The sequence below is a fragment of the Rhinolophus ferrumequinum genome, chromosome 10, assembly GCF_004115265.2.
Source record: "Rhinolophus ferrumequinum isolate MPI-CBG mRhiFer1 chromosome 10, mRhiFer1_v1.p, whole genome shotgun sequence".
NCBI lineage: Eukaryota > Metazoa > Chordata > Mammalia > Chiroptera > Rhinolophidae > Rhinolophus > Rhinolophus ferrumequinum.
The window spans coordinates 86901676-87023571 of NC_046293.1; the positions used below are offsets into that span (position 1 = coordinate 86901676).

General features: G+C 40.8%; 2 protein-coding genes across 6 annotated transcripts; one reads left to right on the forward strand and one right to left on the reverse strand.

Moving 5' to 3' along the window:
• Window positions 1-30444: 30444 nt before the first annotated feature.
• Window positions 30445-31291, reverse strand: LOC117029063 (AP-4 complex subunit sigma-1-like). Its single transcript, XM_033118043.1, has 2 exons — window positions 30784-31291; window positions 30445-30710 (listed from the first exon to the last, which is right to left on the reverse strand). Exons 1-2 carry the CDS (start codon window positions 31087-31089, stop codon window positions 30582-30584), a joined length of 435 nt encoding a protein of 144 aa, XP_032973934.1. The 5' UTR covers window positions 31090-31291; the 3' UTR covers window positions 30445-30581.
• Window positions 31292-68830: 37539 nt separating this feature from the next.
• PARP11 (poly(ADP-ribose) polymerase family member 11) lies at window positions 68831-107061 on the forward strand. 5 transcript variants are annotated; one of them, XM_033117908.1, is made up of 9 exons: window positions 68831-69016; window positions 87633-87747; window positions 89317-89439; window positions 90289-90409; window positions 92709-92784; window positions 95876-95948; window positions 96027-96157; window positions 102519-102670; window positions 104165-104637. In XM_033117908.1, exons 3-9 carry the CDS (start codon window positions 89320-89322, stop codon window positions 104479-104481), a joined length of 990 nt encoding a protein of 329 aa, XP_032973799.1. In that variant the 5' UTR covers window positions 68831-69016; window positions 87633-87747; window positions 89317-89319; the 3' UTR covers window positions 104482-104637. The 5 variants fall into 5 exon arrangements, with proteins under 5 accessions (XP_032973799.1, XP_032973800.1, XP_032973803.1 ...); XM_033117909.1 differs by having other exon boundaries at window positions 87636-87747; XM_033117910.1 differs by lacking the exon at window positions 68831-69016 and adding an exon at window positions 69076-69199.
• The last annotated feature ends 14835 nt before the right edge of the window (window positions 107062-121896 follow it).

Genomic DNA, 121896 nt, shown 5'->3' on the forward strand with positions numbered 1-121896 from the left:
ACCCTTTTTTTTAAATTGTGGTACAAAACACATAACATGAAATCTACCCTCTTAATAAAAGTTTAAGTATATTGTACAGTAGTGTTAACTATATGCACATTGTTATACAGCAGATCTCTAGAACTTTTCCATCTTGCATAATTGAAAGCACATACCCATCCAACAGCAGCTCCCTGTTTCTCTCTCTCCCCACCCTCTGGCAACCACCATTTTATTTTCTGCTTCTATGGGTTTAACAACTTTAGACACCTCATATATTCGTAAGTGGGATCAAGCAGTATTTGTTTTTCTGTGACTGGCTTATTTCACTAAGCATATTGTCTCAACATTCATCCATGCTTAGCATATGAGAGGATTTCCTTCTTTTATGAGGCTGACTAACATTACATTGTATGTATAGACCACGTTTTGTTTATGCTGTTTTGTTCATCTGTTGATGGATGTTTAGGTTGTTTCCACCCCTTGCCTATTGTGCATAATGCTGCAAAGAACATAGGAATGCAAATATCTCTTCAAGAGTCTGCTTTCAATTCTTTTGTATAAACACACAGTATTAGGATTGCTGGATAACATGGTAGTTATATTTTTAATTTTAATTTTTTTTTGGAAACTCCATTCTGTTTTCAATAGCATTTATACCATTTTACAATCTGACCAACAGTACAAAAGAGTTCTAATTTCTTCACATCCTCTGCAACACTCATTCTTTTCCTAAAAATAACGAGTCATCCTAACGGCTGTAAGGTGATGTTTCATTGTGGTTTTGATTTGCATTTCTCTGATGATTAGTCATGTTGGGTATCCTTTCAAATATCTATTGGCTATTTATTTGCTTTCTTTGGAGACATGCCTATCTAAGTTCTTTGCCCATTTTAAAATCAGGTTGCTTGGGTTTTTTTCTAGTGAGTTGTAGGAGTTCCTTTTTGATTTATTTATTTGGATATTAATACCTTATCATATATATAATTTGCAAATGTTTTCTCTCATTTCACAGATCGCTTTTTAAGTCTGTTGATTATTTCCTTTGCTGGGCAGTTTTTTAGTTTGATGTAGTCCACTTGTCTATTTTTGCTTTGTTGTCTGTGCTTGTGGTTTCATATCCACTGTCTTTGTGATTTTAATTGAGGATGTTTGTTACTCCATTTTCTATCCTTTCTTAGCATATCAGAAACACTTTTTCTTTAACTTGTTTAGTGGGTGTCCTAAAGTTTGCAATATACATTTACAATTTATCCAAGTCCTCTTTCAGATAACACTATAGCACTTCAAGTGGAGTATAAGTACATTATAATAACAAAATATCCTAATTCCTCCACCTCATCCTTGTATCATTTCTGTCATTCATTTCACTTAGATGTAATCATATGTGTGTGTGTATATATATATAAAAGCATACATAGTCTAATAGACTGTTGCTATTATTTTGAACAAACTTTTATCTTTTAGATGAATTAAGAATAAGGAAAATAAAAGTTTTTATTTTATCTTCACTTATTCCTTCTCTAATGCTCTTCCTTTCTTTATGTAGATCCAATTGTCTGATCTATACAATTTTTGTTCTCTCTGAAGAACGTCTTTTAACATTTCTTTTAAGACAGATCTACTGGAAATTGATTCCCTTAATGTTTGAGAAAGTTTTTATTTATCCTTCACTTTTGAAGGACAATTGCACAGGATACAGAATTCTAGGTTGATGAATTTTTTTTCTCTCAACTCTTGAAGTATTTTACTCCACTCTCTTCTTGCTTGCATGGCTTCTGAGAAGTTGGATATAATTCTTATCTTTGTTTCTTTTTAGATAAGGTATTTCCCCCCCTCTAGCTTCTTTCAAGAGTTTTCTTTCTCCATATTTGGTAGTCTGCAGTTTGAATATAACAGGACTACATGTTGTTTTTGTGGCATTTAGCCTATTTGCTATTCTCTGAGTTTCCTAGATCCGTGGTTTGGTGTTTGATACTAATATGGGGAAATTTTCAGTCATTATTACTTCAACTATTTTTCTGTTCCTTTTTCTCCTTCTGATATTCCCATTACACACATGTTACACCTTTTGTAGTTGTCTCACAAATATTGTATATTTTTATTTTCTTCTTCTTCTGCTCCTCCTCCTCCTTCTGCTTCTTCTTCTAGGTATCCTCAAGCTCAAAGATTCTTTCCTTAGTTGTGCTCAACATACTAATGAGTCTATTAAAGGCATTATTCATTTCTGCTACAGTGTTGTTGTTTTTTTAATCTCTTGCCTTTCTTTTTAGTTCTTTCTTAGAATTTCCATCTCTCTGCTTACACTGTTGATCTACTGTACCCAGCAGAGCTCTTAGAATATTAATCATAGTTGTTTAACATTCCTGCCATATCTGAGTCTGGTTCTGAGTCTGCTTGCTTTGTCTCTTCAAATTTTTTTTTTTTTTTGCCTTTTAGTATGCCTTGTAATTTTTTTCTTGCTAGCTTGACATGATACCGTGAGTAAAAGAAACTGAAGTACATACGTCTTTAGTAATATGGTGGTGCAAGGTGAAGTGTGGGGGGATGGGAAGCCTTTTATAGTCCTATGGTTAGGTCTCAGTCTTTGAGCGAGCTTGTGGCCTTGGACAATGAACTTCACAAATGCCTCTCAGGTCCCTACTCCCATGCCTTGGGTGGAACAGGACGCCTAGGGTAGCTGGAGTTGAGTATTTTCTTTCTCCCTTGAGGGAGGTTTGAGTGGGCTCGAGCTGGCTATTTCTCTTTCCCACATGGAAGGCCAGAGCTGGCCATAGTTAGGTACTTATCTTCCCTCATTGGTTGGGAACACTGATAAGAACCCAGCAGGTTAGACTCTGGTAAAATAATTTCTCCAGAGGGCAGGCCTTGTTAGGAAAAACACAGTGCTCTGGCACATTTCAAAATGGTTCTTTTTTTCCTTCCCCCTGCCAAAAGCATGAATGGATTTTTCTATGATATTCACTGTGAGAATTTGGTTGAGATCTTGGAGGTAAAACTGACAAAAGTGTGCCCCTGAGATTCTAACTCTCAGGTGTGTTCATCCTCAGCCTCCAGCAATTGGTTTAGGTTTTCTTACCCTGCTATGGGTTCCCACGGAGGTTTCTGCTCCAGTAAGTTGTAATTTTCTGTATTCGCCTGTCTGCCTCTCCAGTTTTGGGGGCAGTAGTCTGCCTTGTGACTTCATTTCTAAGATAGATCTAAGATTTGTTGGTTTTTCAGTTTGTTCAGGTTTTCACTTGTCAGAATGGACATCCAAGCTCTTTACATGCCATGCCAGAAATCAGAAGTCTCTGATACCCTTTCCCTTCCAAGTATACACAAAGATCTGGTTCACAGTCTCCTGTGCCCTTCCTAGCAGCCCTGGAGCAAGTACCTGGTATTTCTGCTGTAGCTAAATTAGGTAGTAGCTGACATGTAAGTATCACATGCCCACAGTCCATGGAGCTCACCAGATTTCTAAACTGCTTGCCTGGAAGAAGTGATCTTAGATCAGTGGTAGTTTGCAGTTGAGAGGTTTTGTCCTCCAGGGAACATTTGGAAATGTCACATTTTTGGTGTCACAACTGGGGAAACTGCTACAGGCATCTAGCAGGGAGAGGATGTTACTAACCATACTATATTTCCTAGGACAGCTCCTCCCCCACTTACACACACAGCAAAGAGTTATGCCGTCCCCATGTCAATGGCTGAGGTTGAGAAACCCTGCCCTAGATTAACGCTGAGGTTTCCTTCCCCTACTTCCATCCCACCTTCCATATTCAATACAACCAGCGTTGAACCAACTTGATGCCTTGAAAGCTCTTTTATGACTTAAAATTCAACTGTCCTCTTGATTATTTTTTGGTCTTGTCACCATTATTAGGGGGCAAGTCAATATTCAGTCAACATTTTACTGAATATCTATGGCTCACCAGGCAGCATGCTCATTCCTTCCTCTTCATTCATTGTCCTTAAATATTAATTGAGCCCTTAATATGTGCCAGGTACACTACTTCAATATTATGGAAAGATTGCTATCCCTGTTTTTACAGATGAGAAATCTGAAGTTCAGAGAGTTTAAGCCATGTATCCCAAATCATACAGCTCAGAATTGGCTTGTCAGTCAGATGCATGTGCTGAGAGAAGCCACTACAGACTTTCTTTCAGCCGGGACTGGTGGGTACCCAGATACTCAGGCTAACTGAGACTAGCTAGTATCAGCATCTGCCAAAGTTGGGGACGCTGGGGCAGGGTTGAGGAGGTAACTCAGTCACGGCAAAGAGAGGAATAGAACCCGAAGTTCCAAGTCCCCACCCAGGTGCTCTGCAGGCCTCCCAGAGAGTGTGAATGGGTTTTGATGGGGATAATAGTCTCTCTCCAAATACACTCCCTGCTAGCCTTTCTTATTGAGCAATTCAGCTTTCAAATGCTCGGTACATTAGACCAAAGGATGGGTGTTTTGTCTTCATTTTCCCCCTGCTTTTTTCTCTTTTAGGGAAAGCAATTTGCTCCTTTCTGATTTAGAATGAGATCTGGCAAGTAAGTGCTTGTTCGCCCTCCTTCCCTTGTTCCCCTATTCCCTCCCCACCCTTCAGTTAAAAAAAAAAGTCGTGGGGGGAGTGAGGGGAGTAAGAACACAGGACCCATGCTAAGCAAAACTATTTGCATAAGCTGTACACTGGGTTCTTGGAGCCGGGCTGATCTAACCTATGACAAATCCCTCCGTCTCGGCTACCTGCCAGCTGCGTTTTCATCGGGGCTGGCAAGACAACTGAAGTCTACATTCTGCACTAATTAATGACCTTCAGGGAGAAGACCACCGATTGCAATGCCAGCACACTTCGTTTGTTAAAGGGGACAGGGGGCCTTGTTGGACAAGGCCCAGGTCGTTTTCTTTAGGGTGGGGGTGGTTAAGAAGGCCAGGAGGAGTGAGGGGTGGACTGGTGGGAGGGAGGTGTGCAGTAAACATAGCAGAAAGACAAACCCGGAGACGTAGTAACAGGAAGACATCTGCACATACCAGAACATTGTAGTAGTGAGCCCTGGCTTGTGCGAGGTAACCCCGTAGTGCGTAGGAAAGGGGCCTAGGGGTGAGGGGCTCTCTTTTGGGAAAGGACTCGTGCTGAACCTGACAGCTGCAGGCAGAGCCCGTGCTGCAAAGGGCAGCCCTTCTGCAAACGTCAGGGCCTCCTCACCCGATGGCACTGCAGTGGGAACAGCTGGGCGCGCCGGCCACACCCACAACCCAGACAGTCCTCAGCGCTGGCAGCATCAGCTTCCGGTGCAAAGTTCACAGACTTTGGGAGCCGTAGAGGGAGAAAAACCTCTCTTCCCCCAAGATTCCACCGATTTCATTTTTCTTTACTAGTAGCGTATGGGGGGACATTACGAGGAGACGTTTTTAAGGAACGTTTGGGGTGGGGAGAAGAATCATCCATCATCTCACCATCTAACCCAGCGGCGTGTTTGCATTCTGTGGTACTTACGCCGTCTTGGCCACTCTGTGTGGCCTCTTGTAGTCATCCTTCTTTTCCTTCTTCGCCTGGAGAGAGAAGGCCTCCAACTACAACACGTTAGGACCTGAGGGGACCCTAAGAGGTCATTTCACTGGCCCTCCTGGATCCAAGATTACTTTTCAGAAACTAACCCTAGGTGGCAGATGACACAGTTTTTAAAGAATGAAAGGGCATCCCTCAGGGTTCTGTCTTGCCTACTCATACGTGGGATGGTGCAGGGAAGGAATCTCTTTGTGGGGAGGATAGAAGCCACAGGCTCCTGGCGGATGCTTCTTCTCCCAGGACCTTCCTTCCACCTGCCCAGCAGCGCCAGCCCTTGAGGGAAAATTGAACCTTCTCTCTTCCAGCTTCCTCCCTCAGCACTCCAATCTCCAAAGTCTCTGATGGGGAACTAGTTCCATTCTTAGATGCACATCCATTTGAACTGTGAGACGTAAAAGAGGGACCAATGGTCCTTTCCCTCAAGAGGAACCTGGAGTAGAAAGATGGGGTGCCCCTCTGCTCACCCCCAACCCCTACAGGCCCCCAACCACCCCCATATCACCAGCCCATGCTTCATTAGGGGAGCACAATGTGTCCCCATGGTCGCCTGCCAGCCGGGATGTCCTGTGACAGCAGATGCAAAGAGAATGAACAGACGGCTGAAAGAGCTGGGGACAAAAAGAACACATTGTCCAGAGCTCTGAAAGAGCTGCCTGAGAGGGGACATATGCATCTGAAAAAAATACCCCAGTGGGTCTCCCCCCACTGGCCTCAGCCCGCCCTCACCCAAACCTTCAACTGGTGTTGCACAATGGTGTCCCCAAGCCAGGCAGGGCTAGGCCAGCTCTGAGCTAACAGCAGGCTGAGGGGCTGGAGGATGAGTGTGGAGGTAAGGGTCTCAGAGGCAGAGGTTGGCTCCAGGAAATTCTCCACCCTGTTCCCCCCCGTCGTCGTGGAACCATAGAAGACGAAAGCTGGCAATGTCTATAGAAACTACCTGGTCTAATCTCCTCACATTTACAGATGAAAAGGACTGAGGCTCGGGATCTATGACGCATCACAGCAGGACGGCAGAGGCAGACGCTGTGGGAGCACCCAGATCTCTCACCTCCTGGTCTGGTCTGGTCTGGTGTGCTTCTGGTGCCATAGCTTTCCACGCAGAGGACGATGATGGAGTTTCTGAAGGGGTTACATGTTCTTGCTGCACCTCCCCTCCACTACTCTGCTCTGCCAGGGTATGGAGCCAAAACTCCACTTGGGAAACGGTTGTGTCATATCCATAAGAATCCCAGGGCTTGGTTGCGTTTGTGAGACTGAGGCCCCAAGAAACGGGGGGAAGGAAAAGCTCGCTTACAAACAAGCTGCTCTTTTGTGGGATGACATCATGGTCTTGCAAAAGGAAAAATACATGGATGTACAAGTCAAATGTTAAGAGTCGAAGTCCTTGGTTCTGTGTTGTGAACGTGGGCAACCATGGTACCTCCATAAGCCTCAGCTTCAGCCTTAGAAAATCAGGGCTAATGCCAGCATCAGTGTTAATTCCGTGCTCCAGGCCAACTCGGAGGCTAATGCTACTATCAGCAACACCCACCCTGCCCGGCCGGAGGGCCACTTGAAGATCAAACGTGACACCACGAGTGGAAGCTCTTTGTAGAGAATAGAGCGCTGTACAAATTAGAGTCTTATTTTTAACACTAGAAAGCTTGGGGAAAACTGCCACAGCCCAGGACCGTATTGCTTTGTAGGATATTTCCTAACTAGCAATTGCTTCTTGAGCTAGACTTTTTGGAGGAAAGGAGGAGGGCTTGATGGGAGTCAAGGTTCTTTTTAAAATCAATTGTAAATTTGATAATACCTTCTTTTAACCATCACGGGCAAAGCAAGCTCTCCCAGTCAGAGAAGGCGACTGAGGGATCTCCTCACCCTTTAGCCTGTCTCCAGTGAGTTTTCTGACGTGAGGAAAGTTTCCCCTCCACCTGGGGCCACTTCCTCTTTCCTCCTCAGCCCCTCCCAAGGTGGTTTAAGTGGACCCCACAGACGCAGACTGCATCCCCTGGAGAAATGAGCTCACCGGCTGTACGCTAGCAGATGTGGGGAAGCCTGTGTGGTCTCTCACCACAGCTGTTCAGAATTCTTTCCTCGGAAAGTTTCCATTCTGTATATGGGGAGGTGGGCAGGGGGGAGGGCAAAACGGCAGGCGAGGAAAGAATGTCGGCTCTCCACCCTGTTTTGGAACTGTTTTGTTTCTTTGAGATCTCAATGTTTCAGAGACATTGTACATGCTGGAAGATGTCATAAATGAGTTTGTTTTGTTCCAGATGTACGACACCAGGATCTCTGACTCGGATTATACACATTGTGTTGCCATGCCAACACACACCCGCGTGCACACACACACTCACACACACACGTGCACACACACACACCCGCGCACCCACACAGTCACGCACATACATACCCACACACACACGTGCACACACGCATGCACACACACACACACACCCGCACACACACACACGCGCACACACACACATACACACAGATGCACGCGCACACACACCCGCGCACTCGCACACACACACCCATGTGCGCACACACACACTGGTGCACACGCACACATACCCACGCACACACACACCTGCGCACGCACACACACGTGCACACACACACACCTGTGCATGCACACACACACCCGCACACACGCACACACACCCACGCACGCACACACCCACGCATACACACACCCGTGCGCACGCACACACACACACACACACTCACACACACCCGTGCACGCGCGCACGCGCGCACACACACACACACACACACACACACACACTAGTATTCCAAACTGTGCTCAGCACTGGAGAATAAACAAGGAATAATTTTTTCTCTCAGAAGAATTCCCCATTGTGCAGTTGGTAACATATTCCTGACTCACAGACAAGTAAATGTCACACTGCCCAGGACCCAGAAGTTCTCTTTGGACAGAGCTGGTCAAAAGAGGATTTGTGGCGAAGGTGTGACTTGAGCTGGCCGGCAAGGAGGATGTAATTTGGGCAAAAAGCAAGGGCTGCACACCCTTAACGGGTGAAAGGTGCACAGGAGCGCGGAGGTGGGACGGCCCGGTTACTCTTACCCCGACGCACCGCACGTATGTCAAGAAGTCTACTGAAAGATTCCTGGCGCTGAGAAGGCCAATGGAGAACCAACCGGTCTAGGCCCATCTCTACACAAAACCAGGATGAAATCAGGCTCTCTCATTTGTAAAGCTCACCCAAGACAAAATTCCAGAATCTCAGGTAAGTTGTTCCAGAGTTTTATAACCGTAATTGTGGACAAATATTTCCTCATATTTGCTTTTAATCCCTTTGTCAGCCTGGAATCCACAACCTGAAAACAAGTCTTAAACTTATGAAACACGTGGCCCCAAAGACGTGCTATAGGCTGAAAGGGCCTCACTCAACAAACACTGGCCGCAAACCGTGTGCCGGGCTAGATGTCAGACCCCAGGCATTCAGTGGTGCCTTTGAGATGCTCACAGTGTAGGCAAAAAGAACTCGTGAGAAAGTTACTAACCCTGCTTCGAGGCTGGAGGACAATAAGGAAGATTTGCGGAGGCAGTTATAGTTGTACTGGGCTTTGAAGGACCAATAGAGGTTTGCCAGGTAGACACAGAGGAACTGGCATTCCAGGCACAGGGATCAGAAGGTATGAAAGTGTAAGGGATAGATGAGTATCCCCTTTTACTTCCTCCACAATCCTACTCTCAAAGTCAATTAGCATATGCGAAAGGAATAATAAGCAAATGAATGAACATGGAGCTAGCCGAGCACTTCATGGAATTGCCAGGGGATTTGAAAATCTTAATGGTACAAGATCCCAGAAGGTCTTTCATTCATTGGTCGGCCCCCAAAACAGAATGTCTGAGACAGGCGGTGAGTGTGAAAGTTCCTAGCAGAATGCTGAGGACACTTGACCACGCGCTTGTTCATGACGTGAGGTTATGAAAGCTTTAGCTAACTCCACCAAAGCTGGGTTACTAACAAGAGAAAGGTCGTCGGGGTTGATGTAATGAAAAAGAGGCCTGATTGGCTACTTTGAGGCCCTTAGTCTGTTACATCGTCTAAGTACATTTTCCCTTCCTCATTGGGCTGAAAGCAATACCAGACAATCACAGGAACTGCAGTAACTATAGTAATGCTGGAGACTTACCGTGAACCAGGCTTTGCTCTAAGCACTTCATATTTATGAACTCACCTAATCCTTATGTGTCTGTGAGGTAAGTGTGATTATTAACCCCTCTGTACAAAAAAGAAAACTGAGGAGGAGTCCAGCAGTCAGCCCAGGGGCCCGTGCTAATGCTTGGCAGAGCTGGGCTTGAGCCCAGGCAGAGCCGTCTTCGAACCTGGGGTTGCTTCCGGCCATGACCCCCTGGGTCTTCTCCCAACGATAAGCATAAGCCAGAACCCTTTTTCTACCCTTCAGTGCCCACCGACTGAGTTTCAGTAACAAGAATTATTGTTATTATTTTTATAACAGGCTTTCAAAGGTTCTTTCGTACCGTCCCATCTTCCCTTTTCCCTTATCCTAGGATAGAGTGGTGGTGGCGGTGGTGGTGGTGGTGGTAGGGGGCGATACATACAGCTGGCAGAGCAAACATGACATGAGAGCGAGGATGGAGCCATCTCCTTCCTGTATTGTTTGATGATTTGAAACAGGGTCTGGGCGTCTCCAGCTCCTATCCGGTCTTTTTCTTTCAGTGGGGGATTAGAAACTCCCCCTTGACCCTCCACTTCACCTCTTCAAAATCCTAAAAGAAAGATATCTCATGATGTAGGTGGGAAACGGAGGCACAGGGACAAACATTCATGTACCACTCGTAGGACCCTGGAAACAATGAGGCCACAACAATTCAGGAACTCCTATTTTGTTGTCTGACCAACAAATACACAGCTTATGTCAGCAGCTCAGGGCCAGGCTAGAAAGGATGGCAGCCCTGTGGCACACAGGCGTCCGTTTCCTATTCCCACACCAGGACAGACTGCAGCAATCCATCTGGGGGTTCTTTCCCACTGAGTTTGGATGCTGCCTCAGGATACTTCTTAGTGTAGGGCTCCCTGTAGTTGCTATCTCTTAATCTGATTTGCATGAGATAAAACCCCTTGACATCCGTACCAGCCATTAGCTATTTGGAGGCCTTATTGGGATCTTGAGTTCCCTCCTAGATCTATAATCAATGTACTTTCTCCAGGGAAAGCTGGATATTTTCTCACTGCAAGGCTGTTGGGGTAACTAGTGTTTTTTCCCTCTTTTATGGGACCAGGGCAGGAGGAGTAAGAATCTGAGCAGTGGTCTTACATTAGGTTAAACAAACAAACTTTTATTATGTGCCAGACCCTATGAAACATAAGAGCTAACCATCCCCAAAACTGCTGCTAAGGATTGTGCAGGGCATATTTGGATTGCAGTGTGAATGGCAGCCCAGAGGGTTGAGCAGTGCACATCCTGTACAACTGTCCCCTGAGGCTCTCGTCCCTCCCTCGGGCAGCTCATAGTTGAGTTGGGGAAATGATAATCTAAACAAACAACCATAATTCAGTTCATCAACACTATCACTGAGGCACATCCAAAGAAAACGGAGAAGGAAGAAGCCAGTATCTCTCTACTTGGGAGTTGGGTGAGTCTTCGGAGTACAAGAACCCTTCAAGTTAAGCACTGAACAATGAATCGGAGTTCCTCAAGCAGAGCAGGAAAGAAGAGGCGTTCTGGGTAGAGGTGCCGCCATGTGGAAAGGCATAAGTGCATGGTGAACAGTTCATTATGTGTGCTGGGAGGAGAGGTGTGGGGCTGGTGGGAGTCGGCCTGGGTGTCTGCAGTCAGGTCAGACCCCTCCCCAAAATCCTCTTGTCTGCTGCTCAGGGCTGTCTGGGCAGGAAAGTCCTCAGAGACAAGCATGTCCAATGCAGAGAGGAGATGGAGAGACTTACTTTTTTTTAAAGGCAAAATCCCCAAGCCTCAGTCCCACAGTACATTAGTGTGTAGAAGTGAGAGCCACAATTCACCGCCTGTTTGCACGGGCCAGGGAAGGGAGGCTTTCTGGGAGAGAGGTGAGAGCAGGGCTGTTCCCAGAGGCTCCAGCCTCTGTTTGTGCAGACAGCATGGAATCCTTTCAAGCCATGATCGCGTGGCATCTGCTGTTGGCCTCCAGGAAAATCCATGACATAGTGAGCAATGGGCCAGTGTGGTCTGCCAGAGAAGGGGGCAGGCGTATGGGGGCTCTTTGCCCATTGTGGTGGTCAGTCTACTCGAGAGACCACAGAGGCTCAAAGTCCTTTGAGCTCAATCTCAAGGGGACTGTAAAGACAATCCCCAGGCTGAGAAGACAGAAGGGAGAGAAGATTTTCAGGGATCACCCCTTTCCCAAGAAAAAACACGCCAAGGAGAAATAAATCCATCGCTAAGCCACATAAAACCCCAGGCACTAGGCCACAGAGGGAAATGTCCAGCATCTCTGGCCAGCATTTTCCTTTCTCCCACAGCCATGACGAAAAGCGCAGCGAGTAGCAGTCACCTCGAGCCACAGGGCAAACGCCAGCTGACCATCTGGGCCAGCAGTGTGGTGTCCAAACCAGCTTTGGGGTACATGTCACTGCTCCCAAAGCTTGAATTGCTGCCCTTGCCTGTGAGTAGAATCCAACGTCCTCTCTGGGGCTTATTTAGCTCCATCACCAACTCCCTCCATCTTACTCCAGTTCATCTGCCACACTGTGGGCCTGTTCCAGCTCCCCGTGGGCGGCTCACCATTCCCCGAGCTCCCTACACCCTCGGTGCTGCACCTCCAGGTAAAGCCCTTCCCCCTTCTTGTCTACTGAAAATGCAGCTACCGCCAGAACTCACTCACAGAGCGCACAGAGCAGCAAGCCATCACATGACTGCAGGGTTGCGTGTATCTTATTTTTTAATATACTTTTTATTCTTCAATGGCAGTTGACATACAATGTTGTATTAGTTTCAGACGTAAAGCATACTGCTTAGACATTTATATAACTTACAAAGTGATTTCCCGACAAGTCTAGTACCCACCTGACACCATACATATTATTGACTAGATTCCCTGTGCTGTACTTTACATCCCTGTGACTGCTTTTATAACTGGCAATTTGTACTTCTTAATTTTTTCACGTTTTGCACCAATCCCTCCACCCCCCTCCCATCTTACAACCATCAGCTTGTTCTCTGTATCTATGAGTTTGTTTCTGTTTTGTTTCTAAAATAAAATTCAATTTCTAAAATAAAATTATGGGCTGTTCTGTATTTTACACTGGGTTTCTAACTTCTTAAGGGCAGGAACCTATGTCCCAAAGTGCCTTGTATAAATGTCGCACATTTTAGTTGTCATGTGCCTGCTGGAAGAGGAGGGAGGGAGGGAGGGAAAAAATAAAGGAGGGAGGGAAGAAGGGAGGGAGGAACAAAGGAACTCATGTATTTTTTTGAAGATTACTCTGTTAATGAGGTGATTTCTTATTCTTGAAGGCAGACCTTAAATACTGCCTTCTTATGTAGATCTAATAAATTGTGTCTGAAAGAGAAATCCTATAAGCCAAATGTTTTCACAAAGATATCTATGTGATGTGGCATGGCACATGTGAATACACGAAGACTGTTACTTTCAATACAATATGTCCTCATTGTTTTAAATAAAGATTTCTGAAGCGCCTGCAAGGTGTCAGGTGCAAACATGGGAGCAGATGTGGGCTCTGCCCTCAAGAAACTCAGACAAGAGAAGACACGAGCCAAACATCAAATGCAAGGTCGAAACCCTTGTATGTGGTGAGTGATGGAGAAGAGGGAGATACACTCCAGCATTACAGAAATGTGAAAGTAGTGTGTTTCTGCCTTGAAGTTCTGGGAGGAATTGTCAATCTGTTTATTGCCAAAGCATGCTTGCCTTGGAAACTAGAGAGTGCCTCAGCGTCAGTCCCAGTGATAAAGTGTCTCTAAACTGGGCCAGGGACAAAAACAAAGGGCAGACGATACAACAAATAAGGAACTTATGGGGAAGAAGTGTCAGCTCAAACATTCAGAGGCACTCTGCCAGGGAGAGGGAACGGGGGATGTAATGATTGGATGAGAGGTTTTGGAAGACTTCAAAACCAATATATCGATTAACTATTTAGTACAGAATCCATCTCTCCTCTGTAGCATATTACACCTACTTCCAAATTGATTTCCGCAGCTTCAATCTCTCCCTGGCCATATCTGTCCTCTACAGTATCGCAAGGTACATCTTCCTGGGATAACACTTTCATCGCATTTCTCCCTTCTTAACAAACTTTCAGTAGTTTCAAAGGAAAAGAATAGAAGTAAAAATTTGACAGGCTTTCAAAATTATTTTAGATGCAGCCTGATTTCACAAGCCCTGACTCTGAGGTCTGCTAAGGTTAGTGAATTATCCCATAGGACTTATCTCTTCCACCAAGGAAGTGTATTCTCCTGGGGCGAGAGCCTTACCTGATACATCCCTCAGTTCAGAGTCTTCTAGAAACCATGGAAAGGTAACATGTATCTTCCAAGCAAAGGCTGCTGGTCAGGTGGAGTGCTGGGTGTGGTGGGGAAGAGAGCAGACTTAAGAGTGTTACCAAGCATTTGTTTAGAGCCTATTGGAGGAGAAAAAATTAACACAACCAGCAAGTGAGAATCGTAAAGTGCTGGTCTGCAGGCACAGTTCCTCAAAGCAACCCAAGCACTGACAAAGAGAAGAGGCCCTGGGTGGTTGAATTATATGTCCTCATATGTCCTTACATATATTTGTATGTCCCTATATGTCCACATGTCCTCGGTGTGGCCGAACTCTTTCTTCGTGGTACTTGGTTATGCCCTACGTGTCCAGGAGTGAGTGGCCGGCAAACCAGAGGATGATAACGACGATGAAGAAGAAGAAGACAGCAAGAACAAACTACTTCTGCTCATAACAATAAGTAACATTTATTGAGGTGCCACTATGTGTCATACACTATTCTCAGCATTTTATATATTAACTTATTTAATCCTCATAATAACCCAATGCTAGATCTCAGGGAGAGGCCGAAGTTGAGCAAATCAATTCAGAAGTTATTGCAACTTGCTAGATATAACTGGTTCTCCAGAGGTGGAAACTGAGGCACGGAGAAGTTAGGTAAGCTGCCACTGCCGTGAAGTGACAGTCAGGTGGGAACGCCCCTGTGTGCTAAGGGGATTGAGAAGGGAGAGCTGGCACCCCTGCAGCTTGGTGGGATTTGCAAAGTGCAGGACTGGATTGTAGACCCAGCAGGGACATTCTTGGTGCCCTCGTCCATATCCTCCTTTCTGGGAGGCTGCTGCTCCTTGCTTGGCTTCACATGAGCTTTTTGGCCCCGTGACTTCGCTTTCCTACCGACATGGGAGGGCCCTCTTCGTCTTTATCCGTTCTGCTTTAACATGCTGCCACCATCCTCCTGCCCCTGCAGGAATCCCAGATGCCTCCGCGCCGTATGCCGGGATCCCCTCCCGGGCGCCTGGCGTGGACCGGCTCTCCTAGTGCTGAGGCTCTCTGAGGTCTCCCCTTCACCCTAGCATATTCTATTCTCGTCCTCCTTTGCTTCATCCCATCAGGTGTGGAGCACCTCAGTCCTGTAGCTCTTTTTACAGAAAGATTTTAAAAACAGATTCCCAGAGAGGTACAGTTCAGTGTGACCTTGGGGGCCAGTGCTTTGGGGGACTCGTGACAACTAAGGTTAGTGTGGTCTCTGACTTACTGTGTGACCTTGGGGCCAGCCACTTGCCCTCTCTGTGTCTCAGTCCCCCGCGGTGGATCATAATATCTACCGCCAAGCACTGCTCCGAGCATGAATGAATGATTATGCCGAACGCCCTCTGAGCTTCTGGGACAAAGGTGCTATGTTAATACACAGTATCCCTCTTCTTCTTCTTCTCATTAGTATTATTCAAACCCAGATGGCATATTATTGTTGTTGATTGACAGCCCGCATCGCCCCATTCACGGGTGTCAGAGAGCCAGGCGGTAGTTAACACAAGCAAAAACCATGTTTAAAACAAAGCCCAAGGAACACTCCAATAGTGTGTGCCTTGGGTTGCTATTAAAGCCAGAGCAGCTGCGGTGGCAACACGGAGGGAAAGGGCAGGGAAATGCATCCCGGAGCACAAAGAGGGGAAAGTGGGTCTTGACACTGATCATATAATCGTGCTGGGCTTTTATAGACGCTGGGAGGCCTCAAACAGAATAAATGCTTGAACTTTATCCACGGCTTACAGGCAGCGGCTGTAAAGGTCTTTGTTGCTGTTGCTGCCATATGAATGACCCAGCTTGGGGCGCTGCCGCCGGCGGCCGCTTCTTCCAAAGAAAACAAATCAAAGTGAGTAACTCGATGTCCGGCAATGAGTTTTCCATTATATAAAAATAAGTATAAATCTTTCCCAGTTGGGCAGCCGTACTGCGACGTCGGAGGCTGGTGGCGAGGCCACGGAGGCCAGCCGCTTTGAACCCCTGAACCAGCACGTCAAAAAGAGCCTCCTTCTCTTTGTTAATTGCAAAATAAACAGATAAAAATAAACCGTGGTGCTCCGGCCCTGCGACAGTGTTTGCACCCAAGGAGAGAGGACGGGAAGCTGACGGCGAGGGGGATGGGCTCCCGTGGTCTGGTTCTCCCTTACCTTTTCCACTGCCAAGGCTGATAAAACCCCATGAGTAACTGGCCCTCCACAAGCAGGGACATTCATCTTCGGCTGCAGGGCACGCCTTGTAACAGGAGAGAGGTTTAGTCCAAGTGGTACCTTGTGCAGATGCAATTTAGTGGCTTGGAGTTTTTAAAAAATGATTGTCCTTAAATATTCTGACTGTCTCACAGAACTTGGGAGTCCTCGGTGAGCATTAGGAAGCTGAAAAGTGGAGGCACCGTACCTTTGGCAGGGCGAATGGGACAGATGGATAAACAGCCTGAGCTCCTAGGACATGGACAAATGGATGCATTTGGGTAGTTGGGCTGGGGAGGGGTGAGCGTGTGAAGCAAGGCAGGGTGCTCAGGCAGGAAGGAAGTGGGGATACTGGAGCGAGAGAGACTGGGGGAGCTGGTCCCTGGTCGGGAGTGATCCTCTGGGGATGTAGTGAAAGGAGTGGCAGGAACAGAGTCAGTCTCAAGGGGAGGACGTTAGACATCTGGAGGTTCAAGAAGTGGGGCGCTGGATGGGAGGCCGATGGGTAGCGCTGGGTGTAGGTCTGAGAACCGCCCCTACTACCGCCCATCCCACCCCATGCTCCCTTCGGAGGCAGCAGAAAGAACCCAATGTGCTTATTGTCCCCTAAAATAGAAGCCATTCACGCCCCTGCCCCTCCAGCAAAAGTAAATGTGTTCCTTTTACTCAGACACTTGGTTTTCTTTTCAATACTGTCTCGTACTTCTCTTCCTCACCAGACCTTTTTCCTTCTGACTCTCTCTCCTTCGCCGCCAGCGGGCAGTAATCCACTCATTCATTCACTCCGTCAGTAGCACGCAACGCCTGCACCTGCTTTCCAGAAACCATACCAGGCGTTCTAGGTACCAGCACAGCAAGGTCTCTGTCCTGAAGCGGGTCTCTTCCCAGCATCAGAGACAAACCTAGATCAGTGCTAATGCAGAAGTAAGCGCAGTGTGCCTGGCTCAGCTTCAGGCGGGGGATGGGTAAGAAACTGTGATGTGTGTGTGTGGGGGGGGACAAGGGTCGGGGGCGGGGTAAGAGCAAGGAAGGATTCAAGAAGAGAGTGGTGGAGCTGAAACATGAAAACCAGATGGAAATTAGATGGAGAAGAAGGGGGAAAGGATCTGACATAAAAAGGAAATATTATGTTCAAAGCCATGAAAGTGGGATGGATGAAAGAGAAATGAGAGGTGGAGCAAAGAGGGTGAAGGACCTGGCTCTGGGAGTGACAGGCCTCCTGGAGGCTGGAGCAGAGAATGCAAGAGAGACGAGGCTGAGGTGTGCAGGGGCCAGATCACCAGAGACCCGATATGCCACAACGAGGGGTTCAGACTTGGTCCTGGAGGGACAGGAATCCACCGAAAAATCTGAAGTGTGGAGTGGATTGGGGACAAGATCAGATTGAAGAGAGGTCACTCAGGTTGTGAGATGAATAGACTGGTGGGCAGGGATGTGGAGTGGACGGACCAGTCAGCTGGGAGGTTGTGGTCGTCTCCAGGGCCTGAGCTAAACAGGAAGGGGGCAAAGAATACAGATCACGTAGAAAGGGGGAATTCTCTGAAAAGCAAGGCAAAGGGAAAGCAAGGAGAGGATTCCTCCAGTATTCTAGCAAGTCTAGGTAACTTCCCCCTGCAGTTCATCCCTTCCATGGCTCCTTTCCTTGAAGCGTACGTCAGACGCCTCTCCTGCAAAGTCGCTCTCCTTGGTCTCTGCCTTTGTTCAAGTCTTCCCCTCATACTTCCCTCTCACATACGTACATCACCATGGTTCCTAACAACTTCTCTATTCTCCTAAGAGTCCTTCTCCAAGTCTCATTTTCACCTTCTTTGTTCTCTCCTTTGTCCAATCCCACGCTTTCCCCAGCACAAGAAAACGAACTGGCTTCTAGCCTCTTGCCTCAGGGGCTGCTTGGGAGAAAAGGTTGAAGGACTTTCCTGAGAAGCAGGATGAAGGTGATTCGGGCTTGGGGAGGAGAGAAGCCCAGAGAGATGATATCCACAGTGAATTTAAGGAAGAAATAAAATTAAATCCGTTTTGTTTCTTCCCTGAAACCGTCCGCTGGGAACAGATTTAATGTGGTCCCTGGAGATTTTCACATTCCATAGCCCTAAATTTGGGACTTTTTTAGTAGGAGAGAGCCTAATTCCTAAGAGAACAAAAGAGAAGCTGCCTTTCTTCTTACTCCTTCTAGGCCACTGCGGGGAGTGGGAGCATAGACTTCTTTCTGGTTTCAGAAACTTCAGAAAGACAAATGGATGTTTTGGAGGAACCATGAGGAGTCATTTCTGTGGTTTCCATATTAATGAGTCCAGAGTATTTTATTGATCACCTGCTAATGCTCTGCTTGACAATTTCACATACAATATATTTCCTCTAATATTCACATCAACCTTATAAGGTAATTGTAATTATAATTCCACTTTAGAGATGAAAAACCTGGGCTTATGGGGATTAAGAAAATGGCCCAGGTCTGCATGAGTCCTCAGCCTACAGCATTTTCCCACACTGCCGTGTACTCGTTCCACTGTCAAGCTAACTCTATTTAAAAATAAAAGTAAAACAATTATAACCCACATTAGCCTAACATAAGTTTAACCCTACATTGCTTTTTTTTTTCTGTCTCCTAGAATGTTAGAAATGGATCTCATTCTCTGGGCTTTGCTTTCAAACAGATGAAATATTTGGTGTCCTGAGAAGGTTCTTGGTTTGTTTGTTTGTTTGTTTGCTTATTTTTGATGACAGTATCAAATAAATCTTTCAGTAACCCTATCTTTTAGAACCCCTGCCTCTCCAGATAGAAAGCACTGTTAAGTTATGTTAAGAATGGCTTCTGGACCAAGACAAAATTTAGGGAACGGTTAAGAACACATGGTGTAAAGACGAAATGGAGAGTGATTTAAAGTCTTTGTTAAGACCTTGGAAGGATTTACAGTAATGTTTTAGAGAACTGTTCAGTCAAAACAAAACCAAACAAACACAAAAACAGGACTTTTAAGAATCCTTGGCAGCTTCACCAGAAGCCCAAAGTGGACGATGATTTATCATGAAGCAATTTGTAGGTGTGGTTTTTTTTCTAATGGCATGAAACACAATAAAATTCATAGGAGGCTCCCATTGATTTTCAGAGAATTGTATAAGCAGAAACACCACCAGCTTGGACTAAAAAAAAACAGAACAACAACAACAACAGAAGGTCTTTGGATCCCCAAATTATTATAGGCTGAAAAAAGTCTGAGAAAATTAATCAGTTGCAAATTTGGATTACCATTTAAGGAAAAGGAAGAATGACACAGAGGGTAGAACCAAGAGCCACACCGAGTAATTCCCAGGGCTTGATCTCCAATCAAGGAACTGACGGCCTGTGCCCTGCCAGGTTCAGGATTGCTTTAGACCTGGGACTCCTGGATGCCTCCTGTTTTCCCCCTTTTGAATGGGAGTGTGTATAGCAGTGTCCTGTGCATGTTGGGTGTGGGGGAGGGGGAACAGATACCTTATCTCTTTAACTCCCAGGTTTTCAGATAGAGGGAAACTATACTGAAGGAAAGGTGTCTGTCTTTAAATAGAATGGAGATCCAGCACACCTTCCTTGGCACTTTGCACACTCTGTTCCCTCTGCCTAGAATCGTCTTCCCTTACTTCCCTATCTCGTTAATTCCTATTCATTCTCTAAGATTCAGTTCAAAAATCATCTCCTCCATGAAACCTCCCTAGTTTCATCAGCTCAAGTTAGTGGCTATGTTGTCTGTCTTTTTATAGATTTGTCCCTGTTGTCATCATCCTGAGCTGAAACGTCTTACATACTTGTTTGTCTCCTCCACTAGCCTGTGAGTTAAAAATGGTAGGGATTATGTCTTATCCCTTTTGCTGCTTTTCCAAACTCATTGCAAAATTAATACAGGTGCTCAACAAACATCTGATGGTAAATGAATAAATGTGAGGCTATAGATGGTATAAAAACTTTGATGAGGGACTGTCGCGTCCAGCGCAACAAAGGCAGTGAGGGTGCGAGAAGGGGCGGTTGGGGTTAACTTTTTAAGAAAGAAACAAACAGACTTAATGCAGTTAAATCTCTCAGAAGGCCAGGGGTCTCTCAGTCTCGGAGGACTGGAGCCCAGAATAAGGCTGACTGAAGGTTTTTATTGATAGCTATACAAATACAAAAAAGTAACATTGTTTCTTACACGGTCTGTGAGACTCATACATCATAGCAGAAAAAATGTTTATTCCAATCACGCTTTGTCTATCAACAGCCGAAGCACAAGGCCCCATGATGTCTAACCTAAGGTATGTACCTTTTCAGGATTGAGTCTCTCATATTGTAACAGCTCCGTTGAGATAAGTGGAGAGAACTGATCTTTATTGTCTTCATGACTTCTCTCACAAACAGGTGCAAGGGAAAAGCCAGAGCCGGCAACAGACTTTCCCAGGCAGGGGGAAGGGGAGGCAAGGCCCCTTTCCATATTTCTTTAAGGCAGCTCATTAGGGGTCCCCACTCGGTTCCGCCTAGCTTAGGTTGTATCTCCCGTGAGATACCTTACTCGTCTTTGGCTGCAAACCATCTTTTGGGGACCAGACAGAGAGACATAAGGTGTAAACACAAGGATGGAAGAGAGTCCCAGAAAGACACAATCTTACAGACTCTTCTTTCCTTAAGGAAAGACACGGGGGGACAGTTGGCTAGGCTGCTGTGTGACTACAAGGGAGAATGAGTTAAGAAAACCTAAATGGTGTGCTTCCTGAGGCCTGGAGAAGTGTGACAAGGTGACGTGGGGCTGTCTGGGAGGTCAGTCTGATTTGGTGTTTGGGAAATCTGAATGTACAGTAGGACTTTGAATCATGTTGTTTTGTCCAAGTCATTTTGTTATAATGTTGATGGGAAAAAGAAAAAGGAAAAAAAAGGTTTCCTGGCTGGGTCTACTGTTTACGTGGAGTTTGCAGGTTCTCTCCATGTCGGTGTGGGTTTTCTCCGGGGACTCTGATTTCTGTCTACACCCCAAAGATGTGCATGCTCAGTTAATTGGTGTGTCTAAACGGTCCCAGTCTGAGTGAGTGTGGGTTCTATGGGTGAGCGTGCGCTGCGATGGAAGGGTGTCCTGTCCAGGATGGGTCTCTGCCTTGTGTCCTGAGGTGCCGGGATAGTCGCTGGTCACCTGTGAAACTGAACTGGAATAAGCAGGTTGGAAAAGAATGATCTTGTTTTTATTCACCTTTCTTAAATGTAAGTATAGCTTACATTTACTTCAATGTTTAATATTAGGAGTGTTTCAGGTCTTTATTTAGAAGTTTGGTGATGTTTTCATGACCAGAAATATGCCAGGAAACTAAATCTTGCCTATATGGATTAGCTTATAGTGAACTTGGTTTTGTTATACGTTTCACTTAAAGGCGCAGTTTCCAAGAACCTATCAATGATGGTAAGTGAGGACTTACTATATTTACCAAGTGGTAAAAGAACACGGGGAAGAAATAGCTTTGTTTTTGGGGGGTGGGGGTGGAACTGGGCACTTTTTTCTCCTTGACATATGGTCAGTGTCTTACAATTAAGTCCCTTCAGCCGTTAGGAACACATTATAGAACACGAAGGAGGAGCAAGGGATTTGGGAAATCTGAACATCAAATTCCTAGACATCACCTCAGACCTCAACTTTTCTGTTGGGAGAAAACTAGGTTGGAAGCTGAGTTAAGCTCTACGAAGCCAGAGGCCGACTGTGCCTACATCACTGCTGGAACATATGCACCGAAAAGATTTTTTAGTGGTTCATTATTAGCATATGGGAAGGACGAAGAAGGGAAGGAAGAAGGGTAGAGGATATTTTGGAATTTTTCTAATGTTGCTTAAAAAGTAGAATTAAAAAAAAACAAACGGTGTGAGTTTGTAGAGTGGGGATGATATTGTAATGGGGGTTCTGTAGCACGAGGATAGTGATGTCCAATGGCCATGTTCCTCAGACCTTTCTCCAGAAGGCTTCCGACATCTGGATGTGACTGTTCTCCCCTAGTTCTTAGGAAGGCTCACTTATGAGAGAATCTGAGACAGAAGCCCGGGCCTCCTGCTGTCGTAGGAAACTCCGTCTGAAAGCCATGGAACCAGAGTCTTGAGGGGAGATGATTCATGTTGGGCCCCAAATAAGGTTTATTTGACATGATTGATATTTTTGTTCTTGTTCAGTTTTTCCCAGTGAGAATCTTATAGTTAAGATCCAGAAATTATTACAAAACACAAACATGCACATTCTAGACTACATAGAATTTATACAAAGACAGTGTAGAGGGCCACCTGCAAGATGTGTTTTTTTTGGGGGGCTCTTTCCCTATCCCAGAGCCCCTGTAAACAGAACACTGCCACTGGCTAATACAGTGGGTTTGTGAAAATTAGAAGTCATTCTTTCCTTCAGGAGAACACAGCTCTGTGCCAAGTGCATGGCTTGGTGAGTAGAGTGGATTTACAGTTTCACTCATCCCCTTGGCTTCAAGTTCCATGTCGAAAACAATCTATACAATAATAGATGAAAGTCCTATTGTCATGGAGTCCAAAATTCCACCATTTGGATTCCATTCTATATGATTGGATGAAAGTATTATTCCCTAGTTCATGAAGTTCGAGCACTCCTAAATATCCAGTTCCTATCATCCATCACTCATTACTCTTTACCAAATGACAAGGAATAATGGCAGAGACAGGGGAGGAACTGCCAGGCAGAGACATGAACTTGGAAGGCCCCAAGTGGTAAGAGACTGGCTTGTGGGAAGACCTGGAAGGCCAAGGAAGTTGAAGTTCAGGGGGAGAGGGTGGGAGTGGTGGGATGAGTTTGGAGGTCAGCAGAGTCAGACCACGTTCACCTATTTCTTTTTAATGGTAAAGTGGCTACTAGACACTTTAAAATTACATATGTGGCTTACGTTATATTTCTATTGGACAGTGCTGCTCTAGAACGTCACATAGTGTCTAGCACCTAGCATATATTCATAAATGTGATTTGAAATGAAATGAAGCTAAATGTACCACAATTGCATGCCTAAGAGCTGTGGCTGATACATTTTTTAAGGCAGTACTTATTTCTCTTACTGGCTATCTTTTGTTCTCCTCTTCAAAAATTCACAGTGGCTTAGCATAGAAAATCAAGACAAGGGGATCCAGTCAAGATGACGGAGTAGGTAAACATTGTGCTCACCTCCTTTCATGACCACATCAAACTTACAACTAAACCACAGAACAACCATCACTGAGAATCGCCTCAAGTGTAGCTGAACCAAAGTCCTTCTTCTAAGGACATACAGAAGAAGCCACCTCGAGAGGAGGGGCAGGAGGGGCAGAGATAACGCAACACGCTGGTCCCACACCTGCATGTGACAATTAAAAATGGGGACAGGGGATGACGTCATAGGAATGGCGGCAGCAGGGCGCACTTTCTGAGTTCTCCTCCGGCTCTTATTACAAACGGGACCTGTAACCCATCAAAGAACTCTTTGCTCATCACACAGAACAGCTAAGGGACTCGTGGAAGGATTACTGGAAGGTGCGCTAATTGGGCGAGCAGGGGAAGGAAGGAAGGGAGCGGAGTGAAAACGCACGGGCCCGCGGCTGCATCCCGCGGTGGCACCCGCAGTTCCAAACACGCACGGGATCCCAGGGCGGAACAGAGAACACAAAAACCAGGAGGTGGGCTCTTTCCCTGCGTCCCACAGCTGATCTCTCCTGCTGGGAGGGAGGCTAGTGGGCCCTAGGGCGCAGACAAAGAACACAGACTCCATACCTGGGCGCCCCCTCCTCCCCCCCGCTCTTCCAATCCTACCCCCGTCCTTCCAGAGATTTAAACTGGCCCCTGAACTGAGGAGCAGTGTCAGATTACAGAGGAGCCATAGTAGTGCTCAGGCTCTGGGAAGACTGACAGGCAGCTCTGACCCAGGGAAGAGGCTGGAAAGAGTGTGACTTTGGCTGGGCTAGGAGAGAAGAGACTCCTCCACCCCTAGCCACCACCTTTTCTGGCCTGCAGGAAGAGGGTGACGCGGCTGGGCCAGGAGAGAGAAGACCCCTCCATCACCAGCTCCCACAATTTCTGGCCTGCCTAGGGCGGGGAAAGTGCAACTGCGGAGGAACTCCCAGGGATCAGCAGTAAGGGGCAGACGCAGCTCTGGGCTTTCAGCAGCTCAGAAATCTCCCGCCTGCACCCCCCCATACACACACACACTGAAGAAGTGCCCCAAGACTCAGGAATACTGGACACGGGGCTGGTGGGGCTACTCTCAGTGTGCATATGTGCAGGCAAGAGCAGAAACTGCACTGACTTTGTAAAAACTATCATCCAGACCCCTCAGGCCCACACATTTAAATCTACAGTCCCAAAGTCACTCTGGGCACCAGGTGATCGGCTCTGCCTGCGCAATAAGCAGGGAGCTCTTTGGTACAGCAGAGGACAACCTGGACATTACTTGGTGGGCTTAAGCCAAGACTGGCGCTGCTTTTTATTTTGCTTTGTTTTGTTTTGTTGTGTTTTGTCTTTATATCTTTGATATCTTTACCTGTGTCGAGTGGGGGTTATCGGGTGTTTTTACATGTGAATGTATTTGATTTTTTTCTTTGTTGTTGTTGTTGTTGTTGTGCTCAGTGATTTGCTTTGTTCTAGAATTGCCCTACCAGGGCCCAGCTTAAGAGGCACAAGATTCTACATATACAGAGGCCAACTCCAGACCAAACCAGAGTACCACCGGGTTTGACCTACAAGTCACACACCCAGAGGGAATTCTCTGCAGGCACTAGAGCCCATAGAGTCCAAACTACATTTAAGTGGTCAACCCTCACGCAGCAGAACGCCCTGTGGTGGGCAGAGCCAAGTCTCACAACGAGTCAGCCTAGGAGTTAACCCCACATACGCACAAGCAAAAAGCAATTAAAGATCTTCTTAAACAGGACAATATACACAACACAAGAGTCACCTTTGGAGCACACGCAGAGGAGAAGAACGAAGTAGTGCAAGTCAAATATAAAGGACACATACTACAGAAGATAAACTAGCAAGAACTAAGAACTCTAGGGGATCTACCTAATACATCAAAGCAAACATAGAGAGTCAGCCAGAATGGGGAAACAAAGATACACGTCCCAAATAAAAGAACAGAAGAAACCTCCACAACTGGAACCAAATGAAGCAGAGTAACCAACCTTTCAGAGACAGAGTTCAGAACACTGGTGATAAGAAGGTTTAAGGAGCTTAGAGAAGACATAAAGAAGGACGTAGAAATCATAACGAACAACCAGTTAGAACTAAAGAACACAATTACCGAAATTAAGAACTCACTTGAAGGAATTACCAGCAGGTTAGATGAAGCAGAGGATCGAATCAGCGACTTAGAAGACAAAGTAGCAGAGATCACCCAAACAGAACAACAGAAAGAAAAAAGAATAAAAAACAATGAGGATGGCTTAAGAGACCTCTGGGATAACATCAAGCGTAACAACATGCGCATCATAGGAATACCAGAAGGTGAAGAGAGGAAGCAAGGGATCGAGAACATATTTGAAGTAATAATGTCCGAAAACTTCCCCAACCTGATGAAGGAAACCAACATACAAGTCCAGGAAGTGCAGAGAGTTCCAACCAGGATAAACCCAAACAGGTCCACACCAAGACACATTATAGTTAAAATGGCAAAGCTTAAAGACAAAGAGAGAATCCTAAAAGCAGCAAGAGAAAGACAGAGGGTTACATACAAGGGAACTCCCATAAGACTATCAAATGACTTTTCTACAGAAACATTGAAGGCCAGGAGGGAGTGGCAGGAGATACTCAAAGTGGTGGAAAACAAAGACCTACAACCTAGATTGCTTTATCCAGCAAGGCTGTCATTTAAAGTTGATGGAGAGATAAAGAGCTTTCCAGATAAAAATAAACTAAAGGAATTTATTACCACCAAGCCAGCATTGCAAGAAATACTAAAAAGACTTCTGTAAATAGAAGAAAGATCAAAACAATCTAACTACAAATTTAAAAATGGCAATAACTATGTACCTATCAATAATCACTTTAAATGTAAACGGATTAAATGCTCCAATCAAGAGACATAGGGTGGCTGAGTGGATAAGAAAGCAAGACCCTTGTGTATGCTGTATACAAGAGACTCACCTCAGAACAAAAGACACACACAGGCTGAAAGTGAAGGGTTGGAGTAAGATATTTCATGCAAATGGAAATGAGAAAAAAGCTGGAGTTCAAATACTTATATCTGACAAAATAGACTTTAAAATGAAGAACATATTAAAAGATAAAGATGAGCACTATATAATAATAAAGGGATCGATCCGACAAGAGGACATAACCCTAGTAAACATCTATGCACCCAACATAGGAGCACCTAAATATATAAAACAGGTACTGACTGACATAAAGACAGAGATCAACAGTAACACTATCATAGTAGGGGACTTCAACACACCTCTGACAACAAGGGACAGGTCTTCCAGACAGAAAATCAATATGGAAACAACAGCCTTAAATGATACATTGGACCACTTGGATTTAATCGATATTTTCAGAGCATTTCACCCCAATGCTGCAAAATACACATTTTTCTCAAGCGCACATGGAACATTTTCCAAAATAGACCATATGTTAGGCCACAAAACAAGTCTTGATAAATTTAAGAAAATTGAAATCATACCAATTGTCTTCTCTGATCACAGTGCTATGAAATTAGAAGTGAACTACAGGAAAAAAACTGGAAGACACACCAATTCATGGAGGCTGAATAACTTATTACTAAATAATGAATGGGTCAAGCAGGAGATCAAGGAAGAAATCAAAAGATATCTCGAGACAAACGAAAATGAAAACACGACGACCCAAAATCTATGGGATGCCGCGAAAGCAGTCCTAAGAGGGAAATTCATAGCATTGCAGGCCTACCTAAAGAAACAAGAAACATCACTAATCAACAGTTTATCTTCACACTTAAGGGATTTGGAAAAAGAACAGCAAAATAAGCCCAAAGGGAGCACAAGGAAGGAGATAATAAAGATCAGAGCAGAAATAAATGAAATAGAAACCAGAAAAACAATACAAAAGATCAATGAATCCAAGAGTTGGTTCTTAGAGAAGATAAACACAATCGACAAACCTTTAGCCAGACTCATTAAAAAAAAGACAAAGAGGACCCAAATTAATAAAATCAGAAATGAAAGAGGAGAAGTGACAACAGACACCGCAGAAATACAAAAAATTTTAAGAAATTACTATGAGCAACTATATGCCAACAAATTTGACAATCTGGAAGAAATGGACAATTTTCTAGAGGCGTACAACCTTCCGAGGATAACTCAAGAAGAAACAGAAAACATGAATAGTCTGATTACCACCAGGGAAATTGAATCAATAATCAACAATCTCCCAACAAACAAAAGCCCCAGACAAGATGGCTTTACAGGTGAATTTTACAAAACGTTCAAAAAAGAATTATCACCTATTCTCCTCAAGCTCTTCCAAAAAATCCAGAAGAAGGGAAGACTCCCAAACACTTTTTACGAAGCCACTATCACCCTGATCCAAAAATCAGACAAAGACACCACAAAAAAAGAAAACTACAGGCCGATATCTCTAATGAACATAGATGCAAAAATCCTCAACAAAATATTAGCGAACAGAATTCAGCAATACATTAAAAAGATCATACACCATGATCAAGTGGGATTCATCCCTGGTATGCAAGGGTGGTTCAACATCCACAAATCAATTAATGTGATACACCACATTAACAAAATGAAAAATAAAAATCACATGATCATATCAATAGATGCAGAAAAAGCATTTGATAAAATCCAACAGCCATTTATGATAAAAACCCTTAAGAAAGTGGGAATAGAGGGATCATATCTCAAAATAATAAAGGCCACATATGACAGACCCACAGCTAACATCATACTCAATGGGGAAAAGCTAAAACCATTCCCCCTAAGATCAAGAACAAGGCAAAGTTTCCCACTATCTCTGCTTCTATTCAACATAGTGCTGGAAGTTCTAGCCACAGCAATCAGACAAGAAAAAGAAATAAAAGGCATCCAAATTGGTAAGGAGGAAGTAAAATTATCATTATATGCAGATGATATGATACTATATATAGAGAACCCTAAAGACTCCACCAAGAAGCTATTAGAGCTGATAGATGAATTTAGTAAAGTAACAGGATACAAAATTAATATTCAGAAATCAGTTGCATTTGTATATACCAATAATAAAACATCAGAAGGAGAAATTAAAAAAACAATCCCATTTACAATCGCTCCAAAGACTATAAAATACCTGGGAATGAATTTAACCAAAGAAGTAAAAGATCTGTACTTAGAAAATTATAAGACACTGAAGAAAGGAATGAAAGAAGATATAAATAGATGGAAGCACATATCATGCTCATGGATAGGAAGAATTAATATAGTTAAAATGTCCATACTGCCTAAGGCAATATACATATTCAACGCAATTCCTATCAAACTACCAACGACATTTTTCACAGAAATAGAACATATAATCCTAAAATTTATATGGGACCATAAAAGACCCCGTATAGCCTCAGCAACCTTGAGAAATAAGAACAAAGTGGGAGGTATAACAATACCTGACTTCAAATTATACTACAAGGCTACAGTAATCAAAACAGCATGGTACTGGCATAAAAACAGACACATAGATCAATGGAACAGAATAGAGAGTCCAGAAATAAATCCATGCCTATATGGCCATTTAATCTACGACAATGGAAGCAAGAATGTACGGTGGGGTAAAGACAGTCTATTCAATAAATGGTGCTGGGAAACCTGGACAGACACATGCAAAAAAATGAAGCTGGACCACCTCCTTACATCATATACAAAAAAAAAAATTCAAAATGGCTTAAAGAATTAAATGTAAGATCTGAAACCATAAAATACCTAGAAGAAAATATAGGAAGAAACTCCACAGACATTACCCGGAGTAAGATTTTTACTGATATATCCCCTCGCGCAAGGGAAGTAAGAGAAAAAATAAACATGTGGGATTATATCAAACTAAAAAGTTTTTTCACAGCAAAGGAAATCATCAATAAAACAAAAAGGGATCCTACTGAATGGGAAAAGATATTTGCCAATGATATATCTGATAAGGGATTAATATCACAAATCTATAAAAACTCACTCAACTCAACTCCAAAAAAACAAACGACCCAATTAAAAAATGGGCAGAGGACTTGAAGAGACATTTTTCTAAAAAGGACATACAGAAGGCAAACAGACATATGAAGAAATGCTCAACCTCACTAACCATCAGAGAGATGCAAATAAAAACCACAATGAGATACCACCTCACCCCAGTCAAAATGGCTATCATCAATAAATCAACAAACAACAAGTGCTGGCGCGGATGTGGAGAAAAGGGAACGCTTGTGCACTGTTGGTGGGATTGCAGATTGGTGCAACCACTATGGAAAACAGTATGGAGGTATCTCAAAAATCTGAAAATGGAACTACCCTATGATCCAGTAATTCCACTCCTAGGTATCTATCTAGAGAAATCCAAAACTCCAATTCAAAAATCTTTATGCACTCCTATGTTTATTGCAGCACTATACACAATAGCCAAGACATGGAAACAACCGAAATGCCCATAGGTAGATGACTGGATTAAGAAAATGTGGTACATTTATACAATGGAGTACTACGCAGCCATAAAGAAGAAAGAAATCTTACCATTTGCAACAACATGGATGGACCTAGAGAACATTATGTTAAGTGAAATAAGTCAGACAGAGAAAGATAAGTACCATATGATCTCACTTATATGTGGAATCTAAAGAAAAGAATAAGTGAATGAACTAATGAGAAACAGTTTTGGAGACAAAGAGGAAAAACTAAGGGTTGCTAAAGGGGCGGGAGGTGGGGGTAAGGGGGAAGGTGAGGGGATTAGAAAACAATCAGTAACCACAAGATGGCCATGGGGTTTTTTTTGTTTTGTTTTTTTTTTAACTTTGTTTATTTTAAGTGTGTTTTTCCAGGACCCATCAGCTCCAAGTCAAGCAATTGTTTCAATCTAGTTGTGGAGGGCGCAGCTCATAGTGGCCCATGTGGGGATCGAACGAGCAACCTTATTGTTAAGAGCACCACACTCTAAACAACAAAAATTTTAAGAAAATTGAAACAAGTGGGGAAAAAAATGCTTATGGTTAAAAAATAAAACTTGTCTTTCTCAGAGATTTTTCTTTGTATATCATTTTTTAAAAATACAGTTTTGTTTTCCACTTAGATGTGAAAAACACCTGTTTAAAATGTCTTTGGGAGAATACCCCATTTTGCAATGTGTGCTCTTCCAGATTCTTTTGGGCTGTAGATGTTGAGAGGTATATTACCATGTTCTCATTTCCTATGTTGATGTTGCTTGGCAGAGCCACTTTTCAGCTTTCTGACATCTTATCAAGAATCAGCAGAGGGGCGAGAATTCTTGCCTGAATCGTTTCCACAATGCAGCCATTTAACACCATCTCATCCAAAATGATGTGTACTTTATCCAAATTAAACATTATCTGATCAGGTAAAAAAGCCTATGCCTTGCCAAGGACTGTAGAAACCTTGGCTCACGACATTGGAAAAGGATACATCTAATTCACTCACTCGGCTGAAGTACTCATCTAAAACTTCTACAAAGTTATGGATGAATTCATAAATCGCCATTTTATTCTCTGTGTCATTAACCCCAACCACGATGAAGAGAGCTGCATACTGCCGATACACCAGCTTAAAATCCTTGAATTCAATGAAAGAGCATTGTTCATTGGATCGAGAGAGACAGCTCTTCATGACTTCTGTTTCCAGAAGTGTGCGCTTATTAATCTCCACATGTTCATAGTACTTAGAAAGTCGGGTCTGCCCTTGTTTATTCACCATGAGGAAAAATTTTATCATTTTTTTTCCTGGCCAGTATTTTTCCAAATATAGGTCAAAATTTATGGCAAGGGGCGGCTGTAACTAGAACCTGTGTGGCTCGGGCCGCGTTGGACCTGGCCACGGCGCTTCCTAGAGTCCTCCTTCCCCTTTCCCGCAGAAGCTTGTTCCCCAAGCCTCACTAGCTGCGCGGTGCGGGCTTCCTAGGGGCAGCCATTTTGGCTTTTAGTCGGCCATGGGGTTTTGAAAATTAATCTGGGGAACGTAATCAATAATGTTGTAAAGATTTTGTAGGGTATCCGATAGACACGTGTCCCATTTGGAAGACCATCTCAGGGAAGATGTAGATGCCTGATCACTGCACTGTACACCTGAAGCTGAACAATAATGAATGCCAACTATAAAAAAAAAAAAAATGGGGAGAGGTATCTTGGCTGCAGAGATCCCCCCAAGAGGAGCAAGGGGTCCCAGCTCCACACCAGGGTTTCCAGCCCATGGTTCCACCTCCAGGGAGAAAAATCCCAATAACCTCTGGCTGTGAAAACCAATGGAGATTGTGGTTGAGTGAGACCGAGGGTGGCTGCATTCCCTGGCAATCCTCTTAAAGGGCCTGCATATGGACTTACTCACTGACTGACTCATTTGCTCTGAACGTCAGCACTGGGGCAGCAGCTTGAAAGGCGCCAGGAACATACAAGGAGGAACTGAATTGTCTGGCTGTAGAGTGAGGTCTAGATGGGCAGCTTTCTCCCAGACAGAAGTGCTGGCCGAATCCATTGTTTCTTTGTTGAGCCCTCCCCACTCCCAGCCTGCAGATGTAGGCAAATCTGAGTCTCTATCAAACTAGTTAAAACCCTTTGTTCGCCCTGCCCTGGTGATTCTGAGACCCCACCCCACCCAACTTTCCAGCACACCCAAGATGCTTCCAGTGGCTTTTCCATACAAACTACCTATGTTGGCTCATTCCAGGGTTAGGGTTAAGGTTAGGGTTAGGCTCATGCTGCAGCCTTTCCTAAAATCTCTTAAAAGTTCACAAAACCCAAATAAACAACATCTGGTTTCAGTATGTCCTGTACCTCTGGCTGAGCAGCCCTAAGCCTGGCACTAACAGCAGCTGGCCTCAGTCCACATTTGTTCCTTCAAGGCACGTCCAAGCCCAGCAAGGGTGGTGGCCATCTGCAGATTACTTTGTGCCACATGCCAGGTGGGGCACAGGCTATGGCTGAACTTGGCTTTTGGTGGGGCCCCTCTCAGGAGGCCCTGGGAAACAGCATGCCAAGAGGCTAGCTTTGGACCCAGCCAAAGTATCACCTGGCTGCCTCCAAAGACGACACACCCAAAGGGCACACTGGGCAGGGACCAGAGCCCTGCTAAAGTGAATCCTGCTCTGTAGGGTCAGCCCCTGCACAAAAGTTCCTCCACTGTACTCACGGCCACTTCTCACAACCAATCAGCCAGAGGGTCAATCCCTCCTATTGATGTGCAAAGAGCAACCAAGGCTCATCTGCAACAGGAGGGCACACTCAACCACACAAGGGATGCACTTAGAGTACCCAGTTCAAGTGACCAGGGAGATTGTGCCACTGGGCCTTACAGGACACCTACTACATAAGGCCACTCTACTAAGACCGGAAGATATAGTAGCCCTACTTAACACATAGAAACAAACACAGAGAGACAGACAAAATAGGGAGATAAAGAAACATGTCCCAAATGAAAGAACAGAACAAAGCTCCAGAAAGAGAACTAAACAAAATGGAAACAAGCAATCTACCAGACTCAGAGTTCAAAACAATGGTTATAAGGATGCTCAGTGAGCTCAGTGACAACTTCTACAAAGAGATAGGAAACATAAAATGGAAATAAAAAACATAAAAAGGAATCAGTCAGAAATAAAGAACACAATAACTGACATGAAGAATACATTAGAGGGAATCAAAAGTAGATTAGATGAAGCAGAGGGTCAAATCAGCAATTTAGAAGATAAGGTAACAGAAAACACTTAATCAGAACAGTAGAAAGAAAAAAGAATCCAAAAAAGTGAGGACAGTTTAAGGGGCCTCCGGGACAATATCAAACGTACCAACATTTGCATTATTGGGGTACCAAAAGGAGAAGAGAGAAAACAAGGAATTGAAAACCTATTTGAAGAAATAATGATAACTTCCCTAACCTGGCAAAGGAAACAGACATACAAGCCCAGGAAGCACAGAGAGTCCCAAACAAGATGAACCCAAACAGGCCCACACCAAGACACATAATTAAAATGCCAATGGTTAAAGACAAAGAAAGAATCTTAAAAGAAACAAGAAAAAGAGGAAGGGATTAAGAAGTACAAATGGGCTGTTACACAGTAGTCATGGGGATGTAGGGTACAGCATAAGGAATATAGTCAACAATATTGTAATAACTCTGAATGGTTTCAGATGGGTACTAGATTTATTGGGGTGATAGATGGGAGGGGTGGGGGCAGGGTGAAAAAGGTGAAGAGATTAAGAAGTACAAACTGGTAGTTACAAAACAGTCATGGGGATGTAAAGTGAAGCACAGGGAATATAGTCAATAATATGGTAATAACTATGTATAGTGCCAGGTGGGTACTAGACTAGTCAGGGAGATCACTTCTTATATAAATATCTAAACACTATGCTGTACAGCTGAAATTAATATAAAATAATATTGAATGTCCACTGTAATTGAACAATTTATAAAGAGGGAAAAAGTTGGATAATTTCCCTTCAAATTTCCAGGTATAAAACAGATAAGTCATGGGGATGTAATGTACAGCATTGGGAATATAGTCAATAATATTGTGATAGCATAGTATGGTGTCAGGTGGTTTGCTAGACTTTTTGTGATCACCTCTTTCGGTATCTAAATGTTGAATAACTATGGTGTATACCTGAAACTAATATAACATTGTATGTTACTTAGCTATATTTTAATAAAAATCTTTAAAAGAAGATCAAGCCAATAAGCCAAAAGATACTTTCAGATATGTTTTCTGTAAATAAAATATTCCCACACCCCTCTCGCTTATTCCTTTCTCTGGGATGTACCACAATCCCTCAAATACAGTGAAATGACTGGTCACACAAAGAGAAAAGACAACTTATCAACTTTGGATTCTTTCTGTAGACATTGAAATTGATTCAAAATTCTAAATTTTCTAAACTCTAAACCCTTCTTGAGGGCCTTCCATGGATTCAAAATCTATTTCTATAGGAAACACAGCAGTGAGCTGAGTATGTAGCTAATGATTTTCTGTTAAATGAATAAGGTTTTGAGATCAAATTAGGCATATGAAAAGAAATAGATATTTGGAGAGAAATTTTAGGCTTTTGTGTTTTTCTGAATCACTAGGGAGAAGAAATCTCACATTACTTTTCAGGTTTTCAGAAATCTGTGTTGACTACTGGAATTAGAGAGCAGCGTTCTGACATTAAATGGAAAGATAATTTCAGTTCATTCTCTAGTTCTCTTAGTCATGTTTCCCAAAGGTAGCTTTTGCCCAACACATCCCCTAGGTTGGACAAAACGAGCCCTACCGTGATATTTGGACCAGTTACGAGTGTGGGTTTGTGACACTGACTGGGGCTTTGGGGGCTGGGGTACAGGGAGGAAGGAGGTGCAGACAGGCGCCAGAGGAGTCTGTGGTTTTAGGGGATTTTTTTGTTTGTTTATTTAATTACTTGTTAGAATGGATTTAGTTTCTCTCCCCAGAAGAGATACAAATTTGAGGTGAATTTTAGATGTTTTTAGAACAAAAATGCTACTCACTTGAATTCCTGTTTTTGCCATAGCCTTGTAACTGAGCTGGAGGAAAAGAAAGCACAAGTAACTCCCACCACACTGAAACCCTTTTTGTTTCTTCCATGTCACAGAGCCTTCATTCTGTTTCTGAGGAAGAAATAGTATCCTGAAGGATTCCCAAAAAGTTGGACAATTAGATAAATATTTTCGTTCAAAAAACATGCCATTTGGTTCCATTTTCCTTGATAAATTATCTTTTCCCTGTCAAAAAGCGACCAAAAAATGTAACCCTTCTGAGATAGAATCATAATAAATAAAAAGATACAATTGGGTTTTTATAAATGTTAAAGCATTTAAACATACTAGAACTTGAAGTATTTAAGCTTTTTTCCATCATATTTTTAACTTTTCTAAAAGAAAAAATAAAAATAGAGCTCATGCTAACATCTCCTCTTCTCTTTTTAAAAAACTACTGTGAAATTGAGGAAGGAAATGAGACAGGCTGTCTGAACTTTTCATTGGGCTATCCTAATTGGCTTTATGCAGAGTTAGCTTAATGGCCATGATATAAGACAAACTTTATGGAAAAACTGTGTCCACTGCTTTCCCCTTTATTTCTAAATGCACTGGATAAATATAATACAGTCCAGTTGCTCAGAGCAGACACTAAGATAAACAACAATTGACCATGAAGGTAATAATATGGCAGCAAACCGCAGGTACTGTGTGTTTAGTCAGTCTTGCATACCATGTATTCATTCATTCATTCATTCATTCACTCAGTCATTACACATGTATTGAGTGCATTGCAAAGGGAAGAAACAAATAGGATCTGTAGGATCTGTAGCCAACTTCCAAGTTGAAATGATTTTCGATCAAGCTCTTGCAGATTAAAGGTATGGCGGGAGGGCCAACCTGACAGAAGGAACAGCATAGATAAATACACAGAAGAATGACAGTACATGCCATGCTCAGGGAACAGCAGGTAACTTCATGTGAATGGAGAGTAGGATGGCTGGCAGTGGAGTGGGAGTGGATCTGAAATGCAGAAGACCTTGAGTTCCAGCCTAAGGAGTTTATATTTTAATCTTTAGAGAAAAAAGTATAGGAAATAGGTCTATAGCCAAGTTGGCTCCCTTTAATTTTGTGTTTCTACACAATTCCTGTACTCTAAGTACAAAGCAATGAAAGCCTAAATATAAAAAAGAAAAAACAAACCTAATAGGATATAGCCAGACTCAAAAACAAGAAAAAGTATCTTTATGGATCACTGCAAAGCAGTTAGTAGAGAGGAAGACCTGTGCTTGCAGTGGGTAGCAGAAAGGAGCCTGGCTCCTTTGGGATAACAGAAGCTGTCTATGCGAAGGATGACGGAAACAGGCTCCCTGAAGATGGGTCAGACTCTCAGAAGGGGCGGGAGCAGAGAGGTGGGAGATGTAAGACCCAGCCTCCTGACAAGCAACTGATCCAAGTTCTGTGACCGACTGCAATATTCTCATTATCGCTGTGGAGCAGGAGCCCCAGAAAACCATCTGGCTGTGGACTGAGGGTGCGGGGTACAGGGTACTGGGTGGAAGTACCCACAAGACTTCTCAACTAGGTGCAAGAGAGAGCAAACCAAACCAAACAAAAAGCCTCTCATACAAAGTGAGTCTGCAACCTTTCCAGAGTCTATGTAGAAAATTAATGCCAAGGAAATCAATCAACAAAATCAATAATTTACTCCAACTGAAAACAAGTTTATGAAGCACTCTGACAGACTTAAACAGTACATTTAAGATGATTGAAGAGATGAAACAGGAGGTGTACCCATTAAATAAGATAATAATAACTCACAATACTTGCAAATGGATGAAAGCTAACAATTGAAAGCAGAGATTATCAAGATGAATGAATGAATGAATGAAAGAAAGAGACAGAGAGAGAGAGATAGAGAGAGAGAGACAGACAGAGACAGAGAGAGAGAGAGAGACAGAGAGAGAGAGATCCAACCAACACAACTGACAAGAAAGCAATACCTAAAACAATATCAATCCAAAAGGGTGAAAACAAAGGGTGGGGGATAAAAAGGTAGATCGTTTAAATTCCAAGAGAATGTTGCACAGCAATAGTAATGTTAGACAAAATGGAGTTTATGACAAAAAGAACAAATGGAGGAAAGAGAAACTATATAATAATAAAATGAATCATCCTCTAAGATGATGTAGCAGTCATGACCTTGCATATTCTGAACAACATGGCTAAAAATTATATAAAAGGGGGAAATTGATCATTGCATACACATAGTAGGACATTTTTACATTCTCCTCACAGAAAATGATGAATCAAAAAGCCAATAAACAAACAAACAAAAACCTGTAAGATTCTAAAAGAAATCTATTAAAGAAATCTATTAAAGAAAATATCTTTTAATTTTTCTACTAGCTTTATATAGAACCCTGCACACAATAAAAATTATAATTTATTTTCATGTTAACATGAAACATTTGCAAACTTGACCATATCACAAAGATTTTAGCAAGTTTCAAATAATTTATATCATACATATTTTCTGATCACCATGCAATTAAATTAGACACCTACAAGCCAAAGAGAGAGTTTAAAAAATAATAATTATTAAAAAATGGCATGTTTGGAAGCTTAAAAATGCTCTCCTAAATAACTTTTGGGTTCAAGAAAAACTTACAATTATAATGGAAAGTCCAAAATATTGTAAACTAAGTGAAAATGAAAGGATCACATAAAAACATGTGATGCAGCTAGAGTTGAAATAAAAGGTAAAATTAGAATCTAAAATTAATTTATAAAAAGAAAGATAAAAAGTAAATGAGTTTGAGGTCAATTCAAGAAGCAAAAGGGGAAAAAAACAGAGTCTGAAAAGAGTAAAAGGAAGGAAATAATAAAAGTAAGGTAGAAATTAATGAATTAGAACACAAATATAAAAAAGTCAATAAAACTACAATTTGATTTTTTTAATTCAAGAAAAATGTCTAGCTAGACTAGTCAAGAAAAAGGGTATAAATAAACAACATTAAGAACAAAAAGGGGAGCAGAACCACACCACATTAGAGATTAAGTAAATCATAAGAGAAAGTAGATAAATTTATGCAAATAAATTTGAAAATTCAGAAGAAAACGGGAGAGTAAATACTGGGTGAAATTATCAATCTCAGCCATAACTTTTAGTTCTAGTTCATTAAGTTGCTGTTTTTTTTAAAAAAATCATGAATAAATGATAAATTTTATTGAATGCCTTTTCTTCATTCATTGAGAAAAGCTTACCTTTTCCACCTTTACCTTTAAGATGGTGGAACAACATGATAATGGGAACCTGGATCTCTCAGACTGTTCACTGTGTCCTGGACTGACTACCTCTGGATATCTGGAGCATGAAAAATAAATTTCTATCATCGTGCAATCCACTGCTATTTAGCCTTTTTGTGTTACTTGCAGCCAAGTCAAATCGAAACTGATGCAAAAAGTAACACTGTAACCTAATAAAGACTATATATAAAAACATATTACAAAATCACACATACTGGCCAAGTAATGTGAATGAAGCCCCATAAAGTTTTGTTATGCAGAGGTGAAACTTAATAAGCATTCTTATCAGAGTCAGGAGGAAACAGAACTGCCCGCACCATAACTGCTGCTTTTCAATGTTATACTGGAAGTCTTAGCTAATACAGTAAGATAAATGTCTAGCTAGACAGAAAATAATAATAGAGTCAAGAATTTAAAAGCAAAAGGAAAACTTCCCTTATTTGCAAATGATATAATAGTCTGTAAGAGATTTTATAGATAAACTTTTGGAATTAATAAGTGTGATCAATAAGTTGGATGTAAGACCAACAAACAAATCAGTAGCCTCCTTAATCACCAGCAATAGAGAATTAGAAATGTCATTTTAAAAAGTGTCTTGTTCATAAAAATGAATAAGATGCCTGTCGAAAAAATGATGAAAAATTCTTTTGTGTGTGTGTGTTTCAGGGATTCAGTAGTTTATTTTTTTAAACAAAAGATTTTTATTAAAATATAGCTAACATACAATATTATATTAGTTTCAGGTGTACACCATAGTTATTCAACATTTATATACCTAAAAAAGTGATCACCATAAGTCCAGCAACCATCTGACCCTGTACCACGCTATCACAACATTATTGACTCAATTCCCCATGCTGTACATCACATCCCCATGATTTATTTGTTTTATACCTGGAAATTTGAACCTCTTATTCCCCTTCACCTCCCTCCCCCCTTTCTTAAACTTTTAAATTACAGTTGACATTCAATATTATTTTATGTTAATTTTGGGTGTACAGCATAGTGGTTAGACATTTATATAATTTACAAAGTGATCTCCCTGACTAGTCTGGTACCCACCTGGCACTGTACATAGTTATTACTACATTATTGACTATATTCCCTATGTTTTACTTTACATCTCCATGATCATTTTGTAACTACCAATTTGTCCTTCTTAATCCCTTCCCCTTTTTAACCTAGTCTCCCAAACCCCTTCCCGTTTGGCAACCATCAAAATGTTCCCTGTATCTATGAGGGTTTTTTTTCTGTTTTGTTTGTTTGTCTGTTTTGTTCTTTAGATTCCACATATAAGTAAAATCACATTGTGTCTGTCTTTCTCTGTCTGACACTCCTCTCAGCCCAGTAACCTTCACGTCCATCTGCAGATGGCAAGAAACCATTCCCTTCCATGGCAGAGCAATATTTCATTGTATATATGCATCACCTCCTCTTTATCCATTCTGCCTCCACATCTTGGCCATTGTAAATAATGCTGCAATGAACATATGGACGCACACATCCTCTCAAAGTAGCATTTTAGTTTTTTTCATATAAATACAAGAAAGTGGAATTACTGGGTCCTTCTTTGTCTGGTGTCATAGCCTTTGTTTTAAAGTCTATTTTGTCTGGTATAAGTATTGCTACTCCACTTTGTTTTTTTTTCATTTCTATCTTCATGAAATAACTTTTTCCATCCCTTTACTTCAGTCTGTGTGTGTCTTTCAATCTGAAGTGAGTCTCTTGTAGGCAGTATATATAAGGAGTTCTGTTTTCTTATCCGTTCAGCCACCCTGTGTTTTTCATTGGAGCATTTAAACCACTTGCATTGAAAGCAATTGTTGATAGAAATGTAGTTATTGCCATTTCATTATTAATGTTTTTATCTCCCCCCACCCCCGTCTTAAAGAAGTCTCTCTAACATTCCTTGTAATACTGGTTTCATGACGATGAACTTGTTTAGCCTTTTCTTGTCTGAGAAGTTCTTTATCTGTCATTTGATTTTAAATGATAGCCTTGCTGGGTAGAGTAATCTTGGTTGTAGGTCTGTTGTGTCCTGCATGACAAAAACTGTGGGAAGTGAGAAGGGCGGCACAGGGTTAAGAAATACAGTAGCCAAGAATAGAGTGCAAGCAGGGCCAAGGGACTCCAGCCTCAAGGATTGAGCCCTGAATTGGGCCAACCCATAGCTTTTATTGATTAACAAATGAGGAAGTAAAGCTTGTTAATCTCAAGATCTGTGAATTTCATAAATTATAATAGGAAACTGATTCAAACTAATCACGCTTGCCTGCAGACAATGGAACCGAAAGTCCCAGGATGTCTTAGTAATTGTTGTAAGTACCTCCCCAAGAGACAAAACCTTTATGCTGAAACTTACTGATATGAATAGATGGAGAGGTGATGTTCTCACATCATTGAATCTCTTCCCAAGCAGGATGTGGGAAGGAATGTAGCCACAGAGGCAGAAGCTCTCCTTAGCCGGGGGAAAGTGGGCGTCTATGCCCACCTCTATCAACCCCGTGACTTCTCCAGATGTCCCCTATGTGACTGTGCCTGTCTTAGGTTGTTCCTTCTTTAAGGAATCTTACCCGTCATTGACTAACCAGCCATCCTTTGGGGCCAAACAGGGAGACATAAGGTGTAAGCACAAAGTGAAGCAAAGTCCCTGAAAGGATCCATCTCACAGACTCTCCTTTTTTTAGGGCGGGTACAAGGAGACAGATGGGTAGGCTGCTGCATGGCAACATAGGTCCTTGCTTTTCATGACTTTAAATATTTTGTGCCAATCCCTTGTGGCCTGCGAAGTTTCTGCTGAGAAATCAGCTGGTGGTCTTATGGAGCTCCCTTGTAGGTAACTAAGTGCTTTTCTCTTGTTGTTTTTAGGATTTCTCTTTGTCTTTAACCTTTGCCATTTTAATTATGATGTGTCTTGGTGTGAGCCTCTTTGGGTTCATCTTGTTTGGGACTCTCTGCACTTCTTGGACTTATATACCTATTTCCTTCACCAGGTTAGGAAAGTTTTCAGTCATTATTTCTTCAAATAGGTTCTCAATCCCTTGCTTTCTCTCTTCTCCTTCTGGTACCCCTATGATGCAAATGTTACACTTGATGTTGTCCCAGAGGTCTCTTAAACTGTCCTCATTTTTTTGGATTCTTTTTCTTTTTGCTGTTCCAATTGAGTGTTTCCTGCTACTTTGTCTTCCAAATTGCTGATTCAGTCCTCTGCTTCATCTAGTCTGCTGGTGATTCCTTTTAGTGCCTTCTTCATTTTAGTTACTGTATTTATCACTTCTGACTAGTTCTTTTTTATGGAATCTATGTCCTTTTTCTATGCTTGCTATCTCTTTGTTGAAGTTCTTGCTAAGTTCCTTGAGCATCTTTATAACCAGTGTTTTGAACTCTGTATCTGGTGGATTGCTTGCATCCATTTTATATAGTTCTTTTTCTGGAGTTTTCTCCTGTCCTTTCATTTGTGATGTAATTCTTTGTTTCCTCATTTTGGCTGCCTCTCTGTGTTTGTTTCTATGTGTTAGGTAGGGCTTCTGTGTCTCCCAGTCTTTCCAGGTGGCCCTATGTAATAGGTGTCCTGTGGGGCTCAATAGCTCAGTCTCCCTGGTCCCTTGCTCTGAGTGTACCAGGAGTGTCCCTTATGTGGGATGTATGTGCCCTCCTGTTATAGTGGAGCCTTGATTGCTATTGACACATCAGTGGGTGGGATTGACCCTCAAGGTGACTGGCTGTGGGGTTGGGCCACATCCACAGCTTACGTGCTACTCTGTGGCAGGGAGCGATTACCTCCATGAAACGGGATTTGCCCCAGTGGGCTCTGGTGCATCTTGAGACCACCCTTTGTGTGTGCCACTTGTGGGGCTAATTAGGTGGTGCTCTGCAGTGGTCTGAAGCCAACCTCCATGTCCATTCTGAGGTCCCTTGGGAGGGAGTCCTGTGCAGGCCCAGTTCAGCCACTACCTGTGACCAACCAAGACTTCCTGGTAGGAGCTACAAAGTGATCCGCATTTGGTCGCTGTCTGTGCTGTACCTGAAAGAGCATGGGAGAGGCCATGCTGCAATCTAAGGACAGCTGCTACCAGTACCAGGTGTCAGGCAGCTCCACAAAAAGTCAGGACCCTCCAAGGCCTGCTGCCACCTGCCAGCTACTGAAAAGTTCAGCTGCTGATAAAACCTGCTGCAGTAAGCAAGTTGGGTGAGACTAGGTCTCAGTGAGTCAGCAGGGTGGAGCAGTGGAGCTCGTCAGATGAATCAGATTCAGATTTGGCCTGTGGGGATGGACTCAACACAGGAAAGATGGTGCTCACCTGCCAGTTGCATGGGAGGAGGGCCCCACACAGGGAAAATGGGGACTGTCCCTCCAGTCCTTGCACTGACATTACACAACTCAGTCTCTTCCCATATGCCTCCGACACCCCCAGAGTCATCGTCTCTCTGCTGGAGCCCAAGGTGAGTGCCTGTGCAGGCCTATTAAGTGGCTGTCTGGGTTTCCCAAGCCTTCCATCCTAGCGGGTGGTCAGAATCCCCACTGTTTTTCACAGCCAGGAGTTGTGAGAGCTGTTCTTCCTGGCACAAGTACTCCGGCCTGGGGATCCTTGTGTGAGGGGCTGGAGTCCCTTGCTCCTTTGTGGGAAACCTCTGTGGCTGTGATATCTCTCCCAATTTTTGACCGCCACATGGCCACATGGAGGTTCGGGACCAGCCCATTTTGCATCTGTGCCTCTCCTACCGGTCTCAATGTGGCTTCTTCTTTATGCCCTTACTTATAAAAATTCTGTTCATCTAAGCTTCAGATCATTCGCCACGTTGATCTATAATTTTGTTGTAATTTTGTCGTGTTCATGGGATAAGGTAAGCATAGCATTTATCTACTCTGCCATCTTGGAGCTCCTCAATAATGAAATGTTCTTGAAGGAATGGAAAAAGACCCACTATATTAATAAGGATGCTTTCACATGCAAGTAATAAATACCCAACTAGAAATGTCTTAAATATAAGAATATTTATTTTGCATAGGCAGGTGCAGGTTTGGTCAATTCTGCAACTCAAAGGCGTTATCAAACCGTCAGGCTCTTTCCATATTTCTGCTGCATCTTCTCCAGTAGAGCTTTTGCCTCAGATTTGTCGTCTCACAGTTGTAGGTTAGATGTCCCAGCGTAAAATGTCTTATGTGCGTAGATGTCCTATGTGTAAAATCCTTTTCATATATCCTGGTTCTGAAGGAATTAAAAGAAGTATTTCTTCACATATCCATTTTTATCAAACATTTCTCATAAAACTAACTTCATGTTTCATTGCTGAGGATTACGCCCTGAGGCCATGTCTGCCAGCAGGGAGCCTGGGAAGTTGTCTCATATTCCCAGTCCCTATCAAAGGACGCATGCTCCACAAAGAAAGGGGGTAAAGTGGGGCAGGTTTCTGACGAGTAGGCAATCAACAGGCTCTGCCACACCTGAGGAAATGGATGGCAAGACCCAATATTATTAGGTTGTCAGCTCTCCCGTAAGTAAATCTATGAATTCAGTGCAATTACAGTCAATAATGGAAACGAATTTTTTTAAAGGAACTTGGAAAGCTCATACTAAAATTAATATTGCAAAAAAAAGGGACAAATGTAGTTAGGACAACTTTGGAGGAAAAAAATTGGGGGTACTTTTCCTATCAGAGGTCAGAATATCTTATAAAGCCATAATAATTAAGATGGAATTGCTTTGACACAGAAACCATACACCAGTAGAAGATGGAGAATCCAGACACAGGCCTAGATATATTTGGGAATTTGATATATGACAGAGGTGGCATTATTTCACCCCTTATGTCAGTGTTTCTCAATCAACAATAATAAAACCTATGGCTCCTTTTGATGAAAATAAAAATCTTATGTTCTTCTCTGCATCCTCAAAATAACATGCTCTCCTAAAAGGATTGAGAATTACAGTATTGCCTACGTATCTCTACCAAGCAGGAAATGTATTTATGAACCAATTGCTTTAATTTTTCTTTTTAAATAATGTTGTATGGTTTCGGAAGCTTCCAACCATCCTTCACTGCGTCCTAAGATTCTGAAATGTTCACCACTCTCTTCTCCCAACTAGGTTAAGAGTCATTGTGGGTGGAAATGGGACACTAAGAAACCTGCATTTTAGAAAGAGCACTGGCAGCAAGAGGATGGGATGTAAATAAAAAGTAGCATATAATCTTGCCCTAAAGGGTTTTAAAATCTAGCTGCAGTGATACTAAATACACACTGGACAAAGGACAGAGGACCTTCTTGTGGCAGCCCATGAAAGAGCACACCAGGGAGTTACCAGAAGAGTGCCACCCTATCATGGAAAGTGCCAGGAAACTGGGCTTTGTCACTTTAGCACGGTGAGCCTCCATTTTCCAACCTTTAAAAGTGGAGTAATGACAACACCTATCTCACAAAGCTGTTACAAGAATCAAATTGTAAGGTCTATATGAAATATACTTTGTTGACTGTGAAATGCTCTCTAGATGTCAGCCGATACCAAGTACGAAGATGTACGTTGCATCTCTGAGCCACAATGTTTACTATAGCAGTAAAATTAATGGCATCAACTTGTTTGCTCCTTAGTTGCCATAAATTCTTCATGTGCGCAAGGTCAAGGGAGGGCAGCTTTATGACTTAGAAAGAAATACCAAACCTTCCCGTTGGAAGGAATCTTTGAGGTTATCATTTCAGTCTCCCACTCACTGGAGAATCCTCTTTACAAATTCCTGCCTAGGATGTAGCCATTCTATCTCTGCTGGACACGTCCCCCTATGGAGGAACTACTCCCTCCTCAAGCATCTCAGTCCATGGTGGACAACAAGAATCGTTATAAATGGAGCTGAAATCAGGCTCCCTCCAATGTCCTTCCGTTGGTCTCAGTGCAACCTTCTGGAGGAACACACCACTAATTCACTGCTTCTCCCTGTTGACAGCTGGTCAAGGGTTTGAAAACAGCTCTTGGGCTCGCTCAGTCTCCTCCCCGGGATAAACAGTCAGCTTTTTTAACTGCTCCTCTCCGACATGATTTCTAAGACCCTTCACTAAACTGGCTGGCCTCCCTGGAATGCTCACTCCTTTGTCAGTCTCTCTTTCAAAATTTGGTGCCACCTCCCTGCTACCACCTCTAAATGGAAACAACCCCAAAATCCAGGAGTCAAAGTCAATTTAAACAGATTAAGGCATATTCATGTGATAGGGGATTGTGTAACTATTCAGACTGTATTTTCAAAGAATATGTAATGAGTTGGGGGAAATAATTCAAGATATAACGCTGATTTTAGAAAAAGAAGAATATAAACTCTACATAAACCACATTTTTAATACTTCCCTCCCTATGCTTCTGTCTCACGCAAAAAAGACTTACAGGCCACATACCAAAATAATAACAGTAGTCATCATCGAGTGGTGAGAGTTAAGTCATTTTTTTCTTCTTTTTACCTTTTCACATTTTTAAGTTTTCTATAGTGAATATATTTTGCTCTGGTAATTTAAAAACTACAAAGACCCACAAAGCTTAGTTTGAAGGAGAAACATGGTGCCCAGTGCTCTTAGGCAGGCAGGCCAGTGGCTTTCCCGCCACCTTGGTGTGGCCCTTAAGCTTCCCTCCACACAGCCTAACGAAGATGAGGCTTTTTGTAGCCATGTCAGAATTTTTGGCTCATGTTGAGCTTTTTGTTAACTAAAATCTTCAGACTTTTCACATTAACTATTGTCAATAGTTTGAACAACTGAGGTGTTTTGTTTTGTTTTGTTTTTTATCAAAATGAAAAAATTTCATTTTTCCCCATTAAATTCCATTGTGTTTGTTTTGGTTCCTTGTTCAGGCAAATCATTTCCTGTTTCTGTCAGGCTGCATATTACTTGTTCTTCTTCATTTTGTGTCATGCCACATTAATACATTGCCATGTCTTGCATGTCATTGAAAGATTTTCAGCAGAACAGGTCCCTCTCTGTGGGTGTCTTGGCTCAGTCATTCAGAGCTTTCTGGATACAGTGGTTTGCCAGCTATTCATCTCACCATGAGATACTTCTTCAAAAGCCCTGATGAAAGATTCTCTATATAGGTAGAGAGAATTTTGAATATATTCTAAATTCATATTTTAGAATATATTCCTAAAAATTTTGAATATATTGTCTATATTTACAATTTAGACAACCTGGTGAGTTTTGATAACTTTTCAAAAAAGAAAAAATATAAAATGATGTTAATATGACATGGTTTGTTCTACATGAACTTGTGCTGGCTTCTTGGTTCTTGGGATTACCACTTCCTTTTTGAAGTGATTACAATCTAACTCTTTAATAACTCAGGTTAGAGTTTGCTGGGGATCAAAGCTAAACTCAACAGTGCAAACTTCCCAGAACTAACATACTCGTATTCCCCGTTTTGACTCCTCGGACAGTTGCCCATCACTAATCTCAGGAATCCTGAGATTCCTGAAATATTACTGACAATGGTTCTGTGATTAAATCTACAAGTGCTTTTTGTACCCAGGGATGTAATTTGTCAGGGCCTGGAGCCCTAAGCTTATTTAGAGGCCAGGTATTTCTTTTCTAAGGAGCTTCACAACTAGGGCTGCAATTTCCTTCTCCCCCACCCTTTTCCCACCCCCCTGCCCTCTGGTTCAAGCTGTAGTTTCTCAGTCTAGACATAGTTCCCTGACCCATACGGTAGTCCACGGTAGCCCACAACAGTCCACAGAAGCCCGCGGCAGCTCATGCCAACCTCCGACTGCTCACACCGAGCTCCAGGAAGCACTGTTGTTCAAAGTCTTAGCTGTAGAGGGCGCAGCTCACTGGCCCATGTCAGAATCAAACCGGTGACCTCGGCGTTAGGAGCCTGGTGCTCCAGCCGCCTGAGCCACTGGGCTGGCCCTATAATTTCTTTTTAACCATCTTTATACTATACTTTCCAATTTGAAAATCTTTTCTGAAGCTAGAGAAGATGGAAGATAAGTAGGAATTGGGTAATTCAGCTTTGTATCTGTCATTGGCAAGCATTACACCATCTGCCCCAAGCACTGGCCCTGGCCCTTCCCTATTCTTCCTGCTCAGAAGGTACTTGCCCAAAGCTCTTTTTTGCTGTTCCTGAGCATTTTTTGCAAGTCTCAGCTCATTCTGAGCCCCAGTCTCACTCACATTATGACTACAAGCCTTGACATTCTTTGCTTTCCTCCTTTGATTCTGCTCCCCTCCTTCCCACTTTTGTAAAGCCTCTTTGAAAACCTGAGAGTGCTGGAGGGCTTCCTCTGCTGGCTCCGGGTCTTCCCTTTGCTTCCTAGTCTGAATCACTGGAGAGTGTATTGTCAGAATTTAATTTTGGAGAAAATGTTTCTTTAATACCTCCTCTGTCCTCTTATCCTTTAAAAAACAAAACACAGAACACCACCACCGACAAAAAGCCTCTTCAGCCTTGCTTCCTACCACAGATGCAAATCGGGTACTGATAAGCAAATCACATTCAGCCTCATCACCGTCAATTTTCCTAGAAAAACATGAGAAATGATCAAAAGTTTTACCTGATTTGCTTCAAATAAGAATGTGAAGGAGCTGTTTCTTTCCAGTTTATTGTGCAATGAGTAAGAAGGGAGAGGGCAGAGATTAGAGGAAGAAGGAAAATTAATATTCAGTACCAACTACATCATTTCATTTCATCTTCATGTCAATCCTGGAAACACTGTCCTGATTTTAGAGATGGAAAAAAATGAAGCTTAAGTAACTTGAAATAACTTTGTTTGTGATCCATAGGTAGAGCCCAGAGTTGAATTCGGTTGGTGTGATTCTGCTCTTTATGTTCCTCCCTACATGACAAGGTGTAGGTAAGCAGCTCACAGGACCATTCAGCTCAGAGATATCTTTTGGACCATATGGCATTTAAAAATTTTGAATATATTGTCTATATTTACAATTTAGGAGATTTTACGTAAAAATTCAGATTTCCAGCTTTCTATAAAAACTCTGGACCCAACACTTCCCCCCATGGCAACCAATGGACAAGCTGAACAGTGCGAATCCCTTTCCAAAGAACATGTCCTCTCCAGGTTCCCATGTCCCCACTTCTTCCCTGATTTATATTCTCACTTGGTTGTGATAGATATTTGAGTTTATAATGCCCTAGACCATGCTGCCATGCCATTGTTTCTCCTGGTTTCAGAGAGAAAGCCCTCCGACACATGGAAAAGAATGGAGCAAAGGTTATGAAAATCACAGATAGGTCTCTTACATTCAATTCAGCCTTATTCCCCTGGAAAAGCAGCTCCCAGAAACTCAGGAGGTTCCAAAAGAAAATGCTTGTTTTGCTCAGCTTGTCCCAGGCTCCTCCATTCCCAACACTGTACGCACTTCTTGTCCTATGTTTCTTAAACCACAGAGTCTAACAAGAATGTCATTTCAGATCTTAAAACCCCTAAGAACGGGTGACAGAGTTTCTTCCTATGACCGTTGGAGCAGGGATCTCAGGCATGATCAAAGCCCATACTCTCCCAGATTCTCCAGCTAAGCCTGCCATCCTGGCTGGACACTTCTAACAAAACATTAAAAATATATAGAATGGACCCTAGAGTGGAGGAACCTAGGCTGAGAAACGGGAAACCTGACTCTTAGTCTGGGTTCTGTTACTACAAGGACCAGTGCCTAGAATAATATTATAGTAATATGGACCTGGGGAGGTAAGTCCAAAACTAAGACTGGTAGTAAGAATGAAGAATATAGGGGGAATCTAAAAATCATTTTGAAGAGAGAAATCCAGTCAGTCTGTCGGTCCATCGTTCAATATATATTTATTATGTGTCTGACATATTAAAATGCGATTTCGGAAGTGAACAAGACAGACAAAACTCCCTGCCATCATGGAGCTTACATTTTAGTAGGGAAAGACAGACCAGTAAAAAAAATAATAAAAATGTGGCATTCAATCCAGGTGAGGGAGTTAGGGAACTTTGAGACTAGAAGAGGAGGATATTTAAATAGAGTAATTGAAGCCTCTTCACCGGGAAGGTGACATTTGAATAGAAACCTGAAGGAGGTGAGGAGGTAAGGAAGCAAGCCAGGTAGATATTACCGGAAGAGTATTCAGGCAGAGGGAAGAGCAAGTACAGACTCTGAGGTGGAGCCACGCCCAGCGTGTGTGACACGGAGCAGAGGCCAGTGTGGCCGCAGTGGAGTGGACAAGGGTTAGAGCAGTGGGAAATGCGGATGCACGGGCACCGAAGCCCCAGACCTCGAGGGACTTGCAGGTCGTTGTAAACACTTTGATTTTTGCTCTTATTGCCATGGGAGGCAGGGAAGTGACATGATCACACTTGCACTTAACAGGATGGCTCTGAGAGCTCTGGTGAGAATAGCTTGTAGGCAGCAAGGGTAGAAGTAGGGAGACCAGTTAGGAGGCTGTTACATGGTGGTGGACTAAGGAGGTAGCCTTGGAACGGACGAGATGTGGTTATGTTGTGTACATATTCTGAAGGTAAAAGAACAGGATTTGCAGAAGGATCAATATAGAGTATGAGAGGAAAGAGAAAGAGAGAGAGTGACAGAGAGAGAGAAAAAGAGAGAGAGAGAGAGAGAGAGAGAGAGAGAGAGAGAGAGAGAGAGAGAGAGATAAGATTCTACCCTGACCAACCAGAAGCATGCCATTAACTGAGTGAGAAGGGCTGTGGGAAGAGCAGGTTTTGGTATTAAGTCTAGAAGTTCAGTCTGGGATACATTCACATGCCTGTTATACCTGAAAGAGAGATGGTGACAAACAAAGAGACGGTAAACAAACAAAACAGACTCATAGATACTGAGAACAAACTGATGGTTGCTGGATGGGAGGGGGCTTGGGAAGATGGGTGAAAAAGGTGAAGGGATTAAGAATTACAAATTGGTAGTTACAAAATAGTCATGGGGATATAAAGTACAGCATAGGCAATATAATGTATAATATAGTAATAACTATATATAGCGCCAGGTGGGTACTAGACTAATTGGGGGATCACTTCATAAATTATATAAATGTCTAACCATTATGCTGTACACCTGAAGCTAATATAAAATAACATTGAATGTCAACTGTAATTGAAAATAAATTTAAAAAGAAAAAAAAAAAAAGAGGAGAGGTCCAACAGGGAGGCCCTAGGCATTCCAACATTAAGAAGTGGGGAATAAGATGGAATCAGCAAAGGAAACTGAGAAGGAGTGTCCAGGAAGAAAGAAAGAAAAAATACAAAGAAGCAAGTAAAGGAAGTAAATTAAAGCAGAATGCGGTGATCAACTCTGTCCAGTGCTGCGGAGGGTCCAGGATGTTGAGGACTGAGAAATGACCATAGGATGTAGTGATGAAGAGATCACTGGTGATCTTGATAAGAACAGCTTTGGTAATAGTGACGTGTGTGTGTGGGAAGGAGTGGAGGGGGTGGGGTGCTATGAAATCCTAATTAGCATGAGTTTAACGGAATATGGCAGACGAGAGATCAGAGACTGTGAGTACAAACAACTGTTTAAAGGTGTTTGGCTGTGTAGAGAAGGAGAGAAATGGGATAGTAGCTGGAGGAGGAGGTAAGGTTAGAAGAGATTTCGTGTGTGTGTGTGTGTGTGTGTGTGTGTGTGTAAGATGGGAACATGTCTGAATGTTCATGGGACAGATCCAGTAAGGAGAGGAGAACTAATGATTCAGGAGAGAGGCGAGAATAGCTGTCTATGTGACAATGTCTAAGTGTGACAATGTCTAAGCGAATTTGAGGGGTGGGATCTGATGAACATGTGGACAGGGTCACACTTGCAAAGAACAGGCCCAGCTCATCCACGGGTAATGGTATAAAGGTGAGATGCAGACAGGTCAATACACAGAGTGACAGAAGCTTATAGATATAGCTGATCTTGTCGGCACGCTGAAAAGGGGTGGGGGAGAAGGGGAGAACTCAGGGATCCATGTCCAAGGGCCCATAGAGAGGTGGCCTGGGGTAGATGTGTTTAGTTCCAGTAACTGAATCTGAGAGGACACTAAGTAGAGCCACCTTTTAAACCACAAGACAGAGTAGACCTGAAAGCCACAATTAGAAATGAAGACTGTGGGAGCTGCCCTCACTGCCTGTGGCAAAAAATCATGAGATTGGATGGATTCACTGAGAGAGAGAGGGCGCAAAGGGGCCACGGAGAGGACCTACAAGACACCCACACCCAGGGAGCATGTGTGCGTGTGTGCGTGCGTGTTGGGGTGGGGCAAGCAGCAGAGACAGAGGAAGACCATTGTTTTCATTGTCATCTCATGCCTACTTTCTTGCACAACGAAGTGAAGACAACTGAGCAGGCAAGAGGGGTTGGAATGGAGAGTGCTTCCTGAAGGAAGGAGTCATCAGCTGGGCCACCAGCCTCTAGGAGGCCAAGGGGGTTGGGGGCTTAATAAAGTCACCAGGTTGAAGGCCACTGGCTTTCCAGAGAACAGTTACCATAGAGGAAGTTGGGCAGACGCCCAATCGCAAGAGCTAAAGATGTGATTAAAGAAATGAAAACAATGCAGAATGCCTCTCAGGACCAAGCAACACATTTTAAGGGAGTTCTAGGATGACACTGAGATCCCAGAGAGGAAGGAGCAAGAGGCCTGGAGATGGTGGGGTGCCCGTGCACTTCTCACAGGGCTTCTGTCTACGCTTCCTTGTAGCATGGCCGGAAGCTCCATGGGCAGGCAAAGGACATCTCAAGATTTTCATTTGTCCCACAGCCTCCTGGCAAGATTGTACACAGCAGGGAAATGGGAAAGTGAGATGGATTTTGTCCTAAAATCTCCCAGCTCTGGTTGGTGCTGGCTCCCACAGCCAGGAGGAGACCTTGGAAGCAGAAGATGGACATACTGAGTCTTATGTTGCTTTCCTCATTCGCTTTCATATTTACTTTTCCACATGCCTCTAAGTCTGGATGTAAAGGTGTGTCTCTGCGGGGTGTTCTGACAGGGCTCTAGTCAACATGAGAAGTCCAAGAGTTTTCTCCTGGGGATGGTGTGTTCCGGGATGGACCTTGCAATATTTGGGGAATAATAAAGCATTGTGCTTTGGGTCCTAAAACATCCTCCTACTACCATCTTACAAAGGCCTTCGAGGACACTCAGAGCCCAAAACTTCAGCCACCGTAGAAGACAACAGATTCAAGCCCCCTCTCCTACCATTTACAACTCTGAAGCTCTTAAAGACGGTCTCATTAAGCCTTCAAAGACGAAGCACCAGTGGAAACGTTTACTCTGGAAAGAACTTCTATTTTTTTCCGTACACTTTAAAGATACATGTAATTATTAATACATTAATAAACTTACTAATCAATACATTTAAGTGCAGAAAATAACGTTTAAAGAAATCACCTCTTCACTGAAGGCAAAGTCATTTTCATGTAATAAAGCAGATATTGCCAAGTACTTGAAATATGCCAGTCACTGTGCCACGTGCTGAACCTGTATTATCAGATTTAATCTCCAAAACAAATTGATGAGGTAGGTATTTACTGTTCCTACTTCATAGATGCAGAGAGGGAGGCTCAGAGACATTCCTGGGCCCAAGAGCAGGAGCTGGTAAATGGCAGAGTCTCGCCAAATTCCCAATCTGCTCCACTGAACACATTTCCACGCCACCGGAATCCCCTCTTTAATGAGCATTTTTTTTCACACGGCTGCCTAACACCCACCTGCCACCTCTGCCTGTGGTGAGGGGTTTCCCAGGAGCAGGAAGACCTTTGGGAAGTCCTCCAACCCATCCCTTTTCCTCCTGGGCCAATGATGCCACAGCACTGAGGGAACTTGGACATGTCCGCATTCCCCAGGGCACTGAGCACCTCTGTGGGGCAGGAAGCAGAGGCAGAAATGAAGGCCCCTCCTCCTGCCGGGGGGGGGGGGGGGGAGGCAGGGTGTGCAGATGGCTCAGAGGCTCACAAAGCAGGCCGGGGTCACACTTCCTGCTCCAGGTTCACAGGGGCCCTCACTAGAAGTATAATCTTGGAGAAGTGACTGGACAACCTGGGCCTCCACTTCTCAGCTGGAAAGAGGGTGTGATCTCTTCCTTTTCCCTGGGAGTTTCAGCAGGGTTAGGGGAGGAAAGAGGTCCCACCACAGTCGTCAGAGACCAGACTGGAAGGGAGGAGAAGTTGTGGGGCAGCCGCGGGCGGGCCAGGCGATGGCCGGGCCTGGAATTTACAACCGGATGAAGGCTGGGGGCAGGGAGGCTGTGGGTCAGGGGTTCGAGCCTGTGACAGATAAGGTTGGCTTCACAGGCACAGGATTTCCCAGGGGAAGTGCTTTCTTGACTTGGAATGATAAGGTTAGATAATGTTTTTTTTTGGGGAAAAAAGGAGATGTGGCTTAAGTGATGCAATTTCTGGATGACTCTTACTTCAGTGGAGCTGGGGGGTGGGGGTCTATGTTCCCACGCCTGATGATACATCCAGCAATGCATGTAGCTGGGCTGCTTCTTCACACACTTTTACTTTTGCTTTCCTGTAAGGAGTTCCAGTGTGATCATTATGTTTAACAGTTATAAACACCCCCATTTATTACGAGCTTACTAAGCACTGGCTTTACTTATATTTGCCTGGGAAATTTGTACTTATCACCCCAACCAGGACAATGAAAGAGCTGCACAAATACCGCCTTACAAGCCTGGGAGTGACTTGTTAGTGTGCAGCTTTCACTATAACAGGACATTCACTACTTCCCAAAGGCTGCGTGGGCATCACCCCTGGTGGCAGTGGACGCACAAATTCCTGTTACAGCATTTCTCAGACCATACAATCATCATCTGTTACTGGGTAATCTCTCCCCCAAGTCTGTGAGCTTCTTGTGGGCAGGTCTGTATATCCTTTCGGTACCTCCACACCCCTAGTGCCTCTGTTCCCAACGGGTCTGGTTCACAGCAGATTCTCAGTACACGTTGAATGACTGAATGCCTTCTTTTCTCACCTCCGTTTCTGATATGCTTTGTGAGCTTGTGAACAGCTCGTTTTTGGAAAGACTAGTTTTCTTCTGTTACAATCTCATCACAAGTCTTTCTCACAGTACTTGCTCTAAGTACTTTTATGACAGTGGTATGATTTTTAACTGTTTTGTTAATATTGCTCATTAAAACTTATAACTTACTATGAACAAGTATTTCACAAATGTTGGGGGTGAGGAAGCCAACCCTCCCTTTCCATGTGCTAACACAGCTATACAATCCATGTTTGCTGGCAGGTACACTGGGTAGGATGTAGGACACACAAAGTAATTTCTCCATTATTAAAAAATGTAAGTATGCCACTCATTAGGTAAAACATAAGCCTGGCCTCCAACCCAAAGCTTCAGGCTGTGTTGGCCAATACAGGAAAGATTAAATTAGGATAGGATAGGCTACAGGAGCCAGACTTGATCCTGGGCCAATTAGTAATTTTGTATATTCGGCAACTTTTTTCACATCTCTTATCTGTGCTAGAATAGGGAGGAAAGTGAGGTTGTTTCGGCTTCTTATCAATTGTATACTCAAATCCTTTTCTTGTCTTAAGATAAAATGCTTTCTGGTATTAAGCTGCCTGAGCTCATCTTTTTATGACTCCTAAGAAGAAAAAGAAACTCCCACGCATTAGATAATTCCCTAAATGTTCTGATTAGGAAAAATTGATAACACCTTGGAATTCATTTAACATCCCGTCAGATTTATTGAACATCCGCTGGACAGACGGTGCTCAGTGAGGGGAGGGGAACAGGGCAGGAGGGAGGGACCCTAGACATTTAAATCAATAACAATACAGTTTAACAACACACCCAAAAGCCACAAGATTAGGTGTCAGATACTCTGCACTGCATGCATCAGAGAGTTAGAGAAAGCAGCACACTGTGCCTGGGAGTCCAAAAGAACTGGTGTCTGAACTGGGCCTTGAAGGAGGGTAGAATCTGGCTGAGATGCGGCTGGGATAATATTCCACCTTAGGGCAGTGACCTTCGCACAAGGACAGACAGGAGCGCGGGGAAGACTGACTAGGTCCGTCTGAAGGAAGAGAGGGTATGCACCTGGGAGGAGCAGGAAATAAAGTTGAAATGAAATGTCTCGGCCAGATAGTTTTGGGCTCTGAGTGCCACACTAACGTGTTTGGCAGTCTAAACCAAAACGTATCTTAAGAATTTAGAAAGGGTAGTTCTGTTTTTAATTTGTTGAGGAAACTCCAAATCGTTTTTCATAGTGGCTGCCTCACTGCAATCCCACCAACAGTGCACAAGCGTTCCCTTTTCTCCACATCCTCGCCAATACTTGTTCGTTGATTTACTGATGATGGCCATTCTGACAGGTGTGAGGTGATATCTTATTGTGGTTTTTATTTGCATTTCCCTGATGATTAGTGATGATGAGCCTCTTTTCATATGTCTATTGACCATCTGTATGTCCTCTTTGGAGAAATGTCTATTCAGGTCCTCTGCCCATTTTTTAGTTGGATTGTTGTTTTTTTGGCATTGATTTGTATGAGTTCTTTATAAATTTTGGATATTAACTCCTTACCAGATGTATCATTGGTGAATATCTCCCATCCAGCAGGCTGTCTTTTGATTTTGTTGGTGGTCTCCTTTGCTGTGCAAAAACTTTTCAATTTGATGTAGTCCCATTTGTTTATTTTTTCTTTTGTTTCCCTTGCTCGAGGAGACATATCAGAAAAATTATTACTAAGAGCGATGTTACATAGTTTACTGCCTGTTTTCTTCTAGAAGTTTTATGGTTTGGGGTCTTACATTTAAGTCTTTAATCTATTTTGAGTTTATTCTTATACATGGTGTAAGAAGGAGGTCCAGTTTCTTTTTTTCTTTTCTTTTCTTTTTTTTTGCATGTATCGACCTTATGACCCAGCAATTCCACTTCTGGGTATTTATCCTAAGAAATTAAAAATACTAACTCAAAAAGATATATGCGTCCCTATGTTCACTGTAGCATTATTTACAATAGCCAAGACACGGAGGTAACCTAAGTGCCCATCAATAGGCAACTGGATAAAGAAGATGTGGTGCATACGTACAATGGAATATTACTGGGCCATAAAAAAGAATGAAATGTTACCATTTGTGACAACATGGGTGGACCTAAAGGGTATCATGTTAAGTGAAATAAGTCAAGCAGAGAAAGACAAATACCATATGATCTCACTTATATGTGGAATTTAAAGAATAAAATAAACAGACCAACAAAACAGAAACAGACTCATAGATACAGACGATAAACTGATGGTTGCCAGAGGAGAGGGGGTTGGGGAACTGGGTGAAAGAGGTGAAGGTATTAAGAAACACAAATTTGTAGTTACAAAATAGTCACGGGGATGGAATGTACAGCATAGAGATTATAGTCAATAGTCTTGCAACAACTATGTATAGTGCCAGGTAGTAGACTAATCGGGGGTTACTGCATAAATTATATAAATGTGTAATCACCACGCTGTGCACCTGAAACTAATATAAAATAATATTGAATGTAAACTGTAACTGAAAAAAAATATTTAGAAAGGGTAGAACAAATTTTATTGAGAGGAAACAAAGCCAAGATAAATGAGAAAAGTTAGTACGAAAATGTTGGAATACTTGAGACATAGACATCAGACCTTCAACTTCATCTTGTCCAAATGCCTTACTTCACAGATGGGGAAATTTAAGCTAAAATAAAATTAAAATCTGCCCATGCTCACTATGTTAAGTGAACGGCAAAGCCAGAGCTAGAAATTAGTGTGGTGTTCTTTTCACCCCCCTTAATAAATTCAAATCTCCAGACTTAGACAAATCACATCCCAGGTTGCTCAAAGAACTCGCAGAACCATTGTCAATACTTTGAAAAAGCACGGAGAATAGGAGAACTGTTACCAGACAAGAGAAGGACAGAGTTGTCCTGATTCTCAAAAAGGGGGGAAAGGGCATATTATAAGAACTATAAGCCAGTCAGCTTGACAATTATCCCTGGCAGAATTCTAGAACAGAATTTGAAAAAGCTATTTACTCCACAAACATTATTATAATAACAGAAACGAAGGGGGAAATAACCCACAATTTCACCACTTTAATCCATCAACTGAACAGAGTATTAAGTAGACTCTTTGTCAGTCTTTAGAAAAGCAGCGATCACTCAGTGCCAACCCGAAATCTCAGAAAACAAAACATGTCTTCATTTATTCCTTTTTGGACGGGGATACCAGACTGGTAGAAAGAAGAGGCATCCAAACCATACTTGCTTTCAGCATGGTGTTTGACAAGATCTGTCATAATCACCTCGTGGCTGGGACGCGAACTGGCTGAAGGCTCATGGGTACAACCATGGAGGGTCAGACCGATACCCAGAGAGCACTCATTAGTGCCTACATCAGCTTGAGAGAAGCTATGGTGGTGAGCCATAGAGATCTCTCTTTTACAATTCCCTGATAGGATTTTTGTTTGTGTCTTAGAGGAGATGCTTCTCAGATTCTCACATGACACAGAGAATGAAGGAGAGCTGCTATGAAGGATGGTAAGGTAATATTACTACTAATAACCACAAGCACTGAGCACTTGCCATGTGCCATGAATTGTGTTAAATATACTTTTTTTCCACAAAATTATCACATTTAAATTATACCACTCTATGAGGGAGGTGGTAATGTTTTCTCCATTTCAGAGACGAAGAAACTGATGTTTTAAGAGATCAAGTCATTTGCCCAAGATTGACACAGCTCATGTGGGTGGAGGTATAAAATTCTAAATCCAGGTATGTCTGGCACCAGAGTCTGAACTAAAGGACTCTAAGGAATTTTGACAGGACCCAGCTGGGAGCTTAAATCCACATGATATCGTAGGGCTTAACACGTGCACTGTAATTCTATTGCACAGATGAGGACGGGGCTGATCTAATCTACCCCATCCACGTGAATGACCTGGGAACTTCAGTTGACCACAGGCTCCAAAGAGAAAACAATGAAGAGAGTTAATCAAATTTTGGCTCTATTCGTGGACACATAGTGTTTAAATGAAGACAGCTAACAGTCTGCTGGCTGTGTGATCAGAACACATTTTAAGGTAAATCAGAGAAAGTCAGCCAAGATAGATCCAGAAACTATATTATATGAAAAATGGATAAAGAAACTGATGCTATTTTAGGCTGAGAAGGCCTAAGCCATCACATATTTAAGGAGCCGTCATATTAAAACAAAACAAAACAGTGTATTCTGCATTCCTCTAAAAGGAAGAACAGGGGTATGTGAGTAGAAGACATGAAGAGCCACACTTTGGCTCAATCTAGGGAAGAACTTTCTAACGACTGGAACTGTCTAGAAATATAATGGGCTGCTTCTCAGCGTGGTCAGTTTGCTATTGTTACACAAATTTAAACAGCCTGGGTGAGCCCCTGTTAACCGAGAGGAGAATTCCGTGGGAGCCGGGAGGAAGACAGAGGCCATGTAAGCTCTCTTTTTCAAATTCAAAATGCGAAAACTCAACTTAGATGTTAGCTTATCAGAACGTGGGTAGTGGTTATAGAATAGTGAATTATTCATTAAAATAATATCAAATAATCCTCAAACAGATCCAAATATGGTAAAGCAATATGGTTTGTTGGGAAGTAGGGGAGTTCCTACTTTAATTCCTAATTTAATTTGAAGCTACCTGAATTCACATCTGCATGATCTAATTGGCAAAGACCCATTCATACCAGAATAAGAATTTAAAACTTAATCACTTTTGGTTATAGTACGCAGTTAAATCTCCTGATCACTTACCTCTGTTTTTTGACACTCCGTAGTTAAGAGATTTATTATAGTTCCTTATAAGTAACTTTACTCCTAAGTACATACTATACTGCTTTCATTCAGTCTTGACCATTTAGTTGATTTGGGGTAAAGCGGTACAATTAGGTGATTGCTACTCCAAAAAGCTATTCTGAAGACAAAGGAATTCTTTGGCTTATTAGAAAGTTTGTGCTCACATTTTTTTTTTTCAATCAGAGCCGGTCTTGCCTGTGTGCCAGCGCCATCTAGTGATGAAATGAGCACATATTCTGGCAAAGGAGAAAAACCCAGTTGCTAACAATCGATGCCACACCACTTCTTTCTGCACCCCAGAATATTTGGATTGGAAGAACGGCCCCCTCCGGGGGGGAGCAGATATTTAATATCTCTGTATAATTCAGGAAGGTCTTCCCCAAGATCCTACGCAGAGATACCTATTTTTTAGTTTAGTTCCCAGAGTAAGCATTAATCCAAGAGGCTGGGGCTGAAATCCTCCCCCATTAATGAAATGAAATCCTCCCAAGACAAATGGAAAGGAATGAATTAAATGGGAGGGATCACAGTGATTTTTTTTCCTTTTTATTCCTTTTAGTTTCCCTTCTTTTTAGAACTCATGGCAGGTTAAGACATGCAAGGCATGTGACGGGAGGCCTGTGGAAATGCTCAGAAATAGCTTTAGCTGGTGGGAATGGATCTGAAACGAAAGGATAAGACAGGAAAACGCACAAGTACCCGACTATACAGGGTGGGTGGGAACTTAATTTTTTTTCAGGGCAATGATTTTTGAGACGTCGTTCCTGGGCTGATCTTGTTCAACTCCATGTGAATTATCAGACTTGTCTTAAAACCATTCCGTATTTAATCCACTGCACTTTGAAGAGAAAGATATCATATGCATTCCTGCTCCAGTTTTAGGGTTATTCGGGATTGGGGATAATGAAAGAATATTCTATCCAATGAAAATATTATAAGCATGAGACAAGCATCATCCCACTAAACATAGACGGAGGGGTTTCGATGGGATGATTGCTAAGATCCCTTTTCGCTTCTGGGAGTTTCTTAGTCTGTGATTAGGTCATCCATAAGATCAGTAAGGACTGTCTTTGTGTCAGGGGGACCTGCACAAAGGACACAGAGGTTGGTAGAGTGAGAGACGCCTGTCTCTTTAGTTCTGCAGGTGAGTCAAAGCAAGCTGATCTGGACCAGAGATCTCATCATTCATCATTCTCAGTTGCTTCCTGCCCCTTGCATTCTTTGGATGGCTTGCATATTTACTTTATATCTTTGTCAGGTCCTACACGTGGCTCTCTTTTTAGTTCCCTCTGGTAAATGAAAAGTCTCTCAAAGGCAAGGAGTTGATCTTTTGCCCCTTGTATCTCTAGGCATCTTGGCGCTGACATCTCTGAGCCCAGCATCAGATTTGGCTCATTATGACATCAGTCCTGGACTGTGAGCTCTGGCATCGACCTTGGAGATCACCAAGTCCAATTGTCTCATCTTTTTGAGGTGAAACTGAGGCCCCAAAATGGGATGTGACAACCTAAATATCACTCAGGCAGTTAGGACCAGAGCTTGGATCAGCCCTTGAGTCTCCCGACTGCTCTTGACATTAACATGGCATCTCAGGCTTCTCTCCCGTGATGGCAGGGAACTTGCACCTCCCCACCTCCAACTGGAAGCAGGCAGCTGCAAGCAAGAGACTGTTTCAAACAGTGTGTGAATACTGTCTTCTACTCCATCATATAGATGGGGTTTTTTAACATTAAAATGTTAGATTTTTTTTTTCTAATAAGGAAAATTTGTACTGAAGATATAATGGGGAAGAGTCATTTATTTTCTTTGGCATAAAGCTATTAACCTTGGATTCAGAACAAAGTTGTAACTTTGGGTAGAGAGCTTGGGGCTTAGGAATGGTGAACAGTTTTGCTAAGCATAGTTCTGGGCCCCCTGAAGCTACGTCAGGGAGGAAAGAGGCAGAAGGAGGTAAACAAAGGAGGAGAAGCCGAGGTCCTATCTGTTTAAAAGAAGAATTGTTTTAACAGCATTATTAAGCTATAATTCACATACCGTACTATCCTTCCATTTAATGTGTGTAATTCAATGGCTTGAGAGGGCATGAGAAGACCTGGTGATCACTGTGTTACAAACAGACCTCCACGCAGTGCCTTTTGGAACTGAAGGAAAGGCAATACCTAGTTTTTAAATGCAATTTATGCTCTGTCCTGCCTCCTAGTGATCTGTAGGGCATTAGTGATCCACAGACACACCTCTCCATTGCAACCCCAACTTCACCTCCCAAACTGAACCAAAGCTCTGTGCATAGACATACACTTGGTTTGCTGGGCAGTAGCAATTAACCTCAGGGATGAACTTGCAGGAAAGGGCAGTTCTTGAGTTGTGGGGGAAGGGAGCACAGGGCCAGGGCAAGGGCCATAGGTGATAAAGCAATGAGCAACACTGCATTTTTAAAAACAACATGAATTTATCCTAGGAGAGTACTTGAATTGCAATTGCAATTGGGTAGTCAGGGCTGGTATTGGAAGTAGAAGTGTTGAAACCACCCTGAGAGGTGGCATAGAGTCGTGATGAGGGCTTGGAAGCCAGGCATCTGGGTTTGGATCTTTGGTCTTTGGCCAAGTTATAATAATTAATCGCTGAGCTTTAATTAATCATTCCCTTACATATAAAAGGGGGTAATAAGAGTACTTATTTTATAGGGTTGCTGTGAGAATTTTATTTGTTAACATATAGAGAGCTTATTACATTGTCAGGCACATACTTTGTGCCCTGTAACTATTTGCTAATTGTTACTGTTATACCAGGCCCTGTTCAATCTACACAGCTCTGCTCCCCTTTTTCTACACACACACACACACACACACACACACACACACACACACACACACACACTCCTTAGGAACTTGGCACCAGCTGTTCTCTCTGCATGGAACACTCTTTGCCCAGACACCCGTTAAGCTTGCTCCCTTCCCTTCTCCAGATTGTTCCTCAATTGTTAACCTTCTCAGTGAGGGTCATCCTGACTACTCTCATATCCCTTTCCCTGATCTATGTTATTTCTATAGTTATTACCGCGTAACACACTATATCATATACTTAATTTGTTATATTACATTATCTGTTCCCCCCCAGCATGTAAATTTCACAAGTGCAGGGATTTTTCTCTATTTTCTTAACTGATATATCCTAAGAGGCTAGAGACAGTGCCTGGAACCTGGGAAGTGCTTACTAAATATTTGTCGAATGAAGATTGGAAGAGTAATTCACATTAGATGATCCGCTGTAATTTCTTGACCTCCCCGGACGTCCTCCTCGGAAATCCCCATGTGTCTGGAATGACCTAAGTGCAGGCAGTACACTGGCTACCCTTTCCACCACCTTAGGCTTTTCCCGGCCTCTCCCTCTCTCTTCATTTTGAAAATGATTTCTTCTGGAAGTGTTTTCCGGCTTTCTGCTTTTACCCTCAAAGCTTCTCACACTCTTTTCCAAGTCATTTCTGTTGTTCCTTTCCGGATAATTCTTATTAAGTCCTTTTCTGCAATGTGATGACCAAAACCCGAATGTGGCATTCCTAGAAGGAAAGCCCAGGGCCCTTTCAGAAAGCTCCATCCTCTAATTAGGATGGCCACACATCTCAGCTGCCGCTTGGGACGGCTGCTGTGACCTGCATGCTGATGCTCATTATTGTGCCTAGGTAATTTCCCCGGGCAGCTCAAACTAATAATCAGTCGTATTTTCAATGGAGCCTTTCCAGTTAGTGTGCATGAGGTATTTAGCACTTTTCTTTTTTGTAGTTGCATTTAATTCCTTGTCATGTTTCCTAATTAGGAAGATTTACAGGATTCATTTTGATTTTTTAAAAAATTCCTTCCCAGGAAATGCCTATCTGGGCTTCAGCAAATGTTTCGTCTGCCGATTTCACCTCTACATGCCTGCTGGGTTGTTAACATGTCGGACTTCAGCAGCAGGGCCGATTCTGGGCTGCCTCACTGCAGGCTGGTTTTCAGACTGAGGCTGGCTCTTTATATTCAAGGCTGATGGGCACAAATGCAGCTTTTTCTCCCTTACTCCGGTACCCTCCTACGGCCCCTCATCTCTCCTTTTGCACCTTCTTCGGGTCTCCTGTTCCTCCTTTCTGTTGAATCCAGCCTGTCTTCCATATGCATTCCTAGTGCTCCCCCATTTCTGGCTGTAAATGTGGCCTTTAAAAATAAAAACAATTATGAAAATAGCATTAAAATAAAATAGGTAATATGTACTGTATCTTGCATCTCACCATTTACTAGGTTCTCTTTTCTCCTTCTCATTTTTATGGGCGATTATTCCCCTCCCCCACTCCCAAATTTACCTTGCCGCTCGACTACCTTACCGTGTTTCCCTGAAAATAAGACCTAGACAGACAATCAGCTCTAATGCATCTTTGGGAGCAAAAATTAATATAAGACCCGGTCTTATATTATATATATTATATTATATAAGACCGGGTCTTATATTATATTATATTATACCCGGTCTTATAGTAAAATAAGACCAGGTTTTATATTAATTTTTGCTCCAAAAGATGCATTAGAGATGACTGTCCGGCTAGGTCTTATTTTTGCGGAAACACTGTATTTTCTGATTATTTTCAAGCTTTCCAGTGAAAGGTCTCCTTTGCTCCTCTTCTAATCTCCTTTCCCCTGGGGCGTTTCCTCTTGCCCCTCCTGGCATTCAAAGATCTAATAAACTCCACCAGGTAGGAGGGGTCTGCAATCACTCAGGACTGGGTTTAGCACTGTTGAAGACCTCTCCATTCGAATACACACAGAAAACATGAAAGATAAAGTAAAATGTCTTCCATTTGTTTGGTCTTCCTGAGAAAACTAGCGACCACGGTCAATATGCATCATTTCTACTCTGTGGCACTTTGCCGGGAATTATGATGGAGGGGGAAGCATTCCAGTGCCAGGCTGTGTAACAAAGTTTCAAGCATTGCATGCAGAGAGTAACCTATTGAAAGACTGTGAGATGTTGAGCCCCAGTGGTTGAGCCCACCCTTGAAAAAGGTATGGGAGAGTGAAGGCGTGTTCTATAAGGATATTTTAGAAGCCCTAGATCCATTACATTTCCTCAGCAAAATAAAAGGTGGATTATATTTTGTACGAACACACATACCACCAGAACCCAGGTAGTTTATTTACATGAGGCGGAGATAGTGACCTGGTAGCTCAGGTAAATCTGACAGCCCATTCCCAGCCTAAATGGGACAGCAGGATTAGGCCACTTGTCGGCATATACGAATACAGTGTTGAAGGGAAGCTGGAAATCCACATTATTTAATGTGAAATTTCCCAGTTTTAAAATGTGGCTCATTTATTAAAAATTTTAAATACTCTGTATGCTAAAGCTCACTAGCTATCAGTTTGCCACCCCAAGACTAAATGATCATTAAGCTTGTTTTCCATACTTGCTCTCTAAGTGGTTATAAATTAAGTGTAATAAGAGAAAACTTATTACTAAAGTTTGCACAGCTATTTTCAGTTTATGAAATATGCTTCCTCCATATTACTTTGGGATATGGCGGTATATTTCAAAAGCTTATCCATCTGATATACGAGGTCTGACAATTAAGTTTGCGACCTCATCCTGGAAAAAGTGCTCCATACCTCATTGTTAAATATCACTACGGTCACCTTTAAAGTACTCCCCTTGGGAAGCATCGACGCCAGTGCCTAGTACACACTTCAAAGCAATTTTGGAACTCATTTTCTGGAATGGCCATCAGAGCTGTCTTCCTTTCAAAATTTCCTTTATCTTCGGGTAAAGAAAGAAGTCATTGGGGCCAGATCAGGTGAGTAGGGAGGGTGTTCCAATACAGTTATTTGTTTACTGGCTAAAAATTCCCTTGCAGATAATGCCATTTGAGCTGGTGCATTGTCGTGATGTAAGAGCCATGAACTGTTGGTGAAAAGTTCAGGTCGTCTAACGTTTTCATGCAGGCTTTTCAGCACTTTCAAACAGTAAACTTGGTTAACTGTTTGTCCAGTTGTTACAAATTTATAATGAATAATCCCTCTGATATCAAAAAAGGTTAGCAACATCGTTGCAACAAGTTCTCAAACTTAATTGTCAGACCCTGTATATCTAAAGCAGTTGTGTTCGCTCCATCCCATTCTCTGACCTCCAGCTTAGGCAACTCAAGGCTTCAAGGAAATGAAGTACAGTCCAACCTCACAAAAGGTTGAGGAGCTGGTCCTAATCTTTTCAGTTGCATTTGCTTTTAGAAGTCCACTCCACCTTTGATGAAGAGCTAATTCCTAAATTACTTAAATTGCTATTGTTCATTAACCAAACTTGCTAAAGACAATAATAAAAAAATCATCATTAACAATGGAGCAATTTCATTAATTATAAATAAATTTTAATCGTAATTAAAAAATTAATGAATTGAAAAAAAAATTAATGAATTGAACCCAGTAGTGTATTCAGAGAATAATGAATACATGATGAAGCAGAGTTTATTTCAAGAATGTACGCATAGCTTGAACATTAGGAAATCTACTACTATATTTCATTATATTAAAAGTCAGAGTAAAAACTGAATATAGTAACAGAGTTTACGAGACAGTTGATAAAATTTAACATCCTTTTCTAACTAAAAGCTCACAGTAAACTAGGAATGAAAGGAAATTTCTTTAAAGACGATTGTGTATTTAAAGAACATCTAGCACCAACTAAGGGCAAACGTTTGTCTTACTGCAGTCAAGACTGAATGCTCATTATCTTGTTCTGTATTCTTCAAAAATGTTCTGAGGAATGCAATAGGAAGATAAAAAAACTGCATTTTCTGTAGGTGATATGATTGTCAACATAAAAATTCAGAGACATCATCAGCTAACAAGCTATTAGAACTAATAATATAGTTTTACAGTGTAGTAGGATGTAAGTTAAAGACACAAAAACCAACAGTTTTCCTAACTTAGAGCAATGAAAAGTATCTCATTCACAATAACAACAAAAACTATAAAATATCTAGGAACAAACTTCCCAAGAATTATGCAAATCTATGTGAATATATGTATATATATATATATATATATATATATATATATATATATATATGGATATAAAAGACATGAAGAGATGCGTTCCTGAATAAGACAATTCATGATTTTGAAAAATTTGAAAGGGAATTGGGAGAGGACTTGCTTTACAAGAGAGCAAATGTGTTACAAAGCTATAGTAATTATAAGTGTGGCATAGCATAGGAATAAGCAGAAAGCTAATAGAATAGACAAGAATGTTCAGAAACAGATGCACACACATAAATTTAGTTTTTGATTAGTGTGGCACTTTAAGGTAGTGGGAAAAGAATAGATTATTCGTTAAGTGATATTGGTGCAACTGGCTAATCATTTAGCAAAAAATAAAGTGAAAAAAAGTAAAGTGAAGATCCCTATCTCAACCATGTATAAGAATAGAGATTGCAAATTTACACATTATTTTTTAGTGTAGTTTGGCAATATATATCAAAAATTGAAATTTCCATAATCTCTCATTGAACAATTCCATTTCTTAGAACTAATTCTAAGGAGGTAAATGGACAAATGTACAGAAATGTTAGTACAAGAATGTTTATCATAGAAATGGTGGAGGAAAGAAAAAAGGAAAGGTGAAGGGAAGGGCTCTTTGCTAGTATATCCATATCTAGAAGATAGTTTTAAGTTATAACCATAAGTCTATATTTTGGTAAAGTACCTACGTGCATTTTGGAAAGTACCTACGTTTATTTTTTATTTTTTATTAGTTTCAGGTGTAATAGACATTTACACCCCTCACAAAGTGATAACTCTCCTCCCCCAATCTATGCACCCTCTCACATCGTATAAAGCTGCTACAATTCCATTGACTCTATTCCCTATCCTGTGCTCATCGTGTGACTATAAGTATATATATTTAATTCTAGTACCTACGTTTACTGTGGACAAGGTTCATTCCTTATTTTGCAACATCTGAGGTTTTCAAGATGTCCTAAGATGACTAAGATACAAAGTAGAGCTACTAAATTAACCAATTTGTAAATATCTTTTTGTTATAATTGATAAGAAAGAGGCATCTTGCACGTGAAACTGTTAAACCATATCTGAGAGATGCACGTCAGGACTTGTTCATTAGGTTGGTGGCAGAGGGGCAGAAGGAAGGATAGAGGGAGGGAAGTGTGTGGATGTGCTCATATTTACATTGTAATGATAACCACTAATGTGTGTGCATCTCTTTTAGCTGGACTCTAGGAATACATTGTTAAGTATTTCAGTGGAAACTTGCCTCCTTGCTACTATTTTAAAAGTATAGATCATAATGAATTCTCTTAGAAGCATTATACTTTTTATACTCTGTTGCTTTATGCCTCATTTTTAATTGAACGTTAAAGGAATGCAGTATTTTAATTGTAACTCTGCCAGTATCTTTAAGTAGAGGCCTGTTGCCATTTTTGTCCTTTATGAAAGTTTTGTTGCCAAGAAAGGCAGGATTACATTTTTTTTTTTCCTCTTCCAGATTTAGTTGGTGTAGTATATTCTTGGTTATCAGAATACTCGTATAGCTTTGGGACTTTGAAATGGTAAATATTCATGATGTGTAAAAAGGCTTGATACATAACTGTGTGATCTTAATTACTTAATAATGGACGCTTTGTTGTATAAATACACACAGGGGACCTAGAAAGACATGCCAAACTGTAACCTGCTTGTGATTATGGATGACCTTGTACTTTGCTTCTTGTGTTTTCTAGTTTCCTATTATATGCATATGTTAACTTTTAAAAAATAAACGTTATTTTAAAAACCTAAAAAAAAAAAAAAAGAATATTGCTTTTTTTTGGAATAGTAGAAAATTGAAAAACACTTAAATGTCTATCACAATGGATTATTTCAAATGTGTAACATACATACAAACCATGGAATGCCATGAGACTGTAAAATGATGACTTTAAAATGATGAAATAGATTTACTCATATATGTATGGAATAAAGAAAATCCACACATATTAAGTGAAAATATCAGGTTTTAAATCTGTAGGTAGTCATTGATCAATTTTTGTTTTGATGTGTGAAGGTATAGAAAAGCCCAGAAGGATCTGTAGCAAACGGTTTTTCATTTCCCATGGGTAGATTCTACTTCTTTGCCTAGAAGATTCATCCCCTCTCTTAGCTCTCTTTACCCAGGTAACTTCGAAAGGAGTACATCCTTGAGGTCTTAGCTTAAACTTCTTAGGGAGAAAGGTGGGGGGGGGGGGCCGCGGACCCCTATCCTAGGTGAGCACGCTCTCATGGAACCCTGTGTACTTGCCATAGTACCCATAAACCATACTGCACCTTTTTATTGATCTAAATTACTTACTTTTTGTTTTTTCCTTTGGACTCTAAGCTCCATGAATGAGGGCACGGACTACATACGGATCAGTCTTGTTCACTCCAGCCAGAGCCTAGCAGTGTCTGGCAAATAACTGTCACTTACCGAGCGTTTACTAAATGCTGAATACTGTGCTAAGTGCTTTAAAAGGTGTCATTACACCCCTAGGTAGATAGCATTATCATCTCCATTCTGAAGATGAGGAAACTGAGAGTGAGATTGTGAAGCTTATCCCAAATGCCACTGGTTGCGTTGGGATCAATTCCCAGGCCTGTCTGCCTCGTGGCCCCTTACACACATTGTACGGTAATCAATCAACATTGAAGGAAATCTAACCAACTGTGGCTCGAGGATCCCTGGGTGGGAGATTGCGGTGGGGATTTAGCGCTAGAAGGCTGGTTGCACTAGAAGCCCTTTAAACCCCTTTACAACCCAGACACTCGCACGCCCGGGGCTTTCCGTCCGGCCGGCGGAGCCCGGAAACGGGCAGGGGGCGGGGCGAGTTTCCGGGGGCGGGGCGGGGCCGGCGCTGGTTGGCCGGCTTCGGGCGGAAGTCGGAGGTTAGGTGGTCCGCAGACGCTGGCTTGTGACAGAGGGGGAGAAGGAAGGCCTGCGTAAAGGTTCCTCTCCATCACTTCGCTCCCGGGCACCCTCGGAACAAACCCCAACACCCCGGCCCCGCGGCTAGCCCCTTCCCCTAGGCTCTCTCCGCTCGATTTCGCCACCGTTATGTGGGAAGCGAATCCGGTGAGTAGCCGGGCGGGACGGGGCGGACCCAATGGGCGGGGTTGATGGGAGGGGCGGGAGGGGGTTCCCCGGCCCTGCTCCCCCCTCACCCGCTTCAGGCTGGATGTTGAATTCCGGGCTCGAGGACCCCGGCCCTTGCGGCTTCTCCTGGCCTCTGCCTGTTTGAATGGTGGAGATGGCTCGGTGGGTTCTCCGACGCTGGATTGTTGTCCTATTATTAGTTATTTATTTTGCTTGCTTTGGTTTCTCCGCCTCCCTCCCTTCACCTTTTTAAACTTTGTGTTTTGTTTTCTAATTGGAGTTACTGGGCTTCGGACCTGTTACTCCTTTGCCTTAGGTGTACCTGCCAGTCCCACCCATCTAAAGCTAGGGGATCGGACCCCCGTGCCTTGAATGGGCCTCGGAGGAACCGTCAGTACTCCTTTTCCCCTCTTGGTGGACAGCCATGTAAAACTTGGGGGACCGAGTGTTTGTTCTAAGCTTCTAGATGGTGAAGTTCTTAGATGTTTCTTTTTCAGTGGACAGAACTGATGACCTGGAACATTTCAACTGCAAGTCTTGTCTCCCTCCTTCTTGTTTGATTCCGGTATATGCATTGTGCCTACGTGTATTTTTTGTCTGTTTTGTTGTTATACATTTATTTATTTAATGTGCAGCCCTCAAAGAGTGGAATATGTTTGCCAAGACTATTCCAATAATCTCTTGGTAGAGTTGACATCGCTTAGTAACATGGTAACTGTACACTATTTACGCCTTATGAGTTGACTGGAAAAGTGGCAGAACCACATTTCAGCAAATTGTTGGACTAAATATGTGGAACTACCCGATATGCTGAGAGATCTGCCTAAATTTATTTTATAATTCTGTTTGCATACTTGCAAAAACTCCTTTGATGTAATCAGTACTTCTTCCATGTCTGGAATATATTTCCAGATAAATTAGAGAGTTTGTCAGTTAATTCTGTTAGTTTTTATCCAACAGAAACTAGTGTGTTGGTGTGCATTCGTTGGTTGCCCATTGTGGTTTCATCTCAGTACATCACCTAACAGTGGTCATCATCTAAGATTTATTTATTCATTTATTTATTTTTTGTTCATACCTATAATCCTCTAATACCAGGCCACATCAGAGGAAAGTAGTTGCTAGTATTTGATTTTAGCCAACATAATTTAGAATTATGAGAATGTGCTTTCTGCTTATATATGTACTTTCACTATTTGTCATCAACAATCTTCATTTTGGTGTGTGTGTGTGTGTGTGTGTGTGTGTGTGCGCTCGCACTTTGTATTGGCAGTGGCAGTCTTTCTCGTCTTAGTTTCTCCATAACAAACCTTTTAGTCACCCAAATACATGTCTTGCTCAGTTACATGTTTTAAATCCTTGACTATATTCTAAGCTCCATAATCGGCAGGGGTTTTTGTCTTTTTGTTTACTATGGTATCCTCAGACTAGAGAGCGGACCTGGCACAGCTAGTAGGCCCTCTGTAAATATTTGTTGCATTAACAAAGGTGATTGAATTAGTACTAGAGAGAGTCCTTTGCTCCCACTGTTGAGTCTCCCTCTTCCATCACTTACACATCAGCATTTGTTATTGGATCATTTGTGTGTTTGTGAGGATTATAAAGGATTAGTGAATTTCTCATATTTGGTTTATTATATCATTACCTCATTTCTTTGTAAGAAATGCTGTTTTCTCTGAAATCTAACGATTTTCCTTGATTTCAGTAGAGTATACTGGCTTTTATTAACAGTGGTGAACCTTCCACATATAATCCCATTTCTTTTAACCCTTATACCACCCTAATGTCTTAATGCTACCTTATTTACTTACTAATACTGTTTTTCTTTCTATGAACATATGAATGCTGTCAATAAAGACAGTTTAGTTTTTAAAATTACAGTCAACATTCTGCATGTGGATATCTCAAAGTCATTTGTTAGTTTCTTTTCATAGAAGGGGCATCTGGATAGTCTGTCCAGCTATGCTCATAGAATGAAAATTAATTTTAATCTTTCTGTAAACCAGACACCATTGGTGAAATGTAAAAAACCCCACAATGATCCTAAAGATAAATGCAGATGACTTTTGGATTCCCCACCAATTTAAGTAATTGCTTATCATTTCTTTCCATTGAATGAGAGAATAAATTCTCTGTGAAGGAAGGTCATTGTAAACTGTTTTAATTGAAGACTTCTGCCTAGTTTCTCCCTGTATCTTTTTGTTAGCATCCATGTCCTTAAGATCTGCAAATATACCTACTGTTGCAAATATACCTTCTGTATGATACTGTATTCCACTCACAAGTGTTTTGAGGAAATACTACGCTGGGTTCTAGGTAGTTTCACCGTAAACATCTTTGCCAGAAATGTTTTTGTTGCAAGCATTTTCACAGCAAACATTTTTACCACACAACTAATTGGCGGTAAGGCATTTTCGCTATAAAAGATTTAAATAACTGGTTGACAGTTTGGTTTCATTTCTCCACTGATGAATCACTTGCTTTCAGACTTAAGGTATTTAAGCCAGCTGTCAGTTTGGTTTCGTTTCTCCATTGACAATGTCCTCACAGTACTCCCATTTTTATATTACATAAATCTTGGCCAGATTGCATACTATACTAGAAAATGGTCACATGCCAGTTTTTGCAAATCCTTCAGTGAGCAGTCATCCCTCCCACCCATCAAAATCAAGTTTACCAAGCTATTAAACATAAAAGAAGTAATGACTAATTCACAGCAGTCTTAGCATTATCTGTTCTTTTGTTAGAAACTCATACCTCTCTTAATGAAGTTAGTGAAAAAGAAAAGTGCAGTGCTGAACGAGGAGACAAATCAGCACACAAACAAAAAATGTATGAGCGCAAGACTTCGAAGACAATATATTTCCATTTTTTGCAATAAAGTCTTTTTAATTTTGTGATTAATTTTTCATGTTTTATTGTATACTTTTTAATATTTCTCTTTAATTTTTCATTCTTTTATCTTTTACGGAGAAATTGCCTTATTGTCAATTAGTTGTGCTGTGAAATGCTTGTGGCGAAATGCTTGCCGCACAGATGTTTACAACAAAACTACTGGACATGTTTACACTGACCCAGTAATATTCAGAGATAGCCGCCCCTTCCAGGTGAAAAGTCTCCATGACATGGTTTGAGTGGAAAATCACCACTGAGCTTGCAGCATTTTCTTGGGGGAAAAACCCAAAACAAGATAACCCAGGAGCTACAAAAACTTATTTAAGTACACAATTTTATTTTTCAATCCAGTCATGAGGTCAGCGACGATTGTGCTGAAGCCTATCACTGACGAGGCCCCTTGAGGGGAGCAGGTGTCCCGCCCAAGGCAGACCAGGCTGGCCAAAGCAGCAGACACACTTGGATAGGAGCTCCTAGTAGTTCACCCACCTGGGGGGGGTGGGTAGCTCGTGACTCATATCCCCCAGTTTAGGAAAGTGGCGAAATCTGTAAAAGGGAGTTGGAAGTATTGCCATCACTGTCTTGACTCAATGTACCCTGACTGTATCCCGCCTTTTTCTGTCTCTTTCTTGGCCGTTGTCGTATCCCTCTTTGCTGGGATTAGAATAAGTAGATCAGTATTACATACGAGGGAGTTTCAGCTTCTCTCTGTCGCATTGATGAGGGGAACTAAAAAAAATGACAAGCATCTGTTCAAGGTTATAAACCAACTATTACAGTAATAATAAGACCTTTATAGAAAGGGATAGACTCCTCTAAAATTCCCTTGTATTGATTCACTCATACTATTAAAATAATCTGGTGTGTTAGCTAAGGGAGGGGAAAATGATTTTCCCAAGACCACACAGGTGAGTAAGCAACAGAATTAGATCAGTACCCGTGTCCTCTTGCACCCCATTCTGTTGCTTGGTGGCAGCCACGATGACAGTTGTATGCTGGTGCCATGCTTTACTCACTGGGCCACCTTTTTCTCTATTTTATATTCACAGCTGCTTCCAAATTCCCTTGGCACTATGATTCTATCTCCTTTTTCTGTCAAACTTCTTGAAAGAATAGTCTGAATACTTTTGGTCATTCTTACTCGTCCCGCAGCTCCCCCAGCCCCGCTTCTGCCCTTAGCACCTTTCCTGCTAGGAGGGCACCAGGAACTTCGGAATCACCACATCCAGTGGCAGCCTTCATGTCCTCAACATGTCTTACTGTGACATGAATGCCATTAGAGGTGTCTCTCAAAGCTCTCCTTTTTGGGTTTCCTGAGACTGTACTCCTTTGGATTTCTTCTCCTTTCTATGATTTATCATTGGATCATAATCTGGACTTGGCTGAACTGCCTTCTTTTATCTCTGAAATGTCCCACTGTCCCCCAGCACATTCTGTCTCGCTGAGCTCCACGGCTTCAGCGAACATTCCTGTCAAATGTGCATCTTTAGTCCTGACCCCTTTCTTGAGCTGGGTGATGGACAGCTCTATGACGTCACTCGGTTAGTTGAAAGTTAGTATGTCTAAACCAGACTCACTCAGACATTGATTATTTCAGTCAGTCAACAAAATGTTTAGTCAAGTATCTACTACATATAAAACACCTTTCTAGACACTAGGGCGGGGGATTACAAACAGGGTCAAGGCAGGACCTGCCCCTCAGGGGTGTTGCAGTCTACTGTGGGGGGAGAAAGTGGTACCAGAGAGAGCCTGGGGGACTGGGAAGGTTTATCGAAGTAGGTTACATTTGAGCTGGGTGTTCAAGTTACAGAAGTAGTCTTAGGGGAAGGTCAAGGGAAGCAAAATGACCGCACCCCACAAAAGTGAAAGAGAATGGCAGGAACAGTTTGGACAAAGTGCAGTGAAGTGGAGAAGGTGCACATCTGATGGGTAGAGTGTCAGGATGGGCATCTTCAGCGCGTGAGGGAGTGGTTGTGGGCAGTGGTAACTAACATCTGTGTAATAATGTCTCTTCTGAGTCAGGTGCGTATTTCATAGACATGCCCACAGGCCGGCGGGGAGGATGGAGGTACAATGTGTTCCTTGAAATGAAAGTTCTATAGAGAACATAGCAACTATGAAGATGTGTTCCCAGGATCAACACACATCAGGGGCTCATATACTGATGTCTTCTTGGCGTTCTTTGTCATTGTTCTAACCTTGGAGTTAGCTAAGCTCAGAGAGCAGTGTGACATGTCAGTGTTTGGTGGCTGGGGGCAGTACTAAACGAAGTGTGCCCACTCTTAAGTTATCTAATACTTAAGACAGGAATTAATAAAATATTATCCTCATTTTTTTAGTGACAATACTAAGGCTCAAAATTTGGTGAACTTTTTGAATAAGGACAGAGCCAGGTTTTAAATCTAGAACTTCCTAGCTCCAGAACACATACTCTTTCCAGTCCTAACTTAGGATATAGGATTTAAAGTGAGTAGAAAAGGACCTGTGAGGAAAGTCACAGGGAGCCAGAGATAAAGGAAGGATTCCCGAGCTGCAGAAAATTACGATTTTTTGTGACACCAACTTCCATGTTTTCAGAACTTTCTTCTAGTGGTCCAAAACCTGAGCAGGGGTAGAGAAGTAAGGTGGCCTTCCCATGATTGGCATGGCAGACACAACACAAGGCCAAGGAAATTAGTCTAATAGTTTGTGGTGTCAGGGAGGTAAGCAGTTCGGGATAAGGCTGGAGGCACATGCTTGTAATAGAGGTTTGAAAGAATGGGGTGAAAGTACGTGGCGTGTGACCCACCTGGCCTAAAATGCCCTTGCGGAATGTTGAGGTCTTTTTGGCTTATGCAGCTCACTTTCTAAGAGTTAGACCTGCTTTTGAAATAACGTCAGATGACACTCATTTATTTATTGAGCATCTACTCTTAGCCAGTCAATTCGAAGTCCCAGGGTTTATACAGTGGTGAACAGAACAGACTAGACCCAGCCATCACAGCTTTGCAGTCTGGTGCAGGGAGGCAGACATTAAGCCAGTAATTATACAAATAACATTTAACTCCACTTGTCAGGAAAGCTCTAAAAGAAAAAGAACAATGTCGCTGTATAATAGGAGGGGCAAGTACAAGATTGGGAGATCAGGTAAGGCCACCTGTGCGTGTCACTTTTACAAAGATCTGAAGGATTGAGCAAGAGTTAGCCAGACAAAGGTCGGATGGGAGGCGAAGAGGGCTGTTCAGACAGCAGAAATAGTGTGAGCAAACACCCTGAGGCAGAAAGGAGCTTGGTGTTTGAGGAACAGAAAGTAGCTATGTGTGGCTGGAACCCTGAACAGGAGACGACGCCAGTATGTAGGTAGGAACTAGGCTATGTGTGGCTTTGTGACACATGTTTAGGATTTTGAACTTTATTCTTAGGGGAGTTGGAAGCCATGGAAAGATTTTAAATAGGAAGTGACATGAATATATTTATGTTTTAAAAAAGATCATTCTGGCTGCTTTGGAAAATGAGAGTGTGGTAGGCAGAATCATGGCCTCCCAAAGCTATCCATATCCTAATCCCTGCGAACTACGAGTTTGTGAAGTTACACAGCAAAGGGGAATTAAGATTGCTAATCAGCTGACCTTATGATAGGGTCATCCAAGTGGGCCCAGTGTAATCAAGAGGGTCCTTAAAAGTGGAAGATGGAGACAGAAGTGAGTCAGAGGAAGATGTGACTATGAAAGAATCGTCAAAGAGATACAATGTTGCTGGTGTTGGAGATAATGTAAAGGGGCCACAAAGCAAGGCATGTGGTTTGCTTCTAGAAGCTGGACGGCCAAGGAAATAGATTCCATACAATCTCCAGAAAGGCATCAAGTCCACCTTGGTTTTAGCTTAGTGGGTCCCATGTCAGTCTTCTACAGAACTGTACAAGAGAATACATTTGTGTTGTTTAAGTTTGCGGTAATTTGTTCCAGCAGCAATTGAAAACTAATATAGAGGAGCATCAGAAAGGCTGTTGGAAAACCACTTTAAAAAGCTATAGTGTAATCCAGGGTGGAGATGAAGGTGACGTGGACTAAGTGGGTGGTAGTGGAGAGAGAAGTGGATCGATTCAAGCTGCAGTTTGAATGATGAATGCTAGGTTTGTGGCCAGGCAGCCTGGAAGGAAATGTTTTCACTGAGATGGGGAGATTGGAAAAGGGAGAGAGATGGTGGAGATCAAGAGTTTGGGGTCTATTATAGCTTTAATGTGTCTATGAGGCATTCAAGTATTTATCAGTCAAAGAGGCAATTGGATAGGTGATTCTGGAGCTCAGAGGAGAAGGCTGGGCTAGAAATTGCAGTTTGGGCCTCAGCCTTTATAGATGGCTTTTAAGATCGTGAGAGTAGGTGAGATCCCTACGACTGTGTTTCTCACCTGTCAGCACCCACTCAGACCACCAATTTTAAACAATAACGCAATATTTTTAAAAATAATGTTTGTATTATCATTGAAAAGGATATTTTTTGCAGCCTCTTAGAAAATATGTAACTAACTTAATGATAGATAGCTTGAAATGTAGGTTAGACCCAGCACTTTGATTTTTTTTTTTACCCTATATTTCTACTAAATTAGGAAACCCCATGCCATAATTATAGATTGTCAAGATTTGCAACTGGTATTTGCTGGCTATCAGATGTTATGGAATATCAAGATCAAATACAGACTGGGAAGTTAGGAGAAGATTTCTCCCTGACGACTATTCCTAGAGCTCTATCTAGTTGCCAAATTGACACACTTATAATATTAAGTAACTGTAGGGATAAATATTTCAATCAACCTGAGTGTTTGGAAGATAGGAGCAAATGGATTCTTAGTCACTCTTTGATTACTTCAGTCTCTGGAAAGTACCTGTTCATGTTTTGTTGTAACATGTGGGTGTGTTCTTTGTATATCCACAACAATAAAATTAGTCTCCTTCTCTGATGAGTAAAGAAAACCATCAGATTCTGGGAAGGAAACACACTGTAGCAGTTGAGCCATTTGCGGCATAGTTTGGTGACTGAAAAGTTTGGTATCTTATAATCAACATTAAAAATGGGGGTGTTTTTTGACCCTGAAGTAGTAGGTTTCGGTTATTTCAGATGCTGAATATATTTCAGCCATACACTTAAGCAGGCCTCTGGATATCAAGAACGACTTTACTGGTATTATTAGTGTCAGGAAGAAATGTTTTTATCTCCTCCCTCCTTTCAGAAACTTCTGTCAGCACTTTTTCCCTTAACAGCTAGTTAAAACTTGAGTGGGAAGAGTAATCTTGCAAACTGCCATTTTTCCCTACAACATCTGAGAGCACATACTCTGAGTAGTCAAGATTTGCTGATATTCATTTTTCATTATTTCCTTCAACGCTCAATTATAATTAGGAGGCATGTTATTGACTTATAACTGTTACATGTTTATAACATCTTGTAGTAAGACAGCACACCTTTTCTTGCTATTTGTATAGCTTATGCTGTTTTGAATGTGTTGCACCTTTTTCAGCTTACAGGAGCATTATTGTCTAAATGAAAAATGAAAACTACCATGGGTTTTTGTGGATAAGCAGAACAAAACATTGTTGAGTACATCTACCTCATTACATACCATACGAGGTATGATAAAAAAATATAGTGAATGTTTAAATAGAAACAAATTTATTACAGTAAAAGACACATTGCTATTAATCCCTCTCAAAGTACCACCTCTCACCCCTTCAAACACACTTATCCCATCATTCTTGCCACTTTCTGAGACAGTTCTGGAAGTCCTCTTTCATGAGTGTCTTTAGTTGCGCTGTCGTGGCTGCCTCGATGTGCTGAATCATTTTGACTTTGGGGAAGAGCCAGAAGTCACACGGTGCCAGATCCGATGAATAAGGTTGATGAGGGCATACCGTGGTTTTCTTGAACAGAAATTGCCGAACCAGAAGCAGTGTGTGACACAGAGCCTTTCTGTTGTGATGGAAAGTGCGGTGAATGCTGCTGCCAAGTGCCATCCAACAGAAAGGCAGGGATCTTCAATATGGAAAGCGGCCCCTCGAACCTTAGTAACAGTGTGTGACAAGTTTCAGCTTGTTGGGTGCAGTCAGTCAGGTATGAGCTACCGTTAAGAGAAGGTGTGATTTAAAGTGTACCATAAATCATCCTCCATCATGACAACACTCCATGTCACACATCGCTTCTGGTATAGAGCAGTTTCTGTCAAATAAAAACATTACGGTGTGTCCTCATCCACCTTATTCACTGGATCTGGCACCACACGACTTCTGGCTCTTCCCCAAAGTCAAAATGATTCAGGACATCGAAGCAGCCATGACAGCGCAACTAAAGACATGAAAGAAGACTTCCAGAACCGCTTCAGAAAATGGGGTTAAGTGTGTTCTAAGTGAGGGGGTAGTATTTTGAGGGGTGATTAATGGCAATGTGTCTTTTACTGTAATAATTTTTTTATTTAAACGTTCACTGTGTTGTTTGATCACACCTCGTATATACTACAAGAATTGATTCATATTTTCTTCGCAAGTAGTTTGTTCAATTTTAAAACATAGGCTGAAACACTCTTGTGATAATAATTGCTCTTCCTTATCATGTGCCATTGATATTATATGACTTCCAACAGAGTCATTTAATAAAGAAATTTTGTCATTAGCTTGTTTTTTCTCACAGTAAAATCAGGCGTAAAGTTTGGATTGATGAGCTCCTCAGCAGTATGAGGACTACGCCCGGTTCAGCTGAGGAACGCCCCTAGTCTCATCTCATCTCCGACCTTACCAACAAAGCAGGTTGCCTGGGCTGTGTTTGAAACTGATGTGAAAGTTTACTTGGCTTTACGACACCATGTTTGTTGAATACTACCTGATACGAACTGATCAAAACAGACTGGATATAATGAGATAGTATAGTGAGCTGGTAACTTTAAGGAAAATAAAGGGCTTTTCATGAAAGTCATAATTACTCTTATATTTTACCTTTGCAAAATGTATGTGAACAAATATCTTTCAGTAAATTTTCCTGTGAATATGCCTGTGAATTACTTCATAATTCTTGAAGACCACGTTTTGAAGATGCTGAGAAAGACTAGAAAAGGGCCTGTGACTGAGCCTGAGGAGCCCTAAAAATTACAGGCTGAATAGAAGTGAAGGTACAAAGGAGACTGAGAATTTGTGGCCAAATATCTAAGATGATCTGGGGAGTATGATTTCATGAAACCCAAAAAAGAGTAATTCAGAACAATGGGTAAATGATGTGGAATGTTACAGAGAGGTCAAGTAAGGTGAGAACTGATAAAAGTGTGTAAGTTTTAGCAACGTGAAGCTCATTGGAGATCCTCACAAGACCCTTTCCTTTCCCTCGCTTTCTTTCCTCTCTCCCTCCTCCTTTCCCTCCTCCTTTCCCTTTTTCCTTCCCTCCCTCCCTCCCTCCCTCCCTCCCTCCCTCCTTCCCTCCTTCTCTCCTTTCTTTCTTTCTTCTTTCTTTCTTTCTTTCTTTCTTTCTTTCTTTCTTTCTTTCTATTTCTTTCTTTCTTGGAATGGGTTTTAGAGTGCATGGAAAGTGAAGAAATAAACATAGTGTGTATAGACAAACAGTTATAGTTAATAAGCCACCAAAGAAAATGAAATGAAATTTTAAAAGTACTCAATCCAAAAGAAGATAGAAAAAGATGAAAAAGGGAACAAAGAACAGATGGCAAATAAAAAACAAATAGCAAAATGATAAACTTAAACCTAACTATATCAATAATTATACCACAATAAATGCTCAACGCATCTCAATTAGAAGGCAGATTGTCAGATTGGTTTAAAAAGCAAGACCCAACTATAACTTGTCTCCAAGAAACATACTTTGAACAGAAAGACAAAATAAGATAAAAATAAATGGAAAGAGATACACAGTGCTAACACTAATGAAGAGAAGACTTGAGTTGGTATGTTAGCATTAAAGTAGATTTCAAAGATGATGATATTATCAGGGGTGAAAAAACATCATCTCCTAATGATAAAGGCAAACCTAAGCATTTGCATACCTAATAATAGAGCTTCAAAACACACCAAGTAAAACTAACAGAAGTGTAAGGACCAACAGACCAATCCCATTCTAGTTGGAGACGTTAATTCTCAGTAATGGATAGAAATGAGCAGGGATATAGCTGACTATGACACAACAGCAACGCTATTGACCAACTTGACCTAACTGACGTTTATAGACCATGACACTCAACAACAGCTAAATACACCTTTTCTTCAACTTTGTGGAGAACATTTAACAAGATAGACCATACTCTGGGACATAAAAGAAGTCTCAATAAATTTAAAAGAAACCAAGTCGTATGAAGTGTGCTATTTGATCAAAATGGAATTAAATTAGAAATCAATAAAGGAAAGATCTGTAAAATCTCCAAGCGTTTGTTAAATAAATAACATACTTTAACCCCTTGGTCAAAGAAAGAAAAAAAGGAAAATAGAAAGTATGAAAACAATATATCAAATTTGTACAATGCTGCTAAAGCAGTGCTTAAAGGGAAACTTATAGCTAGATAAATGCCTGTTAGAAAAGAAGAAATGTCATAAATCAATGATCACAGCGTCTACTTCCTCCTTAAGAATCCAAAAAGGAAAAGCAAATTAAACTCAGCAGGAATAAGAAAATAAACTTTGGAGTGGGAATCATTTAAAATGGAAAGTAACAGAAAATCAGTGACACGAAAAGCTCTTTTTTGGGAAACATCAGTACAATTGATAAACCTCTAGCCAGACAGATCAGGAAAAAAAGAGAATACAAATTACCAATATTAAGAAGGAGAGGTAACATCACTACATGTTCTTCAAACATTAAAGGATAATAAGGGAATGTTATGAACAACTTAATGTCAATCAGTATGACAACTTAGATAAAATGGACCTGTCTAAGATACAAACTACAAAAAGCTACCTCAAGAAATAAATAAAATGAATAGCCCACTATCTATTAAAGAATTTGAATTTGTAGAAAAAGCACAAAGAAAACTCCAGGCCCAGATGGTTTTATGGTGAATTGTAACAAACATTTAAGGAAGAAATAATACCAATTCTGCACAAACATTCAAAAAATTGAAGATAAGGTAATAGTTCACAACTCATTTTATGAAGCTGTCATTATCCTGGTACTGAAACAAATCGAAGACATTATAGGAAAACTACAGACCAATATCCCTAATGAACATAAGTGCAAGAATTCTAAACAAAATTTTAGCAAACTGAGTATAGCAATATGTAAGAAGGTTAAGGTTTCATTATCAAATGGTGTTTTTCCCCAAAAATGCAAGCTTGTCTTAATATTTGAATAGCAGTTAATATAATTTGCCATAAAAACAAACTAAAGTGACAAACCACATGATCATTTTGATGCATGCAGAAAAAACATTTGACAGAATCCAAATAATCCAAATATCCTAGGTTGATAAAAACAACCTAGGAATAGAAGAGAATTTGCTCAACCCAGATAAGGGATGTGCGGAAAAGTGTAAACTCAGCATGCCCGGGTTGGTCAAACCCTGCACATTCTCAAGGAAGACCTGTTTCCATGACTGTTCTTTGCCCAGCTCCAGGGAACTGAGCTCTTGGAATGGTTTGTCTGATGAATGTATTTGCATGCCTGAGACCGTGAGCCATGCAATGCTATACCGGTTTGTCCAGGTAGTTTATTCTAACGGTGTGATTTATGGTGAATACCGGCTTTCCCTCTGGAGATCGGGAACTTCAGCAGCCAAAATCAGTCATACAGGTGCTATATGTTCACATGACTAACTCCCAATCAAAATCCCGGGACACCTAGGCTCAGCTTAGCTTTTCTGATCGGCAGCACTTTGCACTGGCTGCCATACGTGATTGCTGGAAGAACTAAATGTGTCCTGTGTTGCTCTACTGGGAGGGGACAGTTGGAAGCTTGTACCTGTTCTCCGACTTCACCTCGTGTGCTTTTTCCCTGTGTTTATTTCACTCTGTATACTTTTACTGTAATAAACTGTAACGAGTAGAACAACTTCTGAGTCCTGTGAGTCCTTCTGTAAGTGTGAGGGTGATCCTGGGGACCTCTGACACTAGCGGCATCTACAAAACACCTTTAAACACCTGTATCTAACATGAAACTTGATAGTGAAAGACTGAATACTTTCTCCCTAAGATTAGAAACAAGGAAATGATGCCCATTGTGTATTTAACATTGTATTGGAGATTATATCCAGTGCAATAAGAAGTATGTAAAAATCAGATGGGATGTGCAAAAATCTCCTAGAACTAATAAGTTGCTGGGTACAGGGTCCATATACAAAAATCAGTGTAGCTCTATGTGCTAGCAACTTTCAGTCAGAAATTGAAATTTAAAATACAATTTTACTTACAATAGTATAAGAAATACTTAGGCGTGAATCTTGCATAAATGATGTTCAAGATCTGTACATTAAAATCTATAAAATATTACTGAAAAATGAAAGACCTCGATAAGTCAAGAGATATACCTCATTCATAGGTTGAAGTACTCAATATTGTTAAGTACTCAATATTGTTAAGAATATTGCCAATTCTTTCCAGACAGATCGCTGTGCAATCCCAATCAAAATTGAAAGGGTCTAGAATAGTCAAAGCAATTCTGAAAACGAAGAAGAAATTTGGAGTGCTAGCACTACCTGATTTAAAGATTCAGTGTGAAACTACAGTAGTCAAAACCGTGTATTATTGGCATCAAGATAAGAAAATGATTATTAGAACAGAATAGAGAATCCAAAAATAGACCTACAAACATATAGACAACCGAGTTTTTATAAAGGTAAGATTCAGTGGAGGAAAAAAGTTGTTTCAATGGTGGTGCTGGAATAATTGAATGTCCATAAGCCAAAAAAATGAACCTCAATACATACTTTTCATCACATCCTCATATATATATGCAAATTAAAATGGATTATAGACCTAAATGCAGCTATAAATAATGTAAACTTCTAGAAGAAAGCAGGAGAAAAAAATCTTTGTTAACGATTGATTAGGCAGTGATTCCTTAGATATGACTCCAGATCCATGATCTATAAAAGAAAACAAATTGATAAATTGGACTTCATCAAAATTAAAAACTTTTGCTGTTTAAATTAGGAGGATGAAAAGCTAAACCACAGACTGGGGAAATTTTTTGTAAAACGTACATCTGAAAAAGGACTTGTACCCAGGTATATTAACTCTCAAATTCTGTAAAAAGAAAAATCCAAAATAAAAATGAGCTAAAGATTTGAACACACTGCACCAAAGAAGACAATACATGAAAAGATGCTGAACATCATTATTCATTAGGGAAATGCAAATTAAAACCCAATGGGATACCACTACATACGATTAGATTGTCTAAAATTACAAAGTCTTGGTGAGGATGTGGAACAACTAGAACTCTCATACACTGCAGATGGGAATGTAAATTCATGCATCCACTTTTTTAAAGTTGAGCAATTTCTTAGCAATTTAAGCACACCCCTATCAGATGATCAGCCATTGAACTCCTAGGTATTTACCCAAGAGAAAAGAAAGCATATGTTTATACAAAGACTCGTACATAAACGTTATAGCAGCTTTATTTATAATAGTAAAACCTAAAAACTGCCCAGGTGTTCAACAGGTAAAGGGACAAACGGATATATCTCTATAATGGAATACTACTCAGCAGGAAACAGGAATTAATTCTTGATACACACAATAGCATGGATGAATCTCAACATATTTATGCTGACTGAAAGAAGCCAGACAGAAAAGGGTACATATTACATGACTCCATTCATATTCATCTTGAGAAAAGGCAAACTAACCTATAGTGACAGAAAGCAGGTTAGCGGTTGCCTGGATGCAGGGGAATGGCCATGAAGAAACTTGGGGGTCATAGGTATGTTCCTCATCTCGATTATGGTGATGGTTTCATGAGTACACCGTGTCAAAGCTTACCACGTTGTACACTTTCAGTATGTGCAGTTTGTCAATTATACCTCAATAAAGCTGTTTATAAAGATACCTATCATTTTCTAACACAAAGTCTAGAAAGTAAAACCGCAAAATCTTTCATGATGTTTGGTGCTAAAGAAGAGATACTGTGGTACCAAGTGGAGACGCGTTCCTGGCAGAACAGGAATAGATGAGGGAACTTATGACTGAGACTTGACTCTGTGCTGTCCTAGAGACTTCACCTCGCATCCTGATTTTTTAATGTATAAAGAAAAGCCTTTCAAGTAACTTACCATAATTTCTGGTGAATTTTCTTTTTGTCTACCGTTCTGTTCAGGCTTCTAATCTCTTCTAGAATCTGTTTCCTTCAGAATGGTTGCCTTTGAAACATCTTTTCAGATTATCATTTTATACTTGGCTCTTAAGAGTCCAATTCTTTGTTTCTTAGCTTTTAAAAGGAATAGTTTTATTTATATGCAATTCACGTACCATACAATTTACCCACTTAAAGTGTACAATCCAATGGGTTTTAGTAGATTCCCAGGCTTTTGCAACTATTACCACAAATTAATGTTGGGACATTTTTATCACCCCCCAAAAAACTCCTCATCACTAGCAGTCATTCCACCGTTTTGCCAGACCTCAGCAATCACTAATGTATTTTGTGTTCATTTTAAATGGGATTATTTGCCTATATTTTATTGCATTGTAAATGCTCTTTATGTGTTCTGGATACAAGTCCCTTATCATATCTGATTTGCAATTATTCTCTCCCTTTTTGTGGATTCTTTTCACTTTCTTGAAGATACCATTTGTAGTACAAAAAATTTTAATTTTGATGTAGTCCAATTTATCTTTTTTTTCTTTTATTGCTTGTGCTTTTGGTATCATGTCTCAGAAACCACTGCCTAACCTAAGGTCACAAAGATTTTTGTGTATGATGTGAGTTAAGTAGGGGCCCATCTTCATTCTTTTTCATAGGGATATTTAGTTGTCCCAAAAGCATTTGTTGAAAAAACTGTTCTTTTCCATTGGATTGTCTTGGCACCTATGTTGAAAATCAATTGACCATAGATGCAAGGGTTTATTTCTAGACCCTAAGTTTTGTTTCACTTATCTATATGTCTATCCTCATGCTAGTCGTACACTTTCTTGTTTACTGTGGCTTTCTTTTAAGTTTTGAAATCAGAAAGTGTGAATCCTCCAAATTTGTTCTTTTTTCAATATTGCTTGGCTATTCTGGGGCCTTTTCATTTCCATATAAATTTTAGGATCAGCTTGTCAAGTTCTGCAAAGGTCAGAAGGAATTTTGTTAGGGATTACATTGAATCCATAGATCAATTTGGGAGGTATTGCCATATTAACAGTATTACATTTTCCAATCCATGAACATAGGATGTCTCTATTTATTTAGATTTTCTTTAATTTTTTCAACAGTGTTAACGAAATTTTCAATGTATACGTCTTGCACATCTTGTTAAACTTACATCTAAGTATTCTTTTTGGTACTATTGTAAATGGAATTGTTCCCTTAATTTCATTTTTGGAATAGTCATTGTTAATAGAAATATTTTTATTTAATAGAAATTTTTTGTATATTTATCATATCTTGAAGCTCACAGAACTCATTTATTAATTCTAGTAGTTCTTCAGTAGATTCCTTAGAATTTTCAATACAAAATCATGTCATTTGCAAATAGAGAGTTTTACTCTCTTCTATCCAATCTGGCTGGAACCTCCAGTACAATGTTAACTAGAAGTAGTCAGAACAGACATTCTCATCTTGTTTCCAGAAAGCTTTCAGTCTTTCAACAATAGGTATGATGTTAGCTATTGAGTTTTTTTGTAGATGTTCTTTATCAGACTGAGAAAGTTCCCTTCTATTCTAGTTTGTTGACCTTTTTTGTCATGAAACGGTATTGGATTTTGTCACATTCTTTTTCTTTGTGTACTAAACTGATTGTACTTATTTTTATTTTTATTCTATTAATGTGGTGTATTGCATTAATTGATTTTTTTAAATGCTAAGCCAACCTTTCATTCCCAGGAAAAATCTCATTTGGTCATGGTATATACAATTTATATGTTTCTGGATTCAGTTTGCCAGTATTTTGTTGAAGACTTTCAGTTTGCCTGTATTTTGTTGAAGACTTTTTTTCTTCTGTATTCATAAGGGACACTGGTCTCTAGTTTTCTTTTCTTGTGATGTCTTTTTCTGCTTTTATTTTATTTTATTTTTTTAATCAGAGTACTGTCAGTCTCATAGAATGAGTTGAGAAGTATTCCTTCCTCTTTCACTTTTTTGAAAGACTTTGTGAAGCATTGGTATTTGTTTTTCAGTAAATATTTGGTAGATTTCACCAGTGAAGCCATCTGGGACTAGACTTTTCTTTGTGGAAAATTTTTAAACTACTAATTTGGTCTCATTATTTGCTATAGTCCTTTTTAGATTTTCTATATATTCTTGAGTCAGTTTAATGATTTGTATTTGTCTGGAAATTTGCTCATTTCATCTAAGTTACCTAAATTCTTGCGAAACAGTTGTTCATACTATTCCCTTATAAGCCTTTTTATTTCTGTAAGATCAGTGCTGATGTCCCCTCTTTCATTCCTTATTTTAGTAATTTGAGTCTCCTCTCTTTTTTTCCCCTTGTCAGTCTACTTAAAGTTTTGTCAGTTTGTTTTCCTTTCAAAAAAACCAAGTTTTGTTTTTTTCTCTACTTCATTTTTTGTTTTCTATTCTCTACTTCATTTTTTACCCCTTCTCTAACCTTTATTATTTTCTTTCTGCTTCTTTTGGGTTTAGTTTGCTCTTCTCTATCTAGTTACTTAAAGTGGAATGTTATTTTTTCATTTGAGATTTTTCTTCTTTTTTAATATAGGTGTTTACAACTATAACATTTTCTCTGATCACTGCTTAGCTGCATGCATCCCATAAGTTTTGATATGTTGTGTTTTAATTTTCATTCATCTCAACATACTTTTTAATTTCCATTGTGATTTATATTTTGACCCATTCGTTATTTAGTAGTGTGTGGTTTAATTTCACATATTTGTGAATTTCCCAAAGTTTCTGTTGTCGATTTGTAACTCCATTTTGGTTAGAAAACATATTTTATATGATTTCATTCCTTTTAAATTTATTGAAACTTGTTTTATGGCATCACACGGTCATGCCTCATGGTTAACCATAATCCCAGGAGGACTGTTGGCTCTCCCTTGTTGTCTATATCAAACTGCTGCCTGCTCTGCCATTCTGCTTGTATCAGAGCTTCGGGCCTCCCACTAATCATTTTTCATCAAGATTTCCATTTTTTTTATAATGCTCTTAGGCATGAGGTTTTCTAATTTCTGTTCCAAATCAAGTCAATCCCCTCATGTAGAGATGTGGAGCTCTTTGTCCTTAAGGTATGCCTTTCCCCTGTAGTAGAATCCCCAGAGGCCAACCTCTCCCAGAGTGGCATTCCACGTACTTATCTTAAGTGTTACATTCAAACTCATCCTTCCAAATATTTCTGGTTATTTTCAGAAGAAAAACTGAATTTAGGTCACTGCTGCTTTCTTTCTCTCTCAGAGTAAAATGGCCAAATGACATGAACAACAATAGAAGGAAGAAGCAGGAGTTGTGAATAGTTAACCTGTACAATTGGTCTTAAATTTTAAATCATTGCCTGTATTATCTGTTTAAAATATATAAGGTAAATAGTGGGTCCTACAACTGAAGCTCTTGATCATAGGATGTTCTATTTTTCATTTCTTAGCAGCCAGTCAACTTTAAAACATGAAGGAAAAATCAAGAAAGTAATCATAAAGCATTCCTTGGAGAGAGTTTCAAAACATGAATTAAAAGTAACAAGCCCCCTTCACTGAGCTCAGGTACTGTACTTGGTACTTTACTGCGTTGTCCAATTCATTTCTAACCACAACCCAATGAGGAAGGAGCCTTTAATCTCCATTTTGTGAAGAGGAAACTGTGGCCTAGACAAGGTAATGGGATCTTATCTCAGGTTACACAGCTTCTGGGTACAGGATGGACATTTTAAATGATGAAATTAAAAACTGTTTTGTAAATTACTCAAGTACATATTCTTTGTAAAAAAAATCAAATATATAGGAAATCAAATCACCAATAACCATATATGTTTGTATGTGTGTATATGATTACACACACACACACACACACACACACACACATGGACACAGAGAGAGAGCGACAGAGAGCAAGATCTGAAAGATACATAGTAAGTTAATACTCGGTTAACCCTGGAGATGGAAGGTGAGAAGGTACCAGGAATGAAAGTGATGTCTTTAGCTTTAACTCGAATGTTCCAATTTTTTGCAAGGAGCATATTTTCATGTATTAGTTGTGTAAATTAGTAATTAAAAAACCCTGAGAGGATGAGGACAGAAAGCCACATTCCAGATAAAGTTTAATCTTTGACTAACCTCTTTGCCCCTTTTCTGATGACCTATTCATCACAATCGCCACCCAAGAACATTTAAAAGTTTTCAAAGGTAGTGTGTACAAGTTACTTGATATAGTCAAGGTGATAAAAATCATTGATAATGAAGTATAAAGCCGTATACCATGGCGGGTAAGTACACAGACCCCAGATCAAGACCGCTTGGGTTAGAATCCCAGCTTCCCCATTGCATGACCTCTCTGTGCCTCAGTTTCCTCACTTATAAATTTGATATAATAGTACCTATCTTATCGGGTTGTTGTGAGGCCTAAATGAGTTATTATCTGTACAGTACTTAGAACAGTGCTTGGCACATAGTAAGACCAATATAAGGACTATTATTATTATCCTTATATTAAAAAGACTATGACAAATTTTTGTATCCATCTAGACTTTTTTCTATATGTATGTGTACATATACAGGTACATACATACACATTCATGTGGGTAAATATAGATGTATTTTTTAATTAAAATTGGATTATACTATTTCTATTTATTATAACCTTCTTTGTGCTGAGCACTGTATATTATAAACATCTTTCCGTGTCATTAAATGAAATAATGAATGTTTAATACAAAAATTAGATATATTTGGTCATAATTATTTATGATAGCATGGATCCTTTTGACCAAATACAGGAATGAACATAGGAAAAGACAGAAATTTCTTGGTACTATAGTGAGAGTCTGGAGTGCTTATAGATTTTGATGTAATTTACTTAAATGCTTGAATGTGCATTGATGTATTCAACCTAAGTGGATCGGTTTTTGTCTTATTTGTTAAGCAAATGATAGTCAACATTTAAAAATGTTTATCTTAAGTGCCAATATGCCAGATAGAACGCTATTTTTAAGGTGTCATTGAGGGAAAGGCACTTCTTGGAATATAGTTCTTTGTAAGAAGAAAGTGATCTGTAAAAAAAAATATATTGGTTAGTATGAAAAATATTTCTTCCTCTACCTCTTTCTGCCTTTCCAGGAGATGTTTCACAAAGCAGAAGAATTCTTACCCAAAAGGACAGAGATGGATGAGATGGACACATCAGATACCCAGTGGGGCTGGTTTTACTTGGCAGAATGTGGGAAGTGGCACATGTTTCAGGTATCTCCTTTCCTTGAATTTGGCAGACGGGATGTAGATTCACTTAGCATCATCTAGCTGATGGATAAAATGAGTAAGAGCAGAACCTGAGAGAAATCAAACCTTAAGGAAATCAGATAGCTTAATGAAAAGAAAAACTAGAAATTCTTCTAGTCCTTTTCCTCTTCTTTCCCCTAGGTTTTCACAGTAATTTATTTAGAAGAAACAGTATGTGTTTACTGTGTGTACAGAGGGCGATTGTGACTGAGTTGCGTGGTATCAGTACCTCTGAGCAACTCCCAAGTTTGATTTGATGGACAAAGAAAAAGGGAAGAGAACAAGCCCATATTAAACACCTTCTGTACACCAGGTATTGTTAGGTGCTGTACATATTTTTCTCCTTTAACCTCACAACAACTCTGAAGCCGATGGTAACACTGTCTCACAGTCAAAGAAAGTGAAACCCAGTAAATAATGTAATTTGTCCAGTCACACAGCTACTTAATGGTTAAGCTGAGATTTGAACCTATCCTCAAAAGCATTTTTGTTTTTTACTTACAAGATGACTAGAAGAAGATTTAATTTGAGCCACTTAGTAAGTGTAATTACTGTAATAATTTGTAAAAATTTTAATAATTTGGAAAAAGGCATTGTACCCAGTTGTTGATGTTTCTTTGCTGGAAAGCCTTAAACTTTTGAACATGCTGGCTTAGCTGTGATTCTCCGTGTGTGTCGGGATGGGAACTAGCAGAGGTGATTAGTAAGTGTCCTTGTCCCACCATCTCTGTCTCTGTGACCACAGTACCACCTCTGTGGCCAAGCCATTGATGTGAACAGCTGGTAAATGAAACTTTCTGGTTTGTCTTAAAGCTGGATACCAACATTCAGTGTTCAATTACCAGTGAAGATATCGAAAAAAGCTTCAAAACAAATCCTTGTGGCTCCATTTGTTTTACTACTTCCAAATTCAGCTACAAGATAGACTTTGCAGGTATGATTTCTCCCCTAGTAGTTGTGTGTTTTTAGCATATCGATATGGTAAAATCTGCAGTTCTGAAGATCACGATTAGTTGCTACATTGGTAAACAGTGAAGCAAATCTTTTTTATAACACATAGAAATACCTCTATAAACAAATCAAGATTTAAAAGCTTCTTGAGCAACACTGTCTTTTATAAAGGAGTACTTACATGCCCCTAGATACTACCATATTGGAGGTTGTCATATATTCTGTGTTCATGGAATGCTTCTCTTCAAAGAAACACAAACACTTTCAAACTACTGTTTTATTCTTTTGAAATAGATAGGAACCTTTTTATTTTAAGGATTATTCTGTAAGGTCAAGTGACAAAGTCTGAGGTAGTTGGTGATAGTTTTAAGATCAAAGTTCAGATGAGTGACCCACCTCTTGATGTCTTTGCCAGAAAACTTCTTTTAATGGACACTGCCGTCTGCCATTTTCTGATTTCATTGGCTCTCACAGATTAGCCGGCTAATCTAGAAATCAGCTGCACTTTGGGTTTCATCCATGATATATGGGCATATTTGTAGGTACCCCAAGAAAAACCTGTTGGATTCAGCCCCTTCGCTTTCAAGCTGCTATGGGCACAGCTGTTTGCAGCTTTAGAGGCAAACAAGACCTGGGTAGGGAAGCATCTTAATAAAAGTGCATTTTGGTTGCCTCACAGCTCAGTGCTCTAGCTGTTCTTCCCCAGTTTCTGCGAGTAGTGTCTTTATGACAGAGTTACTATGTGTTGTGGTGGAAATTTCCTTGGATGAGCCAACGCCCAGAAACGGGGAAGGCGATTTGTCCAGTAAGAGGTTGATGCAACTAAATCTCTAATGATTATTATCCCCCCAAAGTATTTTGTTTTTTATTATAAAGAGTTGAAACCTTTAGATTCTTACGACTGACTAACCATCACGTTTTTTATTAGACAAATAGGTTGCGTGCCCTTGTCTTTCCTATTATCCTTTCCTAATCGTATCCTATCCTTTCCTATTATCATTTGTCTAGACCGAGGTGTATGGTAGACGTTTCAGTCTTGGGTACAAGTGCCAGTTTTGAAGCAATACTGAGACCTAATTGTATGCACAGACATCAGATTCATATAGAGATGGAATTTGTCAAAGCATTTGGTCAGATAATTTGGCAAGCGACGTGTTTCTGAAAGAATACTTTCTAATAAACTGTACTTTTTGAATCTTTCTCTCAGACAATGCAGTTTATTAAAAAACTTTCTAAATTAAAGAATATGAGTCATATATAATAACTCAAATTTCCCCAGCCTCCATATAATGGTACTGTTTCAAAGGTATAGATATTAGCATGTCATATGTACCATTTGCAAAATTAGCCCCAACCATTCTGCCACAAGCCAACTCAGATTCTCCCCCATAAAAATGGTGAGAAGTAAACTCAGAATGCTGTGGTATCAGAAGGAGACGCCATAGGTTTCACTTCATGTGCTGAGGTATCTTGCTTTTTACCTGCACAGTAGAAATGGCCATATGTGCAGAGTCTAGGAGAGTACAGAGGGAAGAATGTATTTTATACAGCATTCGCCTTGCTGATGAATCCCTTTATTTTGGAATGGAATGATGCCAGTTTGATAAGATGAACTGACTAGATTCTCATATTAAGACTTAGTACTTAACTTTGTGGGAACTTTGTGGGAAGAAATGGGCCTGGTAAAAGTTGTCATGGTGAAGCACAGGTGAAAAAAGAAAATGATACCTTTAGGGAATTAGTCCTTTGTCACTAGAATCTCTTATATAAGTATGTATTGAGTCTAGCTAGGTTTTCTATTTTTTGGTTTAGGTATACAATTTAAAGAGAAGGCAAGAAATGTACAAAGTTTTGAAATTCTGTGAATTGTGTAAGTTTTATAATGGTAATGTAGTTTTTAAATCATTTCCAAAATTTTTGGAGAAATCAAAGTATATTTTCCACTTAATAAGCCAACCGGAAGATTCAGTGCTATAATTTATTTTTCTTTCCAGTACTCTTACTTTTCCTAAGTTGTGAACTCTCCTAGTTTTGTGTCAATTTACCCTAAGAAAGGAATAACCCTGCATACTGAGCAGTGTATGAGATTAGCTTTCTTAGGTGTGAGCTTAGTTCAGAAAGGGGCTGGGCTCCCTGAATAGCACTTTATGATCCTTACTGTACTGTGCTTGTCGGCTACTCCCAACGCTCCGGGATTCCTGATCACAGTGTAGGGTGGCTACAAATCTCTTCGTGACAATATGTTTCTCTGACTTATCTAATATCTTTGTCTTTGTATACAGAAATGAAGCAAGTAAATCTCACCACTGGAAAACAGCGCTTAATAAAAAGAGCCCCCTTTTCTATCAGTGCTTTCAGGTACTGTAAAGAGAGTAGAGGTAGAAAGAGTGGGCCTTTTTTCTCTCCTCTTTCTTAATGTTTGACAGGAGAACAAATAGACTGAAAATATCTTGGTTGGTTCTTTAATGATCTTAACATTGATTCTTTTTCATTACTGAATTTCACATTAGTTGATGAAATAGCAATATTATTATTTTCTGCCCATGTTTCCTTTCCTATTATCCTTTTAATTTCCCCTTTTATGTTTATATTTTTCAATGCTTTAGAACAGTTTTCATGGTAGTTAAATAGAAGCCTTATGGTCTCTGCTATAAATCCTTAAAATCACCTACTGAGGTAAGTTTGAATTACCTTGGAAATACTCTCACAGAACCTCCCAGTTATTTGGGCTATAAATCCTAAGTAATTACCCACGTTGTCTCCACCTTGACTGATCTCCATTGAGCAAATCCTAGAAGCAATTTCAAATCTGCAGTACTAAAGCGGACCTAAAGAAGATGAGAATACAATGAGACAACAGCACAGCTATTTCATCCCTGGATCTGGATTGCAAGTTTTCCTTTTCCTGTCTCTGGCTTTATATAGCCTGAAAAGAGAGGTAGAAATGCCAGAAGAGAGTTAATATTTAGTATTCCAATGAATGGAATTGCAGGGGAAAATCTTACAGTGTGTCTCCTATTTTCTGGAATAATTCTTCAAGCAAGTATTAAAATTCTTGCTGTTCAAAGAATTTAAAATGAAACAAACAAAAAATGCTACTGTGTGAATTGTAAGGGATACTTATTTGTTCCTTCCAAGGAGGTATTTTGAGAGGGTCAGAATAAAGAAAGAAACATTTTTAAGTTTCTATCAGTTTGTTTCGTGAGACTTTTGGCTAATATTTTAGCATCATGATCCAAAAGTTATTCAAGTGCTTATAGAAGGAATGCTCTAATACTTCTATGGAATGTAGAAAATATTATATCCATACCAACCACATCATATCCTCATTCTTAAGTACAAGGAATGTAATAAAGGAATTACTTATCTTCCAAGAGGATGTAACCTGGGAAAAAATGAGACATAATAATGGCAACTGTTACTGTGATGGCGTGTTACTACATCTGGTATACTTTGGTGGGGAGATGAAACACATGAGGCAGACAAGTGCTTTGTTCTCTCACAGACGGTACAAACCATAAAACAAATCAGGGGAGGGAGAGAGCTAACCGGAACGGAGCATCATAAGCAAGATAGTAAAAGAGGAAGATCAGGTAGGTAGGACACAGAAGAGTGAAGAAGACAAGTAGATGCTGACATAGAAATGTTTATTTATTGAAGGAATATATTGAGCATTAATTGCACGCAAGGTAAATAGTACGTGTTTCCCATTGGCAAGGATTTTACAGTTAATCAAGGCTATGGGCTACAAAAATTAAAAAGAAAAAAAACAAGAAACTTTCCCACGGCTGAAAGATACTTCAGGCAAAAAAAAAACAAAAAACTGGGTAAACTCTTGTTACTCATTGTCACAGGCAAAGAGTTCATCTGGGTAATATATGAAGTACTTGTATGAATCTCTAAGTAGAAAGCCAACAACCCATTAGAAAAATGAGCAAAGAATTTGAACAGTTCATATAACCTCGCTCATAATAAGAAAAATACAAATTATATCAGACTATTTTTTACTATCAGCTCGACAATTCAAAAGTTTAATAACATAACTTTTTGAAGAGGTTGGCAAACAGGCATTCTCTGCATTTCTGGTAGGAATGTCAATGAGTACCACCTTCAAGGAGGGCATTTGGGTGGTGTCTGTCAAAATCATGCATAAATGTATTCTTTGACCTGGAAATGCCGTTTATTCAATCCCAGAAATCCCAAGATATCCAACAAATTGATTTGGACATGTACAGTGACAAATTGATAAACTAGGTCTTAGCAACGTTCTTAACAGTAGCAAAAAGTTGAGAAAGCTGAATATTATCAGTAGGGGACTTAAATAAATGATGGTATATCCATACAATGGAATTGTATGCAGCTGTGGGATAGAATGCACTCATTCATTCAGCCCGTACTTATGGAGTGTCCACCATGTGCCAGGCTCTGTGGTAGGGATTGGGAATGAGGATACTCCCTATCTGCTGATAGGGAAAGATCTCTAAGAATTGAATAAGTGAAAAAAGAAATGCAGAAGACATGTTTTATGCTACCATTTTTGTATGGAGTGGGGGGAGATTGGCTTGTGTTAACCTAAAAAAATTCTAGAAGAATGCTCAAGAGACTGAAAACAGTGATTACTATGATTTGAGGCAAGTGGTGAAAACTGGACAGATCAAGGACTGGAGTGGGAGGGAAGCTGGTCGCTGTTTACTTTTTATACTTACTGGTTTTGAAATCATATGATTGTATGATCTTTTCAAAGTTGAAATGAGTTTTAAAAAATTAAGCTTCTTTGAAATTTATGAATTTCTTCCAGTAACTTCCAGTCACCAGAGAGGATTAGTTATGCCAGGGTCAGCCCTTTGCCATTGAACTCCAGGATCACTATCTTTTTCTGTGTTCACATGCAGGGGCTTAATTTGGTAGATAGTTGTTTTTTTTAATTGACTGACTGCATTGAGTTCATGTGAACTGTGTAGGGATAATGGGCATAAACAGAGCAAGGTTTAGGTTTGAGTTAGATCTGGAAGAACATTGAATGTGTGGCGGAGGGGTTTAGATTTTATTTAATAGTCAGGATAAATCTGTTAAAGAGTTTGTTTTGTTTTTTTTTAATCAAGGATTTTATTTTCTTCTTGGAAATTTCTTTTCCTAAAATCTTCCTTACAGTTTAAAGAAATTCTGGAAAATTCAGAAAAACAAGACCAAATTAAACAACTGTTTTTGAAATTTTAATGTTATGGGGTATTAGATACTTTCCATCAAAGTTCTCAATTTCAGCACCTAATAAACGATACACAAGGAGATATTCAACAAACACTTTATACTAACGACACCTAAGGCCACACTTCATTGCATTTGTCGCAGTGACCCAAACCTGAAAATGCAGCTTTGAAGATAAGTTTAAATGACTGACAGTAATTATAATCAGCTTCTAATGTTTTGTTATGTCTTCTGCTATTTGAAGTTATATCTGTGAAAATGAGGCTATCCCCATGCCACCACACTGGGAGAACGTGAATACTGAAGTGCCCTATCAGGTAAGAGCAGAGCTGACCCACTGTCTGTGCAAGACTCAGAAAAGGGCCCCAATAAAATTATCACACTTCTTTTTCCAGCTTATTCCTTTGCAGAATCAAACACATGAATATAATGAAGTTGCTAGTCTCTTTGGGAAAACAATGGATCGCAACAGAATTAAAAGAATTCAGAGAATTCAAAACCTAGACTTGTGGGAGTTCTTTTGCAGGTGAGAGACCGTCTCTAATCTGAACGCTCTCCTTGGCCTCGAAGACTTGTAATCTTAGAGATAGTGAAGCACGAATGTTGAATTGTATTTTCACTGGGGCTGTGTTTTTCTCTTGCTATATTTTGACCTGTTGTCTCAGCAATCTTGTTCAGCATCCTCAGGGAGTAAAAGAGAGCTGCTCTAGAAGTAAATGCCAGCCGCTGCTGTAATGTGGTGTTAGAAGACGTCAAAGTCTTAGCACTCCTTTCAAGGTTTACAGCCAGGTTTGGCGCATCAGTGGCTTCATTAGCATTGCAAAGGGACTTGGGGAACTTTTTCGTTTTTGTGGATATGACTGTGTTGGCTCAGACTTTTGTGTTGAATTAGAACTCTCTGGAAACATTGTTGAATTTCTTTTTAAACAATTACACTATCTTGCCTGCAGTCATTTGCTTGGTTAGTTTTGAAGGACATTGTAAACCAAACCTGCAAATTTTCTGTTTAGCCCAAAGTTTACGTCGTAGAATTAAAATCTTAAGTCATCACTCAATTTAGGTTGGAAATGACCCACTGGATTGCTCAGTGTGCAGTTGACCTAAAAATAAAGCACATTACAGAAAACTTAAAGGTATTGTTCAAATTAACCTATTGTGCTGTATTATTTTTATAACAAGTATTACCTAAAATAAGTGGTTGGTTTTCTAAAATATTTAAATATGTGTTTGAGATTTGGTTTCTAACATTTTTTTAATATAAGAAGAACTTTAATATTTATTCAGGAAATTTTCAAATAATAGACTTTAATATAATGAACCGCCATGTAGCCATCATCCTGATTTAACATTTATCAAGGTTTACCACATTTATCATTTATCATTTAACATTTATCAAGGTTTGTCCTTTTTTTTTTTTTTTTTTTTTGCTGTTATTGTTCTTGCTGAAGTATTTTAAAGCAAAATCCAGACCTTCACTCATTTCATTCTCATCTACTTGAAAATCAGGCTGACTTTTTTTTATTAATGATACATGAAATTCTTTCATGCTTCTGGTAAGTCAGTTACTATGGCCTGGGTAAATTCCAGGTTTTAGTCTCAGAATAGTTTATATTATAAAATAAGGGGTTTTCAGTGTGTATTCTTCACAGTCTTGAGTCCTTGGACCAAGCCAACTTTTATTTCTGACAACATTGAGTTTTAACTGAGTTCAGTGGGTTTTATTCAGTTCTTGTTTAGGTGATTCTTTTTTAGAGGAAGATGGAAACTTCTGTCCCTTTTATTTTATTCTCTTAGTGAATAAAGTAAGTTTTTCTCAAATGGTCTGATGAAAACTTATTCATTGTTTTTAATCAGGCTTCTGAAGTAGAGTCCTATTAGTCTCCCTCATAATTTGAGTCCTCAGTTAAATCCTAGTGATAAAAATGTACCAGTGAATCTCAGAACATTTTGTACTAAGAATTTCATTAGAAACAGTTTTATTGTATCGATGCCCTTTGTAATTTTATGTAATGTCAGTGTATAGGAATCTGTGATGGTAAATGAATCTGCCACCTGCTATGACAGTAGAAAATACTAATAAGGACAGCCTGTCATTTTGACATCTCCCTGAAGAACTAAAATAACCAAATCAGTCTCATTGTCATATAACCTATGACTCACTATCCAAGCAGAGAGGCCACGTGAGTCCATCAGGCATCAGCTTGCACGTTGTCCAGACCTTCTTCCTGCCTTCCTCCAGGAATATGTTTTAGCACCTCCTTTGTGACAGGCACTATTCTAGGTACTTGGGATATAACAGTGTACAGGATTATGGCGTCGCCCAGCAGTCAGGCCACTGAACTGCAGACTGAAGAGGGAGCACAGCAGGGCATCGTGGAGCACACAGTGAGGGCATCTCTTCACCCTTGCTGACAGAAGTAGGTATGTGTTAGGGGTGGGGAGTATCAAGAACGATTTCCTAAAACAGGTGTCATTTAAGCTAGACGTAGGTACCGTGTTTCCACGAAAGTGAGACCTAGCCGGACCATCAGCTCTAATGCGTCTTTTGGAGCAAACATTAATATAAGACCCGGTATTATATTGTATTGTATTGTAATATTATATTATACACACAATCTTTATAGTAAAATAAGATCTGGTCTTATATTAATGTTTGCTCCAAAAGACACATTAGAGCTGATAGTCCAGCTAGGTCTTTTTTTCGGGGAAACACGGTAGGAAAAGGGAAGGGTGTCCCATCGGGAGCAGCCTGGGTCAAAGTTTGATTACATGAGTGAATACACAAATTGAGAGGATTTCAAATAGAACAGAAAATAGGTGGGTGGTTAGAGAAAGGTCCACAAACACCGGGGTGGCTGTGTCATTTCCTTTAGTAGTCACACTTGAGTTGGACTGATCCAGAGTTGAGGGAGAGTGTTAGCAGGAGCCAGGGCATGCAGGACCTTACAATCCAAACGGAGGGATTTGGATGTTTTTTCCTGGGACAGTGGGAAGCCATTGTACAAATTTAAGCAAAAGTGTGATGGATCTGATTTGCATTTTAGAAAAATAACTCATTAGGCTGTACTGTGGAAAGGGGTTTAAAGCTCTTGTTCTCAGTTAGGAGTGATTTTGCCCACCAGGGGATATTGGGCAATGAGTGGAGACTAGTTTTATTGCCATGTGGTGAGATGGGGAGGTACTGCCGGCATCTACCAGGTGACGGCGAGGCGTGCTATGCAGCCTACAGGGCGCAAGGCGGCTTCCCACAGCGAAGAAATACCCAGCCCGAGATGTCCGTAGTGCTGAGGTTGAGAAACTAGTTTAAAAGGAAGACCGTTAGAAGCAGGGAGACCATTTTAGGAAATTGTTTCAGTAATTAAACTGAGATACATTGGGTGGCTTGAACCAAAGTGGTACCTGCTGTGTTGGAGCGAAGAGGACCATTTTTGAGATATTGCGGATGTAGGATGATATTGCTTGGTCCTTGATTTCATGTGTGCCGTGGGGTGGGTAAGGGAGGTGGGAAAGATAACTTCGAAGTTTCTGAGTTGTTTGTTGTAATTGACTAAGGGAAAATGGATAGGAGCCGGGTTTGGTCTGGGGAGGATTGGGAGGGAGTCATAGTTGTTATATGGGTTGGGAGCTTGGCAGAGTGGTGTAGACTAGAGAGAGATAATGTGGTTTAATAGCAGCCATAGAAATTAATAAGATGGCCAGGGAGTTTATGTAGAGTAAGAAAAGAAGAGGGCCAAGGACTGAACTCTAGAAGGGATAGACAGAGGAAGAGAAAACCCAAGGAAGAAACAGAGAAGTAACAACCAGAAAAGGTGGAAGAAAACCAATAGAATGTGGTCACAGAAGCCAAAGGAAGAAAGTGGTTTCCACAAGTAGATGTCATCCTCTGTCACATACGGAAGAGTTTCCAAATAAGATAAATATTGAAAATATCCTTAGGGTTTTGCAACAGAGAGACCATTGGTTCCCTTGATGTGAGCAATGTTGGTAGACGCTGTACTGTGTTTACAGCAAATGTTGACAACTCTCAAGTTCGACAGTGAAGAGAATGAGAGTCATGAGAAGATGGGTAATGTGGAGTCGGGAAGGGTGTTTTTGCTTTTTTATGGTTTTTGAATTTAAAGATGGGAGAGACTGAACATGTTTAAATTATAATTGGAAAGAACCTATGGAGATGGAGAGTTTAAAAGGAGAGAGAGAGAGGAAGGTTAATTGATGGATTGTGGCTCCTAAAGACTTGTGATTGGATGGAATTCAGAGAACATATGTCAGAAGGAGATAGACAAGGGTGGTCCAGTTATGTTGTCGATAAGTAGAGGTAGGGCATGAGGACAGGAGTTAGGGGAGTTCCTTCCTGAGTCCTGTTCCTACTTTCAGTTTCCTTGGTGAGATAAGAAGTGAGGTCACCTGCAGAGAAAGAGCTGTTATGGAGGTGTGGATAAGAGGGGGAGATAGAAAAGGGAAGGTTTGAAATGGCCACTGGAAAATGGGGGAGAAAGAGCTAACTTGGGAACTACAGGATTCCCATCAGTGCTAAGGGCTTAGCTAAAGTTGTTGTAGTGGAAACCATCGGGGTGTTGTTTGATCTATTTCAGCCGTCCAAATGTAAGAGCAGAGAGGCGAGATGGCTGGATTGATCCAGGGCTGGGACGGATAAAGCAGCAAGGAAATCAGCAGTGAAAGCTGTAGTCTCATTCAGAATGTGGAATGAGATGAGAGATTCTCAGCCCTGGCTGCGTATCAGAATCACCCATGGAGCCCTTTAATAAGGAGAGATATCTATCGCCCGCCCTGATCCACTGAATCAGAACCTCACGTTCTGATGTTGTTAATAAAGTTCTGCAAGTGATTCTGATGTTCAGTCAGGATGGAGAACCACTGGTCTAAACCTAGGCAAACTTATTTCCATCCAGAGCATGAAGATATTCCTGCTGCAGTTCAGAGTATGTAACATATCAGTGTAGTCCTTTGGGCCCTTTAGTCCCTGAGAGGGCAGGTAATTCTAAGACATCTTTGAGAAGTGGGTGCTACAGTGTTTTCAGCAAATTCAGAAATGAAGGTGGGGTTGGGCAAAGGTGAACAGATTTGTGGAAAACTCAGTGTAGTTTGCATCCTATGACTTTCCCCAAAGTTTTGAAGTCCAGGAAGCCCTAGAGCTCACCATTAGCCTTTCTGGAACCCCAAGGTCATTGTAGGAGACTCTCCATTTCATGGGTGCCTTAGCAGCACTGGACCACCCCATTCCACTCTGCCTTCAGCTGGTACGTGTGCTCTGTCCAGTCTTTCTAGTGCCCCGACTCCTGGCTCAAGCTAACCAACACGTCATTTATAATATCTAAGAGAGACTCGAGTGAATTTTCAAACCAGAATTCGTTCTAATCTGTGCCTGACAAGTAGTGATGAGTAAATGTCCTAATTTTAGAGTGGATTTCTAGTCATTACAGACAATGAAGCTTGACATTAGAAGGATGTATATTAAACAATGCTTACTCAGGAAAAAACAGTATAGATTTGCTAAAGCCCTGATAACTAAGAGGATTACCACAGTAGTAGGTGTGTGAACCTCTTAGATAGTATAGCTTGATTTCTACAAAGTAGTTGAAAAAGGTTCTTATGATGGAGACAAGATAGGGAAATGTGTGCCAGGTGATCAAGTATAAAGAGAAAAGTTAATATCCGGTAATGTCTTATGCAAAGAGTAACTTGAATGGCATTCACACTTTCTTCCTGAGCCCTTCAACATTTTTATCAGGAATTTGGATGAAAATGTAGAAGGCTTACTTATCACACTCATGAAAGATTCAGAACTTCTAGCAGGGATAGCTTATTTGTCATGTGAATGAATCAGGAGACAGACCTTGGAAGATTGAAACAGTGAGTCAAAACAAATATGATTATCTTTTCTTTTTTTGAAAAGATTTTTTTCTTAGTTAGAAAAGTAACCATTATGCATTGCTAAAAAAAAAAAAAAAGTCGGTACATAAAGTTCTAAAACAGAAAGTTGGCATAATTTGTTTTTGGTGAAAGCACACTGGCTTTTTCTGAAGTAAATATTTGTTTAATGTACATCCTTCTAATGTCATGCTTCATGGTCTGAAAAGATTTTCACCAATAGATCAAAGCATAAACTTTTAATTTTTGATATATCTTATCTATGTTTTTATGCTTTACTACCTGTGTATGTATACGTATACAATGTACAGTATTGTGTCGAGTTATATGTCTCTTTTTGCAACATTTTTACATTCCACATTATTTTTCAAGAGTTGTCTGTGTTAATACATAGAGATCTAATTCATTACGTTTAACTTTCATGTATAAATATATAATTGTTTATTCATTTTTCTATGAAAGAACTTACAGCTCTTTTCAGTTTGTTTTTTACTGTTACAATCAGTCCTACATTGTTAAAAGAGATTTGTCCATTGGGAAGGGCTTGAACTGGATGGCTTCATGTCCCTTCCAGCCCTCAGATTCAAAATTTAGTTCAATTCAACCAATGTTTTCCAATCTCGGGATGAAAAGATGAAGGCCTGGGACCTTCACGTTATTTAATTGTTTGTAGTGTCATTTTTCAGACATCTGTACCACTTGGCTGGTTTAGGCAATCACCTCTACTGTAATGGGGCATCATTTGGAATATCTGTAATTTTTGGTATAATTTTCAACCTTAGGTCTCAATGTTAATTATAATTATAATTTTTGATGAGATTATGTGTCCAAGAGTACTTGGGATTCTTTTTCATAGCTGCTTTGTCCATTTATGATTTATATTAAAGAAATGTTTTCTGTTTCACACCTTCTATTGAATTTTGCTCCTTGAAAAATTAATAAATGCCACTTATGGTATATTTCTGTGTGTGTTTTGTGTCTGTGTGTGTTATTTTTAGGAAAAAGGCTCAGCTCAAGAAAAAACGAGGTGTGCCTCAGATTAATGAACAAATGCTGTTTCATGGCACCAGCAGTGAATTCGTGGAAGCAATCTGCATTCATAACTTTGATTGGAGAATAAATGGCATACATGGTGCTCTCTTTGGAAAAGGTAATTATCAGAATTCCAGGTCCAATCGAGTCCTAAGAGCGACTCTCCTCTCTTGAGAGATAATTGATTGTTTTGTTTTTCAGGGGTTTGAGAGTCATTAAGTTAAAAGTTAGGTTCCCGGCACACCCTCAGACTTTCTGAGCCACAGAAAAGCCACTTCCTGCATGTACAAGGTAGAAGTAAGACCTTTACACCCCCCGCTGCCGGCTTAGACAGGTTTCCAGCTGCCAGTCATTCAAATGGGGCGTCACATCCAGACGAGCTGATTTTTGCGTTACTTTAATTTTTATGTGCAAGTCCTTTCTACGGATAAAACTATACTGTTTTATGTCATATATTAGAGAACTATAAAATAAATTAATTACATTGTGTACAGCTCTAGGTCCTAGTAGTTTTTGTTTGTTTTGTTTTTTCTAGAAACTGATAGGTAAGATTGTTAATGAGCAATAGGACTAATGGGGGAAATCTTCACCTTTTTTCTAATGTTGCGAAAGTCCAAGTTCTCCAATTTATGCCCACTCCTCAAGCAAATTAAGGAGAGAGATGAGGGGAACAGGTAAGGGATGGACACTGATTGTTCCGGTCCTTACTTTGTACCTTACCTCCACTTAGAACTGCCACTTCAGATCAGGATATGCTACATTTTTAAAAAGTAAATCAGTTTTTAAAATAACTACTGTAAAGGCCATTTCAAATGTTATCTAAATCCCATCAGTATTGGGTATTAATGAGACTTTGCAATTCTTTTCCAAAATTTTGTAGAGGAAGTGTACCCATGACGATGTCACTCTCCTAGGCCTCCCTCTCGGAACAGTCGGATGCTTTACTGAGTTTTCATATTTAGGCAACGAACCAGTGAAATTGGTCTTTGGGGATGCTCAGACGTGAACAGCATGGCATTCTCTTCAGGCATCTTTTCCTGGACATAGCGTTCTGTTATTTCCAGAGATATTATTGAATTGTTACCCTGTGTCATAGAAATGTGGCCTCTCAGGGTTTGCGATCCTCTCCGTAGATCAGCAGTTTTCACCATTTTCTCCAGAGCTTTGATGGATGCTGGACAGGACAGTGGGGTGAGAAAAGTGGTGGAAGGAAGTAGAAAAGGGAGGGAGGTCCAAGCTGTTAAAACTCAGGTCCTGCCATACAGTTAATCACAAACAGTTTGTGTCTGTCTTGCATATTGGATTTCTTTTGAAACAGAAGTCTGGCAGCTATATTTTGGTGGGGGTGGATGGCATGGTGGTGGGGACTGGTCTATACTAACAGATCTATGTCTAGGGCAGTCTGAATCACAGCTGTCGATAACAGATGGATTTCTGTTCTTTTCCTAAAGATCTACAGATGAGGAAATTCCACATCTACTTTTGTTACACACCTCATGTGTCTACTCCCCTAACAATGAGAATGTTTTTGCTTGTGTTTCCTGTATTCTTCAGAGTAATCTTGGCTTTTTTTTTTTTTTTTTTTTTTTGGTTTTGGTCTTTTTAATTTAAGGAACCTATTTTGCTAGAGATGCTGCTTACTCCAGTCGCTTCTGCAAAGATGACATAAAACATGGAAACACGTTCCAAATTCATGGCGTAAGCTTGCAACAACGGCATCTATTTAGAACATACAAATCTATGTTTCTTGCTCGAGTGCTGATTGGCGATTACATAAATGGAGACTCCAAATACATGCGACCTCCTTCTAAAGACGGTAGCTATGTGAATTTATATGACAGCTGTGTGGATGACACCTGGAATCCAAAGATCTTTGTGGTGTTTGATGCCAACCAGATCTATCCTGAGTACTTAATAGACTTTCATTGATTTCACTTCCAAATCTCAGTGGTCAAGGAAGTTTTATTCTGTTTTTGCAGGAAGATTTGCTCTCCTGTCATCTAGCCACTAAATGGTAATTATCTGGTACTTCTGAAACAGATATGGGGAAAAAAAATGGCCTCCATATAAAAAGAAATACTGACTTTAAGGTTGGTTTTTTTGTTGTTTTGTTTTTGTCTTGTTATTCATGGTCTTATCTGTTGAAGATCGGTGTGATTGCCATTTTAACACCTCAGGGTGAAAGATGCCACTCCAAATTGAATCCGCTAAGTCTCAAGTGACATGGCCGTTTAGAGTTTTTAAAGTTTATGTGTGTGTTATCAGGATAAATGTTTTCAATTCAAATGGACGTATACATATATATGTTCTAAAAATAAAAATATAGACATGAATGTGTCCCATCAGAGGAATTGATCCTCTGTAAATTGAATTCTGATATTCTTGTCTACCAATCAATATGTTGCTTTGTTGGTCTTCTGAAGGGGGGATTTAAAACCTTGAAGTGGGCTGTGTACCTTGAGAGAGGTCAGAAATAAGACAATTATTTGCAGTGCTGCCAAACAAGCCAGAAGGGGAAAATCAAGGTAGAGGGCCCTGCTTTCGATTGCCTTAGGGTCGTGGGCTGCAGCCTCAGACTTGCTCATGTCCCTGTCCTGTCTCCTGCATCTGAATTGACAAAATGCTGCAGACTGTAATTTGCCTACGGTTCTTCCACCAGGGCTCTTGAGAGTTCTTGTACCGAGACTTGCTGCCCAAGGTATTTATTGCATCTTCAAAATGCAACTTTTATTTATTAGAACATTTATTTTCCCTTTGTTTATGGGTCCCTAAAATGATTACTTCTAAGCTATTTTTATGTGCTTCCCCACCACCACACACAGCTATTCAACAGTGATTTATAAAATTCACATTTCTAAGTTTTATCTCCCCATTTTGAATCATTGCAGAAAGCAGGGGGCTGCGTGGAGCAAATCTGGTTTATTCCTTTGAGTAGCAATTGACAATCTACTACTCTCTTGAAAAGTTGGATACAATTCATAATCATACTTAATGGATATTTGTTTACCTGTCCCATCTGTTTTGCTATTCTCTTCTAAGGAGGAGCAAGTATGTTGCAACAGTTTCCTGCCGTTAAAGGTATTCCAGCAGATGCTGGACTACAGCTTGGCAGAGACGTTGTATAGGAGTTCAGGTCTTCGCTGGGGGAATTGGCCGAATGATTGTTGAGAGTTTTTCCAACCTTGATTTTCCATGATTCTACTTGGGGAAAAAGAGAGCACTTAGATCAAGCCTTTCCAGAAAACCTTTTCCTAATTCAGTCTAACACTGAACTCTCTCTCTTATCCTGACCCAGTTTGGGCTGAGAGGTAACTTCTCAAGAAAAGTCTAGTAAATGCCTATGGCCGGTGGCCGGGTTGTTCAGCTCAATCATTTGAATTGGGAAGGCATCTAGAAATAATAGGAAGAGTGTGGAGCAAGATTAGAAGTGGCACTTCTCCAGCTGCCATGTATCCCCACGTGTTTATTATAGCCCAGAATACTCCTAATTGTGCAGTTGAAAGTAAGTAAGTAGTACACAGGAAATTGCACGTTTAATACTTTGAAACCAAGCGACAACAGAGATTTCCTGACTCAGAGGTGCCGACTAACAGCCTGCACAGGTTTTGATGAAGTGCTGTGAATATTCCAAAAGAACACATTTTAGAAACATGCAGAGGTCATCTTGGAAATCATTGGAGGGCAAGTCCCTCGGCCTCCTTCTGGGAGGTAGCACAGCTTTGCTCTAGCCCCATTCACAAAACACAATGCCAGACACATTAGGGATTCAGATTTTGAAAATCTTTGTGTGTTATTTCTTATTTACATATCCAAAATGTTAAAATAATCCCCACTTCAACATGACTGTCTTTTTTTTCCAATTTAACCTGATTGCCTCTTCCATCAGTTGAGTGGAATAACTGTTGTAGTATTTGGGGGTTATTTTTCTTTTAGACATGTGCAGATCTTATTTCAAGGTAACTAAGAGCTCAGAGCTGAGATTTGCAGGGAATTCTGAACTTAACCATTTGGTTCTTATGTAAGTAGAGTGCACTGCAATAAACATTGTAAGAAAGAACTGTACTGTTGTTCTTGTCTGAGAATCTACCACCAACTCTCCTGTTACAAGGATTTTAATAGTTTGTTGTGATGTGATAGTGTCAAGTTAATTGATGTTAAAAGTCGATTTCTTTGTTTTGATAAGTAGATTGAGTTGAGAACCATAAAATCAGTATATATACTGGACTGGACACAACAATTTATCATTTTTTCCTCTTGTCATCACATAGTATGGGTGGAAGAGTGAAGAGAAGACATTCCAGATTAAAGAATAAATGATTTTAAACATTCTGCATTTAAATTCCAGCTGATAGTAATTTTTCCTTTTCACTTTGGTGTTATCAGCCTCAGGATAAAAAAAAAAATGTGTCTATAAGAAATAGTTTCATAAATCTTGCAGTTATGAGCAGGAAGGTTTTGTATTAGTGCAGCTTTCATTTCCAGACTACCATGGTGATGATGATAAAGAATTTGGACCCATTTTTGATATATGAAAATATTATTTTTACCTGTGGTGATTAAAGCTTTCCGTAGCTGGTCTTGGTTGTCTGCGTATGCCATGTATTTGTTTCTGTGTTTCTGTGATTTCTGTCTTATCTCCTCCCCCTTGCATTATTTAAACCTAAGTTTTCCGCTCAAACTTAATGGACTCTTCAGGAGTTTGTTTCTTGTAACTCTTAATGTAATCTACTTGCACATGGGGAAAGTCTCTTGTTCTGTTTGAATGATCCTGAACAAACCTAGTAGATAACATGTGAGGAAAATCATTTATTCTGTGCCGTTGAAAGTTCCCAGGCAGATCAAGGCCTGGTGCACAGACAGCATCCTTGGCTCTCGGTGTGGTCCCCTGGCCGGGAGCAGCAGCTCTGCGGGGGAGTCTGTTTCCCGTCCAGCCTGCCCCGCCCGCCGTGGCTACAGCAGTTCCTTCTGATGGAAGGGAGACATTTCATTTCATCTTTAAGCTTCTATTAGCAAAAAAGAAAGGTAGCAAAAGATATCTTAATTTTAGAGCTGAGAGAAGTGAGCAACAGAATGATTGATTAAGGCTTACCTGTGAAAACAAGTCAAGTATTTCATCCACCAAAATCATGTCCCAGTCTGTCTAAATGTCGGGTTATTGGTTCACTGTGATGAAAATTCGACAGAGCTCTGATTGATGATATAGAAATGTGACATTGTTACAAATTTTGTTCCTAACCCACTGAGGTATGGGAAGTCACCTGCCAGGTTGCAGGAGTAATGCTGGAGACAATCTATTAGTGGTCCTGGTGGTGCTTTTCTTCCTGGAGTGTCCTCTCTCCTTGGGGAAAGATGTTTGTCAGTTCATTTTGTTTTCCTTAAAACTGAGATAGTCCATTTCTAGAAGAAATGACACATTTGGTGCTTGTAAAAGTGAAAAGTAAAAGGGAATGAGAAAATAGCTGGGAAGGAAAAGCAAAAGCCTTGTCAATAACTATTTTTGATTAGAAATTTTAGCCAAGTGATTTTACTTAGGTTTATGCCTTTGTCCTAATATGAAGGAAGAGGTTTGGTGAGACAAACTGCTCTGCCTCACTTCCTATAATAATTTTATGAAGTTGCTTGGGACAACACTTGTGGAAAAAAACGAACATTTCAAAGAAATAGGAAGTACATGATTATTTGGGAACTGCCCAGTGAGGTGAACCCTAAATATTTAGAAAAAACACTCAGTTCATCCATTAATCTTCACTTCTTCGCAGAGGTAGTTTACTTCTTATGTTTTCAGAGACCCCAGGCTGGGGGGTGCTTTGGGGGTTTATGTAGTCTCTCTCCACCCACCCTTGCTATACTGAACTGTACTTGAACCATCCCAGGAAAAAAGATGTCTTGGTTATTCCCAAACCCAGACGGTCATTTCCTTGCTCTGACTGATCGAAGTCTCCTGCTGTAAGATCACGTCATCCATTTTTTCAATTCTAGTTGCTTGGCTTTCATTTTTCAGCACAGCAGGTAAGAACTCGGCTTCTATTTGTACTTTCTCACTGTGTGGCTGTGCCTCTAAGAATTTAGCATTGGTCTTACTCATTTTTAAGTGGCTTCTCATGAGACTTAAACATAGGGTTATGCCCAAAGACATTTGTGTTTTCTGCAGCTAAAAAGCTTTGCTGTGCCCTCTACCAAGAAGTCGTTATACAATAAGCCGATTCTGACTCTGGCTTAAGCTCACTTTACTGTGCTAAGATAGTCACAATCCAGAATTTAATTCAAATCATTTTTGCAATATAAATTATAAATCCAGATTGTACTTTTGTTTTCCTGTTCCTTTTTAAAAAGACCTTTTCCTGAAGAGCTCCTTCTTTAATGTCTCCTAGGTAACAGTTGTTAGATGCAGGCATTATAACTCCACCTTTGATTGACATTCTTAGGGAATCAGGGTTCAAGCCCATTTCCTCTTGTTTATTCCTCTAAGATCAACTACCATCTTGGAACTGCTGCATGTGAGTTTTATTTCTGGCTTTGCTGTTTGATTCAGTGTGAGCTTGGATAACTTGCCAGAGGCGTAAGGTTTCCTTTTCAGAAGGTGAAGTTTATGAAGGACTGATCAGAGTCTTGTTAAAAGAAAAATATGTGCTAGAGCATGGCTAGCTTTGTTTCTCTAGGTAACATCTGACCTGACTGAGGACAGTTTTTGATTTTGGGTCAGTAGCATAAGAAATACAGTAGCAGGGATCATGATGCATTATGAAGCGCGGGTTTTGAGTAGGAAGGGAAAGGAATTGACCCGGTCCTCCCAAATCTCTACCGCGATTCAGTCCCTCTTTCCCCTTCATGTTCACAACTCTGCGTTTTCACAGTGTGCCAGGCAGTGAACAAGGCAGACGTGGTCTCCACCCCCGTGGAACTGAGCGTCACGCAGGGAGGACACATAGTGACCAGAACAAGCGTGATGGGCTTTACCAAAGGGGATGTGCAGGCCACTGTGAGCGCCTGTGATGCAGGGATCTAATCCATCTTAGGAATTAGAGAAGGCCTCCCTCAGAAGTGACACGTGAGTGTGGAGACCGAAAAGATGACTGCATGTTGATTAGGTGAAGGGTTGAATTTAGTCCCCCTGGCCACACCCAGATGCGACATCAGGTTTTGGGGAGATGAAGAAAGCTAAGCGTGGTGTGGAGGCAGGCTGGAACATGTTTTCATCATTAAAATCAAAGTGACAGAATCAAAGCCCCTGAAAGAACCAGAATGTGTTATCCCCAACCCTTGCACCTGGTCCTGGGGGTCAGCCTGAAGGGAACCAGGACCAGCGCTAAGGTGTGTGTGGAGAGAGGAGCATGGATCGTAGAGATGTTTATACAGTTTACTAAGAATCAAGGTGCTTGTTACATGGAGGGGGCCATTCTTACTCCCGTGCATTTGCTCATGCTTTGCTGCCTGCTCTCGTAACACGCACTCACATACCTCCCTGGTTGAGTCCTGCCCCCTCCCCCCCTTACCAGCTGTCTGAACTTGAGAGGTTACTTAACCTCTCTGTGCTTCGGTTCCCTCATCTGTAAAGAGGGATGATGATAATGCCTGCCTCATGTGATGAAATCATGCCTGTGAAAGACACAGAGTGAGCCTCCGTAAATGTCAGTGGCATTAATATGTGAGAGCCCTTTTAGGAAGTCTTCTGTACCTAATACAAACCTCACAGATCTGAGCCTCTGGCAGGATTCACACTGCACTTGGAGTTCAGGGCATACTTTTTTTTTTCCCCTCAGTATTTACCTGGTCCATGCCCTTTAGTCAAAGACCTCCAGAAGCAGCTCTCTAGTTAAACAAGCTGGGTTATAGTGAGGGAGTGCAAAGGCCAGGAACTCGGGAGTGCCTTAGTAAGAGAGTGTTAGAAAGAACTTACTATAGGATTGGGCTTTGGGGGGGTGATTTGGGGTAGCGTCTGAGGAAATGGGGTTTTGCCTAGATTAGGTGCTGTCAGAAAGTAGAGCGAGAAAGTATGATTGGGTATCTCAGTGAATCTTATCTATAGGAAGGAAAGACTGGAACATAAGCTGTCATTTGTAAGGAAGCAACAGTTACTCGTTTTGGCTAAGAGCTGGAGTGTTTGGCATTCTGTAGGTGGCACAGTAAGCCGATTCTTGGCTGTGCTTAGATAAAATTATGAAGTGGCCTTGTTTTGTCTCATTTTATCATAGTCTCCCAGTAGCTTTGTCTGAGGTTGGTATTCTGTGAATTTATGTTCAACGGCAGAATAACATGAGTGCCAGGCCAGGGGCTGCTTTTTATTTATTTATTTATTTATTTATTTTTTACTTTCTTAACTTGTTAAGTAAGTGTTTTATTTGGGCTAGTTTTCTTCCTTCAGGGAAATGGTAAGTGAATATAGATTCATTCATTCAACAAAACACCGAGTATCTGTACGTGTCTACTGCATACCTGGCACTATGCTAAACACAGGATCTAACAGTAAAAATCCTGCCTGCAAGGAGCTCGAAGTCTAGCATAAGAAGAGATTTAAAGATTGTCTGCTTTTTTTAAATCAGAAAAAAAGTCAACCATTTTTCTGGTTTAGATGCCTTTTTCAGCTTTCTCACAAAGAAGTACTCCAGCCTACGTCTGGACTCCCAATGACAACAAACCCTGCCCCCACTAGGCAGTATTAGAGATTCAGTGTTGGAAAACCCACCCTTACCCGGATCTGTAGTCCCCATGTATTCTACCACGTGGACCTCTGTCCACCCCCGAGAGGCACACACAGTTTCTGCGTGTTCCCTGTAGCACCTCTAGAGTCAACACGTGGAAGGTGGAAGTGAACTCGGGGTCCTCACGTCTCAGTGCCGTTCTGACTACTCATATTTTTCTCAAAAATATTGTAACTCACATAATTTTGATTCTGTTTTCTGTGTGGCTTTGCTATTTAGGTCTGTTTTGTCTGACTAGATGACAGACCACATTATTGAGGGGTTACCTAACTGTATAGGCAGTTAGATGGTATTGAGGGTGAGAGCAGCAAACACTAGATGGCAGCATCTTCCTTCTGAACTGGCATAACAAAATCCGGAGCGAGTTCATCTCTCCAAATTTTAAAGAACAGGATAAAAGGACAAAATTGTCTAATTTTTTTTTTTCCCACCAGGTGGGACCGCCCTGGTTAAATGCACCTGGCTATGTGTTTATCCCATTTGTAATAATTGCTAGGAAAAATGGGTCCCGCCCCAGCAGTAACCTCCTGTGATGTTTTAGAATCTTGCCTGTCTGAAAGTTCTTCCTAAACAACCCTTTCATTTACTATCATTTAATATTGTTTTCTTTCCTTTTTTCATAGAAAGTTTTATTTGACCCAGCAAATAAATATTGGGTACTTTCTGAATCTATAAACACAAAGTAGTTGCTCTAAACCTTATCTCTTCAGACATAAAATAAAATAAAAATCTCTAATGTTGTAACTTCTTCTTTTGCCTTACTCTTCAGTTTCTTAACTATCTGTGGTGCTATCTCCTTATGTAGCTCTGTCATTCTCAAGCTATGGAGACCCAAAATTTCACCATCCTCCTTGGCACAGATAAGAGTTTCCTACAGTACCTTAGAACACAACAAGCATATTCTATGCTCTTTACAAAATGGGTGTCAGAAAAGATGGGCCATAAACTTAGCTTAAAATCTGTGATATATCAACACATGTTTTTGAAATACTTCTCTTAAAATCTGAGGAGTTGTACTTGTACACTACAAAATTTTTAAAGGTATAATTTCATACTGTTCCTATGAAACTGAGGTGGAGTCAGATAATAATTTGCCACTGTATAGGACAGCAAGAGTTGACTCCCTCAGATCATGTTTCAACATCAGAGCTGACATGGACTCCAAGCATTGTAATTTCCAGTTCAGTGATCTATCTTTTATTGTAGCTTTGTTGCAAAATGGCCGTATTTGCCTGATCTTAGCAGTGATACCCGTCATTTATACACACACACACACACACACACACACACACACACACTGGGGGGTGCCAAAAAAATGTACACATTTTAAGAGACGTTATCTATGTATTACTTTTCGAAGTTGAATTGAATTACGGTAGCAATGTGTAGTATGACGTTTGCTCAAAATATGGCGTTAATCCAATGAATGCCAGCGTCATTCATTGTATTACAACTTTAATACAGCTTTTTCCTTTCTTAAAATGTGTATACTTTTTTTTAGCATATATATACACACATACATATTAGGGGTCAGCATTTAAAAATCATATGTGTCATGGATTTAACATTTTGCATTTGAAAAGCATAGGTTTTAGAGTTAGGACATCCTAGGTTACAGATTCAGCTTTGCCACTTTCTAGCCATGTAGCGTTGGGAAGTTGCCCAACTTTTCTGAACTGCTATTTCCTTGTATTTTAAAGCTGTTGTGAGAATTACCTGAGACTGTGTGAGTATGAAAAGCACTTAGCGTAGGGTCTGACATATACTAGTTGCTCCACACTTAGATACAATTATTATTATTAATTGAATTGTTCTAAGAGGCAGGTCATGGTACAAGGCCCAGATGGTCTGGGAGAAGTCATAGGGTGTCAGATCACAGCATGACAGTTCACGTCTCAGGGATGAAGGAGAGAAAAACCAAGGCACAGAAAGGCAAGCAACATAAATAATAATAGGTCTGTGATTTGGATTCTTTACCATCCATCCCCTGGCTTCCAAACAGATTTGTATTTTGTCTATTCCAGATGGCCTTGGTGGGCTGGGGTAGAGCAGCATTGTGGATAAGGGTAACATGATTTTGAATACCCCTTCCAATCTGATGACTTTCTGTTGAGAATCCTTTTGTACATTTTCATCGTCAAAAATAGCAACAATGACACCTAATGCTTTGGCGATATCTAGATTATCATGGATGGCAGTTAAGTAACCTGCCATCATTGACTGTCAAGTCCTCAGGGACAGGGCGTGATTTGCTCTTTTCTCCTGGCAGCACCTAGCTCAATGCCGTGAATACCCACATTTATATTTGTTGGTTTTATAATTAATTGCATTAACCTGACTCTAATTATGGCTTTTCCACCAACTTGGCAAGTCGCTTCTTTCTTCTGGACCTCAGTTGCACATCTCTAAAATGAGAGGGTGGCCCCTTGTAGCTCTCATCCTCTGTAATACACAGCTTTTACTCACTCAAAGCTCCCATAAATGAAAATAACATGAATTCTGAACTTCTCCCATCTTAGAATAGATTTGGACCATAAAATGGATGGTAAATAGAAAACTAAATTATAAGTAAAACATACTAAAATAAAAAAGGATAAAATAGCAGAGTTTGAGGGTATTTTTCAGCGCAGCCAGAGGTCTTTTAGAGAAAGCTGACCCTCTTGCTAGATGACCTTTGAGAATCTATTCTAATAAGAGGAATTTGGGGGCCATGAGATCTAGCATGCCACTTCTCAGGTATTCCCTCTGCTGCCTCGCAGGTTACCTGACATCCACAGGCAGGAAACATCCTCATAGGGAACCTAGATTTTGAGGAATTTTCCCCAGGTACCCCTGAAGCTACTTTAATTCTTGCCTATCCTATGGTTTGGTGAACATGAACCAATAAATGAACCATTTTTGCCTAAGATAGTTACTGTTGAGTTTCTGACACTTGTAACCAAGAGTCCTGACTAATGAAGACAGGAGGATAATTAACTGTGATCTTGATACGTTACAGTTTAAAGGATTTAAAGGATTACAATTTAAAGGTGAGGACTAGAGACAGAGATTTGAAAGCCACGTTTGGATAAGTGGTTGTGAAAGCCCTGGAAGTGGGTGAGCTTGCCCAACGTAAGTGTAGCAAGTGACGAAAGGCCAAGCATGGAACCTTGAAGAAGGACAGCATCTAAGAGTGAATACAGGAGGAGAAGCCAGCTGTTGTGCCACAGTCAGGCCCTTTCTGATTTCACCCAGCTCTTCCAATTCCATGGTCTTCAGTGGGGAGAAGGAAATCTGTTACGGTCCATTAAGGTGTCACTAGCTGACTTTTTCTTCTTTAGCTGCTCTAGGCCACATCTACTGAAATCTGCCCCTGTAGCTTTCAGGCATGGGAGTAATTCTCCTTTCCCCAAATGCTCTTTCCTACATTTGAAACCTGATCTCAAAACCTTAGGGCTTCTCTTCTTCAGGGTTACATCTCTCACTTCTGTCAGCTATTACTCATCTGATAATTATCAGGTTTTATTGAACTCTTCTAAATGTTGGTCCGTGTTGTGGAAGGGCGAAGGATGGTATCAGACAGATACATTATTTCAGATATAATGTGCCTAGCAGAAAGCAGAGTGGAACAAATACCTCCCTGATCCGAACACCATACTTGTTGCACTGTTGGGACACATGGCACTTGTGAACAACTAAAACATCCTAGGTCTTTTTTTCTTTTTCCCTAGAAATTGCTGGGAAACTAGACAAATAGAATCTATAATTATGTGATTGTATTTGAGCCTAAATAAAGGCCTTTTACATTTGTCCCTGTTAAATTATTTTTAATATGAAAGGATGATCATTACAACATTATTTATAAGATAAAATAATTGGAAACAATATACCTGGTCAGAAATAGGGGAAATGTTAAATATAGTACATACATAAGATGGAATATCATGTGTCTGTGAAAATGATCTTTCTAAAGCATATTTAATGATGTAGGAAAGTGTTTATGGCGTATGTTCAGGAAAACACAGGATTGAAACCATATGTAACAAATTGTTAAAAGTCCTTCCACTAGGAAACGCACTTGGGACTTGGGGGGAGGGGGACATGTCTCTGTTCAGTTTAATCTGGTTGGTATTGATTTACTCTCCAACTTCAAGAAATATTTTCGATCCTAATTCTGTTGCCCAACAATTTTTGACATCCAAAAGTTGATCTGCCAGAGAGGAGATGAAAGTGTACTTTTGGGCAACAATAAGGGGCTCTAGTAAATATCCAGGAGTGCACTGAATTTTTTAATCATAGTAACCCAGACCCACCTGGATATATGATTTAATCACTATATTAATTTCTAACAATATATTATTAGAAAATACATTCAGACTGGAAGGCTTCTTAAAAGATCATTTCATCCATCTTTCCATCTAGCCAGTCTTGGGATTAAACCTTTTGGGAAGAATCTGATAGCCCAGGATTTCCACTGGATGCGTGGAAATCAAAAGTTCTGAATTCAGTTTGTGACTCATTACATGATTTTGACCAAATGACTTAACCAAGGCTCTTGCTTTCCCTGTCTAGAAAATGGAATTTTATGTGAAGTTCCTCATGTTAGTCTAGTCTCAGGAGACAAGATGTAATTCAAACAAGGGACTGTTGGATTCAGCTGCAGCAGAAGGAAAGTCGATTAGAACAAAGGTGTTTTCATCTTAAAGAACCTCGGAAGGAAGTTGAGGAACACTGACAACACAATATGGACAGTAAGAGAAAACAAAATAGGAAAAGTGGAAATTCTGACAAAGAAATCACAGTGCATGTTCATGGATGTTTTTCATTTTGATGATAGCAAAAGATGATACATTTGCATACCATGTAAATACTGTATATACTTAACAAAAGTCCAGTTTTCTTTCAGAGCTCTTGAAGGAGAGAAGAGACCCATCTATCTTAACACCATTAGACAGGGAAATAATTAATGATCTACCTTATTAATACCTCTTTAAATCTGATGTCTATACGATATTTGAACTACTGGGAGAGAATAACAAAACACAGGGAAGTTTAACGGTCAGTGTAGGGGAAGTAAAAATAATTTCCCCTCTACCTTTTGAGTTCTTGGCTGAGACTCTGGTAATGAAAGACAGATTAACAGGAGGGAAACAAACAAGTTTATTAACCTGTATACCTTACGTATACATCATCTTTTTGCTGATGGAGGGTCTTGCCTCGACGTTGATGGCTGATCAGAGTAGTGGTTGCAGAAGGTCGGGGGGGGGGGGGGCTATGGAAATTTCTTAAAATAAGACAACAATGAAGTCCGCTGCACTGATTGGCTCTTCCTTTCACGAATTCTCTGTAGCATGCAACGCTACTTGGTAACATTTTACCCACAGTAGAAGTTCTTTCAAAATTGGAGTCATCCTCTCAAATCTTGCTGCTGCTTTATCAATTAAGTTTATGTAATATTCTCAATCCTTTGTTGGCATTTCAACAATCTTCACAGCATCTTCACCAGGAGTAGATTGCACGTCAAGAAACCATTTTCTTTGCTCCCATAAAAGGCAACTCCTCCTCTGTTAAAGTTTTACCATGAGACTGCAGCAAGTCAGCCACATCTTCAGCTTTACTTCTAATTCGAGGTCTCTTGCAATTTCCACCACATCTGCAGTTAGTCCTCCACTGAAGTCTTAAACCCCTCAAAGTCATCCACGAAGGTTGAAATTTACTTCTTTCAAACTCCTGTTAATGTTCATATTTTGACGTCTTCCCATGAATCATAAATGTTCTTAAGGGCATCTAGAATGGTGAATCCTTTCTAGCAGGTTTTCAATTTACTTTGCCAAGATCTATCAGAGGAATCACTGTCTGTGGCAGGTATAGTCTTACGAAATGTATTTCTTAAATAATAAGACTTGAAAGTCAAAATCACTCCGTGATCCATGGGCTGCAGAATGGATGTTGTATTAGCCGGCATGAAGACAACAGTAATCTCGTGCATCTCCATCAAGCTCTTGGGTGACCAGGTGCAGTGTCAATGAGCAGTCATGTTTTGAAGGAAATCTTTTTTTCCAAGCAGTAGGTCTCAACAGTAGGCTTAAAATATTCAGTAAACCATGTTGTAAACAGATGTGCTGTCATCCAGCTTTGCTTTTCCACTTACAAAGCACAGGCAGGGTAGGTGTAGCATAATTCTGAAGGGCCCTAGGATTTTGAGAATGGTAAAGGAGCATTGGCTTCAACTTAAAGTCACCAGCTGCATTAGCTCCTAACGAGAGAGTCAGCCTGTCCTTTGAAGCTTTGAAGCCAGGCACTGACTTCTCCTCTCTAGCCATGAAAGTCCTCGATGGCATCTTCTTCCAATGTAAGGTTGTTTCACCTATATTGAAAATCTGTTGTTTGTTTAATGAAGGTAGCCACCTTCATTAATTATCTCAGCTATGTTTCTGAATAACTTGCTGCATTTGATGCTTCACCTTGCACTTTTACGTTATGGAGATGCCTTCTTTATTTTTTAAAAGATTTTTATTTAAAATATAGCTAACATACATATTATATTAGTTTCAGGGGTACACCATAGTTATTCAACATTTATATACCTAAAGAAGTGATCACCAGGATAACTCCAGCAACCATCTGACACCACACTATGCTATCAATATTATTGACTACATTCCCTATGCTGTACATTACATCCCCATGACTTATTTGTTTTATGCCTGGAAATTTGGACCTCTTATTCCCCTTCACTTTTCCCCCCCTTTCAATTATTATTTTTTTTTTTTGCAGTTGACATTCAATATTATTTTACGTTAACTTCAGGTGTACAGCATAGTGGTTAGACATTTATATAATTTCAGAAGTGATCCCCTTGACTGGTACCCACCTAGTACTATCAATATTTATTACCATATTATTGACTGTATTCTCTATGCTTTACTTTACATCCCCATAACTATTTTGTAACTACAAATTTGTACTTCTTAATTCCTTTACCTTTTTCATCCTGCCCCCCCAACCATCTCCCATTTATCACCCCAATAAATCTAGTAACCACCTGACACCATACATAGTTATTACAATATTATTGACAATGTTCCCTATGCTCTCCCTACATCCCCATGGCTACTTTGTAACAACCAATTTGTACTTCTTAATCCCTTCCCCTTCTTTCACTCACATTCCCCAAACCCCCTCCCATCTGGTAACCATCAAAATGTTCTCTGAATCTATGAATTTGTTTCTGTTTGTTAATTTTGTTCTTAGATTCCACATATAAGCAAAATCACCTTGCATATGTCTTTCTCTGTCTGATATTCTCCACTCAGCACAACACTGTCCAGGTCCATCCATGCTGCTGTAGATGGCAAGAGCCCATTCCCTTCCCTGGCCGAGCAATATTCCACTGTATATATGTATTACCTTTTCTTTATCCATTTCTCTATCGATGGACACCCAGGCTCAGTCCACATCTTGGCCATTGTAAACAATGCTGCAATAAACATACGGATGCACATGTCCCCTTAAAGTAGCATTTTGGAGTTTCTTCAGATACACTGAAGTGGAAATACTGGGTCCTTCATTGTCACTTTTTATAGCCTTTGTTTTAAATTGTATTTTGTCTGGTATAAGTATTGCCACCCCAACCTTTTTTGTTTTTGTTTTTCATTTCCATTTTCATGAAATATCTTTTTCCATCCCTTTACTTTCTGTCTATATGTGTCTTTAAGTCTGAAGTGAGTCTCTTGTAGGCAGCATATGTAAGGGTTTGTTTTCTTATCCATTCAGCTACCTATGTCTTTTGATTGGAGCATTTAATTTATTTACATCGAAAGTAATTGTTGATACATATGTAGCTATTGCCATTTTATCATTCATAATTTTGATTTTTCTTTTCCTTAAAGAAGTGCTTTTAACATTCCTTATAATACTGGTTTGGTGGTGATGAACTCCTTTAGCCTTTCCTTGACTGAGAAGTTCTTTATCTGTCTTTCAATTTTAAATGATAGCCTTGCTGTATAGAGTACTCTTGGTTGTAGGTCCTTGCTTTTCATATTTCATGCCAATCCGTCTGGTCTGCAGTGTTTCTGTTGAGAAATCATATGACAGTCTTATGGGAGCTCCCTTGTAAGTTACTAGTTGCCTTTCTCTTGCTGCTTTTAGGTTCTCTCTTTGTCTTTAACCTTTGCCATTATAATTATAATGTGTCTTGGTGTGAGCCTGCTTGGGTTCATCCTGTTTGGGGCTCTCTGTGCTTCCTGGACTTGTATATCTATTTCCTTTGCCAGGTTAGGAAAGTTTTCAGTCATTATTTCTTCAAGTAATTTCTCCATCTCTTGCTTTCTCTCTTCTCCTTGTACCCCTATGATGCGAATGTTGTTATGCTTGATGTTGTCCCAGAGGTCCCCTAAACTGTCCTCATTTTTTTTATTCTTTTTTCTTTTTGCTGTTCCAATTTAGTGTTTTCTGCTACCTTGTCTTCCAAATAATTTATTCGATCCTCTGCTTCATGTAGTCTGCTGGTGATTCCTTGGCTGCTTCATGTAGTCTGCTGGTGATTCCTTCCAGTGTATTCTTCATTTCAGTTACTGTATTCTTCACTTCTGACTGGTTCTTTTTTATGCTTGCTATCTCTTTGTTGAAGTTCTCACTAAGTTCTTTGACCATCCTTATAACTATTGTTTTGAACTCTGCCTCTGGTAAATTGCTTGCCTCCATTTTGTTTAGTTTTTTTTTTTCTTTTTTCTTTTTTTTTTTTTTTTGAGTTTTCTCCTATTTGGGAAACATTTGGGACACACTTCGTTTCCTCATTTTGTTTGCCTCTCTGTGTTTGTTTCTATGTATTAGGTAGATCTGCTGTGTCTCCCAGTCTTGGCCAGGTGGCCTTATGTAGTAGGTGTCCTGTGGGGCCCAGTGGCACAGTCTCCCTGGTCACCTCCTCTGGGTGTTTCAGAAGTGTCCCTGATGTGGGTTGTGTGTGCCCTCCTGTTATAGTTGAGCCTTGATTGCTGTTGACACATCAGTGGGTGGGATTGACCTGTAGGGTGACTAGCTATGGGGTTGGGCCACTTCCACAGCTTATAGAATGCTGTGTGGGGAGCATACCCCACTGAGTGGGATTTGCCCCAGAGGGCTCTGGTTCCTGTTGAGACCACCCTTTGTGTGTGCTGCTTATGGGCTAATTGGAGGTGTTCTGCTATGGTCTGAGGCCAACCTCCAAGTATGTTGGTTCTGGAGCCTCTTGAGAGGGGCTCCAGTGCAGGCCCAGGTCACCCACTGCCTGTAACTGTTCAGGAACTACCTAGTAAGAGCTACAAAGTGATCTGCGGTTGTCTGCTGCCTGTGCTAAACCTGTGCTAAAGCACGTGGGAGAGGCCATACTATGAACCAAGGATGTCTGACACCAGTACCGGGCCTGGGGCAGCTCCACAAAAAGCCAGGACATCTCGAGGCCTGCTGCCGCCTGCGAGCTCCCTTAAGGTTTAGCTGCTGATAAAGACTCATGCGGTATGCAAATGGGGTGAGGCAGGGTCTCGGAGTCACTAGAGTGGGAAGAATTGTGGTTACCAGGTTAATGTAAATTCTGGTTTGGTGTCAGTGCTGAACCTGGAGCTACTCAGAGCACACCAAGGCCAGTCACTACCAGTGGGGGGCCTGCCAGACTCTAATAGTTTTCTAAGAAAGAGTGCAATGCAGGCGGCCCTGGCTGCTCATGGAAAGTGCCTCTGGCATTGGAGGAGTTGGGTGGGGTGGGGTCCCAGTGAGTCAGAAGGGTGGAGCAGAGAAGCTCACCAGGTCAATCAGATTCAGATTTGGCTGTGGTGGGGGTAGGCTGAACACAGGAAAGATGGCACCCACCTGCTGGCTGCACAGGAGAAGGACCTCATACTGGGAAAATGCCAGCTGTCCTCCAGTCCTCCCCCCACAGCCATACACCTCAATCCGCCCCCCTATCCCCCGTATGTCTCAGACATCTCCCAAGTCACCATCCCTCCACCAGAGCCCAAGGTGAGTGCCTGCAAGTGAGTGGCTCTGTGCACGGGCTGTTTAAGAGGATGCAGGGTTTCCCTCAGCCTTCCATCTCACCAGGACGGTTGGAATCCCCACTGTTTTTCACTGCCAGATATTGTGAGGCTCCTCTTCCTGGCACCAGTACTCTAGGCTGGGGAGCTTGGTGTGGGGGGCTGGGTCTCTCACTCCTTTGGGGGGAACCTCTGTGGCCAAGATATTCCTCCTGATTCTCAACCGCCACAGGGAGGTTTGGGCCCATTCTGTATCTCCACGCCTCCTACCAGTCTTGACATGGCTTTCTCTTTATATTTTCAGTTATAGGACTTCTGTTGGGCTAGAGTTCAGATGGTTCTCCAGGTTGACTGTACTATAATTTAGTTGTAATTTTAATGTGTTCATGGAGGGATGCAGGCACAGTGTTTATCTACTCTGCCATCTTAGATCTCTCTCGAGATGGCTTCTTTCCTTAAACCTCGTGAGCCAGCCTATGCTAGCTTCAAACTTTCTTGTGCAGCTTCCTCACCTCTCTCAGCCTTCATAGAGTTAAAGAGAGTTAGGGTCTTACGCTGGATTAGGCTTTGGCTTAAGGAAATGTTGCTGGTGTGATTTTCCCCACAGCCCACCAAAACTTTCCTGTATCAGCAATGTGGCTTTTTCATTTTCTTAT

Bases quoted from the DNA above. Each gene is read 5' to 3' on its own strand.
- LOC117029063 (XM_033118043.1), bottom strand. From the start codon at position 31,089: ATGATAAAATTTTTCCTCATGGTGAATAAACAAGGGCAGACCCGACTT. The intron at 30,711-30,783 runs GTATCCTTTTCC...TTACCTGATCAG, and splicing joins GCCGAGTGAGTGAATTAGAT to ATAATGTTTAATTTGGATAA.
- PARP11 (XM_033117908.1), top strand. From the start codon at position 89,320: ATGTTTCACAAAGCAGAAGAATTCTTACCCAAAAGGACAGAGATGGAT. The intron at 89,440-90,288 runs GTATCTCCTTTC...TTTGTCTTAAAG, and splicing joins GGAAGTGGCACATGTTTCAG to CTGGATACCAACATTCAGTG. The intron at 96,158-102,518 runs GTGAGAGACCGT...TGTTATTTTTAG, and splicing joins TTGTGGGAGTTCTTTTGCAG to GAAAAAGGCTCAGCTCAAGA.